The sequence below is a fragment of the Dipodomys merriami genome, unplaced genomic scaffold (assembly GCF_024711535.1).
Source record: "Dipodomys merriami isolate MVZ:Mamm:240054 unplaced genomic scaffold, mDipMer1.0.p SCAF_52, whole genome shotgun sequence".
In the NCBI taxonomy this organism is placed as follows: Eukaryota; Metazoa; Chordata; class Mammalia; order Rodentia; family Heteromyidae; genus Dipodomys; species Dipodomys merriami.
Genome location: NW_027206091.1, coordinates 7,753,070 through 7,889,250, shown reverse-complemented (window position 1 = coordinate 7,889,250; position 136,181 = coordinate 7,753,070). Strand labels below are relative to the sequence as shown.

The 136,181-nt window shown below is 53.9% G+C and overlaps 7 protein-coding genes and 1 pseudogene across 14 annotated transcripts in view; 6 read left to right on the top strand and 2 right to left on the bottom strand.

Moving 5' to 3' along the window:
* Positions 1-1,772, top strand: part of LOC138811154 (ras and Rab interactor-like protein) — an 11,209-nt gene extending 9,437 nt beyond the window's left edge. The window contains exons 11-12 of the mRNA XM_069998802.1: positions 578-741; positions 824-1,772. Coding sequence (XP_069854903.1) covers positions 578-741; positions 824-886 — 227 coding nt within the window. The 3' untranslated portion in view covers positions 887-1,772. The remainder of the gene's footprint in view (positions 1-577; positions 742-823) is intronic.
* Positions 1,773-5,346: 3,574 nt separating this feature from the next.
* Positions 5,347-18,360, top strand: LOC138811153 (heterogeneous nuclear ribonucleoprotein L). 4 transcript variants are annotated; one of them, XM_069998799.1, is made up of 13 exons: positions 7,485-7,757; positions 9,320-9,438; positions 9,849-10,086; positions 10,200-10,287; positions 10,765-10,859; positions 10,954-11,026; positions 14,192-14,263; positions 14,375-14,655; positions 16,144-16,265; positions 16,432-16,633; positions 17,334-17,391; positions 17,492-17,587; positions 17,978-18,360. In XM_069998799.1, the coding sequence occupies exons 1-13, from the start codon at positions 7,500-7,502 to the stop codon at positions 18,034-18,036; spliced, it is 1,761 nt and encodes a 586-aa protein (XP_069854900.1). In that variant the 5' UTR covers positions 7,485-7,499; the 3' UTR covers positions 18,037-18,360. The 4 variants fall into 4 exon arrangements, with proteins under 4 accessions (XP_069854902.1, XP_069854900.1, XP_069854899.1 ...); XM_069998801.1 differs by lacking the exon at positions 7,485-7,757 and adding an exon at positions 5,347-5,409 and having other exon boundaries at positions 14,192-14,655; XM_069998798.1 differs by having other exon boundaries at positions 14,192-14,655.
* Positions 18,361-21,205: 2,845 nt separating this feature from the next.
* On the top strand, positions 21,206-26,999 carry LOC138811152 (delta(3,5)-Delta(2,4)-dienoyl-CoA isomerase, mitochondrial-like). The gene is made up of 10 exons (XM_069998797.1): positions 21,206-21,296; positions 21,668-21,872; positions 22,025-22,113; positions 24,598-24,722; positions 24,802-24,850; positions 25,027-25,091; positions 25,855-25,925; positions 26,013-26,084; positions 26,339-26,489; positions 26,731-26,999. The coding sequence occupies exons 1-10, from the start codon at positions 21,257-21,259 to the stop codon at positions 26,833-26,835; spliced, it is 972 nt and encodes a 323-aa protein (XP_069854898.1). The 5' UTR covers positions 21,206-21,256; the 3' UTR covers positions 26,836-26,999.
* Positions 27,000-28,173: 1,174 nt separating this feature from the next.
* On the top strand, positions 28,174-36,985 carry LOC138811151 (galectin-4-like). Its single transcript, XM_069998796.1, has 10 exons — positions 28,174-28,389; positions 28,663-28,751; positions 29,996-30,200; positions 32,565-32,684; positions 35,449-35,475; positions 35,603-35,653; positions 35,788-35,817; positions 36,007-36,095; positions 36,447-36,612; positions 36,758-36,985. Exons 1-10 carry the CDS (start codon positions 28,345-28,347, stop codon positions 36,902-36,904), a joined length of 969 nt encoding a protein of 322 aa, XP_069854897.1. The 5' UTR covers positions 28,174-28,344; the 3' UTR covers positions 36,905-36,985.
* An 8,925-nt stretch (positions 36,986-45,910) lies between these two features.
* On the top strand, positions 45,911-48,635 carry LOC138811341 (galectin-7-like). The gene is made up of 4 exons (XM_069999084.1): positions 45,911-45,963; positions 46,577-46,665; positions 47,291-47,492; positions 48,516-48,635. The coding sequence occupies exons 1-4, from the start codon at positions 45,955-45,957 to the stop codon at positions 48,627-48,629; spliced, it is 414 nt and encodes a 137-aa protein (XP_069855185.1). The 5' UTR covers positions 45,911-45,954; the 3' UTR covers positions 48,630-48,635.
* Positions 48,636-49,749: 1,114 nt separating this feature from the next.
* LOC138811150 (delta(3,5)-Delta(2,4)-dienoyl-CoA isomerase, mitochondrial-like) lies at positions 49,750-56,191 on the bottom strand (annotated as a pseudogene).
* A 10,271-nt stretch (positions 56,192-66,462) lies between these two features.
* On the top strand, positions 66,463-76,717 carry LOC138811290 (calpain-12). Its single transcript, XM_069999021.1, has 21 exons — positions 66,463-66,699; positions 67,237-67,306; positions 67,455-67,573; positions 67,760-67,893; positions 68,457-68,625; positions 71,306-71,380; positions 71,531-71,616; positions 71,685-71,759; positions 72,099-72,262; positions 72,352-72,587; positions 73,125-73,136; positions 73,302-73,510; positions 73,717-73,759; positions 73,863-73,922; positions 74,245-74,302; positions 75,101-75,171; positions 75,263-75,325; positions 75,715-75,793; positions 76,248-76,364; positions 76,448-76,506; positions 76,577-76,717. Exons 1-21 carry the CDS (start codon positions 66,463-66,465, stop codon positions 76,601-76,603), a joined length of 2,163 nt encoding a protein of 720 aa, XP_069855122.1. The 3' UTR covers positions 76,604-76,717.
* A 93-nt stretch (positions 76,718-76,810) lies between these two features.
* On the bottom strand, positions 76,811-135,844 carry LOC138811149 (alpha-actinin-4). Of its 5 annotated transcripts, XM_069998795.1 has the most exons (22): positions 135,579-135,844; positions 96,125-96,239; positions 95,820-95,939; positions 92,617-92,703; positions 92,034-92,121; positions 90,065-90,143; positions 89,400-89,481; positions 88,651-88,736; positions 85,666-85,758; positions 84,967-85,197; positions 84,476-84,623; positions 82,536-82,686; positions 81,203-81,311; positions 80,946-81,086; positions 80,680-80,862; positions 80,443-80,577; positions 79,912-80,091; positions 79,298-79,444; positions 78,817-78,897; positions 78,510-78,575; positions 77,924-78,082; positions 76,811-77,838 (listed from the first exon to the last, which is right to left on the bottom strand). In XM_069998795.1, the coding sequence occupies exons 1-22, from the start codon at positions 135,741-135,743 to the stop codon at positions 77,680-77,682; spliced, it is 2,805 nt and encodes a 934-aa protein (XP_069854896.1). In that variant the 5' UTR covers positions 135,744-135,844; the 3' UTR covers positions 76,811-77,679. The 5 variants fall into 5 exon arrangements, with proteins under 5 accessions (XP_069854896.1, XP_069854892.1, XP_069854894.1 ...); XM_069998791.1 differs by lacking the exon at positions 78,510-78,575; XM_069998793.1 differs by lacking the exon at positions 78,817-78,897.
* Positions 135,845-136,181: the final 337 nt, after the last annotated feature.

Genomic DNA, 136,181 nt, shown 5'->3' with positions numbered 1-136,181 from the left:
CTTTCCTGCCTTTCCTGCCCAGGACAGCTTTGAACCGTGATCCTCAGATCTCAGCCTCCTGAGTAGCTAGGATTACAGGCGTGAGCCACAGATGCCCAGATCCATGAATTTCTTTTTGTCAGTCATGGAGCTTGAACTCTGGGCTTGGGCGCTGTCCCTCAGCTCTTCAGCTCAAGGCTAGTGCTCTACCATTTGAGCCACAACACCACTTCAGGCTTTCTGTTGCTTAATTGAAAATAAGAGTCTCATGGGCTTTCCTGCCTGAGCTGGCTTTGAACCCAGATCCTCAGATATCGGCTTCCTGAGTAGCTAGGATGATAGGTGTGAGCCACCAGAGAGGCTTATCTCCAATGAACCAGCAAGAAACTGGAAGTGGAGCTGTAGCTTAAATGGTAGAGCCCTTGCCTTTAGCAAAAATGAAATAAAAGGCTCATGGGCAGTGCCCAGACCCTGAGTTCAAGCCCCAAGATGCACCCCCCCCCCCCATACAAAACAGGGAAACCCTTAAAAGCTTCTCTAAGCCCCAGAAGGGAAAGTGGGCCAACTGGAGAAGCTGACCTCCTGTTCTTGCCCCCAGCTGGGTACTACCTGACCTCGTGGTTTGGGGCACTGTACCACATTGCCCACTACCAGCCTGAGGCCGGCCAAGCACCCCAGGGACTCAGCTCTGAGGTGCATGCTTCCTTGCGTCAATGGCACCACAGGCGGACACTGCACCACCAGGATCGGCCTAGGGCTCAGGTGACTGCAAGTCTGGGGTACAGGTAGAAGAGAGGGTGGATGCTATTGGCCGTCTGACTCTGCCTCTCATCTCTCCCCACAGGCTGACTTGCCTTTTGAGGAACCCTGGGCAGTGGGGACTGTGCCAGGGACCAATGATGATTGACAGCTCAAAACCCTCACAGTAGACCAAGTGCAGGAGGCTGCTGGGAAGAACGGGGTCCCCCCCCAAAAAAAAAACAACCCACTTTCAGGCCTTTGCATGGGCTGCCCTGCATCCTGGCTTAGGCTTTGCTAATATCCACAGTGAACCTTCCTGCCTCTCCTTCAGGTTTCAGTCCTTAGTGAGATTCTTCCAGAGATCCCTGTCTAAAACCACACCCCCTCATGGACTCTTTTATGACAATCAGAATGTCCCCAAGGATGTCCACATCCCTGTATAATCACAGGGGACAGTGCTGGAAATCAGAGGCAGTATCAGCTGTCAGGTCCTAGGTAGAGGAAAGAAGATCACTTGAACACCAGAGTTTTAGTCCAATCCAACAACATAACAGAATCCTGTCTCAACAAATAAAAAGAACAGGTACCTATGGCTCACACTTGTAATCCTAGCTACTCAGGAAGTTGTTATCTGGAGGAATGTGGTTCAAAGCCAAGCTGAGCGGAAAAGTCTGAAAGACTCTTTCCAATGAATCAGCAAAATGCTGGAATGGAGGCTTGGCTCAAGTGGTAGAATTTCAACAAAAAAGCCAAGCAAGGTGAGGCTCTAAGTTCCAACCCAGGTAACTAGAAAAAATAAAATAGAGGGAAGCAGAGGGAAACATAAAGCTAAGGCCACCTGAAGATGGAGCAGAGAGGGTTTCCAACATGCTGGTTTTGAAGACTGCAGTGGTGGGACCACAAGCCATGGAATGCTGTAGGCACCAGATATTGGAAGACTCAAGAAGAGGATTTTCTTCAAGCCCTCCAGGGGGCGCTCAGCACACTGTAGACATTCTTAATTTCTGTTCTGGTTCCAAGATTCTGATTTCTGATCTCTGGCCTCCTGAATTGTGAGAGAATAAATTTCTACTGTTTTAATACCTCCCTCCCCAATTGTTTTCATTTGTTACAGCAGCCGCAGGGAAGTAAGAGTTTAATATATAAAATAGAGCCAGGTACCAGTGGCTCACACCTGTAATCCTACTTACTCAACAGGCTGAGTTCTGAGGATTATGATTCAAAGCCAGCCAGGGCAGACAAATCCATGAGACTTATTTCCAATGAACCAGAAGAAAGTGGCTCAAGTGGTCGAGTGCTGGCCTTGAGTTGTAAAAGCTGAGATAAAGCTTTTTTTTTTTTTTTTTTTTGTCGGTCGTGGGGCTTGAACTCTGGGCCTGAGTGCTGTCCCTCAGCTCTTCAGCTCAAGGCGAGCGCTCTACCACTTGAGCTACAGCGCCACTTCCGGTTTTCTGGTGGTTTATTGGAGATAGGAGTCTCACGGTCTTTCCTGCCCGGGCTGGCTTTGAACCGCGATCCTCAGATCTCAGTCTCCTGAGTAGCTAGGATTACAGGCGTGAGCCACCAGCGCCCAGCTGAGATAAAGCTTTTTTTTTGGTCGGCCGTGGGGCTTGAACTCTGGGCCTGGGCTCTGTCCTTCAGCTCTTCAGCTCAAGGCGAGCGCTCTACCACTTGAGCTACAGCGCCACTTCCGGTTTTCTGGTGGTTTATTGGAGATAGGAGTCTCACGGTCTCTCCTGCCCGGGCTGGCTTTGAACCGCAATCCTCAGATCTCAGCCTCCTGAGTAGCTAGGATTACAGGCGTTAGCCACCAGCGCCCGGCGAGATAAAGCTTTTGACATCATCAATAGAACCCAGATCTGGTCACTTTGTTAAATGTGGGTGTCGCTGTGACACGAAATCCTTGAATCACAGGCTGGGTTTTACTAGATGTTTCTTTTTTTTTTTTTTAATTTTAGTAATTTTTTTAGGCCCAAGACTGGAACTCAAACTCAGTACCTGATGCTTCCTATCATTGGCTGATGCTCTACCAACTAAGTCATGCCTCCAACCCCTCCATATTCCTTTTAAGCCAGGTGTCCTTGAAGATCATTTCTTCTTTGCAAACATTTCTACAGTCAAAGAGTCATTTTACCATGTTTCCTTTTCCAGGACAAGTGTCTTTCTTTAAGCTATCTGTGCTCAGCCCCCAGAGCAAAATGATCTTTTGGGTTCTTAGAATAGTAAATAATTTGGGCCTGCCAACAAGGTCAAAAGAAAAAAAAAGTCATTTTTACTAAATGTTGCAGCTTACTGGGAGAGTGGGAATCTTAGAGCAAAGAATGTAAAACAGTCTGTGCTTTGAATCAACTAATCACTAATGCAATGTTGAGTTCAAAAACTGCAAGGAGAAGCCTGGGGCTCAGAAGGTGGCTCAGGCTGGGCGCTGATGGCTCACGCCTGTAATCCTAGCTACTCAGGAGGCTGAGATCTGAGGCTCACGGTTCAAAGCCAACCCTGGGCAAGAAAGACTGTGAGATTCCTATCTCCAATAAACCACCAGAAAACCGGAAGTGGCGCTGTAGCTCAAGTGGTAGAGCGCTAGCCTTGAGCTGAAGAGCTGAGGGACAGCGCCCAGGCCCAGAGTTCAAGCTCCACGACCGACAAAAAAAAAAAAAGGTGGCTCAGTGACAGAGTGCTTGCCTTGTATGCATGAGGCCCAAGCTCCACGACCGACAAAAAAAAAAAAAAGGTGGCTCAGTGATAGAGTGCTTGCCTTGTATGCATGAGGCCCAGGATTCAATTCCTCAGCACCATATAAACAGAAAAGCCGTAAGTGGTGCTGTGGCTCAAGGGGTAGAGTGCTAGCTTTAAGCTGAAGAGCTGAGGAACAGCGCCCAGGCCCAGAGTTCAGGCCCCATGACCCTGACAAAAAAAAAAAAAAAAGGCCTGTTCCTTTGCAAACACTACACAGCATGTGTACTTTCAAAAATTGCAGGGGAGCTGGGAATATTGTGGCTTGGTGGTAAAGTGCTTGCCTAGCATGCATGACGCCCGGGGTTCAATTCCTCAGGGACAGCACTCAGGCCCTGAGTTCAGGACTGGCAAAAATAAATAAGTAAATAAATAAATTATAGGAGCACAAGTGGCTCAAGCCTGTAATCTTACCCACTTAGGAGGCTGAGATCTAAGGATTTAGGTTTGAAGTCAGCCTGGGCAGGAAAGTCTGTGAAATTCTATCTCCAAAAAGATAAAAGAGGAACTTGTTGCCGGAAGTGAGTACCAGCCTTGAGTTAAAAGGCTAAGCAAGAGTATGAGGTCCTAATTTCAAAACCCAGTGCACCCCCCAAAAAAAAATCAGCTTATGGGTTCTAATTTTATAAGGTAATAATTCATCCACTTTGGTGCTCAAGTTGCTTAATTTCCTACAGACATGTTCCATTACTTTTACACACCCATGTTTTCTGGGTCAACAAAATGATCCTGGAAAGATTATTTTATTGGGCCCCAGTGACTTAGGCAAACCATTGTTGACAGGACTCTGCTTAGCACCAGCCTCTAAAGAGCCCAGGATTTAAAACTGTAAGGAGGTTAAGTAGTTAGGCTTGTCAGAAGGTAACATTTGAACTAAACGATCAGATGAAAAGTAGCAAAATGTTTAGCAGGGCAATGGAGGCGAAGGGGTGAGTCAGCTAATGCCTCCTAAGATGATAAGGACCAGTGCAACCCGCTCTTTTACAGGCTGCCCTGCTGTAAGAATTCCCAGCTGTCCTTTCCACTCTGTGAATTGCCCCCCCCCCCCAGGGGAGGGGACCTCTCATGACTGTCCTGGAACGCTACAGATCTCTGCTAATGAGTTATCAGAGGCTGGCTATGGGCTTCATAGCTGCAACCCCATTCTAAGCTGCAGCCCCTTGACCAATGCAGGCCCTGCCCAGTCCCGGATGTGCTGAATCAGTTGACTGCAGACAAACCCCGCCCTGCCCCTTACCATGCGGTGGCATCCTGGGCTGGTCACCTGCATCGCTTTGGTTTTTTATTATTCTAAAGGTGATGTATAGAGCGGTTACAGGTCGGTAAGTCAGGAAAAGAGTCTATTTCCTTTTGGATAAGCTGTGTCACCCCTTCCCTTTGCTCTTTTCCAGTTTTTTCCTCCCACCCCCGCCCACAATGGTAGAAATGGTAGAGTTCATTTTCCAGTGTCCGGTGCATTTGTTCACCCTCTATCCCTCCATTTCCGTGCCCCCCCTTTTATGACTTGTCCATCTTGAACCCAGTTCCCCAACAGTACAACGTATACCCCCCCCCAAATAAAAACCCCACATACTCCAACCCATACACAGCACTTGGCGACCCAAGGGAGAAAGACGCCAGAACCCCAAACATCTGTACAACTTTCTGCAGGCCAGGGGTGGGAGGTTGGGGTGTCGGGGGGTGGGGTGGGGCCCAGGGGAAGGGGATGCAGAGCCCCTAAACGCAGAGGCTCACACGCTCTTCCCGTTCTTTACCGGCCGTGTGGCCTCCCCGGCCTCCCCCTCCACCCCGCCCCCCACCCCCCTAGCTGTCTGATTCCGTTCGTTCCTCCACCCCCCACCCTCGGGGCTGAAAAGAGGTCGTGGTCCCTTTAAGGCCCGCCCCTCCCTCCCCCAAAACTTCCCAGTGTCTGTTCTTTCGGATCCCGGACGCCCGGCCAGGCTCGCCGCCGAGCTGGTAAGGGACGGGGAGGGGAGTGGGGAAGTGGGATGGGGAGGGGCGCCAAGGGGTGGGTGTCTCCCGAGAGGGTCCCCCCCAGGACGGGCGCCGGCGGGCGGGGGGGGGGGGGCGGCGGGCGCGGGGCGCGGACGGCCACCGGCGGGGGCGCGCGCGGTGGAGGGGTGCGGCCTGCTGCTGCGTGCGGCGCCGGGCGGGTCCCGCCGCGCTCCGTCCGCGCGCGCCGGCGCGAGGGGCGTCCGGGCTGGGCGCGGGGGCGGGGAGGGGAGGGGCCCCCTTTCCTCCTCCCCTCCCCCCACCGCATTCCGTGACGTCAGGACCCGGGGCCCCGCCCCCGGATCGCGTCACGTGACGCAAGGCCGAGCCATCGCTCCTCTTCTCCTCCCACCCCCCCCTCCGCTTCCCGCTGTAAAGTGCTGTCGGCTTTTGGGGTGGAAGTGGAGGGGGGGATAGAAGCCCCTGCGTTCAGTGGGTGTGTTCTTTCGGGTTCCCAGCAGACACTTCTGCAAAACTTTTCTCCTCTCCACCCCCGCCCCCCCACCCTTTCCCAGTCCCCGATCGGCGCTGGGCTTGTTGGCTCCATTCCAAACGTAGTTGCTGGGTGGACCCCCTACTACGGGAATTCCGAGTTCATCCCGTGGGAAAGGTCGTTGATCACCCTTCAGGGGTGTCCTCCGCCTTTCCCACGGTTCTAGACGGCTTTCTTGCCTTTTTATGTTTTTCTTTGTGAGTTCCTTGGGATGGGATGGAACTCAGGGCCTTGGAGCAAGCCAGGCAGACCTTCTGCGTTATCCTCCCCATCCCGCCCCCCCACGCCCAGGAAGCTCTCAAAGACTAGATTTGGGGTCGGGACCTCTTATCCCCGCCCCTAGTAGGGCAGGGCTGGACTGTCTGAGAGATTCCGCCCCCCCCTGCGAAGCATTCCTGGGGTCCTGTCCTGCCGCTCCCTTGTCCACGTGGGGTCCGTGATGACCCACGCAGGCTAGGGCGGGCACGCCAGGAACGCAGGCCTGAGTTTCGGGCGCGGGGAGAGGACTAGCCCAGGGATCTGGATCGGTAGGGGACCTGGGAAGTGACTCCGCACGGTTAAGGAAAGTTAGCTCTAAAATATACTGAAATGATTTATTGTAGCTGAAAGGTTGAGGTAGGGTGCACAGGGTTGGAAGACAGTCGGCAGACACGAACGGCAAGGGTCGGATTTGTGGGTGGGTGTGGTGGTGGTGGAGAGCCTCCGGCCTTGGAAAACTTGGAGGTGAAGTACGGGGTACTCTGATGAGGGACACAGCTGCTCCGGAAAGTGACCAGTCTTAGTGTAGACTTCCGGCGATGCGAACCGCCAGCACTCGATGACGCGATGGATCCCCCCGCCCCTTCCCGGGGGAGGGGGAGCAATCTGCTCTTGTATGTTTGTCCCGCCTCCGGAGGACCCTTAAAAAAAAAAAAAGGTATTGGAGCATGCGTCCTCCCACCAATCCCATTCCAAAGGGCGCCGTCGGTTCCTTTTACCCAATTAGAGGCCATCATTAGTCCCACCCTCTGGAGAGAGGATACTCTTTCCACTCTCCATTGGACAACCCGGAGGTGACGCAGAAGATGGGCGTCTGCGGTGACCACTGCGGAAAGAGAGAGAAGGGAAGGCCTTTCTTGTCTCGTCGCGAAGTGGCGCGGGAAGGTAGTGTTCTGACTGGGGGACTGAAGACTTCCAATTTGACGGATTAGCGAGAAAACCAACGAAAGTGGGAAGAAGGCGGAGCCTGGCGGGATTTTGGGAGCGCCGCTTCTACTAGATGCTCCTAGGGAGGCTGGGCAAGGGCAGAAATGTGACCTATCAAATTGGAGTTTATTTTAAGACGGCGGGATTGGTCAAATGACTGGCAGGAAGCGCTCACCTATAAGAAGTGTGTCAGACAAACGAGGGCGGGCCCTTGCGCAGAAGGGCATGAGCAGCATCCAATAGGCGCGCAAGGCGTGCAGAGGCTTCCCCTCCCCCCACGGCAGGGTTAGTGGCTCCCCCTATCGGGTGGGGGCGGCGAGTGACGGGCGTGTCCCTCCCCCAATGAGAGGCGGGGGGAGGCGGGTTCTGCGCCGCCATGTCGCGGAGGCTGCTGCCCCGGGCGGAGAAGCGGCGTCGGCGGTTGGAGCAGAGGCAGCAGCCGGACGAGCAGCTGAGACGGTCGGGAGCGATGGTGAAGATGGCGGCGGCGGGTGGCGGAGGCGGCGGAGGCCGCTACTACGGCGGCGGCAGTGAGGGCGGCCGAGCCCCTAAACGGCTTAAGACTGAAAACGCCGGTGACCAGCACGGAGGCGGTGGTGGCGGTGGAGCTGGGGGAGCGGGCGGCGGCGGCGGGGTAAGGCCAGAGCTGTAGGTGCTGGGGAGGGAGGAAAAAGAAAAATCTCGTACTTTGGTATTTATCTTTTTTTAGGGGGCCTCTGCGCACGCGCCTAGGCCTCGCGCCTTGGACTGGGTTGGGGGAGGGGCAGGCGTTGGGCAAACGGCCGGGTTTGCGCGAGGACAGGCGCCTGCGCATGCGCGCAATCCTGAGCTGGGGGTGGAGGGGGCGGAGGAAACGGTTCGCGCTGCTGGAATCTCATTGCGCAGGCGCAGCGGGCTGACTTGGGGGCCGGGCCTCCCCCACCCCCCTTTATCATTTTCTTTGGCGTTGACCGCGTGCGCAGGCGCGGTCCTCTGGTCTGGCCTCGTGGGCCCATGGTTGGGGAAGGTCACCGCGTGAGCCGGAACGAGTTAAGAGGGTGGCCTTGCAAATTTGGGATTTCTGTTGAGTTGCAATTTAATCTCCATAGTGTCAAGTCTCGATCTCATAAAAGATACTAATTTCGCTGAGATTTCCACCCTCCTCCTCCCCTCCCCTCCCCCCCACAAATCCATACATCCCTGTTTTCGTGGGCCTTGCAACGGGGAAAACGATTTTGCTGTTTGGGAATTGAGACAAGGGTTGAGGCCATCAGGCCATGGCTTAGGATTTCCTGGGATGAGAGTTTCCTGATTGCGGATTCACTTATTAGAAGAACTTGGCCATGTGGTTAAATGACAGCTTAAGTGAATCCTATCTGAGGTTTCAGGAGAGGTATTAGGATTTCTGACTTACAGAATAGGACACAGAGGTTAGGTAAATTTTAAGTCATGTCGCTAAAGGGGGCAAGAGGGCTAGGGTTAGAATTCGGGTTTTGGAAGCTGAATCGCAGAGCTGGTAATTAGCATTCTTCCGTGGTTTGTGTGGCTCATTCCTGAAATAGAATCCAGTGGGTTTCTTCCCACTCCCACTGCTTCTTAAACAGGAGGCCCCCAGAGTCCAGGAGAGATGGAGGAAAAAGTTATTTTCTTCCTGAGTCCCTGAGGTTTCTGTCTGTGGGTGGAAAGATACTACCCCTGAGAAGGAGCTGTCTTGTCTCTAAGTGGTATGTTTTGGAGTTTGTGTTTCTGAAAGATCTGCATATGTTTAAAAACTAGTAATAGTAATGATGGGAGATCACCTGTCTGCCGTAGTTTTTGAGGTACATGCTGTTTTGACCTGATTAGCCTTGGGGGTGATCAGAGGGGAGCCTTGCCTAAATGGAGGATGTTGGCTTGCTCAAGCAGAGAAAAGGCAAGGAAGTTGGGGCATATACATAATGCATGTGTGGGCCCTTCTTTCGCATGTTCCCCTTTCTATGTCACTCTTGCCCATGTTACCTTAATGGAATATAAGAGACACCTACACTTTGATGCTCCATTTTGCCTTTGCAGAAAGAAGCCTTTTGGGTGGAATTGCTTGATTGGCTGGCCCTCTCTGCCCTCTGCATCCTCCTGGGTCACCCCTGTGGTGACCTGACTGCCCTCCTCCAATATTTGAGGCTACTGGCTGGCATCTTATAAAGCAGGATATGAGATCTTGTTGCTTTCTTTTCTCAGGAGAACTACGATGACCCCCACAAAACCCCTGCCTCCCCAGTTGTCCACATCAGGGGCCTGATTGACGGTGTGGTTGAAGCTGACCTTGTGGAGGCCTTGCAGGAATTTGGACCCATCAGGTACTGGATTAGAGGGATTGGGTCCCCAAAAGTCAACTTGGGCATTCTTATGTGGCACTGGATTGTGGTTGGAAGTTGGGCTTTTTGGGTTTGCAGGCCTTCCTTTGGCTCCTACACATGGTCATTGAACTTTGGTTGTGTATTCCTTTGTCTCATAGTTAGCTTTCATTCTTACAGCAAATACTTGTTAAGTATATGGCATGTAATAAATATGGAGAATACAAAAGCGAGCAAAACTGCCTCTCCCAGAAAGACCAGATTAGAGCTGTGATAGGTGAGCCCAAGGGTCTGTAGGAGACATCAGGGAGGACATGAGAGGAATTCAGAGTCTGGGGAGGAGGCTTTGCACCAGAAACAAGGGGCATTCCCTTATATCTGAGAGGGGATTGAGCCTATATTCTCTCTGTCAGCTATGTGGTGGTGATGCCTAAGAAGAGACAAGCACTGGTGGAATTTGAAGACGTGTTGGGGGCTTGCAATGCAGTGAACTACGCAGCTGACAACCAGATCTACATTGCTGGTCATCCAGCTTTTGTCAATTACTCTACAAGCCAGAAGATTTCCCGCCCTGGGGACTCAGATGATTCCCGGAGCGTTAACAGCGTTCTTTTATTTACCATCCTGAATCCCATCTATTCCATAACCACGGTGCGTGCTACTGGACACTCCTAGAGGCTCCTCTGAGCTTTCTTCCCTTATCCTTCCTCAAGCCAGGCTGACCTTCTGAGGCCCCCTCATCTTGCCTGTCTTTCCTTCTACAGGATGTTCTTTACACTATCTGTAATCCTTGTGGCCCAGTCCAGCGAATTGTTATCTTCCGGAAGAATGGAGTCCAGGCTATGGTGGAATATCCTTTGCTGGGGAATGTGTTCTTGGGGCGAGGCTCCCAGAGCAGTGGACATTGCTTGGAGCAAGCAAGAAATGGTGCAGAAATGGGCATAGGGCAGCAGGTGTGCATTGTGTATAGTTGTGAAGATGGCATAAGGAGAGGTTCTGGGAAAAGAGTGTGAAAGGGGGTCTGGGCAGTTCTCCAAGGAGGTGCCATCCTGTTGCCATGCAGGGGTGGAGCTGGCTGGTTTCCAGGTTTCACCCAGAATGGCATCTGAGACAACTGGACTGAAGAAGGTAGCTTGTCTTGGGGTGGTGGCTGAGAAGGTTGTTGGTGCAACTCAGCTGGTGGCTGGGGTGGGAATGCAGATCACCAGCCTGTGCCCCTAAAGCCTCATAGGCCACAGTCTGGGATGTTCTCATAGTCCTTTCGGGGGCACCTTGAATCCCTCCCCAAAGAACTATGGTGGGATGGATAGTCCTTAACTTGGTTTACATTCGACTCTGTGCAGAGTGCTCAGCGGGCTAAGGCCTCCCTCAATGGGGCTGACATCTATTCTGGCTGTTGCACTCTCAAGATCGAATATGCAAAGGTAAGTCTGGGGACTGACTGCCCTTCTGCCTTAGTTGGCCTCACCGTGAGACGTTGATGAATGGCTGATCTCAAGCTGTGCCTTGTCCTTGCAGCCAACACGCTTGAACGTGTTCAAGAACGATCAGGATACTTGGGACTACACAAACCCCAACCTCAGTGGACAAGGTAATCCTGTTGGCCACTTTGTTTTAAACACAAGCGCCTCGCCTTCACCTGACTAGCGCACCTCATAACTGTGGGTTATGTAATGCCATTGGACTCCTGTGGACCCGGGAGGATCTTGGGTCAGTTCCTAGAAAAAGTGGGTGAATGAGGGACCTCTGCGTCCTGCAGCTTGGGGATCTGCGAAGTTGCTGAGTGTCCAGAGTGAGGCTGAGGTCTGGGTAGGGTGGGAAGAGGTCTCGCTGAAGACAGGGCGCGGCCTGGGCTTAGAAATCAGTAGCAGCTCCCAACTGGGTTTTGCTGTGGCTCTTCTGGCTTTTTAGTGGTTAATTGGAAATTAGAGTCTCATTGTTTTGCCTGGACTGGCTTCAAACCATGATCCTCAGATCTCAGCCTCCTGAGTAGCTAGGATTGCAGGTATTAACCATTGGGACCTTTAAATGGCCTCTGGTCAGGGCCAGGCCACTGGCTCTTCGTCCCCATTGGGCCAGAAATAGTCCTCACTTTCTGCTGGTGGAGGGAGGTGATGAGGGTTACTGGGATCTTAGAGCAGGCTGGCCTGGTAGAGGCAGGTGCTGGGACTGGGCCACGTGGCCATGTCTCACCTAATCTGTAGACGATACTCAGCGTCTCTGCAGGAGCCCAATGGACAGCCCTTCCCTAGTGTGTGTCAGGAATGGTGGGCGAGGGGGAGGTTGGTTTTTAAAAAGCAGCGGCAACTCCTCTGAAAATCAGCAAGACTGCCCATCCCTCGGTCTGATACGTCGACTAGGCCAGGGGCTGGGGGAGGAGGCTGGTCGTTGACATCGCAGAGGCTCTGGGAGGCCAGAGGCCCTCAGGCCTGGGCAGACCTGGCTTGCTCGCCTTTGAAGCTGGGAAGCAGTGGGCAGGGTGGGCTAGACTCTGTCCCAGGACCCTCAAAGTGGAGCCCTGTGGGCCTGGCTCGCTCCCTGCAGAGGCCAGAGGCAAATTGATCAAGTGAATGTACCAGAGCGGGCAATGGCATTACATGACTGCTAACAGAAACACGGCAAGCAACCATTTCTTCTCCAAGGAACATAAGTAGAAGATGTGCAGAGCGGCAGGGGCTAGTGGCAGGGGCTGGCTGTGCATTGGTTTTCATGCCTCTCAGCTTTGGCTGCCCCAAGGCTGGGGCCCCCAAACAAGGGCTGGTGAGGTAACCTGGAGTGAGGGCAGTGCTTCGCCGCCCTCAGGAACCAGACTTCAGCGGCTCTGCCTCTGCACACGCTCACCAACACACAGGGTAGAAAACCACTAGCGCTTCCTGGACAGCAGGACACGCAGCTGCACCACGACCCCAGAAACAGCCGCAGCCTTGAGCTCACTACATCAAGAACACCACACCGCGCTCCAACGAACAGCTCCAAGCACAGAGACAGAGGCAGACAGAGACAAAGAAAGAGACGCAACATGGCAGCAGACACTGCTTTTTACTAAACATTAAAGTCAAAATCCAAGCAGACTCGAGCCCGAGAATGTACACAGAAGTAGGAAACACAGAACAGCTCTCCCAGCCAGCCAGCCAGCGGTGCTGTTTTCGGAGAACGATTCATAGACTGCAGTAGATTCCATGGGCCTCCAAGACAATAGGATCCTCTCCATTCCTCGCCACGTGGGTTTGTTTTTTAAGTCCTTTGGTTTGGGGAGGGCCTTTTGCTATTTTTATTTTTTTCTGCAGTCACCGGCTGCCAACACAATCTGCACCAACTGGAGATCAGAAACAAAAACCTTAAACCACAACAGCAACAACAAAAACTAAAAACAGATCTAAAAAAACCAGACAGCCAAAACAGCTCAGAGGCACACAGTTACCTGCTGGCGGGCAACCCGGCGCGCTCCCAAGGCCAAAAGTGCGCGCCTGGTGGGGCCACTGGCACACTTCATACCAGGAGACACGCACACGGAGCCTACACAGCCAGAAGCACCACCGCACTGCAGCACACACGTGAGGAGGTGACAACACGGAGGGACACAACCCACTGCATACACCTTTATTTGCACTTTCTGACATCTTCCCATCTTCCGAGGACAGAACATCTGTGAGCCAATCAATTTTGATTTAATCACAGCATTGACTTTTAAAGCAATTCTTAAAAAAAAATGTAGCGGATGTATACTGTAACTTGTATTTATGACTGTAAAACCATGTGTGCAGGGTCGCAGTGTATGTTTGATGGGACGCCATCTTTCAGAACTGTGCTAACTCACTGTTGAAGCGTCCAATGGTAAGAGAAAATAAGATTTGCTTTTTTGTGACAAATGGACATTGTACTCTGTACTTCTGCTGTAAGTAGCACTTTTCCATCTTTGTAATGACAGATTGGTGAAAAACCAACCCAAGCAAGGGCTGAGGTTGTAAGCCCTGGGTTTTCGAGTCAGCCAGACCTGGGTTTAAGTCCTGGCCCAGCTGCTGACTTTGCTTTCTGACGTTGGGTCAAAGTGTCTTTTAACTGCTCAGTTAAAAGGTAACTTCTCAAGTTTTCCTCTCTGTACAATGGGCTGAACGCACAGTACTTGCTACCTACCTCATAGGGTTGTTGTGAGGAATTTGGAAGCCGCTGTCTGTAATGTGTGTCCCCACGTCTGCCACCTGAGCTGGCAGGGGGTTGGGGTGGGGGGCGCCGCGCCATTGTTGGGTTTGAGAACTCTGGTGCCTCATGTGATCGCTGTCCTCACTGACCGCTGTAGCCTGCTCATCCTCCTCCTGTCTCAGGCTGGATGGGTCTGGGGGCGGGGAGGGGGAACCGTCTGGGCCCTGAGTAGGGGGTAGATAGAGCTCACTTTGGAGGCCGCCCTTGACTCTATCTGCCTGTCGTGGCTTAAGTCTCTGCTCTGAACCTCCTCTCCCTACACCGGGAACTGACGTGTTAGGTCCGCTCAGTGGCAGATTGCCAGTCTCAGAGGCCGGCTGCTGCTGGGCGCCCTCTGCCCACATGGAAGCTGGCTTTCGCAGGCATGGGCTCAGGAGAGGAGCCTGGGCTTCACGCCCACCCCAGCAGGAGTGAGGGGGCCCATCCCCACAGCCCTCACCTGCTTGTAAGAAGGAGTTTGCAACCGCTCCGGGAGTGAGTGACCGCCACGGCCTCCGCAGTCAGGAGGGAGGGGCTCTTCCTCGCGATCACCCCTAACTCTTCTCTGTGTCCACAGGTGACCCTGGCAGTAACCCCAACAAACGCCAGAGGCAGCCCCCTCTCCTGGGAGATCACCCCGCAGAATATGGTGAGGGCAGGGGGTTCCCCTCCGTGGACTCCCGTGGCGCCTGTGCCCCTGCCCGCCGCCCACCGCGCAAATTCTCACCCGCCCTCCCTCTCTTTCCTTCCCACCCCCCAGGAGGGCCCCACGGTGGGTACCACAGCCATTACCATGATGAGGGCTACGGGCCCCCCCCACCTCACTACGAAGGGAGAAGGATGGGCCCACCTGTGGGGGGTCACCGTCGGGGCCCAAGTCGCTACGGCCCCCAGTATGGGCACCCCCCACCCCCTCCCCCACCACCCGAGTATGGCCCCCACGCCGACAGCCCTGTGCTCATGGTCTATGGCTTGGACCAATCTAAGATGAACTGTGATCGAGTCTTCAATGTCTTCTGCTTGTATGGCAATGTGGAGAAGGTGAGCTGCCGCCGGGTTGGGGCTGTCCACACAGGGAGGCAGGTGGGGGGGGGGGGAGGCAGGAGAGCCGGCTACAGACAAACAGGTAGGGGTGGGTCTCCAGTGAGCGGTTGATCATTTTGCGAACTACAGTTTCAAATATGAAGACTTAGCACTACATGAGTTAAAAGTCCTCATAGGGCATAGAAACAGTTTTTTGTTTTGTTTTTTTGTCGGTCGTGGGGCCTGAACTCAGCCTGGGTACCGTCCCTCAGCTCTTCAGCTCAAGGCTAGTGCTCTACTACTTGAGCCACAACACCACTTCAGGCTTTTTTGCTTATGTGGTGCTGAGGAATTGAACCCAGGGCCTAATGTATGCAAGGCAAGCACTCTACCACTGAGCCACCTTCCCAGCCCAGAAACAGTCTTCTTAGAGAGACTGTTGTGTAAGGAAGCTCCAGGCAGTCATGGGCATTTTTTCTCCTTTCCTTTTGGAGGTGCTGGGGTCTTAACTTAGGGACTTGTGCTTGTAGGCATGTGGGATCTACCTTTTGAACCATTGAGCCATACTTCTATACGTACCTGTGTGTGTGTGTGTGTGTGTGTATGTATGCATGCATGCACATATGTACGTATGTATGTATTGGTTGTGGAGCTTGAACTCTGGGCCTGGGTGTTGTCCCTAGCTTCAGCTCAGGATGAGCTCTCTACCTCTTTGAGCCATTGTGCCACTTACTGTTTTCTGTTGGTTAGTTGGAGATAAGAGTCTCATGGATTTTCTTGCCTAGGCTAGCTTTGAACCGTGGTCTTCAGATCTCATCCTCCTGAGTGTAGATAGGATTACAGGTGTGAGCCACCAATGCCTGGTCAGATAGAGCTTCTTATTCTTTGTTCTGTCTCAGATCATGATCCACTTTTTATAAAGCTGGGATTATCAGTGTAGATATCCCCTTGCTCTCCCCCCTCCCAAGCTGATTTGTTGAAATGGAATCCCCTTCTCAGCTTTGAAGGAATCTCAGTCCTGATCTCTGGCTCCAGGTTAGCAGAGGCATGGGTGTATAGGCGTGAGTAGTGGGGGAGAGGGGCACTCAGTGTAGGTCTTCTGTGTTCCTTATGGGACATTGGGTTCCCACTGGCTGGGTGGGGTTCTGCTTCCATCTCTCTCTGGTCTTGCAGTACTTGTGGAATGTATCTACATGAGCAAAGCTCTGTTAAAGGTACTTTACATACACATAGAAACTTGGGTCATTTTCTTAACACAGTGCTCAGAGGTGCACTCAGGTCTGGTGGCCGTTTGTATAACAGATGCAGAGCTATTGTCTTCAGGGCTAAGTGAGAGTGAGGGCCTGGCCATCACATTGGGCTACAGTAAGATTGTGCGAAAGCCTGGGCCCGCAGGTCTTTGGGGTGGTTCTGATTCCGTGTTGATGGGAGAAGGTGCAGCCCAGAGCCAGAGCAGGAACAGCCTGGCAGCTGGGCAATGGTGCTGAGGGCAGCTGCATTCCCCAGGTAAAATTCATGAAAAGCAAGCCGGGGGCCGCCATGGTGGAGATGGCTGATGGCTACGCTGTGGACCGGGCTATAACTCACCTCAACAACAACTTCATGTTCGGGCAGAAGATGAACGTCTGGTGGGTGCTATGCTGTGGGCAAGGGAGGGTTGCAGGCAGCTCTGGAGAGGGGCGGGGTGTGGGTATGGCCAGAGATACCCAGGCTGGAATAGTGGGATGGTTCTCTTGTCCTCCGAGCCTTGGGGACAACCTGGGATCTGATCAAGGCGCCCCTTGCTTTCCACAGTGTCTCCAAGCAGCCAGCCATTATGCCCGGCCAGTCCTATGGGCTAGAAGATGGGTCATCCAGTTACAAAGACTTTAGTGAGTCAAGAAACAATCGCTTCTCCACCCCAGAGCAGGCAGCCAAGAACCGAATCCAGCACCCTAGCAACGTGCTACACTTCTTCAACGCCCCCCTGGAGGTGACTGAGGAGAACTTCTTTGAGGTAGGTACCCCAGTGGGCCTCATTGTGTTCAGCAACTAAGGTACATTTGGACCCCCTTACCAGTTGGGTACTGGGGGACAGAGATCAGGGATACCAGGGTCTTTACACTGGAGTCAGGGTGAGAGCCACAGTGAAGTTGAACACCAGTACAGGGTTGGGTCCTTGGCTACAGAAGCTTAGGAACCAGTGCATTCTGGGAAGTAAGGCAGTTGGGAGGGATGGGCAGGGGTGTACTTTCCTGGCTCCCCCCTCTGATTTGCCCTGAAGTTGAGCACACAATTCCTATCACATATATGTGGGGTTGCTCAGGATGGAAGGTTGGTATGGATCATATGATCCCTGTTGTTTTTTTTTGGGGGGGGGGTCTGGTTGTGGGGCTTGAACTCTGGGTCTGGGCACTGTCCCTCGGCTCTTCAGCTCAAGGCTAGCACTCTACCACTTGAGCCACAGGGCCACTTCGGCTTTTTTCTTTTTTGCTTATGTGGTGCTGAGGAATCTAACCCAGAGTCTCATGCATGCAAGACAAGCGCTCTACCACTGAGCCACCTTCCCAGCCCGATCCCTGTTCTTAACCTGATGCCATGTGGAAACTTTCTAACATGTGATTAAAGCCAGCATTCGACCATGCAGGCCAGGCCTGCCTGATCTCTCCTTGTGCAGTGGTGCTTGTTTCTGAATTCTTCATCTATTTCTGCTGCAGATATGCGATGAGCTGGGAGTGAAGCGGCCAACTTCTGTGAAAGTATTCTCAGGCAAAAGTGAGTCACTGCCCTGTTCTCCTGTCCTTAGTGACCAGAGGCAGCTGCCTGGTCCCTGCTGTTCAGCTTCACACCTTGTGTGTCCTTCCTATCTACTCAGGTGAGCGCAGCTCTTCTGGGCTGCTCGAGTGGGAATCCAAGAGTGATGCCCTGGAGACTCTGGGCTTCCTGAACCATTACCAGATGAAAAACCCGAGTGAGTATCTGTGTGTCCTGCAGTCACTCCCCTGGTGGCCTGCCTGGTTGGCTGGCTTCAGTCCAAGGCCATCTTTGCCCTCAGGATAGGACCCGCGAGATTTCCTTTCTGTCGCAGGAGCAGGCAGGCAAGCTGGTCGCCAGGAGAGCTGTCTGATGATGTTTCTCCTGGGAGGCCAGCCTGGCTGCCTGCTCTCAGCTTGGGACTTGTTTAGGTGTCCCCTTCTGGGAGCTGCCACTCTGTCAGCCTTGGCCCCAGGAGTGTCTAGGAGCGGGCTCCTCCATGGGAGGGCAGAGGTGCAGGGCTGTCCTGGCAAGAGCAGGTGCAGAAGGGGGGGCCAGGCTGGAGCCTCCAGAAGGGCTGACCACACCTCTGCCCTCTTGTCCACAGATGGTCCGTACCCGTACACCCTGAAGTTGTGCTTCTCCACCGCTCAGCACGCCTCCTAATTAGATGCCCACGAAGAACCACCTGAGCAAGAAAGCCTTTCTTTTCCCTTTATGCCCTTGGGTTTTTGTTTGGTTTTGTTTCGTTTTTGCAAAAGTTCCTGTATTCCTTTTTTAAATGCTAGGTTAGTAGAAGCTTAACCATAATGGAATTGCTGGAAGTCTGGAGGGGGAGGGAGAGGGGAACTGATGTCTCCCAAGATTAACCTTCACTTTTTAAAAATTATTGTCCATGTGATTTTTTTTTTCTGTTCATTTGTGCTGCCCATGTACTCTTGGCACATTTCAATAAAATTGTTTGGAAAATAAATGGAGGATTTACTGGAATTTCTGGTTTTAACTGCTTTCTGCCAATCCCTGCAGTATGCAGACAGGCCAGCACACAGGCGCAGCCCTGCAAGCAGGGACCATAGCACATGGGAGCCATGCTAGCAACGTAGGAGGCCTTTTAGGAAAATCCCACAGGACTGGAGGTGTTCTTAGAGGGCTCTGCCCAGGCAAGCTGACTCGTCTAGAGTCACTTCAAGTGGTAATTAAGAGCTGGGCCAGGTATGTAGAAGAAAAACCTGTAGCCCAGGATGTTCAGGCATTATCCAAAAAAGTTCAGGGAATTTTCAAGAGACACCATAAAATGGGTCCTTAAAATCTACATTTCTGGGGCTGGGAAGGTGGCTCAGTGGTAGAGCACTTGTCTCACATGCATGAGGCCCTGGGTTCGATTCCTCAGCACCATAAGCAGAAAAAGTTGGAAGTAGTGCTGTGGCTCAAGTGGTAGAACACTAGCCTTGAGCTGAAGAGCTGAGGGACAGTGCTCAGGCCCAGAGTTCAGGCACCATGACTGGCAAAGAAAACCCTACATTTCATTTAAAGTTGGAAGATTCCAGGAAGAATTTCCTGTACCATGTTTTTCCTTCTCCCATTCACTAACTGCTGCCCTATTGCTGCTTCCTCCCCACCCCATCATTAGCTGAGTGTCATGATTTACTTAACCCAAGACTGAAGGCCATTTCCTGCTCTTCTAAGGCAAACATTGCAATGCACACACTCAATGCAAATATTTAAGCCATTTTGACATCCCATCTATCAGATGAAGTTTCCTTCTGGGCTCTTATTTAGTCCTTCCACATCTGGATACATGAGACATCTTCATGCTAGAAGGGTCCCACTAAACATTACTTGGCTCTCCAATTTTTCCCTGGCTGCTGGCTTATTCCTACATGGGTTTTCAGTTTTCTGTGGCATGGATAATTTCTTACGAATGGCTGGTTCTGTCTTCAAAAGAGCCATTCATTCATTAAAGCAAGCTCTGTTCACCCTTGGTGAAGCTTTCACCCAGTGACTTTGCCTGTAGACCTAGCTACTCAGATGGCTGAGATCTGAGGATTGCTCAAAGTCAGCCCAGGCAGGAAAATCCATGAGACTTACTTCCAATAAAACCACCAGAATGGGAGCTGGGAAGGTGGCTCAGTGGTAGAGTGCTTGCCTTGCATGCCTGAGGCCCTGGGTTCGATTCTTTAGCACCACATAAGCAAAAAGAAAAAAGCCTGAAAAATTATATTGTGAAGTAAGCCAGGCCCAAAGAAACATAGGTCCCATGGTTTCCCTTATTTGCAATATCTAGTATGAGTCAAGCGGAAAAGGTCAGATAATGTGATGTTAGGAAAATGAACCCTTAGATATGTATTTTAATGTTTTTTTTCTTTCATGCATTTGTTTCTAATGCATTTATAAGATTATCTCTTTGTTGCTTTGTATGTCCCTCCCCCACAGTATAACCCCTGCTTTCACTATATTTGATGTCAGTATAACTTGTAGAGGAGATGGGGGAAAAACAAGTCATTTAAGGATACAGGTGGACCTGTTGCAACAATGAGAAGTACAAGTTGTCATGTCGAAAACGAGCTTTACAACGTTGGTGGGGGGGGCAGGGAGGATTGGGTGGGGGGGTGGGGGAGGAGGCTGGGAAGGGATGTGAAGGATAAACAAAGGAGGAGGCTGCAATGCTTGATAAGAAATGTACGCATTATCCTGCCCATTGTAATTGTAACCCCTCTGTACAGTGTGTTCACAAAAAATAAAATAAAATAAAATATATTTTAAAAAAAAGCCGGAAGTGTCGCTGTAGCTCAAGTGGTAGAGCGCTAGCCTTGAGCTGAAGAGCTGAGGGACAGCGCCCAGGCCCAGAGTTCAGGCCCCATGACCAGACCAAAAAAAAAAAAAAAAAAAACACCAGAAAACAAAATGGTGCTGTAGCTGAAGTGATAGAGTGCTTGCCTTGAGCTGAAGAGCCCAGGGATAGCACCCAGACCCAGAGTTCAAGGCCCATGACAGAAAAAAAAAAAAAAAAAGGTTTCTTCTGCTCTTGGGTAATACTTTCTTCCAAAAGCATTCACTTCCTGAACTTAGTATTCAAAAAAGCAGAGAGTGGTTCCATGGCAGAGTTCCTTGCCTACTGTGCTGGTGGCCCTGGACCATAATTTATTTTTTATTTATTTATTTCTGGGTCATGGGGCCTGGACTTGGCCTGGGTGCTGTCCCTCAGCACCATCAGCTCAAGGCTAGTGCTCTACCACTTGAGCCCCAGCTCCACTTCAGGCTTTTTCTGCTTATGTGGTGCTGAGGAATTGAACCCAGGGCTTCATGCATGCAAGGCAAGTGCTCTACCACTGAGCCACCTTCCCAGCCTCTTGGGCCGTACTCTTAAGCATCACACACACACAAAACCAGAACACCTCAGAGTGAGCACCTGCCTTCAGCCTCCTGCAACCAGCAGCCTTGAACTAGCCACTGGAATGCTGTGGGGAGTTGGCACAGTCCTGAGGCTGGCGACCAGCACCTCCTCGCAGCACAGCTCGTCCCTGCTCTTCTTAGTTGAACTTGCGCGAGGATAAACTCACTTAGCAGCAACTGCGCTGTGGCCTTCGTGTCCTTGCTCAAACAGCGCAGTGCTGAACTTTATGCGGAATTGGCCCCCTGGCGGTGAGACACGGGCCCAGGCCAGGTGCCCAGTGGGGCAAAGGGTTCCTTCCCGAGCTCCCTTCCAAGCACGCCAGAGAACTCCCAACGCCACTTCCGGCTGCCCTTAGTTAAGATGGCGGGCGCAGGGGCGTCACTGAGGCTTGGGCTGCGGCTTCTATGCCCTTGCCCAACATGGCGGATTTCGTCCCGCCCCTCGGCTTCCGCCCCTCAGCTTAGTTTGTTGACAGTCCTGACGACCGCAGCGATGGCGGTTTCTCGCGCAGTCCGCGACCTGTGGCTGAGGCGTAAGTCACCCCCTGTCCTCTGGGGGGTCCACCGAGGAGAGGCCTATGCGGAGGCAGCAAAAGGGCCCGTGCGCTGCCTAACGCAGGGGTCTGCGGAGGCTCCCAACTCGAGAGAACTCCCCAACTCCAGAAGCCTGGGTCTTTGCAATCTGGGGGCCCTGACAGCTCGTCGCCCCCGGGCCTGGCTCAGCCCACCGTCCACGGTCTCAAGTAGTCTCAGACTCAGCCCACTGCCAAGCACCGCAGTCCTCAAACCCGAGTCCCCCCCGACCCTGGGCTCTGCGGACTTCGTGTTCTCCAGGCCAGGCTCCCCGAGACACGTGCATCCCCATTCTGGCGTCTCCAGGGCTCCTCTTCCCCTCTGTCCCCAGGACTGGCAGCGCCCACGCAGCTGGGCTTCCACCTCAGCCCTCGCCCCCTGAGCTCCTCCGCACACCAGGCCTCCAAGGCAGCCCCCTCGGAAGCCTCGGACCACAGCTACGAGTCCCTGCAGGTGACCTCGGCTGGGACACACGTCCTCCACGTGCAGCTGAACAGGCCTGACAAGAGGAATGCCATGAACAAGGCCTTCTGGAGGTGCGGGCTGCACATCCTGGAGGCCTTCCTGCAGGTGGAGGCGGGGCTGGGGCACCAGGCCTGGCTGGCCTTGGAGGACAGACAGATGGACTTGAGGGTGGGGCAGTCCCACTGCTGTGCTTACTGGCTCTTCCCTCCTTGCTCCTCCACAGGGAGATGGTGGAATGCTTCAACAAGATAGCCAGGGACTCCAACTGCAGGGCTGTGGTGGTCTCGGGTGCAGGAAAAATGTTCACTTCAGGTACCTTCTCCTCCCCAGGCGCTCCTGGTCCTGGCGGTATGGCAGTGCTTCTAATTGAGGATTTTAGGCAGCTCTAACTTGTGATTTGAACCTCTTGTTCAAGCATCCAAATCAAAGGCTTGCTGGGTAAAACTTAGTGCTTAGTGGAAAATACTTGCCTGATAGCTGTGGCCTGGGGTTCCATCCCCAGCACTCTAGGAAAAATGAAAAGGAAGGCATGAAGGCTGAGGGCTCAGGCAGACCCCACCTCTGCACCTGTCCTTGTCCCCCTACCTTGTGGGGCCCTGATGTGAAGAAAATGGAGAGAAGCTGAACACCTGCTCAGCAGGATGCTGTGGGGTGAATGGAAGGAGGTGATACTTGTGTGACGTCAGTATTCAGCACCCACCTTAATCTAGACAAACCATTTGTTATGTGGCTGTGTGACAATAGCAGCAATCTGATTAATGATGCAATCTAGAGGTTCCCAGGAGAACAAGCTGGGGCCCGTTTTCTGCACTGATCTCATCTGACTGTGGGGCCTGCGCACTGGGGCTCTGCGTTTCAGGGAGTTGCAATTGTGGGTGTTCAAGGAGAACCAGAAAAGCCAGCCAGAGTAGGCTTAGGAAGTTGCCCATGAGGCTGGTCCTGGGAACCAGGCCAATGAGTCACCAGGGTTTCTTAGACTTGTTGTGGGTGCCAAGAGCTGCCAGCAGGCTGGGGCAGGCTACCCCGGTCCTGCTGAACAGAGGACTTGCTAAGGATGCTCTGTGAAGTCATTGCATGCCTGGACCCTGCCTTGTGCTGCCCAGATGCAACTCCTCCACCCTGCAGCCCAGTTGCTCCCTGGAGTGTTTCAATAGCCTGGTGTAGAGAAGCTACCCCTGGTCCAGATTCAGGCCCAGCCAAGGTGGTGCAGGGAGTCTGTCATACCCACCTGTCACTTGCGCAAGCCTGCTGTCTCCTGAACCTGCCTCCACAGACAGCAAAGCCTGTGGATCAGGACTGGCTCAGAGTGGGAGAGACTTCTTAAGTTGGCAGTGACATGTTAGGGGTCAAGGAAAGGATGAAGAGGAGAGAAGAGATACACATGATCTCCTTCCATCCCCTCCCTGACCCTGACGTTCATGTCTGCCTTATAACTCCAGCCCTGTAGGCCTTTCTGTGAGGCTGCTCACCCAGGCCAGGAGCATTCCAACCACAGGGCCTTTGCACTGGCTGTTTCTGGCATTTTCCATTCTCAATCCTGATGAGTCTATGCTCCCTTCATGTCCTTCAGGTCTCTCACTGAGGACATTAGACAGGGTAACAGCCTCCCCGCTGACCCCCACACACAGGCACATGATATCATGTTTTACTTGTTGTTGAAATGGGGACTCAGAAAGATGTAGCCTAGGGTAGCCTCTAACTCCGGATCCTCCTCCTGCCTCCGCCTCCCTCTAGGGCTGGGATTACAGGCCTATGTCACATTGCTCTAGTCAAAACGTGTGTGTGTGTGTGTGTGTGTGTGTGTGTGTGTGTGTGTGTGTGTGTGTGTGTTGTTCCTGGCTTAAACCAGAGACCTCTACTATGGCTCTGTGGAGCCAGGACCTCTTCTGGCCATCAGATAGGAACACACAGTTTCAGGCTAGAACTCATGGTCTTGCCCACACTGGGCAGCTTCTCTACCATTGAGCCACACTCCAGCTGAACCAGTCATACAGCGCAGTCCAGGCCTTGAATCTGAGCACTCAGGAGCCAGAGGTGGAGGGTCAAGAGTTCTAGGCCTGAACCCTAGTGAACCCTGTCTCAAAAGATAAAAACATAACTGAGCCAAGCGCTGGTGGCTCACGCCGCCTGTAATCCTAACTACTCAAGAGGCTGAGATCTGAAGATCACGGTTCAAAGCCAGCCGGGGCAGGAAAGTCCGTGAGACTCATCTTCAATTAACCACCAGAAAAACGGAAGTGATGCTGTGGCCCAAGTGGTAGAGCGCTCGCCTTGAGCTGAAGAGCTGAGGGACAGCATTCAGGCCTCGAGTTCAAGCCCTACAACTGACAATAAAACAAAAACACATAATTAAGCAAGAAAGAAAAACAGAAGAAAAGTCAGATTCATGGTTATGGTGATTATCTGGAAGTTAGAGGCACAACATTCGCTCCATATCCAGAACCCCCATCTCAGGAAACAACTTTGCAGACTCAGTGTCTCGCCCTCACCTGCTTCCCAGACCACCAGTGTGACCTCAGGCCAGTGTATAACCTCTCCATGCCTTAGTTTCCCTGTGGGTGAACTGGAACCACTTGTAGGACCTGCCAAGATTCTGTGAAGACAGAGTGAAGGCTCAGTAGGAGCAGACCTCTTTATCTCTCCATGCCATGTCTCCCTAAGCTCTAAGCAAGTTGTTTTCTGCTGTGGCTGGTACAATCATTTTGCTTGGATCTGAGTCCTGGCAGGGTGAGGGGGTGCTGGGAGGCTATGTGAGCACCTCCTCTTCCCTCATTCCCCCCCCCCACTCCTGGCCAGGAATCGACCTCATGGACATGGCTTCAGAACTGTTGCAGCCCGAGGGAGACGACGTGGCCCGCATCAGCTGGTACCTCCGTGACCTCATCACCCAGTACCAGAAGACCTTCAGCGTCATTGAGAAGGTGACTCTGAGCACAGCAGGGCAGCAGCTCCTCTGCCCACTGCCCTCAGCCCTGACCCCAGCCCTGCCTTCCCTTCCAGTGCCCCAAACCTGTGATCGCTGCCATCCACGGCGGGTGCATTGGTGGAGGTGAGTGTGCCTCCCCCTCTCCCCTGGGCAGGGGTGGGGCTGAGGCCGCCCCTCCCTCAGCCAGGGCCTCCACTCTCAGCTCTCTGCTGCTGAGCCTGGGGCCCTGCATGCGGCCATGACTGGGGAGCAGGGCCAGACTCTTTCCCTCTGCATTATCCCTGGCCTCTTCCTTCCAGGTGTGGACCTCATCACTGCCTGTGACATCCGCTACTGTGCCCAGGATGCTTTCTTCCAGGTCAAGGTGAGTCTCCCTGAGCTCCTGCCTTCCGGGACCCCCACAGTGCTGACTAGAGAGTGGCACACCTGTCAGAGCAGGGACCACGTGTGTGGAGGGAGCAAGCCCTGAGGGCTTCACGGCAGAGGAGTCAGAGTGGCCCTTCCAAAGTGAGGCTCAGGAGACAGGCAGGGTAGCACACAGCTGTCATCCTGGCACTTGGGAGGTGGAGGCAGAAAGACTGGAGTTCTAGGTTAATCTGGGCCACATGGCAGGACCTTGCCTCTCCAAACCAAGAGCTGGGGATTTGGTTTAGTGGTAGAGCACTTGGCTGGCATGTGCAGGACCCTGAAGTCTGTCCCCAGCACCATGGAGGGGATGTGTATGTGAGACTGCCATGGAGAAAATCTGGCAGGTGTTCAGGGAGGTGAGGAGTGACGGGGCAGGGGGCACAGGCAGTGTGGCTGTCAGACCACACTGGAGGTCCAGAGAGACAGGAGGAAGCCAGGTGCAGGGTGGGACCAGGAAGGAGAGAAGGAGAGAGAGAAGAGGGGGGAGGGGGAAAGCAGTGTCTCCCGAAAAGTGGGGTCAACCTGAAGAGCTCACTGTAAAGAACCAGGAGGTCTCCTGGGAAAAGGAGGCTCCAGGAACTGGCTGGGGTCAGCATTTTAGAGGAGTTGGAGGTATTCAGGGGGTGCAGAAATGGCGTGGTGGGGGGGGACGGACGGCTCTTCAGTTCTAGCCTTGAGCTTGTGTTGGAGCAAATAATGACAGTCCCACTGCTCACCAGGAGGTGGACATAGGCCTGGCCGCTGATGTGGGGACGCTGCAGCGGCTGCCCAAAGTCATTGGGAATCAGAGGTGAGAGGGGGGCAGCGGGGAGGACTGTGGGGTTCCCCCCCCCGCCCCAGGCCACAGGATAGCCTGGTGTGCCCTCCCTTTCCACAGCCTGGTCAACGAGCTGGCCTTCACCGCCCGCAAGATGATGGCAGACGAGGCGCTGAGCAGTGGACTGGTCAGGTAATGGGGGCTGAGGAAGGAAGAAGGCAAGGACCAAGGATAGGGCTGGGGGCGGGGCCTGAGGACAAGGAGGGCAGGGGCAGAGCATGGGGGTGTGCAGCCATGCCATGGGGGGGGGGCGAGTCCCTCTCTTCCCATCCGAGATCAAGGGTGTCTCCCTGCGAGTGTGGCAGGGGAGGGAGGGGAAAGTCCACGCCTGGTGGGATGGGGGTCCACACGGAGAGCCTCACCTGCCCTTCTGATTCCTCTCGAAGCCGCGTGTTCTCGGACAAGGAGGCCATGCTGGACGCAGCCTTCGCGCTGGCGGCTGAGGTGTCGAGCAAGAGCCCAGTGGCCGTTCAGAGCACCAAGGTCAACCTGCTCTACTCGCGGGATCACCCGGTGGACATGGCACTGGACTACGTGGTGAGCTTCGGCTTCAGCCAATCACTGTGCTCCTAGCCCCACGAGGCCTCCACCAATCACCTCACTTCCCACTCCTGGTGCTGCTCCACCAATCAATGCACTCCCTGTTCCCTACCCCGCCCCCACCCAGCCCTCCTCCAATCACGGCGTCCCTGCCTGGCCAATTGGGGCTCAGGGGCGGGCTGGTGCCTGCCTCACCCTCAGATTGGTGTTCACTAGGTGTCGCCTTCCCCCTCCGCAGGCCTCCTGGAACATGAGCATGCTGCAGACCCAGGACATCGTGAAGTCGGTGCAGGCGGCCATGGAGAAGAAGGACCTGAAGAGCATCACCTTCTCCAAACTCTGAGCGCCAAGCCCGTCTCCACACCCAGTGCCTGCCTCCTCCTCTATAATGGGAGGATTCAGGACAGGCCTCTAGTGCCTTCCGAGCACTCTCAAGCCTTATCTTTATGACCCTCATTTCTACCCAGGCCCTTATCTTCACTAAGAACAATAAAGTTCTGGAGAGAACCTGGCTTCATTACTGGAGTGGAGGGGGGCGGGGGGAATTGGAGACCCAGGGGTCTCCCAGGAAGGCAGCTGTGAAATTGGGGATAGAGGTTCTTTTGCTTTTCTGAGACAAGGTCTCATTATATATAACATAAGGTAGCCTGGAACTCGAGATCCCCTTGCCTTAGCCTCCTGAGTGCTGAGATTACAGAGATGAACCACCATACACAGCCAATGATGAGATCTGACCAATTGAAGACTGTTTAGGAAGAGCAGGAAGTCTTAAGAGGTGGAGTCCTTGGCTGGCGTCCTTCTGGGTGTGGAAGGCCATCCTTGCTCCCCCTATTCTTGGACTGACAGTGCCCAACCCACCTGGCCCCTGTCCTATTTATAGTCAGTGCAGTGCTGGAGTCTGCTGGGCACACCCAGATAGAAAGTAGCAGAGGCAGCCAGGCGCCAGTGGCTCACCCTGTCATCCTAGCTATTCAAGAGGCTGAGATCTGAGGATCGATGTTCAAAGCCAGTCCAGGCAGGAAAGTCTCCGTGAGACTCTTTTTTTTTTTTTTTTTTGCTGGTCATGAGGCCTGAACTCTGGGTCTGGGCACTGTCCCTCAGCTCTTCAGCTCAAGGCTAGTGCTCTACCATTGGAGCTACAATGTCACTTCTGGCTTTTTCTGTTTATGTGGTGCTGAGGAATCGAACCCAGGGCCTCATGCTTGCAAGGCATGCACTCTACCGCTGAGCTACCTTCCCAGCCCCTCCATGAGACTCTTATCTCCAATGAACCACCAGAAAACTGGAAGTGGCATTGTGGCTCAAGTGGTAGAGTGTTAGCCTGGAGCTGAAGTGCTGAGGGACAGCACCCAGGCCCAGAGTTCAAGCCCCACGACTGGAAAAAGAAAACAAAAACAAAAACAAAAACCTTTTCACTCCAGCCACCCATGTGCTCTAAACCCCTGTCCCTAGGTCATAATGTGAGAGCTGGAGGTGAATGTGGGTACTTTGCTGTGTCTCCAGCTCTTATCTCCTTCCATTACCCACCTGTGCAGCCACTCCTGCAGCCCCGCCCTGCCCACCTTCTGTCCCCTCCCTCTGCCAACAGACTTCGGGCAGGGCTTTATGGTCTCTGATAAGGCTCTGGCAAGGCCAAAGTCCATCATTGGCCCTCTTTGCATGAGGCCCCAGTGTGGCAGTAAGGGCTAGGAAGTGAGGTGCACCCTCAGGATTCTAACCTAGGGACCTGGTGACCCCTTCCCTGCCAGCCACTCCCTTCACTGTGCTATAAGGGTCAGCAGCCACAGTTCACTGCTCCCCATTCCTGCAACAACACTCCTCCTAGGACCAGCCACCAGCCTAGCCTCTTGAGATGGCCTTTGTCCCGGCACCGGGCTACCAGCCCACCTACAACCCGGTAAGCCCCCCTCCCCACCAATTCACCCCACATTCATCCTCGGTGTGTGGGAGAAGTATCCCAAGACTTCCTCAGGCCTGATTCATCCTGAACTGAGGCTAAGGTTTGATTTCCACCCACAGTGGCGTTCAGGCCATTTTGGGTCCCCATCTCATCCTCATGCTTCCTCTCCCTTGTTTAGGGGGACACTGGAGTGGGAGGGGCTTCTCAAAGAGGGAGAGGGGTTGTAGCAGGCAGGCTGCCTCTGAGGTCCCTTGATATCCCTCTCTACAGACGCTGCCCTACAACCAGCCCATCCCAGGTGGGCTCAGCGCTGGCATGTCCGTGTATATCCAGGGAGTAGCAAAAGAGAACATGAAACGGTGAGACTCTCCCAGAGTGCCAGCCAGGGCACCACAGGCCATTTGCATGACGCCACCTTTTTCCTTCCTGGTTACCAGGGCTGGTGGGATGGATGTGTAGAATGCACTGGAACTTGGCCATCCTCATGCTACCCTTAGGCTTTGTGTGATGGTGGCCTGCAAGGCCTAAGAGTCCAGGAAGGAAAAGATGGAAGAAGGGTTAATGGGGAAGGGGCGGGGAGGGGGGGGTACCAGGCAGCTTGGTAGTCAGATCAGCTGTGTGCAGGTGTATGCTTTGGGACTGCAGGGGCCTGGAGGGCTCACCCAAGAGATTACAGGTATAGTGATGCATGCCTGTAATTCCAGCACTCAGGAGGCTGAGGCTGGAGGATTGAGAGATTCAAACCAGCCTGGACTACATAGTGAGACACTATCTCAAGAGAAAAGAGACAGAGCTACAAAGAAAGAGGATGTTGGACGTGAAATGAGATTTTTTTTCTTGCTATTGTGGTTTTGTGCTGGTACTGGGGTTTGAACTCAAAGGCCTTATGCATTTGCGTTGGTTCAATGCTAGTGCTCTACCACTTGAGCCACAGATTCACTTCTGGCTTTCTAAAAGAAATTCATTTATGCTGATCCTTGAGCCTTGAACTCAGGACCTGGGTGCTGTCTCTGAGGTTTTCTGCTCAAAGATAGTGCTCTACCATTTGAGCTACATCTCCACTTCCAGCTTTTCAGTAGTTAATTGGATATAAGAGTCTCAGGGACTCTCCTACTCGGCTAGCTTTGAACTCCTGTCCTCAGATCTCAGCCTCCTGAGTACCTAGGATTACAGTCATGAACCACCCACAACTAGCAGATGTCCAGCTTTTTTTGTTTTTTGCTGGTTAATTGGAGATAAGCGTCTAATGGCCATTCTTTAGATCTCAGCTTCTCTAGTAGTAGCTGGGATTACAGGCATGAGTCACCAGCACCTAACTTGGAAGTGAGAGCTTTGAAAACATGAATCTAGATTGATGCAAGTGCTGTGTCCAAATCCCCAGCTCTGTCACCCAGATTCAGAGGACTACTGTTCTTCTCTGTGCTTCTGTTTTCCAACTGTAAATGAGACAATTGTTAGGATTCAATGTGCAAAAGAATACAAAACAGTACTGGGCCAGCACCTCCGCTCCACCCAGGGCATGAAGGTCCAGGTCAGTAAACTATGGGCCAGGCTGAGGCAGGGGGAGGTGACCCCCCAGGAACCAGCCCTTTATGTCCATCAGATTCCAGGTGAACTTCATGGTGGGACAGGACCCGGGGGCTGATATTGCCTTCCACTTCAACCCCCGCTTCGATGGCTGGGACAAGGTGGTGTTCAACACGAAGCAGGGTGGCCAGTGGGGCAACGAGGAGAAGAAGAGGAGCATGCCCTTTAGCAAGGGCACCCACTTCGAGCTGGTGTTCATGGTGCTGGATGAACACTACAAGGTCTGTCCCTTGGGACTCCCCTCTTTCTTCCTCTGTGCCCTCTGTCTTTCCTTCCAGCCTTCCCTCCCTCCCTCCCTCCCTCTTCCCTCCCTCCCTCCCTTCCTTTCTTTATTTTTTGTCAGCCATGGGTTTGAACTCGGGATCTAGGCAATGTCCCTGAGGTCTTTTTGTTCCAGGCTAGCACTCTACCACGTTGAGCCACAGCTCCACTTCCAGTTTTCTGGTCGTTCATTGGACTTAAAAGTCTCATACGGGGCTGGGAAGGTGGCTCAGTGGTAGAGTGTTTGCCTAGCATGCATGAGACCCTGGGTTCAATTCCTCAACACCACATAAGCAGAAAATCCAGAAGTGGCGCTGTGGCTCAGCCTTGAGATGAAGAGCTGAAGGACAGCACCCAGGCCCAGAATTCAGGCCCCATGACCCAAAACAAACAAACAAAAAAGAGAGTCTCATAGACTTTCCTGCCCCCCCCCCCCCCCTCCAGCAGGCTTTGAACCATGATCCTTAGATCTCAGCTTTCTGGGTAGCTAGGATGACAGGTGTGAGCCACCAGTACCTGGCTTTTCTTTTCTTTTTGTGTGTGTGCTTGTGAATTGGTACTGGAACTTGAACTGAGGGCCTAGGCACTGTCTCTTGACTTTTTCAAGCAAGGCCAATGCTTACCAACTTGTACCACACTCCACTTCTGGCCTTTTGCTGGTTCATTGGAAATAAGAATCGCAAGGACTTTCCTGCCTGGGGTTAGCTTCCAACCTGGATCCTCCATCTGGCTCCTGAGGCGTCTAATTCATGTGATGCATATAATCATGCCATCCTGAGGGTACTGAGAAAATGTGGAATTTTGCTGTGTGCTATCAGAACTCTCTGGACACACAAGGGAAGCATGAAGAACTAGGGTCTCCCACATACTGAGATTTGGGGACCCTCAAGGTTCCTCCCCTTCATCTCTCCCACACACACCTCTCTCATGTTATCTAAAAGCAGATCTTATCTGGGTGCTGGTGGCTCATGCCTGTCATCCTAGCTAGTCAGGAGACTGAAATCTGAGAATCATGGTTCAAAGCCAGCCCAGGCAGGAAAGTCCATGAGACTCTTATCTCCAATAAACCACCAGAAAACTGGAAGTGGTGCGGTGGCTTGATAGAGCGCTAGCCTTGAACTGAAGAGCTCTGGGACAGTGCCCAGGCCCTGAGTTCAAGCCCCAGGACCAAAAAAAAAAAAAAAAAAAAAAAAAGCAGATCTCACACAAACATCATTGTATCCATAAATATCTCCATTAATTAATTAATTGTTGTTTATTTTTCTGCACCACTCCTGGGGCTTGAACTCAGGACCTATGCTGTCCCTTAACTTTTTTGCTCAAGGCTAATGCTCTTACGACTTGAGCCATGTGTCCACTTTCAGCTTTTTGCTGGTTAATTGGAGATGAGAGTCTCACAGACTTTTCTGCCCAGGGCTGGCTTTGAATTGTGATCCTCAGATCTCAGCCTCCTGAATAGCTAGGATGACAGGCATGTACCACCACTGCCCAGTTTGCTTTGTTTTCTTTGTTTTAATGAGACAAGGTCTGGCTATATAGCCCAGGCTGACCTTGAACTTTCCATTCTCCTGCTCCACCTCCCCATTACCAAGATGGTAGTTTCAAGTTCACCATGCCTGACTTCAGAGTCACATATGCCCAAGTCTTTTTTTTTTGGTCGGCCGTGGGGCTTGAACTCTGGGCCTGGGCGCTGTCCCTCAGCTCTTCAGCTCAAGGTGAGCGCTCTACCACTTGAGCTACAGCGCCACTTCCGGTTTTCTGATAGTTTATTGGAGATAGGAGTCTCACGGTCTCTCCTGCCCGGGCTGGCTTTGAACCGAGATCCTCAGATCTCAGCCTCCTGAGTAGCTAGGATTACAGGCGTGAGCCACCAGTGCCCGGCTTGCCCAAGTCTTATCACTATCACTGGAGGCCTGATGGCACAGTCATGCTGGGGACACAAGGCTGAGCTTTACACTCTCATATGCCCGGCAGTTTCTCATCCTCCCCAGGCCCTTCCCTCAGATCACAAATGCAGGGAAGGGAAGGCTCAAAGCTGGGCACTGTGGATCACACCTGTCATCCTATCTACTCAGGAGGCTGAGATCTGAGGATCACAGTTCAGAACCAGTCTGGGTGGGAAAGACTCTTATCTCTAATGAACCACAAGAAAACCAGAGGTGGAGCTGTGGCTCAAAGTGATAGAGTGCTAGCCTTGGGCACAAATACTCAGGGATAGTGCTGAGGACCTGAGTTCAAGCCCCAGGACACAAAAACAAAAGATCACATGTCTCCCTTCCCTGGATGTTGGCACTGACTCTCCACACTTTGGCTCTGCCCTGCAGGTAGTGGTCAATGGGACGCCCTTCTACGAGTACGGGCACCGGCTGCCCCTGCAGATGGTCACCCACCTGCAGGTGGATGGGGATTTGGAGCTACAGTCCATCAACTTCCTTGGAGGGCAGGTATGTGCTGTTTCCACCCTTCCTCAATCCTTCCACCCTGTCATCCATTGCCCATGCCTACTCTGTGCCATTGTCTTTCTAGGGGCTTCCCAAGGAACTCCATGGTGGCTAAAGTGGTTCACCTGGAAGACAGACATATCCTCAAATTAGTCATAGCCCCAGAAGTCAGGATCAGGGTGGGGAGAGTTAGGGGTGAGTTGGGGAGAGGCAGATGGAGCCTGAGGCACAGGAGCAGGTGTGCAATCTGAATGAGAAACTGAAGGTAAGGAGTAAAAAATTCCTGAACAGCAGGGTACTGGTGATATCATCCTAGCTACTCAGGAGGCTCAGATCTGAGGATTGTGGTTTGAAGCCAGTCCTGGCAAGAAAATCCGTGAGATTCTTATCTCCAATGAACTCTTCAGAAAAGGCCAGAAGTGGGGCTGTGGTTCAAGTGATAGAACACTATCCTTGAGCAAAACAGCTCAGGGACACAGGGATCTTTCTTTTTTTTTTTTTTTTTTTGGTTGGTTGTGGGGCTTGAACTCTGGGCCTGGGCGCTGTCCCTCAGGTCTTCAGCTCAAGGCGAGCACTCTACTACTTGAGCCACAGCGCCACTTCCGGTTTTCTGGTGGTTTATTGGAGATAGGAGTCTCACGGTCTCTCCTGCCCGGGTTGGCTTTGAATCTCGATCCTCAGATCTCAGCCTCCTGAGTAGCTAGGATGACAGGCGTGAGCCACCAGCACCCGGCTAGGGACACAGGGATCTGAGAGTGGCTCATGCCTGTCATCCTAGCTACTCAGGAGGCTCAGATCTGAGGATGGTGGTTTGAAGCCAGCCTAGGCAGGAAAACCCATAAAACTCTCATCTTCAATAAACTACCCAGAAAAGCCTGAAAGTAGAGCTGTGGCTCAACTAGTAGAGCACTAGCCTTGAGCACAAAGAGCTAAGGGATGGTGCCCAAGCCCTGAGTTCAAGTCCTAGTACACACACACAGATTTACACACACACACACACACACACACACACACACGGATTGTGAAGCGCATATTACGAAATGACCTTAGTCACTAGGGACACAATGTCACAGTGAATTGTCAGGACACGCCTTTAGTGGAGAAGCCATTCCTTGGTATCAGAGGCTGGCAGGGTATACTGGGCACCCCACCCATCAGGTAGTGTAGATGGCACAGTCATCTGACAGCTGAGCCACAGTGAACTCCAGTGGTCTTGAAACTGTACTCCAGGTACAGAGACAACAAAGAGTCTCCAACTTGGACACTCCAATATCACCATGTCCAGAAGCCTTGGGGGTGTGGTAGAGCAGTGCTATAGAGTGGTAGAGCAGGCAAAAGGCCTGGGATTCTACCCTCAGCATTGTACAAATGAACAGAGTGGCAAAGTTCAAAATATCTGCTTAAGCCTGGCGCTGGTGGCTCCTGCCTGTCATCCTACCTACTCAGGAGGCTGAGATCTGAGGATTGCAGTATGGAGCCAGCCTGAGCAGGAAAGTCTGTGAGACTCTTATCTCCAATAAACCATTAGAAAACCAGAAGTAGCGCTATGGCTCAAGCCATAGAGCACTTGCCTTGAGCTGAAGAGCTGAGGGATAGTGCCCAAGCCCAGAGTTCAAGCCCCATGACTGACAAAAAAGAAGAAGAAGAAGAAGAAGAAGAAGAAGAAGAAGAAGAAGAAGAAGAAGAAGAAGAAGAAGAAGAAGAAGAAGAAGAAGAAGAAGAAGAAGAAGAAGAAGAAGAAGAAGAAGCAGCAGCAGCAGCTCAGGGATAGCATTCAGAGTTCAAGCCCCAGGACCAGCAAAAAAAAAAAAAAAATCTGCTTATTTGTCCACAGTTGAATAAGTACACACACGGATATCAGAACATGTAAGCTCAGAGCTCGATTTTCCTGCCTGGGCTGGCTTTACACCCTCAGATCTCAGCTTACTGGGCTGGGAATCTGGCTTAGTGGTAGAGTGCTTGCCTAGTATGCATGAAGCCTCAGTACCATATAAATGGAAAAAGCTGGGAATGGCACTGTGGCTCAAGTGGTAGAGTGTTAGCCTTGAGCAAAAAGAAGCTCAGGGACAGTGTCCAGGCCCTGAGTTCATCTCCAGGACTGGCAAAAAAAAAAAGCAAAAACAAAAAAGATCTCAATTTACTGAGTGACTGGGACTACAGGAGTAGTCCCAACATGGGCTAGGTGCACTTCTGATGGGACAGACGGGAAGAATGAGGGATCAGAAGAACAGAAAGAGGGAACAAAGAAAAGAACGTACTAGGCTTTGTCCTAAAAGCTCGGGGCTCACAGGCACTGGTGATCCTTAAAGAAGTCAGGGTTGGGCTGGGATGTAGCTCAGTGGCAAAAGCACTTGCCTAGCAAGTGCAACATCCTGGGTTCGATCCCCAGTACCAAAAAAAAGACAAAAAAAAAAAAAAAAGAATCCGCCTTTTGGGGCTGGGAAGGTGGCTCGGTGTAGAGTGCTTGCCTTGCAAGCCTGAGGCCCTGGGTTTGATTCCTCAGCACCATATAAGCAAAAAGAAAAAAAAAAGCTGGAAGTGGTGCTGTGGCTCAAGTGGTAGAGCGCTAGCCTTGAGCTGAAGAGCTGAGGGACAGCGCCCAGGCCCAGAGTTCAGGCCCCACAACCGGACCCCCTCCCAAAAAAAAAGAAGTCAGGGTCCCCTCCGAGAATCAGGGTGGCATCTGGGGCAGAGCTTCCTCCACACCTTCCGGTCCTGAATTTGGGGGGGTTTCACTCATGTCCATGTTCTCTCTCTGTGCCCACAGAGACCTGTGACCACACCAGCTTATCCAGTAAGTACTTGAGGATGAGGAATGTCCCTAAGTTGGGGGATCAGTGGTCCAAGGGGTCATGGAAGGGTTAGAGGACCTCCCCCTAGAACCCTTCACCACCCCTGCTTTTTTCTGCCCATCTCTGTAGGGTCCTGGATTTGGTCCCGGATATGGTCCCCCACCAATGAGCAGTTTACCTGTAAGTGGCACAGTTAGATGGTCATTTTAGGGGGAGCTAGTCTAAAATTGGGGAGAATGGGGGAGCTGAGGCAGGGGTATGGCCAATGATTTGTGATCAATTATTGAATGATTCCTCTTTTCACCACTCCGCAGATCATGGAGGGACCTCCAACCTTCAACCCGGTATGGCATCCTGAAGGGGGTGGGGCGGTAGTAGATTGGGGAGCTGGTAAGACTCTGCAGGGTGGTGGGAGTAGAGATGTGGGGGGCAGGCTGGGCAGGAGTGAGGGTGGAGACTGGTTGGATTTGTGTCCAGGGATCAGTGGCTCCTGCAATCCCACAGGGGTTGAGGCTCCTTATTCTCTTCCATAGCCTGTGCCTTACACAGGGAGACTGCAGGGGGGACTTACGGCACGAAAAACCATCATCATCAAAGGCTACGTACCTCCTCATAGCAAGAGGTATGTCAGCACAGAACCTAGACAGAGGGAAATTTCTAGCCCTCCTCCCTCAGACCCAAGGATCCAGGTCCCAGCCTCCTCTAGGAGTCCAGGCTGGAGATCTCCTTCCTCAGACCCAGGGTTCAAACCAAGTCCACCTCCCTCAGAGCTAAACATCCAAACCAAGACCTCCTGCCTAGGACTCAGGAATCCAGACCCCAGGTCTCCTGCAGACTCAAACCCAGTCCTCCTCCCTCAGACCCAGGGGTCCACACCCCCGGCCTTCTCCCTCAGACCCAGGGGTCCAGGCGCCAGCCATCCTTCCCGGGCTGCAGGTGCTGGATTCCCACTGGACTCTCCCCTTGGTTTCAGCTTTGTCATCAACCTGAAGGTGAGCTCTTCTGGGGACCTGGCCCTGCACATTAACCCCCGCTTGGGCGAGAATGCTGTGGTCCGCAACAGCTTCCTCAATGGCTCCTGGGGCTCTGAGGAGAGGAAGCTTTCCTACAACCCCTTTGGTGCTGGCCAGTTCTTTGATGTGAGTCCGGAATCCCTGCCCTTCTTCCTGCTCTTGCAAGAGCCCTTGTCCAGTGGGCCCTCCCCTCCCCCACCTCTGTCCAGTGGGCCCTCCCCTCCCCCAGCCCTGTCCAGCAGGCTCACCCCTCCTCCACTCCCTCCCACAGCTGTCCATTCGCTGCGGCCTGGATCGCTTCAAGGTTTATGCCAATGGGCAGCACCTCTTCGACTTCTCCCATAGGTTCACCTCCTTCCAGAGGGTGGACATGGTGGAAGTTCAAGGTGATGTCACCTTGTCTTATGTCCAGATCTAAATCATTCCTGGGCACAACTCCTGGGAAAACAGAAAAATCCCCAGGACATGTTTCTGGGCCCTAATAAAATATCTGAGGGCATCTGTGTGTGTGTGTGTGTGTATGTGTGTGTGTGTGTGTGTGTGTCCATTCTTCTCCCTCAATATTCCTTCCTTCCTTAGGGGTCATTTATACTCCATCATTCTTCCAGCCAGCTGTCTGTCCATCACAGTAAATCTACGTACAATCCTGTATTACTGGTCCTTGCCTGTAATCCCTGCACCAGCCAGACTGAGGAAGAAGGATTAAAAATTCAGGATTTGGCTGGGGGTGCCTGTGGCCCACACCTGTAATCCTAGCCATTTAGGAGGCTGAAATCTAAGAATGAAATTGGGTTTAAAGCCAGTCCAGGCAAAAAAAGTTCTAGAGATTCTCATCTCCACTTAACCACCAAAAAGCCAGAAGTGGAGCTGTGGTCCAAGTGGTAGAGTATTAGCCTTGAATGAAAAACCCAAACAAGAAGACAAGGTCTTTAGTTCAAGTCCCAGGAACAGCACACACACAAAAAGTTCAAGATCAACCTAGACTTGAACCCAGTCCTCTTCCTACATAATGAATTGCAGGCCATCTCAGGTAAAAAGCAAGACCCTATCCCTACCCTCTCTGCCCCCTCAAAACAAAGCCAGACACTGATGGCTCACACCTGTAATTCTCACTACTTAGGAGGCTGAGATCTGAGAATCGAGGTTCAATGCCAGACCAAGCAGACAATCTCATCTCTAGTTATAAATACAATTTTAACTTTTATTTTGGGGGGGCTAGGAATGTGGTTTCATGGTAGAGTGCTTGCCTAGCATGCATGAAGCCCTGGGTTCAATTCTTCAGTACCACATACATAGAAAAAGCCAAAAGTAGTGCTGTGGCTCAAGTGGTAGAGTGCTACCCTTGAGCAAAAGAAGCTCAGGGACAGTGTCCAGGCTCTGAGTTTAAGCCCCAGGTCTGGCAAAAACAAAAGACAAAAACTTTTATTTTGGTGCCAGGACAGGCTTTTTGGTACCCAAATGTGGCTTTTTTTTTTTTCCACTCAAGGCTGACATTCTACCTCTTGAAGCTCAGCTCCACTTCCAGGTTTTGCTGATTAATTGGAGCCCAGAGTCTCATCGATTTTCTTTCCCCAAGCTGGCTTCAAACATCCATCCTCAGATCTCAGTCTCTTCATAGCTAGGATGACAGGCATGAGCCACTGATGGCCAGCTGTGCCCCAAGGTAGAAAACCTCAAGATTGCAAACAGGGGGACATCACAATGAACCCCAGATCCAGTCTCCACCCCTACATCTGCCATGACAAACTCCCCAATTTGGGGACCAGAACAAAAGAAAAAGGTGGCAAAGCAGATGGGAGGGGCAGGGACCCAGCTGGCCTAGGTTACTTACCCCTGCCTTCTACCCACCGCCCACAGCTGGCACAGACCCTGGCCCTGGGGCACAACTGGCAAGGCTGGGCCTGGCCCTCCTCCCCCTCCTCCTTCTGCCCTCCTCCCATGCTCCCTGGGGTCCCAGACACATTGTCCCTCACCCAGGCCAGGGTCCCACAGAAGGCCTCCCATGGGTCCCCAGCCAGCCTGGCACATGAGACTCCTGGCTCCCAGACACCCATCCACTGGTCCTGACAGGTCCCGCTGGGCTCAGCCTCAGCCTCAGCCTCCTGCCCAAGGCTGAGGACAGCGTCGACAGCCCCGCTCACCACTGCCCTCTGCTCACAGACACAGGAAACACAGTCCACAAACTGCCTCCCATGGACACCATGGCTGGGCCAGGGCTGGATCCCAGGCCCCAGCTGTGCCAGGACGGTGGGAGGCGAGGGCTCAGTGACCCCGGGGGTGATGGGGACTCAGGGGCTGCTGCCCTTCCCCAGGTCCTGGCTGGTTGGCTCCAGGCATGCATGCTCTAGCAGACATGGTAGGGAGCAGCAGGAGGGGCACACACAGGCCTGGGGCGGGGCGGGAAGCAGTTGGTCCTAGGTGCAACCTGCACAGCTGTGCTGCCCTGCTTCCTGCCCCCTCAGCTCCACATGCCTGTCCTCCCTCCCTCCCTGCCTCAGTCCCTGGACCACCCCCACCATCCTGCCAGCTGCTCCCTTGTTCCTGCTCAGTGATGACGGCGTACAAAGGGACATGGGTTAGCATATCCTAGACACCCAGACTAGGAACGGGACACAGGGAACTCTGCCCCAGCTCCATCTCCTCTTCTCTGCCTCCCAGACTCCACAAGAAGAACCAAGGAGAGGGGAAATCAGGGAGAAAGATGAAAGAAGTTTCTGGAAGCAGGCACAGGAAAGGGGGCAAGTTGAGCAATTCCCCACCCCCACCAAAGACACACACACACACACACACACACACACACAGAGGAGATTTCCCATCCCCACCCCCTCTCCTGTGCTCCTGCCCCACCCAGCAGGTGGCAAAGAGCCTGGGGCAGCTGCAGGCTGGGAGTGGAAAGTTGGGGTGGAGTCAGGAGACTTAGAGCAGGATCCATCTCTCTTCTCCCTAATTCTAGGCCTCCTAGCCAATCCCCTCCTTCCCCAAATTGCTCCCAGGTCTCCCAAGGGGAGGTTCAAGTCAGAGGAGAAGAGCTCTGAACAGGAGGTAAGGTGGTTGTATTTCTTTTGGGGATTGCACCTCATTCTACAGAGGAGAAAATGGAGGTTCAGAGACTGATGGTCTTTCAGACAAAGCCACAATGCAATAAAGGATCACAGCTTCAACCATTAAGGATCTTTTTTATTGAATATTTTATCAATAGAACTGAGCTGGTATGGTAGTACATACCTATAATACCAGCACTCTGGATCTAACCAGAGTCCTAGTTGAGGACAGAGTCCCTGGACATTGCAACATATTAGGTTCAACTACTTGCCCCAACATGTCAACTAAAGAAGTCATCATTGGTTGGTGGCTGGGGGCTCAAGCCTGTAATCTTAGCTACTAAAAAGGCTGAGATCTGAGGATTTCGGTTCAAAGCCAGCTGGGAAGAAAAGTCCGTGAGACTCTTATCTCCAGCTAACCACCAGAAAACCGGAAGTGGCACTATGGCTCAAGTGGTAGAGTGCTCACCTTGAGCAGAAGAGCTGAGGAACAGCACCCAGGCCCATAGTTCAAGACCCATGAGCAACAACAAAAAGATGATTAATCAGGGTAAGGTTGCTTCAGGAAGAGGAAGAGTAGGTCCTTCAACCCATCTTTAGGGCACTGACACCACGAAGTTTAGGTTTCAATAGAGGAAAAACTGCGGGAAGAATTGGTGCAGGGTTTGAGAAGTATGCATTGTTAAGCAGTTCTGGTCAAAGGTGTGGCCAGGCAGATGGCCTCGTCATCAGAAAACAAGCCTGGCCACTGCCTGCCATGTTGGACCCTTATCAGAAGATGTCATTTCCATCAGCCCTGTGGTTCCAGGAATCCCAGGGGAGATGCAGGAGATAATGGCTCAGAGCAAAAAGATGTAAACTGGGAACAGAGTAGCTCAGGCCTATAATCCTAATTACTCAGGAAGCTGAGGTCTGAGGATTGTGGTTCAAAGCCAGCCCAGGCAGGAAAGTCTATGGGACTCTTATCTCCAATTAACCACCAAGAGGCAGGAAGTAGAACTGTGGCTCAAGTGATGAGTGCTAAATTTGAATTAAAGAAGCTCAGATTACAATGCCCAGGCCCTGAGGTCAAGCCCTAGGACAAGAAAGAAAAGGATAGAGAGAGAGAGAGAAGGAGGGAGAGAGAGAGAGAGAAGGAGGGAAGGAGGGAGGGAAGAAGGAAGGAAGGAAGGAAGAAAGGAAGGGAGGGAAGGAGGGAGGGAGGGAGGGAGGGAAGGGAAGGGAAGGGAAGGGAAGGAAGATGCAAGCTGGGCATTGGTGCCTTGTGTCTCTAACCTAGTTACTCAGGAAGCTGAAATCTGAGGATCATGGTTTGAATCTAGCCTGGGCAGGAAAAGTCCATGAGAGTCTTACCTTCAATTAATCACTAAAAAGCCAAAAGTGGGCTGGGAATGTAGCTTAGTGGCAGAGTGCTTGCCTGGGGTGCATGAGGCCCTGGGTTGGATTCCTTGGTACTCCATAAACAAAAAATAAAATAGGACCTTTTTAAAAAAAGCCAGAAGTGTTGCTGTGGCTCAAGTGATAGAATGCTAGCCTTGAGCAAAAATGCTTAGGGACAGTGCCTAGGCTCTGAGTTCAAGGCCCAGGACTGGCACAAAAAGGAAGGAAGAAGGAAAGAAAGAAGGAAAGAAGGAAGGAAGGAAGGAAGGAAGGAAGGAAGGAAGGAAGGAAGGAAGGAAGGAAGATGCCAGGTGGGCATTGATGGCTCAGGCCTGTAATTCTAGCTGCTTAGCCGAGATCTGAGTATTGCAGTTCAAAGCCAGTCCAGTCAGCAAAGTCAATGGGACTCTTATCCCCAACCAAACAACAAAACACTGGAAGTAGAGGTGTGGCTCAAGTGGTAAAGCAGCAGCCTTAAGCACAAAAGCTCAGAGACATTGCCCAGGCCCTGAACTCAAGCTTTAGTACAGGCACACCAAACAAACAAACAAACAAACAAACAAAAGATCAACATGATCTGTATAATTGAGCGGTGTCTTGCAGATGATTATCTGGGTTCCGGTTCTGGGAGTCTTGGCCGTTATCATGGCATCACTTCTGGGTGTCCATCACTGGAGGGTGGGTAGCAATCTGATTTCCAGGAGATAACTTCCTGGCCTCCAGGGTGCAGCCTCATCAGCATAGGCCCATATCCATATTAGGGGTGTTCTGTTCTGCAAGCCTCTGCTGCTCCTGGGGGCTGGTTGTGGGCTCTTGTCAGGAAGATGTTATTCATCAGTCCTGTTCTTCTTCTTCCAGGGACACTGCAGGTGGGAAGGCCAAGCTTTTGCTCTGCTTGAAGTTTAACTCGTGGGCTTAGATCAGAATGAGAGAGAGAGAGAGAGAGAGAGAGAGAGAGAGAGAGAGAGAGAGAGAGAGAGAGAGAGAGAGAGAGAGAGAGAGAGAGAGAGAATACTAGTCCTGGAGCTTGAATTCAGGGCCTGGGCACTAGTACTTAGTTTTTTTGCTCAAGGCTGGCACTCTACCACTTGAGTCACAGCTCCACTTTTAGCTTTTGGTTTTTCCTGCCAGTCCTGGGGCTTGATCTCAGGGCCTGGGCACTGTCCCTGAGCTTCTTCTGCTCAAGGCTAGCACTCTACCACTTGAGCCACAGTGCCACTTCTGGCTCTTTCTGTTTATGTGGTACTAAGGAATTGAACCCAGGGCTTCATGTATGCTTGACGAGTACCCTACCATTAAGCCACCTTCCTAGCCCACTTTTGGCTTTTTGGCAGTTCATTGGAGATTAGAATCTCATGGACTGGGCTGGGAAGGTGGTTTAGTGGTCTAGTCTCTGGACACTGTTCTGGACCTTTTGTGCTCAAGACTAGCACTCTACCACTTGAGCCACAATTCCATTTCCAGTCTTTTCCCCCTATACTTTTTATTGGAGATTAAAAAAAAAATCTGGCAGAGGGGCTGGGAAGGTAGCTCAGTGGTAGAGCGCTTGCCTTGCATGCATGAGGCTCTGGGTTCAATTCCTCAGCACCACATAAGCAGAAAAAAAAGGCCGGAAGTGGCGCTGTGGCTCAAGTGGTAGCGTGCTAGCCTTGAGCTGAAGAGCTGAGGGACAGTGCCCAGGCCCAGAGTTCAGGCCCCACGACCGGACCCCCCCCCAAAAAAAAAAAATCTGGCAGACTTTCCTGCTTGCTCTGGCTTTGAAATAGATCCTCAAGATCTCAGTCTCCTGAGTAGCTAGCATTACATGTGTGAGCCACAGGCTTACTATATTCCTATAAAACAGAATTGTAACATTTGAAATGGCTAATAAAGTTGGAGAAAACCTGATGATTTAAAATATATATATATCTGAACTCCCCTATGACCCAGCAATCCCACTTTTGGGCATTTACCCAAATTTTTACAAACAAGACCACACTAAAGCTACCAGCACAACTATGTTTATTACAGCATTATTCACCATAGCTAAGATCTGGAACCAACCCAGATGCCCCTCAGTAGATGAATGGATCAAGAAAATGTGGTATATATACACAATGGAATTCTATGCCTCCATCAGAAAGAATGACATTGCCCCATTTGTTAGGAAATGGAAAGACTTGGAAAAAATTATATTAAGCGAAGTAAGCCAGGCCCAAAGAAACATAGGTCCCATGGTTTCCCTTATTTGCAATATCTAGTATATGTATGAGTCAAGCGGAAAAGGTCAGATAATGTGATGTTAGGAAAATGAACCCTTAGATATGTATTTTAATGTTTTTTTCTTTCATACATGGGTTTCTAACGCATTTATAAGATTATTTCTTTGTTGCTTTGTATGTCCCTCCCCCACAGTATAACCCCTGCTTTCCCTATATTTGATGTCAGTATAACTTGTGGAGGAGATGGGGAAAAACAAGTCATTTAAGGATACAGGTGGACCTGTTGCAACAATGAGAAGTACAAGTTGTCATGTCCACAACGAGCTTTACAATGTCTGTGCAGGGGGGGGGAGAAGGATTGGGACTGGGGGGGGGAGGGGGGAGGCTGGGAAGGGATGTGAAGGATAAACAAAGGAGGAGGTTGCAATGCTTGGTAAGAAATGTATGCATTATCCTGCCCATGTAATTGTAACCCCTCTGTACAGTATGTTCACAAATAAAATAAAATAATAAAAATTTAAAAAAAATAAAAATATATATCTGGGCTGGGAAGGTGGCTCAGTGGTAAGAGCTCTTGCTTTGCATGCCTGAGGCCCTGGGTTCGATTCCCAGTACCACATAAGCAAAAAGAAAAAAAAAGCCGTAAGTGGCGCTGTGGCTCAAGTGGTAGAGCGCTAGCCTTGAGCTGAAGAGCTGAGGGACAGCGCCCAGGCCCAGGGTTCAGGCCCCATGACCGGACCCCTCCAAAAAATATATATATATATATATTTATATATAAATATTTTATATTTATATATTTTTATATATATAATATATTTTTATATATTTATATTATATAATATATTATATATATATATATATATTTTTTTTTTTTTGGCCAGGAACTGGTGTCTCACATCTATAATCCTAGCTACTGAGGAGGCTGAGATCTGAGGATCATGGTTCAGAGCCAGCCTGGGCAGGAAAGTCCATGAAACTCTTATCTCGCCGGCCCCCCCCAAAAAAATCCAAGATTTACCATAGTGACCAAGGAGAATCAATCAAGGAGATTTATTCAGGGAATCTCAGTTCCAAGAAATGAGATTTATGAACTGATAACAAACTTGGGGTCACTCATCAAAGACAGGCAAGTTCAGACGTGCAGGGAAACTGCATGAACTTATATCCAGACTGGGTGAAGAAATGAGAGAGAAGTCATGGGAAACAACACAGAGACAGGATTCACATCAAAACAAACAAACAAGCTAGGAGAATCTGACTTCCCAGGGGGGAAGTGATAGAGAAATGAGATCCACTATTCCTGACCATAGCCCAGCCCAACTGTTGCTATTGGAAGAGAAAAGTTTTTCTATTTAGTTTTGGGATGCCCTAAGTAGATTACCTCCAGATCACTCTCAGGCTCTGGTGTCTTTCCTGCTTGCTGTGTGACCTTGGCTCAGAGACTACCCTCTCTGAACCCCAGTTTTCAACTTGCCAAAACAGGGGGGGGGTCTTACAACCCACAAAGCAACACAGTGGTCCAGGCTCCTGTTTAGAGCTCTTCTCCTCTGAGTTGAACCTCCCCTTGGGAGACCTGGGAGCAAGGTGGGGAAGGAGGGGATGGGCTCGGAGGCCTAGAATTAGGGAGAAGAGAGATGGATCCTGCTCTAAGTCTCCTGACTCCACCCCAACTTTCCACTCCCAGCCTGCAGCTGCCCCAGGCTCTTTGCCACCTGCTGGGTGGGGCAGGAGCACAGGAGAGGGGGTAGGGATGGGAAATCTCCTCTGTGTGTGTGTGTGTGTGTGTGTGTGTGTGTGTGTGTGTGTGTGTGTGTGTCTTTGGTGGGGGTGGGGAATTGCTCAACTTGCCCCCTTTCCTCTGCCTGCTTCCAGAAACTTCTTTCATCTTTCTCCCTGATTTCCCCTCTCCTTGGTTCTTCTTGTGGAGTCTGGGAGGCAGAGAAGAGGAGATGGAGGCTGGGCAGAGTTCCCTGTGTCCCGTTCCTAGTCTGGGTGTCTAGGATATGCTAACCCATGTCCCTTTGTACGCCGTCATCACTGAGCAGGAACAAGGGAGCAGCTGGCAGGATGGTGGGGGTGGTCCAGGGACTGGGGCAGGGAGGGAGGGAGGACAGCAGAGTGAGGACAGGCATGTGGAGCTGAGGGGGCAGGAAGCAGGGCAGCACAGCTGTGCAGGTTGCACCTAGGACCAACTGCTTCCCGCCCCGCCCCAGGCCTGTGTGTGCCCCTCCTGCTGCTCCCTACCATGTCTGCTAGAGCATGCATGCCTGGAGCCAACCAGCCAGGACCTGGGGAAGGGCAGCAGCCCCTGAGTCCCCATCAACCCCGGGGTCACTGAGCCCTCGCCTCCCACCGTCCTGGCACAGCTGGGGCCTGGGATCCAGCTCTGGCCCAGCCATGGTGTCCATGGGAGGCAGTTTGTGGACTATGCTTCCTGTGTCTGTGAGCAGAGGGCAGTGGTGAGCGGGGCTGTCAGCGCTGTCCTCAGCCCTGGGCAGGAGGCTGAGCCCAGCGGGACCTGTCAGGACCAGTGGATGGGTGTCTGGGAGCCAGGAGTTTCATGTGCCAGGCTGGCTGGGGACCCATGGGAGGCCTTCTGTGGGGCCCTGGCCTGGGTGAGGGACAATGTGTCTGGGACCCCAGGGAGCATGGGAGGAGGGCAGAAGGAGGAGGGGGAGGAGGGCCAGGCCCAGCCTTGCCAGTTGTGCCCCAGGGCCAGGGTCTGTGCCAGCTGTGGGCGGTGGGTGGAAGGCAGGGGTGAGTCACCAAGGCCAGCCCCATCTTGCCTCTATTTAAGGTCCCTGTGGGGTGCACTGCCACACTGCTGCCTTCCCACTGTGCCAGCCATGAGCTCGGTGAGTGCTTTAGGAGCCCACGGTCAAGCTCAGCCCCCATGGCCTGTGCAGGTGTGGGGGCTGGGCCTGGCTGGGAAGTCCTGCTCCAGGGAGAAAGTGGGGGCCTGGGCCTGCGGGGAATTGCCCAAGGGTGGACTTAGTGTCACCCAGACTTCGCCAAGTTCTCCATCTCTCTCCTCTGCTGCATCTCACCTCACATTTTTACTGCCAGTTTCTCTTGTCTTTCTGTCTCCATTCTTGGCGCCTGTCTGGGTCTCTCTTGTTCTGGGATCACTTGTCTCTACCTTCTGGTTTATTTGGTTGGTTGTGGGGCTTGAACTCTGGGCATGGGCGCTGTCCCTGCGCTCTTCAGTTCAAAGTGAGCGTTCTACCACTGGAGCCACAGCGCCACTTCCTATTTTCTGAGTGGTTTATTGGAGATAAGAGTCTCACAGAGTTGCCTGCCTGGCAGGCTTTGACTCACATTCCTCAGATCTCAGCCTCCTGAGTAGCTAGGATTACAGGTGTGAGCCACCAGCGCTGGATTGGAGCTCCTTTTAGAGAGGCTCACCTACCTGCCAGCTCTCCCTGTGTTTCCCCTGTTCACATACTTCCTCTACCCTGAATCTTGCAGACGGTCCCCCACAAGACCCCCCTGCCTGATGGCCTCCGTACAGGCACTGTGATGAGGATTCGAGGCATTGTTCCTGACAAGGCCAGCAGGTAAGAAAACTCTCCCTCTGGGCCCCCAAGTAACCAGGGCAAAAGTACTGGGTGAGAGGGTGATCTTCAGGTTTAGGAGATCCTCCATGACAGCCCAGAGATGGAAGGCCTGGAACCTTCTCTGCACGTCAGAGTTTTGGAACCTTTATGAAAACTGCTATGAAATCAGATATGTTCACTAATTTCCTCATGACATCCTGTATGGAGTTCTGGGGTCTCCCTAAATAATCTGGGGTTCGAGGGCCACCTTTGTATGGCCCTAGGTGGGCCTGGAGCTCCAGGACCTGCCAGTTAGTGTATATTTTCTTCGTGGGGGGCTTGTGGGGATTTGGGGTTCCCTTGTACTGCCCCTGGTGCTCTGAGGCCCTGTGAGGCCTGGGGAACTTATACCATGGCCACAAACACGCAGGCTGTTCTGGGTAGATTTGTGCTCAGAGTTCCCATCATCGTTAGGGCCTCCAATCTGTGATTCCCTGCCCTTGTCCACCCTACCCGACTCCCTCACGCTGGGCCCTGTGAGTTGCCAAGTCCCCAGGCTCTGAACAGAGAGTCTTGGGTCCTTGGGTGCTTGGCCTGAGTCCTCCCAGTGGTGATGACCGAGTCTCGATCCTCTCTCCCTCCTCAGGTTCCACGTGAACCTGCTGTGCAGCGAGGACCAGGGCGCCGACGCGGCCCTGCATTTCAACCCGCGGCTGGACACGTCGGAGGTGGTCTTCAACAGCATGGAGCAGGGCAAATGGGGCACGGAGGAGCGCGGCGCAGGCGTCCCCTTCCAGCGGGGCCAGCCCTTCGAGGTGCTGCTCATCGCCGCCGAGGACGGCTTCAAGGTGTGGCTGGGGCCCTGGGTCCCTGCAGGGCGGGACGCTGAATGCTGGGCGTGGCGCGGTGGGCGTGGCGATAGGCGGGGCATCGATCGCGGGGCGGGGCGCTGGGTGTTGAGTTAGAGCTGTGGGCGTGGCAGGGTGCTGTGGGCGTGGTTTGATGCTGTGAGCAGGGTGGAGCACGCGGTGCAATGGTTAGGTCCGCCGGCCCCGGCGTCCGTGGACCATCCCCCTGCCTGTGCGCACCTCCACCGCACTAGAGGGGCAGCAGGGCGGGGCAGGATCCGGGGTGGGGTGCCCTGGCCGGGTGGGCCAGACCCTCCCGCCCGTCTTCCTCTCTGTCCTTAGTGCCCAAGATCAGGAGGGGTGAGGACGGGGTAGAGTGGCAATGAGAGCCCAGGACCTCATCCTGGCGGGCCAGGGTGGCTGAGACCGTCCCCACTTTATTCATTTGTGTGCTAGTACTTGGCTTTGAACTCAGGGCCTGGGCGCTGTCCCTGAAGCTCTATCACTTGAGTCACAGCTCCAGTCCCAGCTCTTTGCTGGTTCACTGGAGATCACAATCTCATGGACTTTCCTGCCCAGGTTGGCTTCGAACCCTGTTCCTCGCACCTCAGCCTCCTCAGTACACTGAGGTGACAGGCGTGAGCCACCAGCGCCCAGCCACAATCACCACTTTAAATTAGGGCTTCAATAATGAACACGGACTCCCCAATCTAGCAACCATTTCCAACACTTTCTAAGAAACTTTTCTCCCCCTTTCCTTCCGCCCCGCCGTTCCAACTCAGGACCCAGCGCCCCACGAATCAGCAACCCCCCTCACCCACCCAAACACTTCTGCTCAGGTTCTGTCCCACTCTCAAGTCATTTGACCCCAGAAATGGGCCTATGCCCCATTTCTGCAGCAGGGAGCCCCGGGGCGCAGCCAGACACGCAGCTCCCCAGGCTGCACCCCCTTGGGTGGGCTCGGGCTGGACCTACTGTAGTCCCCGGAGGGGGGGGTCTCTGACTGTGACTTTTGCCCCGCAGGCCGTGGTAGGGGACACCCCCTACCATAACTTCCGCCACCGGATGCCGCTAACGCGCGTGCGCGCACTGGAAGTGAGCGGCGATGTGCTGCTGGATTCCGTGAGGATCTTCTGAGCCCGAGCCGCGGGCGGGGGTTCAGGGAGGGGGGGCTCAGGGAGGGGGGGCGGGGAGCCCAATAAAGTGTAGCCGTGGTGTCTGACTGCGTCCGCATGGCCTTTGTATGGAAGGAGGGCACCTGAGGACCAGGGAGCTGAGGACAGCCACTCAGGGGCTGCTGCCGATTCAAACTTGTGTCCCTTGATGGGCAGGTCTGGTCCTCAGATCCCAGGGATTGTCATCCGGTGGGAGTGGGGCGGGAGTGTCTAGGTCAATGGCGACTAATATGTGTATTTGAACAAGGGAAACTGAGTCCGTGTGATCCTGATCACTGGACACCTCAAACTTGAGCTGGGAGCGAAAATAAACATCTCAGAGCTCTCTGCCCCTCCCACCTACTTCAGCTCCCCCCCCCCTTTTTTTTTTCTTTCTCCCTAGCCCCAAGAAGGGGTGGATTGGGTGAGTTGACTTGGGATGGGCGTCATCTCCTGGAACTGCACGCCCCGCCGGGCAGACAGGTCTTTGCATGCACAGCCCCAGGGCAGACGGTAGCTTTGAAAGATGCCATCAACAGGGTGTACATTGTGCAACAGGACAGCTGTCCCCTGGATTCTTAGGAACACCCAGCACTCCCCCCCAACCCTTCACAGGGATGACTGCGCTCTGCAGCACAGCCCCACTGCCTGGGGTGACTAAGGGCAGTGGCCTTGGGCATCACCATGGGGGGGTGGAGATTCTGCTCCTGTGCTACCATAGGGTCAGGTTGTATTTGGAGAGTCTTCCTGGAGTCCCCCACTCCCCACCCCCATGAAGGGGTGAGCCTGGTTTCTGCCCAGGCTCCAAACCACAGGATGCTGCCCACCCTGGCGACCATTGTCCATGTATCCACCTTGACCATCATGGCCAAGAAAAACATCCTTGGTGACTAGGTGAGCCATGACTGGACTCTTACCTTTTCTTTTTTTCATTTTTTGGTTGGTTGTGGGGCTTGAACTCTGGGCCTGGGTGCTGTCCCTTAGCTCTTCAGCTTAAGGCTCTCCCACCTTTCCTGTTGACCCTGTGTGATCATCTTTGACCATTCAGATCTTTCCCCTTGACTACAAGGGTGACTTAAGACAGGAGGATCAAATGACTCAGGGCAGCCTAGGCTACAAAATGACAACTTGTTTCAGAAGAGCAAACGAACCTTATCCCCAACTTCACAGCTGCCTTCTGGGAGTCCCCCGGGACTCGGGGTCTCCCTCCCCTCCAATAATGGGCCAAGTTCTCTCCAGAACATTTTTTGTTTTTTAATTGTTCTCAGAAAAGAGAAAAAAAACCTGGGTGGGAAGAAATGATAGCCATAAAGTTATAAGGCTTGAGAGCACTGAGAAGGCACTGGAGGTCTGTCTTGAATCTTCCTACTACAGAGGAAGAGGTCAGCAGAGAGGTGGGCAGGCGGATCCCGGAGCAGGCCGGGCTTGGCGCTCAGAGTTTGGTCCTTCTTCTCCATGGCCGCCTGCACCGACTTCACGATGTCCTGGGTCTGCAGCATGCTCATGTTCCAGGAGGCCTGAGGAGGGGGCGGGGCGATGCTAGTGGGCACCAATCCGAGGGCGAGGTGCAGGCCCCCCACCCCCAAGTCCCTATTGGATGCATGAGTAGAAGGGTGTGAGGTGATTGGTGGAGGTCGTGCCGGGACTGGGAGTGTGGTGATTGGTGGAGGCCATGCAGCGTGAGCAGTGATTGGCAGAGATCCTGCAGGAAGCGTGGTGAGTGGCCAAGGCTGAAGCTCACCACATAGTCCAGCGCCATGTCCACCGCGAGTAGAGCAGATTGACCTTGGTGCTCTGAACGGCCACTGGGCTCTTGCTCGACACCTCAGCCGCCAGCGTGAAGGCTGCGTCCAGCATGGCCTCCTTGTCCACGAACACGCGGCTTCAGGAGGGGATAAAAGGAATAGGAAGCTGGCAGAGCCCAGGAGAGGACCTATCTTCCAGGTGCTGACCCTCACCACCAGCTGCCAGCCACAGCCACTCCCAAGAAGACACCGCCCGTGACCTGGAGAGGGGACAGAAGGTCCCCGCGAACCCCTGGTTGCCCTCCGCCCCCATCCGTGGCCCTGTCCCCGTCCTCAGCCCCCACTACCTGACCAGTCCACTGCTCAGCGCCTCGTCCGCCATCATCTTTCGGGCAGTGAAGGCCAGCTCGTTGACCAGGCTGTGGGAATGGAGGGAGGGCGCATCAGGACTCCCTGTGGTCTGGGGTGGGGGAGACCCCACAGTCCTCACCTCCGCCCCTCTCTCACCTCTGATTCCCAATGACTTTGGGCAGCGGTTGCAGCGTCCCCAAGTCAGGGGCCAGGCCTATGTCCACCTCCTAGTGTGCAGTGGGACTGTCATCATTTGCTTTCCAATACTCAAGGCCAAGACTTGGTGCCATTCTCCAGAGCTGTTCCCCACTTCCCACCAGTTCTGTACCCTCACCCCCAAACACCTCCTACTCCCCTACAATGCTAACCCTAGACAGTTCCTCCCTAGGAGACCTACTGGTTCTTATTTTTGTTAGTTCTGAGGCTTGAACTCCGGGCCTGGGTGCTATCCTTGAGCTCTTTTTGCTCAAGGCTAGCACTCTACCACTTCAAGTCACAGCACCACTCCTGGTTTTCTGGTGGTTAATTGTAGATAAGAGACTTATGGACTTTCCTGCTCAGGCTGGTTTTGAACCTTGATCCTTGTATTTGAACCTCCTGAGTATCTATGATGACAGGCATGAGCACCCAGCAACTTCCTGGTTCTTTACAGTGGGTTCTTCATGGCGACCTCACCTCTCAGGAGGCACCCCTTCTCTTTCCCTCCCCTCCTCTCCCTCTCTCCCTCCAGATCCCAGCTGCACCTGGCTTCATTCTGTGTCTCTGGGTCTCCAGTGTGGCTTGACAGTCATACTGTCTGTGCCACCTCCCCCCAATCACTCCTCACTTCCCTAGATGCCTGCCAGGAGATGTTCTCCATGGTACTAGAGCCAGGAACAAGATCCTCCATGTGCCAGATAAGCAGTCTACCAAGCCAAATCCCCAGCTCTTGGTTTGGAGAGGCAAGGTCCTGCCACGTGGTCCAGATTAACCTAGAACTCCAGTCTTTCTGCCTCCACCTCCCAAGTGCCGGGATGACAGCTGTGTGCTACCCTGCCTGTCTCCTGAGCCTCACTTTGGAAGGGCCACTCTGACTCCTCTGCCGTGAAGCCCTCAGGGCTTGCTCCCTCCACACACGTGGTCCCTGCTCTGACAGGTGTGCCACTCTCTAGTCAGCACTGTGGGGGTCCCGGAAGGCAGGAGCTCAGGGAGACTCACCTTGACCTGGAAGAAAGCATCCTGGGCACAGTAGCGGATGTCACAGGCAGTGATGAGGTCCACACCTGGAAGGAAGAGGCCAGGGACAATGCAGAGGGAAAGAGTCTGGCCCTGCTCCCCAGTCATGGCCGCATGCAAGGGCCCCAGGCTCAGCAGCAGAGAGCTGAGAGTGGAGGCCCTGGCTGAGGGAGGGGAGGCCTCAGCACCCCCTCCTCCACCAATGTACCCGCTGTGGATGGCAGCGATCACAGGTTTGGGGCACTGGAAGGGAAGGCAGGGCTGGGGTCAGGGCTGAGGGCAGTGGGCAGAGGAGCTGCTGCCCTGCTGTGCCCAGAGTCACCTTCTCAATGACGCTGAAGGTCTTCTGGTACTGGGTGATGAGGTCACGGAGGTACCAGCTGATGCGGGCCACGTCGTCTCCCTCGGGCTGCAGCGGTTCTGAAGCCATGTCCATGAGGTCGATTCCTGGCACTCACATAGTCTTCCAGTACTCTAGAACCTAGCCAGGACTCAGATCCAAAATGGTCCCATGGTCACTAGCCACAGCAAGTTGTCTCCTGAGATTGGGGTTCAGGATGGCGTGAACTTGCACCTCCATCTTCCTTCTTCTGACTTTTCTTCCTCTGGTTTTCTTTTCTTTTTTGCCAGTCCTGGGGCTTGAACTCTGGGCCTAGGCATTGTCCCCGGCCGTTTTTTGCTCAAGGCTAGTGCTTTACCACTTGAGCCACAGGGCCACTTCCACCTTTTTCTGAGTAGTTTATTGGAGAGAAGCGTCTCTCTCAGGCTTTCCTGCCCAGGCTATCTTTGAACCATGATCCTCAGCTGTCAGCCTCCCAAGTAGCTAGGATTACAGGAGTGAGCTACTGGTGCCCAGCTTTCCTGTTTTTCTTTCATGCTTTGTTTTATAGGGCTTATACTCAGGGCCTGGGCACTGTCCCTAAGCTCTTTTGCTCAAGGCTAGCACTATCACTTTGAGCCATAGCTTTACTTCTGGTTTTCTGGTAGTTCATTGGAGATAAGAGTCTCACCGACTTTAGTGTCAGGCTGGCTCTGAAGTATGATTCTCAGATCTCAGCCTGTGAGTCACTGGTATGCAGTCTTTGTTTTGTTTTGGAAACAGAGTTCGCTAGGTAGCCCTGGCTGGCCTGGAACTCCTGACCCTCCACCTCTGGCTCCTGAATGCTCAGATTCAAGTCCTGGACTGCTGTTCATGACTGTCCCAGCTAAAGTGTGGTTCAGTGGTGGGCAAGACCCTGAGTTCCAGCCTGCAACTATGGCTATCTGATGGTCAAAGAGGTCCAGGCTCCATGCTGCCATAGGCAAGAAAGATAAACCAGATTAGATCTTGAGTTTAAGCCCAGGACCAGACACACACACACACACACACACACACACACACACACACACACACACACACACACACACACACACACACACACACACACACACACACACACACACACACACACACACACACACACACACTTGTAAAATTAGACTGGAGCAATGTGACACAGGCCTGTAATCCCAGCACTTGGTGGAGGTGGGAGGATCAGGAGTTGGAGGCTAGCCTACAATACATCTCCTTGAGACTCCATCTCAACTATATGAAAAGCATGACATATATCTGTGTTGGGAGTCAGCAGGGAGGCTGTTGCCTTGTCTAATGACCTCAGTGAGAGACCTGAAGGAGACGAAGGGAAGGGACATGAATATATCTAGACTGTGGTGAACAGATGATGGGAACAACCAGTGCAAAGGCCCAGTGGTTGGGTTGGAATGCCCCTGACCTGGGTATGGGTCTTCAAGATGGCCTGCAGGGCTAGAATAGAGTGAGCATAATGGAGATGAAGGCCAGGGTCAGGGAGGGAAAAGGAGGATTTGCCTGCCTCTTCCTCCTGAATAATTGGGATTACAGTTGTGTGCTACAGTGCCCAATTTCATGTCTTTCTTTTATCTGTAATTTCATCTCTTCATAGGGTCACTGGGAGAAGCTGCCTGTCTTCTCTATGGTCCTCGGGCTCATGTTACAGAATACAGATCTTAAGGGCCATAATTGTTGGGTGCTAAAAATGGTGGTCACATAGAAATGGAGGCATTTTCATAGGGATTGCTTTCTTTTCCCCATTGCAGGGCTTGAACTCAGGGCCTAGCCACTGTCCCTGAGCTTTTTCACTTAAGGCTAACATTCTACCACTTTGAGCCACAGCTCCACTTCTGTCTTTTTTGGTAGCTTATTGCAGACAAGAGTCTCACAGACTTTCCTGCCCAAGCTGGCTTCCAACCATGATCTTCAGATCTCAGCCTTCTGAGTAGCTAGGATTATAGGCATGAGCCAGTGACTCCTGGCTTGGGATTGCTTCTTGTGTCTGTTGTCTGCCACTGAGAGGCCCTGGCCTAGCTAGGGCCTCCCTTCTGTTTGTTTAATGATTGTTGCCTCAATCCTTTTTATACCTTCTGAGTAGCTGGATGACAGGTGTGAGCCACCATGTCCTGCTATCAGTTGACATAGGGGTGGGGGTGGGAGATGTCTCCATAACTTTTTTTTTTTTTTTTTTGTTGGTCATGGGGCTTGAACTCTGGGCCTGGGCGCTGTCCCTCAGCTCTTCAGCTCAAGGCGAGCGCTCTACCACTTGAGCTACAGCACCACTTCTGGTTTTCTGGTGGTTTATTGGAGATAGGAGTCTCACGGTCTCTCCTGCCCGGGCTGGCTTTGAACCATGATCCTCAGATCTCAGCCTCCTGAGTAGCTAGGATTACAGGCGTGAGCCACCAGCACCCGGCTCCATAACTTTTTGATAAGGTTGGCCTCAATCGACAATCCTCTCCATCTGTGCCTCTGGAGTGGCTGGTATTACAGGTGTCAGCCACTGTGCTGGCTGCAAATGGATATATGAGAAGAAAACCTACAGTATCTGAAGTCAGAACACTGAGGGACTTTGATGGCCGATGACACCCTCTGGAGAGCAGAGCAAAGGGCCACAGACACCCAGAGACTAGCATGTGCCTGCTGACTACGTGGGCAAGGCCCTGCTATGGTAACACACTTGGCTGACCCTGCTCTGGACTCTGAGAGGCCAAAGTCTGGTTCAACTGTCTGGTTCAAGGGCTCAGATAGTGTGTTCTGCACTCATTTCTCGATTGGCCCTCTAGGGAGGGGATGCTGGGGATGACCCAGGTCTACTAGTATGCGAGGCCAGTGCTGTCAGAGCCACACCACAGCCCTTGATTGGATGCTTGAAATGAGGCCTTGTGACAAAAGAGCAAGAGGTTCAAATCATAAGTTAGAGCTGCCTAAAATCCTCAATTAGAAGCACTGCCATACCACCAGGACCAGGAGCGCCTGGGGAGGAGAAGGTACCTGAAGTGAACATTTTTCCTGCACCCGAGACCACCACAGCCCTGCAGTTGGAGTCCCTGGCTATCTTGTTGAAGCATTCCACCATTTCCCTGTGGAGGAGCAAGGAGGGAAGAGCCAGTAAGCACAGCAGTGGGACTGCCCCACCCTCAAGTCCATCTGTCTGTCCTCCAAGGCCAGCCAGGCCTGGTGCCCCAGCCCCGCCTCCACCTGCAGGAAGGCCTCCAGGATGTGCAGCCCGCACCTCCAGAAGGCCTTGTTCATGGCATTCCTCTTGTCAGGCCTGTTCAGCTGCACGTGGAGGACGTGTGTCCCAGCCGAGGTCACCTGCAGGGACTCGTAGCTGTGGTCCGAGGCTTCCGAGGGGGCTGCCTTGGAGGCCTGGTGTGCGGAGGAGCTCAGGGGGCGAGGGCTGAGGTGGAAGCCCAGCTGCGTGGGCGCTGCCGGTCCTGGGGACAGAGGGGAAGAGGAGCCCTGGAGACGCCAGAATGGGGATGCACGTGTCTCGGGGAGCCTGGCCTGGAGAACACGAAGTCCGCAGAGCCCAGGGCCGGGGGGGACTCGGGTTTGAGGACTGGGGTGCTTGGCAGTGGGCTGAGTCTGAGACTACTTGAGACCGTGGGCGGTGGGCTGAGCCAGGCCCGGGGGCGACGAGCTGTCAGGGACCCCAGATTGCAAAGACCCAGGCTTCTGGAGTTGGGGAGTTCTCTCGAGTTGGGAGCCTCCGCAGACCCCTGCGTTAGGCAGCGCACGGGCCCTTTTGCTGCCTCCGCATAGGCCTCTCCTCGGTGGACCCCCCAGAGGACAGGGGGTGACTTACGCCTCAGCCACAGGTCGCGGACTGCGCGAGAAACCGCCATCGCTGCGGTCGTCAGGACTGTCAACAAACTAAGCTGAGGGGCGGAAGCCGAGGGGCGGGACGAAATCCGCCATGTTGGGCAAGGGCATAGAAGCCGCAGCCCAAGCCTCAGTGACGCCCCTGCGCCCGCCATCTTAACTAAGGGCAGCCGGAAGTGGCGTTGGGAGTTCTCTGGCGTGCTTGGAAGGGAGCTCGGGAAGGAACCCTTTGCCCCACTGGGCACCTGGCCTGGGCCCGTGTCTCACCGCCAGGGGGCCAATTCCGCATAAAGTTCAGCACTGCGCTGTTTGAGCAAGGACATGAGGGCCACAGCGCAGTTGCTGCTAAGTGAGTTTATCCTCGCGCAAGTTCAACTAAGAAGAGCAGGGACGAGCTGTGCTGCGAGGAGGTGCTGGTCGCCAGCCTCAGGACTGTGCCAACTCCCCACAGCACCCCAAGTCGAGAAACCGACCCCAAGAAGGCCGCAGCTTGGGCTAGGCCTCTGTTCTTTACATGGCTGATGTAAAGATATCGTAGTACCCGGATGTAGACCCTGGACTCCATCGATGCCCAGAAGGAAACCCAAGCTGCAAGGGAGTCTGATAGACTGCAGGTGACTGCTGCTCATAATCACTGTGTATAGCTGCTTGTTTAAAACTAACCTGGATTCAGTACTCTCCCAGGTGTATGGTGGCCTAGCTGTCAAATAATGTCATTTGACTAGTAGACATTGCCTAACATCTTCAGAGCAAATTCTCCAAGTGGGATTTCAAGCACACAGCTGCTCCTCCCAAGTGTGGCTTAAGTCCCAGGGACTTGTTCTTCTGCAGGCTCCTCCAGGTTCTGCCTGACGTTCTTTACTGAGTAACTCCCATGACAATTGGCTTGGGTAGCGGGACAGTTAGCAGCAGAAAAGTTGGCTTAGGTATTCATTAAGGAATTAGTGTACAAATTGCAGTAGTTGTTTGCAGTAGGAGAGAAGAGCTGGAAATTGCCTTTAGTCCCAGGTTGAGTAAATTACAGCACACCCAGACAATGATACTGGGTTTTGGGTGGCAGAGTTACAGCAGCCCACAGAATATGGCAAGAAGCAGAAGAACATGGTACCAAGTCTGGGCACCGGTGGTGCATGACTGTAATCCTAACTACTCAGGAAGCTGAGATCTGAGGATCTTGGCTCAAAGCCAGCCCGGGGGGGGGGGGGGGGGGGGGAGGGGGGGAATCAGTGAGATTTGTAATTCCAATTAACCACCAGAAAACTGGAAGTGTCACTGTGGCTCAAAGTGGTAGAGTGGTAGCCTTGAGAAAAAGAGCTCAGGGACACTGCCCAGTCCCTGAGTTAAAGCCTCACAACTGACAAAAAAAAAAGAGGGGGAGCATTACTTTGAAGAAATAAGGCCATTTTGGAGTATCTCTTAAAATCTCAGTTTTCTTTGTTTATTTGTTTCATCCATTGTGGGGCTTGAACTTGGATGCTGCCCCTCAGTCCTCAGCCTTGAACTCTGGATCTGGGTACTGCCCCTAAACTCTTTTTCTCAAGGCTAGCACTCTATCACTTAACCTACAGCACCACTTACAGCTTTTTCTGTGATTAATACAAGATAAAGAGTCTCCTGGACTTTCTTGCCTGAGCTACCTTTGAGCCATGATTCTCAGATCCAGCCTCCTGATAGCTAGGATTAAAGGTATAAGCCATAGCATCTGGCTTTTTTTTTTTTTTTTTTTTGGTCCATTCCTGGGGCCCAAACTCTGGGCCTGGGCACTGTCCCTCAGCTCTTCAGCTCAAGGCTAGCACTCTACCACTTGAGTCATAGCGCCACTTCTGGCTTTTTTCTTTTTGCTTATGTGGTGCTGAGGAATCGAACCCAGGGCCTCAGGCATGCAAGGCAAGTGCTCTACCACTGAGCCACCTTCCCAGCCCTGGCTTTCTTTTTTTTCTTTTTCTTTTTTTTTTTTTTAATGGGGCCTCGAAATCCTGAGCTACAAACATCCTTCTGCCTATCTCCTGAGCAATTACAGGTGTCTCACACACTTGGCCTAGCTCTTACCACCACTTAGTTTTCTGGGCTCTGTCCCTGGGCATTATCACTCAAGGCTGATACCATACTTCCTGTTTTTTGGTAGTTAATTGGAGATGAGAATCTCACAGACTTTCTTGCCCAGGATTAGTTTTGAATTGTGATCCTCAAGACCTCAGCCTCCTGAGTAGCTAGGATTGCAGAGGGGAGACACCCAGTTAGGAGAAGGAATTTAAAGACAAACAGAAGTGGCTTAATCAGGAGCAGGTTTATTGATGCAAAGCAAAGCGACAGCAAAGCTAATGTAACCCCTCCAGATGGGAGGTCAGGCATGTTCAGGTGGCAGTGCTGAGCTACACACCCCAAGACCTCAAGTTTTATTGGGGTATGTGGACATGGGATGGTCAATTTTGGAAAACTAGGTTAATGAGTCACTAATTTCCGGAGACTGCGCTGTGTGTCATCAACTTCTCCCATATATCTAGTAGGGCTTGGACTTGGGTGGTCAGACCAGGTGATGGGACTGCAGGCCAGCAAGACCTTGTTGTTTGTCGGTTGTGGGGCTTGAACTCTGGGCCTGGGCACTGTCCAGTGGCTCAAGGCCACTTCGGGTTTCCTGGTGATCTATTGGAGATAAGAGTCTCATGGACTTTCCTGCTGGGCTGGCTTTGAACTGGGATCCCCACATCTCAGCCTCCTGAGTAGCTAGGATTACAGGTGTGAGCCACCAGTGCCTGGCTTTTTTTTTTTTTTTTGTCGGTCATGGGGCTTGAACTCTGGGCCTGGGCGCTGTCCCTCAGCTCTTCAGCTCAAGGCGAGCGCTCTACCACTTGAGCCACAGTGACACTTCCGGTTTTCTGGTGGTTTATTGGAGATAGGAGTCTCACGGTCTCTCCTGCCCGGGCTGGCTTTGAACTGCGATCCTCAGATCTCAGCCTCCTGAGTAGCTAGGATTACAGGCGTGAGCCACCAGCGCCCGGCTTTGCCTGGCTCTTTTTTTCTTCTTCAGTACAGGAGTTTGAACTCAGGCCCTTGCACATGTGAGGTAGGTACCTTGTCACTTGAGCCATACACACTCCCTTTTTGGTGGTTATCTCCAATTAATCACCAAAAAAGCTGGAAGTGGAGCTATGGCTTAAATAGGAGAGAGCCAGCCTTGACTGAAAAGGCTAGGGGACAGCACCTAGGCCTTGACTTCAAAGCTGGTGGTTCATGCCTGTAATCCCAGCTGTTCAAGAGGCTGAGATCTGAGGATCTTAGAAGCCACCTCAAGTAGGAAAGTTTGTGAGACTCCTAGCTCCAATTAATCAGGTTGTGGCTCAGGTGGTAGAGTGTTAGCCTTGAGCAAAAGAGCTCAGGAACAGTGCCCGTGCCCTGAGTTCATGCTCCACAACTGACAAATGCAGTGGGGAGCTGGGAATGTGGCTTAGTGATAAGAGTGCTTGCCTAGCATGCATGAAGCCCTGGGTTCCATTCCTCAGTACCACATAAACAGAAAAAGGCAGAAGTGGCACTGTGGCTCAAGTGGTAGAGTGCTAGCCTTGAGCACAGAGAGGCTCAGGGACAGTGCCCAGGCCCTGAGTTCAGGCCCCAGGACTGGCAAAAAAATAAATAAGAAAGAAAGAAGAAATGTGCACTTGTATTGGTGAAATTGGTACCATGCTGTGTCACGGGGAATATTTGAGATTTTTTCCCCACCCTTCCCAGTGTCTACATTATAAAAGATCCTGTGTCTATCCTTTCTCCCCCTCCCCCTCCCCTCTTGGCCAGCTCTAGGAAACCAGGCCTCCCAAGGGTGTTGTTAGGTTCACCTTAAAGGAAACTTTTATGAAAGGTGAGCTCAGGACATCTATGACAGCCCGACAGAACAGGTTGTATGTCCATATTGTACCTGCCTCTATTACTGCTCAGCTGGTCTCAGCTGCCCAGAGCTCAGCTTGGCTTACTTCTGAGCAGGCTTTACTTTCAAGCCTGATTTTGATGCTATGACTTTAGTCTAAATATTAGTCACATTCAAGTTCAGTTCTGTTTGGTAGATATTGATGGCTGCTAAGAATTGGAGGTAAAACTGGGCGCTGGTGGCTCACACCTGTCATCCTAGCTACTCATGAGATCTGAGGATCGAGGTTCAAAGCCAGCTGGGGCAGGAAAGGCCATGAGACTCTTCAATAAACACTCAGAAAACCGGAAGTGCCGCTGTGGCTCAAGGGTAGAGTGCTTGCCTTGAGCTGAAGAGCTGAGGGACAGCGCCCAGGCCCAGAGTTCAAGCCCCATGACTGACCCCCCCCCCAAAAAAGAATTGGAGATAGGTCACATAGCTGCACTACTGGGTAGTTAATTCAAATGAAAGTTCTGTGAAGGAATTCTGACACTAAATTTGTATATATGATACACAAGTATTGCTCTGAACATTGGTAAATTTTCACAGGGCTTACACCTGTAATCATATCTGCTTGAGACTCTATAATGGAACAAACATGATCTGAGACTAGCCAAAGCATACACATGAGACCCCATCTCAACCAATAGCCGGGCAAAGTGGCACATACCTGTCATCATACCTATGTAGGAATTGTAAATGGAGAATGGAGGTCTAGGCTGTCTCCAGGGAAACACAGAAGATGTAATTGAAGAAAATAACAAAGGCAAACATGGCTGGGAATGTAACTCAAGTGGTAAGAGTACCTGTCTAGGTAAGCTGTACACCTTCCTCCATCTTTTTGTCTTATTGGTGTGTGTGCTCATGCGCGCGTGTATACTAGTAATAGAGCTTGAACTCCGTGCCTAGGCTCTGTCCCTTAGTTTTTTTTGTTGTTTTTTTTTTGTCGGATGTGGGGCTTGAACTCTGGGCCTGAGCATTGTCCCTCAGCTCTTCAGCTCAAGGCGAGTGCTCTACCACCTGAGCCACAGCGCCACTTCCAGTTTTCTAGTGGTTTATCGGAGATAAGAGTCTCATGGACTTTCCTGGCTTTGAACCATGATCCTCAGATCTCAGCCTCCTTAGTTAGCTAGGATTACAGGAGTGAGCCACTGGCATCCGGCTGTCCCTGAGTTCTTTTGCTCAAGGCTAGCACTTGAGCGATAGCTACACTTCCAGCTTTTTGTGATTAATTGCAGATAAAATTCTCATGGATTTTTTTCCTGCCCTGGCTGACTTTGAAATATGATATTCAGATCCCAACCTCCTGAGTAGCTATGAATATAGGCATGAACCACTAGCTCCCAGTCTGATTTTGATTTTGAGATGGAGTTGCCTACTAACTTTGCTAAGGATGGCTTCCAACTTGTGACCCTTCTGTCTCTCCACCTCTCAAAGAGCTGGGATTATATGCATGTACCTCCAAGCCTAGCAGAGTCTAAGCATTGTATTCTGTAGCTTGCATCACTTTGATGTAGGTATAGAGCACCTCCTGCTGACATCATAGAGCAGAGACAGCCAGACAGCTCTGTCTCCTCCTAATAGAGAAACCAACCCTTAAAAAATCGGTCTAACATCTATGGAAACATGGAGATCTAAGACCCAGTTTATCAGAGTGACCGGACAGTGTGTATTAAATTCTACCAGGATCATTATAAGGGTCATAGGACCAAGAACAGGGGTACCAGGAGCTGAAGGAAGAATTTAGAAAGCTTTCGTTTTCTTTTTTGGTGCTGGTAGTAGGGCTTGAACTCAGGGCCTAGATGCTTTCCCCTAGCTTTTTTGCTCAAGGCTGGCACTCTGCCACTTGAGCCACAGCTCTGCTTCTGGCTTTTTTGTTGTTGTTGGAAATAAGAGTTTCCTGGATTTGTCTGCCCAGACTGGCTTTGGAATAGGATCCTCAGATCTCAGCCTCCTGAGTAGCTAGGATCACAGATGTGAGCCACCAGAAGGATAGTGTTTTACATAGATCTGTTTTATTGACTCAAGCATAATTTCTTTCTGGTGCTTTTTGTTGTTGGTGGTTGTGGGGCCTGAACTCTGAGCCTGGGCACTATCCCTGAGCTCTTCAGCTCAAAAGGAGTGCTCTACCACTTGAGCCACGGCACCACTTCTGGTTTTCTGGAGATAAGAGTCTCACAGACTTTCCTTCCCCAGGCTGGCTTTGAACCGGGATCCTCAGATCTCAGCCTCCTGAGTAGCTAGGATTACAGGCATGAGCCACCAGCGCCCGTCTTTCTGGTGGCTTTGGCCAATAGTAAGAAGGTATATGTGGGAACTGGGATGAAGAGGCACAAAATCCTTGGCTGCAGATTGTGTCACAGTTACACAGGACTGGTGTTCAGCCTTTGGGCTAGGACACCTTTGCAAAAATCATGCTAACTGCAGGGGAGGGGGGAAAGGGCATCCCTTTGGTTGCTAGTGAGAAAATGGAAAAATAGAAGAGCAGCAGCACTGCTTGGCTCCTTGAATGTCCAAGTGTGGTTTCAAGCACATCTGGGAACCCAGCCTGATAGTGCATGCCTATCTGGGGTTAAAGAGGATTCTAGAAGGCCAGGAAAGAGGATCTTAAATTCTAGGTCAGCTTAGGCTATATAATGAGGCTCTGTCTCAAAATAAGTAAATAAAGCACATCTGGATTCATGCTCAGGGGGAATCTCATTCATCTGTCTGTCTTCCCATCAGTTTGGCCTCATTTACAGGCCAAGATAGACACAGACCACTCTGGAGTCTCATCTGCCCCGAGAACAGCTTAGTACCTTATGATCTGGAGGCCTGGGGGGGGGGGGGGGGGGAGATGGACCATGTTGGCTAATGGCTGCTGGGCTCTGATTGGCAGGCCTTGGGCACATGGCTATCTTTAGCCGAGGAGGCCTGGCTAGCTTTACCAGAGAGTCTAGAAAACTTGAGTCAATGGATTGTTTAAGCCTACAGAAGGGGCTTGATTCCTGATAAACAGTTGGGCTCTTAAAGCAACCTACACCTGTTCCAAGCCCTGACTTCATCTGCAGCCCCACAAACAGCAAAGCACCCCAGGCAGATGTGGATTTCTGTATCATCCGTACAGTTTTTCTGGAGAGGCATGGCAGGGCCCCTGGGTGTGAAGCGGCTGTGATAGAGAACACTTGTGGAGCTGGGTGCCTGTGGCTCACACCTGTAATCCTAGCTACTCCAAGGCTGTGATCTGAGGATCACAGTTCAAAGCCAGCTTGTGATACTCTTTTCCTCCAATTAACCACCAGAAAACTGGAAGTGGAGCTGTGGCTCAAAGCAGTAGAGCACTAGCCTTGAGCAAAAGAGCTCAGGACAGTGCCCAGGCCATGAGTTCAAGCCCCACCGCGGACAATAACAACAAAACAGCTGTGGATGGCTGGGAATGTGGCTTAGTGGTAGAGTGATTACCTAGCATGCATGAAGACCTGGGTTCAATTCCTCAGTACCACATACATAGAAAATGCCAGAAGTGGTGCTGTGGCTCAAGTGGTAGAGTGCTAGCCTTGAGCAAAAGAAGCTCAGGGACAGCGCCCAGACTCTGAGTTCAAGCCCCAGGACTGGCAAAAAACAACAAAACAACAAAAATGGTATAGTAGGAACCTGCCTTTTAGCCAGCCAGCAGGGCCCCACTCGGTGATAGGGGACATCTAGCAACCAGCCCCCCTTCCCCAAGGCCTCAGGATCCACTCATCACAAGAGTGGTCACTCCTGGTCACTGCAAGGTGTCACCCATGTGGGTGGTGCTTGGAGTAAAGAGGAGTCAGCTGTATGTAACTGCAGGGGTGGGAAGACAGAGGAGAAGAACCCTCTCTCATGGCACTGGGGGGATGCAGGCCAGGGGATCATGAATTCCCCCAGCCCAACCCTAGCCTACATAGTGAGAGAAGAGAAAAGTTGGTAGAGAGATGACAGAGGCGGCTGAGGAAGGCACAGGAAAGCAGCCAGAGTCAGCCTGGGGCATGGACCCTCAGGCTCATTGTCACCTTTTTGTGAATCCAAGTGCTAAAAAGACATAGGTAATCCTTCATTTCCCATGTGAATAACAAGAATTCCCACAAGACAGGAATGTAAGTAAAGTAATAGGAAAATGTGTGTGTGCGCATGCATGTGTGCTCCAGTACTGGGGTTTGAAATCAAGGCCTCATGCTCTCTTGCTTTTTCCATTGAAGGCTAGAGCTCTACCACTTGAATCATACCTCCACTTCTTTTTTTGGGGTGGTGGGGGTGGGGTGGTGGGGAGGTTAATTGTGGAGAAAAGAGTCTCATGGATTTTCTGCCTGGGCTTGATTTCAGCCTCTGTGCTCAGAGTTCAGTCTCATGAGCTATCAGCAATATGGAAGTTTATGAGTCAAGAAATTATGCCGATGCTTGCTGGTGTTCCCTTCTGCGCAGAAAGTAAGTTTTGCCTTCCTGTGGCAAAACAAAACATGTGAACCTGAGCCCGTCTCAGCCATCTTGGTTGCTGTCTTCATTGCACACTTTGGCCTCTGGATAAATAGTGAGAATTGAAGTCCTTGCTGAGGAGTCTTTTTCTTTTCTTTCTTTCTTTTTTTTTCTTTTTTGCTGGTCCTGGGGCTTGAACTCAGGGCCTGTGCTCAGGGCTAGCACTCTTCCACTTGAGCCACAGCGCCACTTCTGGCTTTTTCTGTGTATGTGGTACTGAGGAATGGAACCCAGGGCTTCATGCATGCTAGGCAAGCACTCTACCACTAAGCCACCTTCCCAGCCTTGGTGAGCCTTTTTTTTTTTTTTTTTTTAATTTTTTTGTCGGTCGTGGGGCTTGAACTCTGGGCCTGGGCGCTGTCCCTCACCTCTTCAGCTCAAGGCGAGCGCTCTATCACTTGAGCTACAGCGCCACTTCCGGTTTTCTGGTGGTTTATTGGAGATAGGAGTCTCACGGTCTCTCCTGCCCGGGCTGGCTTTGAACTGCGATTCTCAGATCTCAGCCTCCTGAGTAGCTAGGATTACAGGCGTGAGCCACCAGCGCCCGGCCTTGGTGAGCCTTTTTTTCCCTCTCTTCTCTACATGGTTGTGGCACCAAAGCTTGAGCACTCTGTCCTTATTTCTTCATTCTTTGGTAGCCCCCCTGCCTCCAGTTCATTGTCTGGAAGGTTTTATCAGCTGATCCTGCACCTCTAAATTGTGTAGATTGTTAATCCCTGATCGGATGTTTTTCAGCTAATTTACCATCATGGTGTCTAACCCCTACTCCGAACACACACACACACTCACACTCACACTCACACTCACCACAGCTCCTCTGTAAGTAGAGCCCATATTCACTCCCCCCCCACCACTGTAGGAATGAAAAATTGAGTCCCAGAGAGGTGGAGTGACTTTGTCCAGAGACATAAGTAGCAGAGCTGGGGCTTGAACCCATGTGCTATGTTTCTAATCCTGGTCCCTGCTGCCGGCCGTCTCTCTGACCCTGATGGGAGAGGTGTGGGGTAGGTTGGGCCAAATGCATAGGAATTATTTGGAGGCTGCTTTTGGCAGTACTGGGGTTTGAACTCGAGGCTTTGTGCTTGCTAGGCAGGCGATCTATCACCTGAGCCACGGGGTCCAGCCCTTTCTGTTTTAGTTGCATTTTCGGATGGGATCTCCCATTTTTGCTCCATCCTCCTACTTCAGACTTTGGGGTAGAGTAGCTGGGATTACAAGCATGTGTCACTGAGCCTGGCCTAAGGCATCCTGTTTTGTGATTCCTTTTGGTGGCCAGGCAGCCGGGAATTAGAGGCTGTCTGCCAGAAGGTTTGAGGCACAGCTGAGTGCCGTTCTTCTAAGGGCTCCAGGGTCCTCTTGGGATCAGCCTTCTGCCTTCAGACCCTGAGGTGCCCCTGTACAAGACTGGGCTACGTGGGCTCAGGTGAGCCCTGGGCTGCTGGCCCAATCAGCCCTGCCTGAGGGACCCTGCCAATGTCCCAGGGGCTTAGCAGTGCCAGCCTGAGCAGAAGAGGGGTGCTGGCTCGGTGGTCAAGGGGTTATCATGGCTTAGAGAAAATGGAGAGGTCAGAGGAGAAATGCTGGCAGCAGAGGCCGACCGAAGAGAGGTGCAGAGAGAGCAAATAGCTGCGCCTCCCTCCCCATCCCCCAGCAACAAGTAGAAACACATCCCCAGGTTGACCTCCTTCTTGGCCAGTCTTCCCTCAGCTCTGCCCACCTTCCCTCCTGCTGCTGGTCAAGCCCATTAAGCTGCCACCCTGGCCACAACTGAAGGCTCCACGCCCCAGGGAGGAAACCACTGATGAGGCGTCCTTGCTCCCTGGCACCCCAAACCATCAATTAATATTAACAAGGGCGGCTCCTAAAGACCCCCAACGGGGCTCTGAGGGAGCAGGCCCCGCCCCATGACTCAGGAGGTTAAAGGGCCCGGGGCCCTCCGGAGCCGGAGTGTCCGATGGCAGGCAGCGGCAGGCGGGTCACCATCCAGCTGGTGGATGACGGGGCCAGCGCTGGGGCCGGGGGCCCACAGCTCTTTCGGGGCCAGAACTACCAGGCTATCCGAGCAGCCTGTCTGGAATCGGGGATCCTCTTCCGCGACCCCTGTTTCCCTGCCGGCCCAGATGCCCTTGGCTATGACACCCTGGGGCCAGACTCGGAGAAGGCCAAAGGGGTGGAGTGGAAGAGACCCCATGTAAAGTGGGGCTGGGCCGGAGGGAGGAGGCTGGGTCTAATGGAGGAAGGCTGGGTACTGTACTCTTTAGGCCGAGAGAGGAGACTGGTTCTGAGGGAGAGAAAGGACTGGGGCCTGGGCCCCTGAGTCTGAGGGAGGGGGGCTGGGGCCTGGGCTTCTGGGTCTGACCTACAGACAGTAGTCTGGACTAGACTGCAGGAGCTCCACAGGTTTCGGGGTTGGAGGCCCCATTCGCTGATGTGGTAGCACTGGGGGGCACCTGAGTTCCTAGTTGCTCTTGCCGTTTGTTTGCTTTGTCCATTGTGGGGCTTGAACTCAGGACCTGGGGTGAGCTTTTCTGCTCCAGGCTAGTGCTCTACCACTGTTAGCCAGGGTGCCACTTCCAGTTTTCTGGTGGTTCATTGAAGAGAACAGTTTCACAGACTTTACTGTCTGGGCTGGCTTTGAACCGCAATCCTCAGATCTCCTGAGTACCTAAGTGTGATCTGAGGTGCCCGGCTTGCCTTGGCTTTTCTGACTGGACCCCTTCCTGCCCAGGAGTTTTGTGAGAAGCCTCAGTTCATCTGTGAAGACATGAGCAGGACAGATGTGTGCCAGGGGAGACTAGGTGAGAAGCCCGGGCCGGTCTGAGCCCCCAAATATCCATGTGGGGGTGGTGGCCCTGATGGGAAGTCCTGGCTCTCCTTCCCTCCCCCCATTCTTCCTCTCCCTCCCCCTGTGTGCCTCTGCCCCCCCTCACTGAACCTGTCTTCCAGGAAATTGCTGGTTTCTGGCTGCTGCCGCCTCACTCACACTGTACCCCCGACTCCTGTACCGGGTGGTCCCCCCAGGACAGAGCTTCCAAGATGGCTACGCAGGCGTCTTCCACTTCCGGGTAGAGTTTAATTTCTCTCTCTGTACCTCAGTTTCCCCTCTGGAGGCAGGGTGCCATAGATTTTGTAATGGACACTGCTCCCTCGTGGTACTCATTCTAGAACTCAAGGACTGGGTGAGCAGGGTTGAGGTCAGAAGGCGGGCTCCGGGGTGGGCTGGGGTGGCAGCCAAGCCTCTCTCCCGCCAGCTCTGGCAGTTTGGCCGCTGGGTGGATGTTGTGGTGGATGACAAGCTGCCGGTCCAGGAGGGCAAGCTGATGTTCGTGCACTCGGAGCAGAGGAACGAGTTCTGGGCACCCCTCCTGGAGAAAGCCTACGCCAAGTGAGGACCCCTGACTTCTGAGTTCCTCCAGGCACCTCACCAAGGACCCCCAAGCTGAGTCACTACCCCACGAGCCCCAAAACCACAGTGCGCCCTGCAAACCCTCCAGACTGTCCACACACCCCTCTGGCGCCTTCCCACAACCCTACCAATTACCCATAATTATTCCCAAGGATCCCCCCAAAGCCCACATACCTGTCACCAGGTCGAAGCTTTCTCTCCAGGGGAACTGGTAAGCTCAGCATCTCTCCTGACCCACTGACATGTCCATAGCCACCCTAAAATCCTAGTATCCCTGGGACCCCCAATCTGTCCTTCCCCATCATGGGGCTCTGGAATGCCTGACAAGCTCCCTAGAAGTCACCTCTACAGTAAGCATCTCCCCAAGAGCTCCCCAAGTTCCCCCCAAATGTGCAGTCCTGGAGGCTCCAGGCACCACAGGTCCAGATTCCGGGGCCTTGTAGCACCCCTCTCCCACCCACCCCCTACTTGATTGTGTCCTTTGCGGGGATAGAGGCGCCCAGCTCCCCCACGCCTCACACCCCTCCCCCACATCCCCACAGGCTCCACGGCTCCTACGAGACCATGCGAGGCGGCCACATGAACGAGGCCTTTGTGGACTTCACGGGGGGCGTGGGCGAGGTGCTCTACCTGAGACAAAACACGCCCGGCCTCTTCACCGCCCTTCGCCACGCACTGGCCAAGGAGTCCCTCGTGGGTGCCACTGCCCTGGTGAGAGCCAGACCCACTGTGACCGGCCACAGTCAGCGTGGGGTGGGAGCTTCCCCTGTCCTTCATCAGCGTCTCCTGCTGCCTGATGCCCTCTCACAAATCAACTTAGTAAGCTAGAAGGAATTTATTTGTTTTTAAGACAAGCTTCAGACCCAGCTGGATCCAGGTGTTGCAAAAGTGTTTATGCTAGTCTAGTTCTGGATGAGCCTCACTCTGGGGCAAGCTCTCCCCTTCACGGATAGAAGGGGCTCCTACAGCTGCAGGGGTGTTCCACCACCCAAGGGACAAAAAATCATAGGCAGGCACTGGGGGTCACGTCTGTAATCCTAGCTGCTCAGAGGCTGAGATATAAGGATCAGAATTTGAAGCCAGAAGTCTTTTTCTTTTTTTTTTTTTTTCTCTTCAGTCATGGGGCTTGAACTCTGGGTCTGGGCGCTGTCCCTCAGCTCTTCAGCTCAAGGCTAGCGCTCTACCACTTGAGCCACAGCGTCACAGTTTTCTGGTGGTTAATTAGAGATAAGAATCTTATGGATTTTTCTGCCCAGGCTGGCTTTGAACCTCGATCCTCAGATCTCAGCCTCTTGAGTAGCTAGGATTACAAGCGTAAGCCACTGAAGCCCTGGCCAATAAGAGTCTTTTAAGGTATTTCTGCTCTGTCAGCTAGGGGGGAAAAAAAGCTAGATTTGAGATATGATTTAATTGGTAGAGCATAAACTGTAGGCAGAGAAAGCTGAATGAGAGCATGAGGCCGAGTTCAAGTTAAAAAAAGCACCGGTTTTGGGATTTTCAGTCAGTGTCCCACTGATTCCCCATGGGCTTTGCCTGCCAGTGACCTTGTCATAAAATCAATGACTCACTCATTAAGTTGGCCTTAACTCATCTACTTATCTACCTGCTTACTTAATTTAAAAAAAAAAAAATCTCTGGTGGCTCACGCCTGTAATCCTAGCTACTCAGGAGGCTGAGATCTGAGGATTGCAGTTCAAAGCCAGCTCTGGCAGGAAAGTCCATGAGACTCTTATCTCCAATAAACCACTCAGAAAACTGGAAGTGTCACTGTGGCTCAAGTGGTAGAGCACTAGACTTGAACTGAAGAGCTGAATGACAGCACCCATGCCCAGAGTTCAAGCCCCACGACTGACAAAAAAAAAAATCTCTCTGCCTGTCCTTTTAATCTGTATCTTTATCTCTATGACTCTATTCTTTTTTCTTTTTTTCTACCAGTCCTGGGGCTTTAACTCAAAGCCTAGGCACCTTCCCTTAGCCTCTTTTGCTCAAGGCTAGTACTTTACCACAGCACTACTTCTGGCTTTTTCTGTTTATGTGGTACTGAGGTATTGAACTGAGGGCTTCATGCATGGTAGGCAAGCACTCTACCACTAAGCCACCTTTCCAACCTGACTCTATTCTTTTTAAATTTTCTTCTGATGGTACTGGACATTGAATCCAGTGTCTTGAGATTCTAGGCAGGAGCTCTATGACTAGAACCACACCTCTCTAGTCCTTTTGCTTTAGGTTATTTTTTCAGATAGTTTTGTTGTTGTTATTGTTGTGAGACTGGGACTTGGACTCAGTACCTTAGGCTTTGCTCATTAACTGATGCTCTACCAACTGAGTCATGCCTCCAACCCCCCTAGATGGGTTGTGTGCATCTATCTGTCCATCCTGGGGTTTGAACTCAGGGCCTGGGCATTTTTCCTGAGCGTTTGTGTTTTAGGTTACAGGGAAAACTGTTGTGCATAGATATAGCCACCAGGGGGCACTGTCATTGTATAAACGCCTACTGTGTGCAGAGCACACATTAGATCACAGAGGGGCCTTGGTGAGAAGCTAGGCAGAAAATAAAGTCATAGATCATTTCATAGTATGATAAATTTGCCAGAAAGCTGGATGCTAAGTGACTCAGGCCTATAATCCTAGCTACTCAGGGGGCTGAGATCTGAGGATCACAGCTGGAAGCCAGCCTGGGAAGGAAAGTCTGTGAGACTCTTATCTCCAATAAACTCAGAAAAAGCCAATGTTGTTGTAGCTCAAGTAGTAGAGCACTAGCCTTGAGTACAAAGAGGCTCAGGGGTAGTAGTGTTCAGGCCCTGAGTTCAAGCCCCAAGATTCTTTCTCCAGAAAGAAAATTAAGTGACAGGATAGCATGAGGGGCCTTCTTGGATTAGGTGCCCCACCCCTGTCTGACGTGCATCTGAATGACAGGATGAGGAGGCCCCAGCCCTCCATGCAGAGAAAATGAGGGGCCTGGGACAGAGTGTGGGGGGGTGGGAGTGGGGAGAAGGTGCTGCTTTTATTCCGAGGGCCAAGCGAAGACTATGCCATGCATGACAGGAAAGCTGGAAGGGCTGTGTGTGTGTGTGTGTGTGAGAGAGAGAGAGAGAGAGAGAGGGCTGTGAACCAGACAAACACAGATTCACGGTTTTTCTTTGTGTCCATCCTGGTGCTTGAACTGAGGGCCTGAGCGCTGTCCCTTAGCTTTTTCACTCAGTATGGTCCTCTACCACTTGAGCCACAGTTCTATTTCAGGCTTTTTTGCTGGTTCCTTGGAGATGAGAATCTCACAGACTTTCCTGCCTGCCTGTGCTTGATGATTGACTCCTGCTTCAGTGGCCCAAGGTTGGGGGGCTGGGAAGAGTGGCTGCTCTCTACCGAGTCTCACCCTGCTGTCTCTACCCAGAGTGATCGGGGCGAGATCCGCACGGAAGAGGGGCTGGTAAAGGGACACGCATACTCAGTCACAGGCACACACAAGGTGAGCTGCCCTGGGAGGACCCCGTGTGTGTGTGTGTGTGTGTGTGTGTGTGTGTGTGTGTGTATGTGTGTGTGTGTGTGTGTGTCTCCAGGTGCCCCCTGCTGACCGCCCTACCTCCACTGCTCCCCCCCCCAACCATGCTGTCTTCAGGTGTCTCTGGGCTTCACCAAAGTGAGGCTCCTGCGGCTGCGGAATCCTTGGGGCCGTGTGGAGTGGACTGGGGCCTGGAGTGACAGGTGGGCTGGGCCCCTGGGGGGTGGGGGGTAGGTCCCCCCCTGCCTGGCCCTCACGTCCATCTCCCTAGCTGCCCACGCTGGGACGCCATCCCCACCGAGTGGCGAGATGCCCTGATGGTGAAGAAGGAGGATGGTGAGTTCTGGTGAGTTCCCAGGGGCCCATCCGCCTCCGGGGGCGCAGCAAGGCCAGGATGCCCGGAGAAGAGGGTTGCTGGCAAAAATTTGTGGGGTGAAGCCCATTGGGGAGAAGCTATACCAGCTTAATTTGTAACTTGCAGGTCAGTTTCCTCCCTCCTTCCCTCCCTCCCTCCCTTCTTGTCTTTCATGTGTATGTATGTGCAGTACTAGGCTTGAGCTCAGGGCTTGGACATTGGCGAGTGGGGTTCTGTGGCTTTTCATAGCCGTGGGGCCTTGGACCCATTTGGGGACCCGGAGGCTGGGGATGTGGGTTGAGGGGCACGTGGGCTGACTGTCCCTTGCAGGATGGAGCTGCAGGACTTCCTGAGTCACTTCAACACGGTGCAGATCTGCTCGCTGAGCCCGGAGGTGCTGGGGCCCAGCCCAGCGGGGGGTGGCTGGCACATCCACACTTTCCAGGGCCGCTGGGTACGCGGCTTCAACTCCGGCGGGAGCCAGCCTGGTGCTGGTGAGCCCTGGGGGCCCTTGAGGGGTGAGGGGTGAGGTGGGGTGCGGGCTGCCATGGGCTGTGGACCCCATGTCCTTCTCCTCCATCAGAAACCTTCTGGACCAATCCTCAGTTCCGGCTGACGCTGCTGGAGCCGGATGAGGAGGAAGATGATGACGATGAGGAGGGGCCCTGGGGAGGCTGGGGGGCAGCAGGGGCGCGGGGCCCCGCCAGGGGGGGCCGCATGCCCAAGTGCACCGTCCTCCTGTCACTCATCCAGCGCAACCGGCGGCGTCTGCGGGCCAAGGGTCTCACTTACCTCACTGTGGGATTCCACGTGTTCCAGGTAGAGCCTGGGGTTCGGGTCAGAGAGCAGAGGAGGCAGGGGGACGGGAGGTCAAGGTCAGCTGAAGGGCAGGAGATGGGGACAGATAAAAGGCTGGGTGGAGAGGTGACCAAACAGGCGGCAAAGGGACTGAGGGCGCAGGTGGGGGAAGAGGGCCCTAGGCCAGCCACTGGGGGGGGGGGGGACGGGACAGGGGATGGTAATGGTCAGGAAGACCGTTAGACACTGACTCACCCTGGCATCCTAGCTACTCAGGAGGCTGAGACCTGAGGATGGCGGTTCGAAGCCAGCCCGAGCACTAAAGTCCCTGAGACTCTCATCTCCAATAAACCACCAGAAAACTGCAAGTGGCGCTGTGGTAGAGCGCTAGCTAGTCTGGAGCCAAAGAGCTCAGCGATAGAGCCCAGGCCCTGAGTTCAAGCCCCGGGACCGGTGCCAAAGAAAAGAAATGGAGACGCTTATTGCTGAGGGAGAGCAGGGGCTCTGAGCGGTGGCGCCTGCCCGCCCCTGACGCGCCCTGCCTCTTCTGTCTTGCAGATTCCAGAGGAGGTGGGTATCAGACGGGGCCCAGGCCGGGCTCGGCCCCGGCGGGGCGCGGTGCCCCCTGCCCCGACGGCGGTGGGGGGGGGGCGCCGGGCGCGGGGTGCGGCGGGCCGGAGCGGGGCGCCGGGCGGGCGCGTGGAGGCCATGCCGCTGCCGCCCGCCCGCCCGCAGCTGCTGGGCGCCTGGGACTCGCCGCGCAGCCGCGCGCTCCTGCCCACCCTGCTGCGCGCCGACCGCTCCGTGTTCTGCGCCCGCCGCGACGTGAGCCGCCGCTGCCGCCTGCCGCCCGGACACTACTTGGTGGTGCCCAGCGCCGCCCGCGCCGGCGAGGAGGCCGACTTCACGCTGCGCATCTTCTCCGAGCGAGGCCACACGGCGGTGTGAGCCCGGGACCCCGGACGGGGTGGGGTGTGTGTGTGCGCGCGCGTGCAAGTGTGCAAGACCCCACCCCCGGCTCTACACTCCACAGTGTAGCCTTAGCCCCTGGCGCCGCCCGATCTGGGCCCCGCCCCCCGGTACAGCCCCGCCCCCAGGGCCCTTGGGCTCCGAGGCCCGGCCCTGTCTCGAGTCCGGTCTGTATTTGCAGGGAGATCGATGACGTCATCAGCGCGGACCTGGAGGCCCTGACGGTGCGGGGCTGCTCTGGGAGGGGGCAGCAAGCGGGTGCACCGGCCCGGAGGTCAGGGCCAGATAGGGCTTTGCCTCAGGACTCAACTCTCCTCACTTGAGCAGGTCCCCTATGAGCCCCTGGAGCTGGAGCTGGTGCAGCTGTTTCTGGAGTTGGCTGGAGGGGTGAGAAAAGAATGCTGTGTGTGTGTGTGTCTGTTCTGACCCCAGAGCCCAGCCCTCTCGGTTGGTGCTCCCTTCCTCAGCCTCCATGCTCACACGCCCTTAGTTGCTTTTCTTGGACTGCAGCTGTTCCCTGCCTCGGTGCCTTTGGCCCCTTTCTTCCTTTCCAGGCTGTGTTTCCAAAGTGACTTTATCTGGAAGCTGCCATCCATGGGCTCCTGCAGCCCCCACCACCGCCATTAACTGCCCTGACCCAAGTGAACCCCGACAGCCAGGTCCCCAGCTCTGGCCTGCACAGGGCCTCACCAGCTGCTCTGTCTTCCAGGAGGAGGAACTGGATGCTTATCAGCTGCACACCTTACTAAGCATTGCCCTTGAGCCTGGTGAGTTGGGTGGGCGCTGATGGCCATGGAGCCTGGGCTCAGTGGCGTCTCCCTGCATGTGGCCTGTGGTGGGCTTCCTCAGCAGCCTTTGTTCTGGGAGGCAGGGTGGATAGCTGTTGTGGGCACAGGCTTGGGAAACCCCTCCCCCCCAGGCTGGCTTGATCCCAGCTCCATGCCTATCAAAGGCCCCTCAGTGAGTCTGGCCTGCAAAGTTCTTCCAATGGTGTGCAGCCTCCAAGGAGCAAGTGCTGCGTGTTTTCATGTGTTGTGTGCATGCATGGTGCATATGCACACAAGCCTGTGTGCTCACGTGTACGTCATGACTGGGGCTTGAACTCAGGACCTGGGGCTTGAACTCAGGACCTGGTTACTGTCCCTTAGCTTTAGCTTTTACTATCACTACCATTTGAGCCATGTTTCACCTCTGGCTTTTTGGCGATTAATTGGAGACCAAAGTCTCACTGTCCTGCCCAGGCTAGCTTTGACCTGTGATCCTCAGATCTCAGCCTCCTGAGCAGCTAGGATGACAAGTGTGAGCCAGTGCTGGGCTTGGGTGTTTTCTTTTCTTTTTTTTTTTTTGGGTCCGGTTGTGGGGCCTGAACTCTGGGCCTGGGTGCTGTCCCTCAGCTCTTCAGCTCAAGGCTAGCGCTCTAGCGCTTGAGCCATAGCGCCACTTCCGGCTTTTTTCTTTTTGCTGGGAAATGTGATGCTGGGGAATCGAACCCAGGGCCTCAGGCATGCAAGGCAAGCGCTCTACCACTGAGCCACCTTCCCAGCCCCTTGGGTGTTTTCTTGTAGGCAGGGCCAACACAAGGACCCGGGGAGAGATCGGGCTGAGGACCTGTGAGCAGCTGCTGCAGTGTTTTGGGGTACGTGGAGGCAGTGCTGGAAAGGAGGAATAAGGATGCGGGGTCTCCTCTTCCGTGAGCCTCGTTCCTAACCAGATGTCCCTGTGCACAGCGCGGCGGCCGCCTGTCTCTGCACCACTTCCAGGAGCTCTGGGGTCACCTCCTGTTGTGGCAGGTAAGGAGGGGTGACTCGCCGGAACTGTTTCCTGGACCAAGACCCCCTTTAGGTCATCAGGCCCCTGAAGAATTGATCCCACAGCCTCTGGGTCTGGCTGGAGGACCTGAAGCATATCACCTCCCTCTGAGGGGATCTTTTTCCTTGGCTACAAAGGATGCTTAGAACCGTGCAAGGAGGAAACAAAGGAAAGTTCTAGAAACAGCAGTAAGCAGCCACATTGAGGCTTTATGTGGTGGTCAGATGGCCATTTGGCCAGGGAAGAGCAAGCAGAGGTGCTGTGGCCCATAATCCCCACTTGGAGGAAGGGGAGCTGGCCCTGAGGTTCCCACTCAGGGTAGCGAGCACCCCTGCAGGGCCAAGGGGCTGACCCTTGTCTCCCCACACAGGGCACATTTGACAAGTTCGATGAGGACGCGTCAGGAACCATGAACTCCTATGAGCTGAGGCTGGCGCTGAACGCTGCAGGTGTGCCCGGCGGCCAGGAGGATGGAGAGAGGGTGAAGGGGCGCAGAGGACTGGGAAGGGGAGGGAGGGGCTCCAGGAAGGAGCATTGGGAGCTGCTGCCTTGAGGCTCAGGCTTATTCAGTAGAATGTTCTGGATTCTGGTGAGTGTTGGTGGAATCCTCAGGCGCCTTTCCTCCGGGTGCTGCGTCCCAGCCTTGAGTTTGAGGGGCGCAGGGCTTGGGGCTTTTGGGAGCCCACGGACACGATGGCAGAGGTGAGCTGCTGCTGCAACATGGGGTGTCCAGGTGGGCCCGTGGGGAGGGAGAGTCCGGCAGCTTTGGAGACAGGGTTGTTGGCACTCAACAGGATGGCCCCCAACCAGCAGGAGGGAACAGGTGCAGACCGTGTTCAGGGGCCCCTACACAGATGGGGGGGTACCTTGCTGGTGTGGGGCTCACAGGGCGGTGCCCCCCAGGCTTCCACTTGAACAACCAGCTGACCCAGGCCCTCACCAGCCGCTACAGGGACAGCCGCCTGCGGGTGGACTTGGAGCGCTTCGTGTCCTGCGCGGCCCAGCTCACGTGCATCTTCCGTGAGTGCCCATCCCGATGTGGAGGGGTGCAGGGGGGCACCCTCGGCTGAGGGCCGGCAGCTACCCTGCTCCTCTCTGCACAGGACACTGCAGCCAGCACCTAGCTGGGGGCGAAGGGGTCGTGTGCCTGACCCACAGACAGGTGAGCTGGGCGGTGGGCTGGGTGGCTGGGGCGGGCGCTGGCCGGAGCTCACGCCCCGCTTTCTCCCCAGTGGTCGGAGGTGGCCTCCTTCTCCTAGGGGCGCCCTCAACCCAGCACTGCAGCTGAGCACGCATGCACCTGCCCATCACCTATCGTCTAGGGCCACCTCCACATCATCCTGGGCCCCCCCTCCTGTTGCCACCTACGTGAGAGAGCCCCCACTCTGCTGAGACCACACCCTTGAGGGGCGCAGAGACCTGGGCCTTGCATGGACGTCACAGAAAGAGGACGCTAGGAATCCATCTTAAAAATATTACATGTTTTATTATCCTGTCCCCAGAAGAGTGGTTTATCCAGAAACCAAGAAAATCAGAATAAACTCAAGAGGGGAGAGGAGGGCAAAACCATCAACTAGCAGGCAGCCAGGCCAGCAGCCCCCTCCACCCCGGAGGTCCCCCCAGACCCTGCCCAGCACAGACACTGAGGAAGATCAGTGCGGGCGGGCAGCCAATCAGCTATGTCTTCATTAGAGAGCAAGAGAGGCGAAGATACGTTGCTAGGTGAATATATATTTATATAATAAATCCGTAAGTTAATAAAGTAAATAGGAATTCTCTGAAGGGTTTTTTTTAATAGGTTTTTTTTTCTTGTTCATTTTTTTTTGTATGATTTTGTTGGTTTTGGTCCTTAGGAAAAAAAAAAAAACTGAGACCTGGAGTCCAGACAAAGTAAGGGGGTGATGGCAGGGTCCTGGCGCCTGGCACTCACCATCGAGTCCCACTGGGGAGGGGAGAGGGAGCTGGCAGGGTCTGGTTCAGCGGAGCAGCAGCGCCCTCTGCTGGACCTTGCGGGGCGGTTCCTGGACAAGGCACGTGGGGCTTTGGCCTGGGTGTGGGAGGCATGGAGCCTCTGTCCCCTCCACGTAAGATTAAAAATAATGTACGTATTTACCAGACCAGAGGTGCTGACCCTGGCCTCTGTCCCCCTTCCAGGTGTGGGGGGGAGCCCCTGGCCGACTGCCAGAGAGAGGAGAGAGCCTGCCAGCTCCTCTCTGCCCACTGCCCCCAGGGACCGACAGAGAGGACTTTGCATAGATACAAGAGTCGGGGTGGGGCAGGGTACCCCCAGCCCCGCCGGGAGGCCGAGGGGCTTTGGTCCGGGAGTCAGGAGCCCTCACAGGTCACTCTCGCCATAGAGGGCCGTGGAGAAGGACTTGTAGTCGAGGGCGCCGGGCACGGCATCGGGGCCCTGGTAGGGAGCCATGCGGGCGATGCAGTACTCGGCCTGGTCGGGGGGCAGCTCTCTCCGCAGCTCCTCGGCTGTGATGAAGTTCTGGAGTACAGGCAGGACGGAGTCACGACACCCCTGCGCCGACCTGGCCTCCCCAGTCCCAGTGCCTCGGTGGGCTCTTGCTTACCTTGTCCCCTGCCAGGACTTTGAAGGAGGCGATGACCTGGTCAGCCGTGTCCGTGTCAGTGGTCTCCCGTGACATGAAGTCGATGAAGGCTTGGAAGGTCACGAGGCCACTGTGGTTGGGGTCCACCACGCTCATGATGCGGTTGAACTCGGCGTCACCCTGCGGGGCGGGGCGGGCAGGCAGATGGGGCTTAGCCAGGCAGTGCCAGTGGCTTGCTCTCGGGAAGGCAAGTGGCAGAATAGGGCTGAGTGATCAGCCTGCCACACCCCCGCCAGTCTTGGGAGATGGGAAGTTGGTGTGCACTGCCCCCAGACTTGAGTCAGCTCTGGTGGGCAGGGGAGAGAGAGAAAAGACGGAGTGGGGGGCGCTGCCCCGAGGCTTGCAGGAAGAGGAGTTGGCAAGGCAGGCAGGAGCGTCCCGGGGGAGGACAGGAGGAGGAGGAAGTGGGCCCTGGAGAGGAGGAGGAGGAGGAGGAGGAGGAGGAGGAGGAGGAGGAGGAGGAGGAGGAGGAGGAGGAGGAGGAGGAGGTGAGGGGCGGGAGGGAGGCGAGTGGAGCGGAGGCAGAGGCGGGGCGGGAGCTGCATACCAGGCTGTATCCTGTGGAGATAAGCAGAGCCCTGAAGTCATCGGAGTCCATGCTGCCTGTCTGCTTCTGCTCCCGGATGGACGCAGCCATAGCAGAGGAGGCAGAGGGGTGCCCCGTGCGCGCAGCGGGGAGACAGGACAGTGCAGAGCAGGGACACGGGAGGCCCCGGGAGAGATGAGGTAAGGGGACAGGTGAGAGACAGGAGGGCAGGGAGGAGGCGAGAGCCGGTGAGGTGGGCAGGATGCCGGGAGGAGAGAGGAGAGAAAGAAGAGCGGTTAATGCCACGTCCAGGGACCCGTGCGCGTACCTGCCGGTCGTTCTCCACGTCGTAGCCCAGGCTGATGAGGCAGGCCTTGAACTCCTCGGGCCCCAGAGCCCCACCATGGTCCTGCCGGGGCCATCGAAGGCAGGTGTGCGGGGCGATGCCACCAGGCCGTGGAGTGGGGAAGGGGCCGGGCCGCATGCAGAGGGCGGAGGACACGGGGGAGGGAAACACAGAGTTAGAGGCGATCACAGACACGGGGTGGTGGCCAGGAGCTGGTGTGGACCCTGGTCCTGCCTGTGTCTGGTACACAGGATGGAGGCACTGAGGACAGAGGCCTGGGGACTCAGGGGACGAGGGGCCAGCAGAGCAGGCCAGGTGGGGACAGGGTCACAATGTTGTTTAGGGTCTCTATAGCTGCACCCAGACCCTAACACGAGACTACACACATGGCCGGAACAGGGAGGGAGGACAGTGACAACACAGAGGGAGGACAGGACAGGAAAAAAGAGGAGGGGCGGCTCACCTTGTCGAAGTGGTTGAAGGAGGCCCGGAACTCCTGCATCTGCTCCTGGCTGATGCCCTTGGCGTCGCGGGTGAGGATCTGGTTCTCCACCTCATTGATGGTGCGGGCAATGGTGGTGAGCAGCTGCTCCCAGCCCACACGGATGTGCTGTGGAGGAACAGGCGTGGCCATGGGCTGAGGCTGCCATGGGCTGCCCACAGTGTGTGTGGGGCTACAGCTCCTTGCTATCCTACACCCCTAAAATCCATGGGATGGACTGCGGCACCCGGGCTGCCCATGCCAACCAGTGTGCATGAGTGGCCAAGATTCATGTAGGCGCTCTGTGCACATGCGCGGCCTGCTCAACAATGGCTCTCTAGGGGACAGGCCAGGCTGGCGGTCTGTGGCGCAGCTTAGATCCAGCTACCAACAGGACCCGCTGCAGAGTCCCTGGCTCCCACCCCAGGGTGAGAAATGTGGCCCTTCTGGGTCCCCAGAGACACGTAGCTCAAGGTGGGTGCAGTCATGGCGATTGCCCTGCAAGACTGGGGGGTGGTAGGGGGAGGGAGCATTTTACAAATGTGCACATAGTCTAGAATGTTTTCCAGGGTACCAGGGCGGGGCAGGCTGTGCACCTCCATTGTGTAGTTGGTGTGCTTGTTGTCGAAGATGAGGGCCTCCTGGATGAGCTGGTGCTGCTGCTCGAGCAGGTCTAGGTTGGGCTTGTAGTCCACGATGCTGCGCTCGTACTGCTTCAGGTGGCTCAGCTGGTCCTCCAGCGTCCCGTTCATCTCGATGGAGATGCGGCCAATCTCCTGTGGGGAGGGGAGGCACACGTGGGCTGGGGAGGGGCGGCCCCGTGGGGTACTGACGTGCAAGGCCTGTGCCGTCACTGAGCCCCGCCAACCTGGGCAAGAGCAGCCATAGTGGTGACTGTGGCCTGGATGGAGCCGGGGCCGTGTCCGGAGTGGACAGACAGATGAGGAGATCGAGGCCTATGAGGCCTGGCGCACAGAGCGCTCTCTGACACCTGCTGTAAACCCTCCCACAGCAGCCATGACAGTCCCGGCACAGCACCCTGGAGGGCCAGTTGAGTCCACCAAGCCCTCAGCAGCTTTCTGCCTGGCACAGCCAATCTCACACACACCAGTCTGCTGGGCCCTCACCTCCATCTTGGTCTGGATCCAGGGCCCCACCACGTTGGCCTGGCTGGCAAATTGGCGGCGCAGGTGCTCGTTGGACTGCTGCTTACTCTGCTCTTCCAGGAGCGCGTGGTCCCGCTTGGGCACCAGCTGCTGCACCTGGGAGACACCAGCAGGGGGCGTGAGGATGGGCCCCTTCCCCACATGGCTGGGCCCAGCGTTGCCTCTGGGGTGGGGGGTGGGGGTGGGGGCCCGACTCACTTTCTCCCACTTGGAGTTGATGATCTGGGGGGTGACGGTGGTGTAGGGGTTGCTGCCTGACAGCTTGATGTGGTTGCTCTCAGCGATTCTCTGTGCCTCCTTGTGGATGGCCAGGATGGCTTCCCGCTCGCGGTCAGCATCCGGCAGGGTGGATTTGAACTGGTCGTGGGCCGAAATGAGGCCCTGGTGGGGAAGAAGAGCAGGCATGAAGGGGCGGCCTGGCTCCCCAGGGATCTGGCGTGGGGCAGGGGGGAAGGGGGACAGACCTCGATCTCCTCGATGGTGTGGACAATGAACATGTCCTGCAGGTCCTCCATGGCGCTCTCCATCCAGTTGTTGAAGGGGGCGGCCCGCTTGGCATACTCCAGGTGCAGCTGGTCAATGGTCTCTAACTGCTTCTCTGTTTTCTGAGAAGGTGGGAAGGCAGATCAGCTTGCCAGTGGGGAGAGGCCAAGGTGCTGAGTTACCCAGCCCCTGGGAGAAGCTCCTGGGTCTGGGCGTGGCCCTGCCCCTCCCCCCTCACCTCCAATGCTTCCCTGCGACTGTGGGTCAGGGAGCCCAGGGCGTCCCACTGGTCGCAGATCTTCTGGCAGCGGGCATTGACGTTGTGGGAGTCATAGTAATCCAGCTCGCTGCAGGACAGATGGACAGCAGTGAGCCCTGGTGGCACCCAACACCCTGGGGGGGGGGGGGAGCAGGCTTGGTGGCACCCAGCCTAAAGGGGACGTTTGTGGCAGGTCTACTCAAGACGCAGAGCAGAAGGCCTAGCCGGGGCAGCACGTGCCCAGGCCTGCAGCCCAGGGTGCTACTCTAGGATCCTCCTCTTTTTTTAATTCTGAGACCAGAATGCTATGCCTGCACTACTTTACTACTATATTGGAAATAACAGTAAATGAGGCTCGGGCCCTCCTGCCCATGAGGGTGCTCTCTTCTGGAAGCCTGGTGCAGCAGGCTCTCAGCCTTGCAGGTTTGGGAGGGAGTGAGTGCAGAGCGGAGAGTGCGAGCAGCCAGACCAGTGGACGGGACAGGGCAGAGGAGCGGAGCAGGCAGGGACTGGGAGGAAAATGCTTTCATCCCCAGCTTCTACTCTAACTGGGTCATCTTTCACCAGGCCTGTGGTCTCTCCATGCCTCAGTTTCCCCATGTGACACAGGTTGTTGTGGGGATTAAATGAGCCCAGCAGGCTCATCCCAGAGGTGCATGTGACACCTCAACAACCTTCCTTCCAGGCAAGCACCCAGAGCCAGCTTTAGCTTCACGTGAGTGGGTTTCACGTGGCTGGCTGGCCCAAATTCCGGGGGCTCCCCTAGGTGTGTGTGTGTGTGGGCATCCTGCCAGTCTCATATCCTTGTAGTCTTGGGCACCTGTACCATGCTCTCCTGTGCAGCCCCCCGCCCCCAGCAAGTGTCCCATGGAGTCTATAGTGGGTCTAGTGCACCCAGTCCTAATGCCCACAGCTTGGGGGGGGGGGGCATCTGCAGACGGAAGCTGGCCCTGCCCTTTCCTTGCAGAGGGCAGAACACTGGGCATGTCTGTGGAAAGGGCAGCTCCAGCCAAGGATCCTATTTTGGAGCGGATGGCTATTTTTGGGAGGCTGGTGCATTTTCCATGAAGTAATGGCCGGGGCATCCTTTGCCTTGGGCCCTCCCTGCCACGGGCTGCTGCAGGACTGAGGCCCTATTCACGGCTCCAGGGCGCCGTGTACTAACTGTGCCCAAGTTTATCTGCCCGGGGAAGGGCCAGCAGAACAAAGGATGCCTGTGCCACTGTGGAAGCGAAGCAGCTCCCCCACAGGGGGCTGACAGGGGTTGGCCATGAGGTGTGGGGGAGCCCGGGGGTCTGACGCCCACACGCACTTGAGCTCCTGGGCGATGGCGGCGATCTGCTCCACACGGTCCTGGTGTGCGGCCAGGTCGCTCTCAAATGCCTCGTGCTTGCGGATGAGAGCTTTGATGTCAGACAGAGTGGCCGTCTCGTAGTCTCGGTGCTTCAGCATCGCCTCCTTCCCTGGGGAGAGGGGCAGAGGGCACTTGGACAACAGCACAGCACTCATGGGGCTGTCCAACCAGGGGCATCCTAAACAATTCTGGAACCTTCCTTCTTTCCCTCCAAGAAATCTCTAAGCCCAACTATGGGTGTGTGTACTGGTCCTAGGGTTTGAACTGAGGGCCTGGATGCTGTCCTTTCCTGCTCAAGTCCAGTGCTGCTCTACCACTTGAATCACAGCTCCACTTCCAGCTTTTTGGTACTTCATGTTGAGTCTCCCAGCCTTGCCTGCCTGGGCTGATCTGGACCAATTGTTTTGAATGGGGCTAGAAGACACATTGGAGTTGGCAGGCCTAAACTCAGCTCCTGCTTCTAAACAGCGTGCTTTATCAGTAGGCCATCAGAACTGGACTTTGGCACTGTGGCAAAAAAGTTAAGACAGGTTTCTGGGGGGCTGTGCTGGAGGCAAGGTGGCCCCAGAGGGCCAGGAGAGGGGCGGCAGTGGACGTCTGTTCCCAGCACGGTGGGCAGCAGCGCCATGCAGTCCCTGGGCTTTCTCTGAGCTGTGGGTGGGGCAGGCAGGGCCCTTTGAAGGCACACACACTGTCATTAGTCCTGGAGCCATGCTAATTACACACCAGAACAAAAGTTCCCGCCGCCCTGCAGGGAACAAGGGAATGCCAGGCTGATGGCCAGCAGGACTCAAGCTCCTCAAGGGGCTCTCATCTCCCTCAGCTGTGCCCAGAGCCCCAGGCCCCCGTCCCTAAGACGAGGCGGGCAATGGTGTCCATGTGGCACTGGGCTGTCACTGGGGTGTTTAAGGTGGGCACGGAACAGGTACCCTCCTCAACTCAGCCATCTTCAGGACGAGTGATCCAGAACTGCTCTAGAACCCAGGACCCTGCTGGAGCAGGGAGACCCCCCGGGGGCTCTGGATTGTGGCAGGTCAGGGCCCTAGACTCAGCAGCTGTCCCGCTGCCTTCTGGAAGTGTCTTCCTGGGGCCTCATGGGGCCAGGGCACAGAGCTTCCCCAGGGGGGAACTCCCTAAGGGAGTGGGCAAGGACAGAAGGTTCGTCTTAGTGTGAGATGGGCACGGGCACAATCATGCCCTTATGTGCCTCAGGGCTCTGAGGAAAACAGGCAAAAATCTGCCACCTGACACTCCCTGGCCAGGGACCTCCGGGAGCGATGTCAAGTGAAGTAACTGAAGGCCAGCCTGCCCCCCCACGAGAGCGCGCCACTGCCAACACACGTCCTGGCACAGGGCCTTGCCTGGCCCTGTTTTCCCACAGCTGAGGGCTGCTCTGGGTAGAGCCAGGGCACCAGGTGATGTGGGCGCCACCTGGGCCTGTGCCGTTGCCCACTTCCCCTGGGCAGGGGTGGGGCGGCCTGTCCACGTGAGGAGGGCTTCGGGGGTGGGGGGCACAGGAAGCCACAGGGAGTAGGCCAGGAAGTGCTGTCAGCTGGGAAGCGGTGGCAGGAGGCGGGAGGGAGGCTGCCGGAAGCACGAGGAGGAGTCCCGCACGCAGCCAGCTCAGGGTTTGAACCCAGGCCTCCGCTAAGCCACACCCACCTGCAGATGGCGCTAGCTTTCTCAGGCAATGCTGCCCTTTCGGGACAAGCAGGTGGCCGGAGAGCGCCACCTGCAGGTAGGGCGCTGGAGGCCGACAGCCACTAAGGATGGGAGCTGTCCTCAGAGAGGCCACACAGAAGGGATGGGCTGTGTCCTAGGAAAGCCCTGCTGCCAGTGGTGGCCTCTGAGGCTTGAGCACATTGGGCCATTGGGCAGAGCGGGCGGGAGGGGCGCACCATCAGTCCAGGCTTCGTGGATCGAGGCCTTCTGCCGGAACTTCTCCGCCAGGTGGTCAAGCCGCTCCAGCCTGCGGATCTCATTCAGGAGCCATTCCTCGTAGCCCTTCTCGGCCTGCTCCAGGTGCTGCCAGCCATTGTTGATGTCCTGGGGGGTGGGGAGGCACACGGGGCTCTCAGGGGAGGCAGCTGGCGGGAGGCCTGTGCAGCGCCAGAGTCCTGACACTAAGCGGATGGAGATGGCGCAGAGGAGGCTCCCAGTGTTAGGGACCCTTATCCAGGTCACACAGCCCCTTCCTGGTAAGCGAGGGGCCCAAACTCCAACGGCCACACAAGCCAAGATAAGCTCTGGGTGTCCTTGTGTGTGGAGGGAGTGGGGGAGAGGGAGGCCCGGCCTCGCAGGCCGTGGGGCCTCATGATTACCGTGCTGCGGGCACCTAGCCCCACCACTGGACGGGTGCTGCCCGCCCCCGGCCCCGGCGGGCGCTCACCGACACCATCCTGCCCTCGGAGGGCATGAAGGCCGGCCGGTTGCTGAGGCGCAGCTTGGTCTGCAGCGTGTTGAAGTTGATCTCCAGCTGGCACTTCTCCTGCACCTTGGGCGGCTTGTGCACGCGCCGGTAGTCGCGGAAGTCCTCCAGCTTCTGCTGCATCTCTTGGATGGTCTTCTGGGGCACGCGGTCCTCCAGCCAGGGGATGGTGCGGCGGATCCATTCCAGCAGCTGTGGGCGCCCGAGAAGCCGGGGCGGCGTTGGCACCGGTGCTCAGTGCACTGCTAGGGCTGCACACTGCCCCAAGGGCACCCCGCTCCCTACCCCGTTGGGATCCCATAGACTTCTGGAGATATGTCCCCCACCCCACCCCTCAGGCAGTCACATGACTTGGGGCTGTTGGCTCCTCGAGGTTTGGCTGTTCAAGAACCCAGAGGCTCAGGGACTATGAGTGACACCGGGACAGGCCCACAGCACGCCACAAAATGTCTGGGATTCACCAAGTCTTAGCCTAGGAGCTGGTGGTTCACGAGGGGAAACGATCGTCCTATCTCCAGTGTGTGACCCAGAGCCCGCTGGTACGGTGACTGCCAGTCTGACCCTCTGCCTTCTGAAGCCAAACATGACAGGCCACCCAGGGACTGGGTCCAACTCCGGGGTGGCTGTGGGCGGGGGGGAGGGGGGGCGGGCAGCACTCACGTCGCTGGCCAGCCGCTCGTAGTCTTCCATCAGGTGCTCGTTCTCCTGGTTGACGGCCAGCACCTTGCAGATCCGGTTGGCGGCGGTCTCAGCCTGGAGCAGGGGCAAAGTCAGGGCCGCCTGGGGCTGGAGCTCCTCCCTCCTGACCAGCACGCCCCTCGAAAGCACAGTCCATAGCCCACACCAACTCCCCAAGGAGGGGACGGAGAGGACGTGCAGCTGCAAGATGGCTGAGCAGCCCGTGAACAGAGCTGGGCACAGAGGAAAGATGGGGAGACCTCTCACGGCTAGGTGAGATGGTCAGTCCCATGTCCTGGGCGGAAAGGCAGCTGGAGGGAAGGGGGGGCAGAAGGGGTGCTGGTGCCCTGAGCGCGTTCAGCCCCCTTCCTCAGCCCTCACAGGCGGGTCTGCGCCCTCAGGAGCTGGGGGGGGGCACAAGTGGGAGAGGCGGGAGAGCCAGCCCTGTCCACAACTACAGGGGTGCAGCCTGCAGGAGGGTGAGGTGTGGAGGGTCACACAGGAGCCCAGGTACCTTTTAGGAAGCACAGAAAGGGTCCCAGAGGAGTTGGAACGGCAACAGAACAGGAACAGAAATAGTGAGGAGGGTCTACAGCGACGGAGAGGAAAACCGGAGGCTCGGGAGCTGGCACTGCCCGCCACCGTCCACGCACCACACGGGGGCAAGCGGGGAGGGAGGCCCCGCGGCCGAGGCGCAGGCCGCACCATGCTGCAGGCCACACGCGGGGCCGCGAGGCAGGCAGGATGCAGAGGCAGGGGCATCACAGGGGTCAGCTCCTGACCCCCAACTGCACAGACGCCCCCAGATCTGTGTGTATACTAAAAGCCACAGGCCTCCGGATCAGAACTCAGAGTGGTTCCTTTAACGACTAGAAACCAGCTAAGGGCAGAGACTTGGGGTTCACTCCACCAGAAACAAAAGGCCCCCTCTGAAGTCACTGAGGAATCGACAGAGCAAGGCTGTCCTCCGAGGCCAAGTCATAGCACTCTGCTCCCCGAGGGGCCCTGAGCTTCCTGCAGGATGGCCAGCAACAAGCTTGCCGGGCCCAGCCACCTCAGAATCTTCCCACACTCTGACCTGGGCTTTCCTGCTCCCACAAATCCCCTGCGGAGATCCTAGAGGCCTCCATTCCCAAGTTCAGCCCATGCAAAGGGGGCATTTCAGACAGGAAAGCAATCAGTGTGAGAAGGGGCCCGAAGGGAGTGAGCGCAACACGGCCTCGCTGCTGGTCACGGGTCGTGGCAAGGAACCTCCCAAGAGCCAGTCTCCACTCAGCCTTCCTCCCTGCATGGACACAGGTCTTCCCTGCTCCCTGCCTGTTCTTTAAGCAAAACTCACTAGCCACCAGCTAATGACATGGTGAAGTGGTGATGTGGCCCGGAACCAGACGGCCCCTGGCCTGGCTGGACAGCGCCCTCTGCTGGCAGCCCCACGACTGGAGAACAATTCTGAACCAGGGGCTGATAGGACCCTACCACTCCCACCCCAGGGCCTGGCCACACCCCAAGAGACAGCAGAGCAGGCCAAGCCAGGCCATGTAGAGTGACCACACGGGGTGACTGGCTGGCCACAATATAATTTTAAGAACTTGAATTTCCTTTCCTTTCTCCAGGGGGGCTAAGGAGCCCTGCTGGGCTCACAGATTCAATGCTTCCTCTACCCACTGTCCAACAGGAAATCTGGCCAGCAGGGGGGGGGCGGCCTCCACACAGATATGGGGGGGGGGCTCCCCAGAGGGGCAGGGCTGTCACATGCAGACCCTGGGGCACACCCCTGCTCCACTAGGCAGCTCTACTCTCAGAAGAGAACCAGGACTGTGAGCGCACAGGGAGGGAGGGAGGGAGGGAGGGAGGGAGGGAGGGATGGACGGACTGACAGACAGCCAGACAAGACAGATGGTGGGATGCCAGGTGACAGCGGGCAAGTGTGCAAGGCACAGCAGCGTGGGGTCCGCTGCCCCAGCTCACCTTCTGGGCCCCCGAGAAAGCGTGGTAGAAGCAGGACACGTAAGTCATGATGGCCTTCTCATCTGGCCTCAGAGTGCCCACAATATCTGTGCAGAGAGAGAGAGAAAGAGAGAGAGGCAAGAGAGAGTGAAAGAGGCAGGAGGGCGCGCGGGCGGCGGGCCCGAGGCTCATGCAGGAGGATAGCGCTTGCTCGGGACTGGAAGCCAGCCCCAGCTCAAGCCTGGGCGGCCGCGTCCTTCCCTGCCCACCTGCAGCGAACGAGGGACGAGGTTGTGAGCGAGGGGCCTCCTCGTCTATCAGGCCTGGGTTTGCCTCTGTACATGGGCTAGGGGAGTCAGACTCAAACTGAGGACCGAAAATCTAAGTAGGATCACTTCATGTGTATCTCCCGCCTTCAGATAGAACCCCTTAATAATGCCAGGCATGGAGCTCACACCTGTAATCCCAGCACTCAGGTGACTGAGGCAGGAGAATTCTAAGTTTAAGGCAACTTGCACTACCTACATAGTACGACTGCCTCAAACAATTATCAACTCCAGACATCCCCCCTCCCTCCCCCAAATCTGAAGGTACTGAGGCCCTCGGGGTGTGACGCATCTGTTTACTTCCCGGCCAGTGAGCTGCCTGCGTCCTTACCCTCTCCTGATTCCGAAGCCCAGCGTATTCCTACCTCAGGGTCTTTGCACTTGCCCTAATCTTCATCTGGCAACCTCCCCTGTCCTCCGCTGCCTTGTTACTCCACGGGATTGGCCATGAGCTTGCCTGCCTTGGGCCTAACCATGTGCCCACTCCCTGGCCCACAGCCTGGCACTACTGAGTAGGGGCTCTGTGGGCACGGGCTGCAGAGGTGAGCAGTGCTCTGCCCAGGAGTGAGTGGGAGTGGCTTCCAGTCAGAGAGAGCCACTGCCGTCTGCAAGAGAAATGAGGTGAGCTGGGAGGCGAGCGCAGCGGCGGCGTGGGGCAGTGGCGGCGAGGAGGGCCTGCCTCCGTGCCCGGTACCTTCTGCGCTCCCGAAAAGGCATGGTAGAAGCTGGACACATAGGTCATTATGGCCTTCTCGTCGGGCCGGGCCGTGTTCACGATGTCTGCAAGTGAACAACAAGGGTTAAGCCGCCCGAGCAGGGGGGTGGGGCGGGCGCAGGCTCGGCCAGGCCTCGGGGAAGGACCTCGGTGGCACCTGTGTGGCAGGGGCTCGGCTGCCCCTCCCTTCCTCTTTTCCTCCCCTGCCCCCCCTCCCCCGGTCTCCGACAGCAGGGGCTGTGGGAATGGCCGCTTCCTTTCGCTGAGCATGGCCTCCAGGGGCTCTGTGTTGTGAACTCCCGAGGCCACGGGAGGCCAGAGCCACAGGTCATGGCTTGCGGGGGGAGGAAGGGGTGCTGGCTGGGAAATGGAGGAAATCCAGAAAAGGGAAAAAACACAACATTCCACTCTGGCAGGCAGGGTGGCGAGCGCTGGGAGCCAGCCCGCCCGGGCCACACATCCCAGAGAGCTGACCCTTCAGGCGCTCCATCCCCGACTGCATCTGGCCAGTGTGGGCTTGGGTGGTCCCCACCACAGCTCCCAGGATGGCAGGCCTGCCTGCCTGTCCTGGGCACCCAGGTCCACGCGGCTCATCTTGGTGGCTCTGTTGGCTCCTTGCAGTGATCCCTGATCTCAGGCCGGTCCACGCGCCCTTGCCCAAAGCCAGGCGGAAGAGACGAGGAGGCCCTCGGGCGACGCGTGTGACGCAATGGAAGAGATGGACTCACCCTCCGCATCCAGCATCTTAGGGATGTCCAGGTACTTCTCGGCCACTTCAAAGGCGTTGTTCAGGTTGGTGACTGGGTCGTCCTGGGAGGCGGATGGGGAAAGAGAAGAACTCCATCAGCAGGACGCAGGGGGCAGAGGGCACGGGGCTGGCCTGGGACGCATTCTTAGGAACTCTCAGCCGCCATGTGTGCACTGGGCAGGAAGGGGAGGTGCCGGGAGGAGGGCAATTGCTACCCCGAGTAGGGCAAGCCATGGACCTTTTCTTCTCAAGAAAATGCAGAATTTCTAGTCACCCACAGACTTCAGAGGAACCCCCTTGCCCATTCCACGGCAGAGACCGGCGCCAGCTCCCTCGTGGGCTCCCCACTATTCCCATCAACCTCCAGAGCCACATCCCCCTCCCACGGGGCCAGGGTGGGCCAGGCGCACTCTTGCCACCCCTGCCAGGGCCCTTCCTGACCACGCCAGCTCAGGGGCACCACCCCACTGTGGCCTGGACCAGATGCCTGACCTAAGGTAACTGATCACTTTAGACACAGTCCCCTGCCTTTGCTACAAGGCCAGGAGCTCCAAGAGGGCAGGCAGTGGACACTGGGGTGAAGGCCGGGGGGGGGGGGGGGGGAGGGAGGGGAGGAGAGGGGAGGGAGGGCGTGGAGACGTCTACCTTTCTCAGCTTGTCGTATTCGATAAGCTCGGGTCTGTGCCGGTGGATGAGGGCGTTGAAGGCCAGGCCATCCTTCCAGCTGGAGAGGAAAGGCACAGGTGACGAGGGCCATTTATGGAGAGTTCGGCACGTGGCAGGCACTGCTGGATCAGCTGATGCCACCTAGCCTGGGGCCAGCTCCCTTAATCCCTGGCTGCCTCAATGTCCAGGACTGCAAAATGGGGGCAGTTAGCTACTCCGCAGGGCCGCTATGAGTAAGCATCGAGACGGAGGCTGTGACAGCCCCGGTGCTGTGAGGCTGCTGGACAGACATGGCCTGCCCGGTGACGCCAGGGCCTCGCTGACCGCACCCGAGGGCCAGTCCTTAGGCTATAAAGGGTTCCGGATGTGGTGAGGCCGGAGGGTGTCAGGAAGAAAATGGCCCCACCATGTCACACCTTCCTCGTGATCCGCAGGGAGGGACAAAGGGCCTGCTGACCTGAGGCGCTGGCTTCGTTCGTTCCCACCCAGCTCTGTTCTGTCAGCTGTGCATGGCACCTCTGTAGGCAAAGTCCTTACAGCGGGATCGGGGGTAGGGAGGGGCTGCACCCCCCACCTCGCGGAAGCAGCAGGCAGTCCACGGGCCCCAGACTCAATAAACAAGCAAATGAGTGGCCAGGCACCAGTGGCTACTCAGGAGGCTGAGATCTGAGATTGTGGTTCAAAACCAGCTAGAACAGGAAAAGTTCTAGGACTCTCATCTCCAATTAACTAGCAAAAAGCCAGAAGCGGAGCTGTGGCTCAAGTGGTAGAGCACGAGCTTTGAGCCCAAAAGATGAAAGGCAGTACCCAGGACAGGCACCAAAAGGGGAAGAAAAAAAAATCAAGTGAGATGAGCCACTGTGGCAGGAAGGAGACACAGAGCGCAGCGCAGATACCCGCCCTCACCACGCCACCTGACTGAGACCTGGATGATGAAGGGCACTGTCTGTCACTCCTGCACTACACCCACCCCAGCAAAGGGCACCTGAAAGCCTTCCCTTCCTCAGCATCTGCAAATGTTTCCTTACCATCTGAAGAGAGAGGCTGGGGACAGCCCACAGGGCCAAGTAGTAGACTGCCTGCCCAGTAAGTACAAGGCCCGGAACTCAAACCTTACGATGGCTCAGGTATACATACTTGCACCAGTGGCTACTCAAACAACACAAACAATCAAAGACTGAGCCAGGAGTGGCAGATCAGCGACTCAAGAGGCAGATAAAGGATCAGTCTAAGGTCAATCCAGGCAACAGTTAGAGAAATCGGATTTCAAACCTAAGCTGGACACAGTGGTGTGTGCCTGTAATCCCAACTATTCAGGAGGCAGAAGTGGGAGGATTGCAGCCCCACTCTGGTCCAAAGCTCCCAGCCTAGCTGAAAAACTTAAAGCAAAAGGACTGGGGGAATGACTCATGTGGTAGAGTGCTTTGCCTAGGAGGCCCTGAGTTCAATCTAATACCATAAAAACAGCAAAGAGGTAAGTTTCTTTGAAGCCTATACGTAGGAGCAGTTACTTAAAGAATTCTGCAATTGGGACTGGGAAAGTGCCTCAGTGGCAGAGTGCTTGCCTCGCATGCATGAGGCCCTGGGTTTGATTCCTCAGCACCACATAAGTAGAAAAAGATGGAAGTGACGCTGTGGCTCAAGTGGTAGAACGCTAGCAATCAACCCAAGGGGACTGGGGAGGCTCCTAAGGTAAAGGTCTTGAGCATTCAGCGTGGGCCCTGCGGAGTCCGAGCATACAGCAGGGATCGAGAGATCTGTAGATCTCGTGAGGTGTGGCCTGTGTGTCCTGGAAGGAAGCAGGTCTCATGGCTGGACCGAGTCCTGCTCACCTTGGCAGGTGTGGGCCCGGCACCAATGCCATGTAAAGGCTGCTAAGGCAAGGGACTCACGGAGGACTGGGAGAAAGAGCAGAGACGGGCGGGAACGCAGTGGGGGGTGTCGCTACCTGATGTGGAAGTTCTGCACGTTGACATTCTTGTACGGGGCCGTCTTCCTCTGGCACCACAGCAGGAGCCCCTCCTTGGCCGAGGTCTCTGCAATGCACACACAAGGCCGGCGAGGCTGGCTCAACCACAAACTGTAGAACTCGGCCCGTGCTGAGCCCAGGGAGAGGGGGCTGCACCTCCCAACGACACAACACAACACATGGGCCCAGCCCCAAGGCCACCGGAGGAAGCGGCAGGGTCAGGAGCTGACCACAGAGCCCGCCATTAGCCACCACTGCACTGGCAATAGAGCCCTGGATACGAGTCCTGGCCTCATCTCCTTGCAGACAGGGGCCCTAGGAGCCCCTGAGCACAGAGAACCAGCAGCCCAGGCTGCTTCATGAGCAGAGTGGAGGGTCCATAAACTGGCAGCTGGCAGCTCAAGGGGCTTTGGGTGGACCACCAGACTGCCTCCTCCACCCAGCGGCCAGAAATGGCTGAGGGAGAGGGGGGCCGCTGGTGTGAGGGGCCTCTGAGCAGACAGCCCCAAGAAAGAGAAGAAATGCGGCTGAGAGCAGGAGGCCGCTGGCGCGCGAGTCTCACCTTCCACAGAGATGTCCTGAATGGCGAAGCGAAGGATGATGGTCCAGATCATGCCCAGGGTCATCTTTGCGTTGCCGTCCACAATCTCTGCACACATGGTGAAGGGAGTAGGAAGGGAAGGCGGTCAGCCATGCCAAGGCCCTGCAGTCCCGATCGCAGCCTGGGGCCGCACCTGCAGACCCGCCTGATGGGCTGCCAAGTGCTTGCCACACACCCGCAGGCCCGCGACCGGCTGGCCTTCAGCTCACCTTTGTTTGTGGTGGCACCACCGCTGGGGCGCGGTTCTGCTCCAGTGTGAGCAGTGCCACCTTCTGGGTGAAGATGGCCTCTTGTCTCTGACCGGTCAGTGTGCAGGCCACCCTGCAGTTTGGAGATCTGACACTTGCCCTCTGCCCCTGCGGCCTTCCCACGGCTCACTACAGCTACACAGTACCCCCCCCCCCCCCCCGATAAAAGGCTTCCGAGGCCTGAGGCCTCCCCCAGGTGATCTGGCCCTGCCAACCTCCTTCCATCTTTTAGCTGCAGCCTCTGGGCAAACCAGGCTAAGCCAGGATATTTGTTCTTTTTTGTGCGCTGTGTACCAGCACTGGGGCTTGAACTTAAGGTCTTGCCCTCTGTAACTTGAACCAATCCTCCATTTTTGGCTTTCTGCTGGCTAACAGGAGTTCAGAGTCTTGAATTTGTCTGCTCAGGCTAGTTTCAAACCTGGATCCTCGTATCTCAGCCTCCTGAGCAGCTAGAATTAAAGGCATCGACAACTACTTCCTGCTTTCTTTTGGATAAAGTATTGCTCTGTGGTCCAGGCTGGCCTGAACTTGGATGCCTCAAACTCCCATGAAGCACTGGGATTACAGACCTGTACTGCCAAGCTTGGCAGTAAAGCAGGCAGTAAGCCTGGCTAAGCCAGGATCTTCCTTACTTTGAGACCTTGTACTTCTACCCACAAAGGGTAGCTTGCCTCCTTCCCTCCAATGGCTGAGCCTTCTCTTCGAGTCTCAGCTTCCTCAGAATCAATCTGCTACCCTATCCAGGTCCTCCGATTGCAGGCTGCCCTGAGATGAGCACCCCAATCAAGGACATTGGAGGAAAGTGTGGAAGATGACCAGAGCGGTCGGGTGAAAAGACGAGTTCTAGGTTCCCTGACATTTGAGAATGGAGCTCAAGGTCAGGCTTGGTTTGGAAGTAGTCTCAGCCTGCAGCCCAGGGGCAGGGGAGGACCCAGACCTGCCCTGGTCCTGTCCCAAGATCCAGGGCCCCAGACCTGAGTACAGCCCACTGATTCTTGCTCCATACCACAACCCCAGGCACAGGCGGGAGAGGAGGAGAGGGAGGAGAAGAAGGTGTCTCTCAGCACTCTTGGTAGCTGTACCCTCATCTCTGTCAGGGCGTGCAGAAGGGCAGGGAGCTGTGGTCAGGATGCCATGCGCCAGCTTTGTGCCAGGGCCTGGCGGGCTCAGGGATTGGGACGGAATCAATTTAGGCATGAACAGGGAACATTTTCGGACTTGAGTTTTTCTCTAATGAAGCTGGACCTGCCCTGGGTCTGTCCTCTGACCCTTTCATATTTACAGACTAGCATTGGACAAAACAAACGTGGCTGTGAGAAGCAGAAGGCTGGAACAGAGCCCAGAGGAGGGACGCGGGCAGGGACAGGAAACCTCTGGGCCTGACTGTTCAAACACCAGCCACCTCGACCGTGGCTGCGAGGCTTGGCACTCCTCCTCGGAGAGGTCCCGGGCTGGGGCAAGGCCTTGGAACTCAGTCCTGGCCCGATTCTTGGGGCCCTGTCATTAGCAGCAATTAGTTTTCTTTGTTTTTCTAAAAGTGGGGACAACACGGATGTCAGGGCAAAAACTCTATGCTGACTAATGAGCAGAGCAGCGAGCCAGCTGCCCGCGCTTCTGGGCTCCGTCAGGCCTCGCCCTGCCAAAAGCGCCTGAGAACTCAACCAGGGCTCTGAGGAGAGCTCAGGGCTAGAGGACCTTGAGTGTCCACTCAGGATCAAGGATTCGAGCCATCTGGGGCCTGTGCGCCCCAGGCAAAGTCCCAGTGCTGACCTGAAGCTTTACACGTCCTGTCCCCTAAGCCCTGCTGGGGGCCATGGTCCCCCTCCAGCCCACCAAGAGGCAGGAGAACAGCACAGGGGCCCTTGGTATAGACAAGAGGTCCAGCACAGTATGAAGAGGATAAGTCAAAGCCTTTTTCTTCCAGCCCCCATGATAGCACCTCCTAGACTGGGACTATACTCATAGTTAGCATGTTTCCTTTTTTCTGTTTTGATCACCCCCCTCCCCCCCCAGTTCTGGGTCTTGAACTCAGGGCCTGGGCGCTGTCCCTGAGCTTCTTTTGCTCAAGGCTAGCACTCTACCACTTGAGCCACAGTGCCACTTCTGGCTTTTTCTGTGTATGTGGTACTGAGGAATGGAACCCAGGGCTTCATGCATGCTAGACAAGCACTCTACCACTGAGCCACCTTCCCAGTCCTTCTGTTTTGATTTTTTTTTCTTTCTTTTTTTTGGGGGGGTTCGGTCGTGGGGCCTGAACTCTGGGCCTGGGCGCTATCCCTCAGCTCTTCAGCTCAAGGCTAGCGCTCTACCACTTGAGCCACAGCGCCACTTCCGGCTTTTCTTTTTGCTTATGTGGTGCTGAGGAATGGAACCCAGAGCCTCATGCATGCAAGGCAAGCGCTCGACCACTGAGCCACCTTCCCAGCCCCCTCTGTTTTGATTTTTGAAGCAGTATCTTATGTAGCACAGGCCAGGCATGAATGCACAGCCTTCCTGCCTTCAAAGAGCTGAGATCACAGGTCTGTACCATCTAGGTATTCTATCTAGGTGGAGTTCTAGCTCCACCTAGAGTTTTTGTGGTACCAGGGTTTGAATCTAGGGCCTCACACTTGCTGGGCTTGCTTGACTGATGCTTGAACCACCTGAACCAAACTTCCAGTTTAGCCTCTGGCCAGTATTTTTTTGGGTGTATGTGAGGAGTTGATGGTGGAGTTGCATAGATTTTTCTGTCTGGGCTGGCTTAAAAACCATAGCCTCCATAGCTCAGCCTTTAGGAGTAGCTAGGATTGCAGGTATAGGCCCCCGGTAGTTCAGCCTACATTTTTCAGAGTGGGCTCAATGTCTTCTCAAGGGTAGTCATCATCATGGTGGACGGGTTTGGAGAGCAGAGGAAGCCCTGCTGAGGCATCGGCTCACCTTCAGCCCCAATGGAGACCAGTTTGACCCCCTTGCTGGCGATGAAGTCCAGCGCTTTGTTCACGTTGTTGATCTTGTGCACTCTCATCTTGCCTCGCTCTGGCTTGGGTAACCGCTCCCCTGAGATGTGCAAGGAGAGGAGAGGGAGACAGGAGCTTTAGCGTGTGTCCTGATCTCCATATCCAGGCCCTACCCCGGGCTGAGGCTACTGCCGCTGTGAAGGGCGCACACCCTGGGCATCTCCTCAGCAGCAAGAGGGCTGAATGGGCCATACGAGGCAGGGCAGGACTGGGCGGGGTCCTCACCTGAGATGACCTCCAGGAGCAGCATGAGCTTGAGCCCATCTCGGAAGTCCTCGTCGATGTTCTCGATCTGTGTGCCCGCCTTCCGCAGGTGGGAGTTGCACCAGGCTGTGAAGGTCTGGAGAGGAAAGTGTGGCAGGCTGAGGTCAGCTAGCTGCAGGGGTACCTACCACAGCCCTCACTGCGGGCCACAGCAGCCACTGTGAGCCTGGCGCCGCCCTCACTACACTGTGCCTGACCCTTATGGTCGGCCAGGCAGAGAGATCTGAGGGCACTGAGGTCAGGGTGGTGAACAGACCGCGATCCTTAGGGGTGGTGGATTTGAACTTGATCCGCTGGGCTTTCCACAATCCATACACACATGGATGAAGTGCCAGCGTCTGGTGTCACTGGCCAAGCAGGGGGTCCCATGGCCTGGAAACACAGGCCTGGGCCAGCCCTGTACCCATCCCCACAGAGCTGGCTTCCCAGGCCTCCCCTGTCTTGGGCTCCACTACCCCTCAGGATGCTGAAGGCAAGCAGCAGGTACTACTGGCAAATTTCCTGGGGCCTTTCCCTGTATGGACGGTCCTCAGCAAGCAGCTGGAGTCCCAACGCCCATGGCAGGACACCCGAGTGCGTGCCACTCAGCCCCGCAGCTGGGGCATACTAGAAGACGTCAGCGTACACAGAGGCTCCCATCAGTTAATGCCGACTTGCCCAGACGCCTGCTGGGAAAAACCCAAGCACGGGCTTCTCCTGGGAGTCTCTGTGCCCCGCCCCCCTGCCCGCCCCTTCCATCTTCTTCCTCCATCTGCAGGGACCACCGCTGAAGTGGGCAGGCCGCCAGGAACAGGCAAGAGCACATTCCATGCCCAGGGTGCAGGCGGAGCCCACGTGGGACACCGGGGCTTCTAAGGAGCCTCTGGCCAAGCACCATGTGTTTTGACAAGTGTCATCGGGTCTGCTCATTCAGAGCCAACACCAGGCGCCTCTGGGACAATGATGACGCCTCATTAATACGCCACCCCACAGGGCGGACCAGCAAGGGAATTCCCTCCAAACCAGAGAGGGCAAGAAAAGGCAGCAGACCACTGTGCCCCGCCCCGCAGCTGCCTGGAAGACAAGAGCCCCTTCTCCAGTTGCTGCTGCTCAGCTAGGGATGCCTTTGCCTGCCTCTGCCTCAACCCTGCAGTAACCAGCTACCTACCCCTCAAAACACATGCCCGGCTGGGCACGATCATGCATGCCCTAATCCCGGCAGTCAGGAGGCTGAGACAGGAAGAGCACAAGTTCGAGGCCAGCCTGGTCTACAGTGTGCAAAAGCAAAACCCAACTTGTGGCCCAGAGTACAACTCTACCACACCACATAGCTTCCAGACTCCGCTTCCACCCAGTTCTGACTCCCGACAGATCTGATCTTGTTCTGCAGTCCGAGCCATAGATCCCCTACCTGGTCTCCGCCAGCTGTCCCTTCTGTCTCCCCACAGGGCATGTTCTCATTAGGAAGAGACCCACGGATCCATCCATTCACCCTCCCAGCCCCAGGTCCTTTGCTTCCACCCACACTAACATCAGTTTCCTCTTCTGGAATGTAGCCAGGCAGAAGCACTGGGTCAAGGTTATTACAAGGACTCCAGGTGTTTATGTCTGTGAAGCTCACATGCCAAGCCTGCTCTGGTCTCAGAAGTCCTGTCACCCCTTAGAGTACATGCCTCATACCCTGGCTGCCCTGTCTGTGTACCTCACATGCCCAGGGCACAGCAGGCTCTAGGGCAGACACAGGCAGGAGGCATGGCTCCAACTCCTGGCTTACTCAGGAGGCTGAGATCTGAGGGTAATCTGAACCAGCCCGGGCTGAAAAATCTGTGCAACTTCTCTCTGATTAGCCAAAAGCCAGAATTAGAACTGTGGCTCAAGGGCTAGGAAGATGACTCAGTGGTAGAGCGCTTGCCTTGCATGCTCGAGGCCCTGGGTTCGATTCCTCAGCACAAAGAAAAAAGCCAGAAGTGGTGCTGTGGCTCAAGTGGTAGAGCGCTAGCCTTGAGCTGAAGAGCTGAGGGACAGCGCCCAGGCCCAGAGTTCAGGCCCCATGACCGGACCCCCCCCCCAAAAAAAAAAAAGAACTGTGGCTCAAGTGGTAGAGTGCTATGTCCCGGTATACATACAAAAAAAATTTACACACACACACACACACACACACACACACACACACACACACACACACACACACACACACACACACACACACACACACACACACACACACACGGTGGGCATTGGTGGCTCACGCCTGTAATCCTAGCTACGCAGGAGGCTGAGATCTGAGGATCTCGGTTCAAAGCTGCCTGGACAGAAAAGTCAGTGAGACTCTTATCTCCAATAAACCACCAGAAAACTGAAGTGGTGCTGTGGCTCAAGTGATAGAACGCTTGCCTTGGGCTGAAGAGCTCAGGGACAGCACCCAAGCCCAAAGTTCAAGACACACACACACACACACACACACACACACTCTCTCTCTCTCTCTCTCTCTCTCTCTCTCTCTCTCTCTCTCTCTCCCCCCCCAACAAAAGAGGGTAGCAGCAGACAAAGCCAGGCACCAAGCAGGTGGGGATGCTAGACCTCTGTTGGACAACAAAGTGGCCAGTGACTCTCCAGCCCACCAGGTGGCATTGAGCCTGCAGGGACAGCTGGCACTACCTACAGAGGGGCACAGACCTGAGGTTGCACACCAACTCTTCATCTAACCTGATCCCCATCAAATGACTTTGACTTCACTTTTCCCTTCAGCCAGTTTCCTTCCCTGCCAGGCAGATTTATCAGAAGTTACCTCCTGCAGATGCTCTAATGATTCCAGTGGAGGAAATGCATCTAGAGCATCTGTCACGGTCCCTGGCATAAAGTGTGGGCCAGATGAATCACACACCCTGCCTGGCTGTGGAAGGGCAGGATCTGGTTTTCTGCAAAGACCCTCAGCCCTCTCCTGCAGATGAGACATGGCGGAAAAAGGGGGGAAACTCAAAGGGCAGATGATCCCCAGTCCAAGCTTTGGAGACACTGAGCAAACTTTACCACCACAGGCCCAGGGCACCTGTTCTCACAGGGGCTGCTGCTCTACCTGCCCTCCAACACACCCCACCCTTGCTCTCCTCCTCTAGGCAGTGAACTAGAGCTCTTGGCACAGAGGTGGCACAGACCTGCCTCCAAGTGGTCATGGAGGCAAGCTGCCTTATATAATAACCACCTTGGCAAGCAAAGAACTGTGGCTTCCTGGTTGATGAATGAATGGATGTACTCTCCTCTTAAGAGATTAAACAAACGGGTGCATGTGCACCATCAGCACTGGGCTGGTGTGGAGTTATACAGGGCAGAGAAGGGTCTCTTTTTAAGTAAGCAATGGCTGTACCATGAGCATCTGTCTTCCTAGAAGCCTGGTTCTCAGGCAGAATGAAGACCTCTGGCCTGCTGCCTCTTTACCTCCTAGAAGGTGAGGACCCTAAAAGCTCTGGGTACAGACAGCCTGTGCCCAAGAGACTTGCCTGGGCAAGAGCCACTGAGGACGCCATTGCTCCAACACAGCGATACTGGGGAGGAGGAGCTGGGGCTCAGAAGGGACATTAAAAATGCATAGCGTGTGCTACTTGGCTACAAAAATAACAGTGGGCTCAGCTCCTTCCTCTCTCCTGGTTAGCAGAGGCTGTGTGGGTAGCTCATGCCGTGCTTTCTATAGCTGCAGCCTCGTGGGCCCACCATGCCTCTTCTATGGGCACAATTCTCCATCTGTGTGAGCCATGTGGCCATGGCATTGGTGGAGCACCCCCAGGGCTGGGTGGACACCTAGATTTATAGAGCTGGATTCACACAGCCAAGCAACGCGGGTATCTGGCTTCATCTGTCTCCTGCCTCATAGGGGAAAAAGGGGGAGGGGGAGAGAGTGGGGAGCAGCAGCGGAGGTCAATCTGATCCTGGGGTGGGGAAGTTTACCTGCGGACTTCATTCTCAAGCTCTTATCAGGACAAGAACCCGGGAGCTATGGTACTGCACGTGCTGCAGGAAGGAAGAATGTAGAAAAGGGAGGCTGGGGAGAGTCCAAGGGGCAAAGGTCAGTAAGTGATGATGAACAGGAGGGAGGGGGAGAACCGCAGAGACTTCTGGCTAGTAGCAGGAAGTGCGCAGAGGCCACCTCGGTACCTGAGTCGGAGCCCTCCCTTCCTGCCTTCACTTGTGTCACCTAAGGTGCTCCATGCATGCCCACAGCCAAGCCCATGCATTCTGTACCACCTCTCGCTCTGGGCTGCCACTGGCCAGAGCAGAACCAGAGGCAACGTGCTTAAGACTGTGCTAACAAACAGGAACCCAGGTGGGGGCACTCCACGATGTCAGACTGGGTCAGCCAAGGAGGCCCGCACCCCGAGGCCACCCCTGGAAGGGGGCTTCACTCAGCCCTGGCCCTGTGCGTGCAGGCAGGCAGGGTGTTTTGGAAAGCACCTCAAAGCCTGTCCCTGGCTTCTCTGGGTACTGGGGGGGGGGTGCAGAGAGGGGCTGGCACCCTCCCGGTGCGGTGGGCTGGTGCTGGGCCCCAGCTGGAGCTGTTTCTACTTTGTCACTGGGTGTTGAGAGAGAGGTGGGGCAGGGCATCAGTGGTCATAAAGTCCTTCCTGTGTCACAGGGACCCCTCCCAGCCGCCAGGATGTGGGGCAGCCGGGTGAATGAATGATGGATATTGTCTGGGAGGTGACCTAAGCAGTCAGGAATGTGGTCACAGTGGGCTTTAATGAGCCATTCATGGCTGGGCTGGCTAGGCCCTCCCCCAACTCAAGAGGGCCCTGGCCGAGGAGGAAAGCGGGGAGGAGGAAAGCGGGGTGATGGAGGTGGCTAACTGGGCAGCATGTAGGCCAGCCGTGGCTGGAAGGGGAAACTGGGGGGGGGGGCCGAGGTCACTGAAAGCTGGGATCCACTAGGCCTGGGACGGGGTGGGGGAGGAAGTAGAGGGGGGTAGGAGGGAGCCCCCTCTTACAAAAGTCAATTTGGGCTTCAAACTGCCTGGCAGGCCCTTCCCCCAGACTGACTCCTGGACAAGATGGGAGGAGCAGCTGTGGGCCCCTCCCGCCACCCCCCACTCCCCCCACCCCCATGCCTATAGGCCACCCGCTTAGCAAGACACCACCACCTACTACCACCTACCGCCAGCCCAGAGCTGACTGCATGTGGCCACATCTCACATCTAGCTCCCCCAGGAAACCAGGGAGGCTGGGCAAGTCTCCGTGGGGTCGGGAGTCTTAAACCCATCTCTGAAATACCGTGTTGGGTCTGTGGCTCCGCTGGGATGCTGGCTGCTCAGCGGGGGCGGCCGCCATGCCGCCTCCTGAATTCCCACCTGGCCTGCGGTGGCCCCGGCCGCTGCCCATAGCTCCTGCCTCCACGGGTCCCCAAGAATCGCGCCCAGGGCCTGCACACGGGGCAGCAGCAGCTATTTATTTCTTGCCACCCTTCTTATCACCCATCTGCCAGGCCACTGCCAGGCCTCGGGCAAGGCCAGCCCTGGTGGGGCATCTTTTCAGTTCCTGAAAGCAGACACTGCTCTTGGGTCCCTGGGCCTCACCACCAACTCTTAAAGGCGCTTTCAAGGCCCTGGCCCCTTGGCCTTCTGGAATGTAGGTTACCCGGGGCCCGCGGGGCCTTTGGAACAGTCTGAGGCTGGACCTGTGAGTACTTTTTAGAAGACCAATTGCCAAAGGATCAGATGCCGAAGGAGATGAACCAGGCTGAGGGGCAGGGGAGCCGCTCATGTTGTGGCCACGGTGGTCACACAGGACCCGGGCCACTCACTCTGCACCTGCATGCTGCGTGTGCATGCTGCGTGTGCATGCTGCATGTACCTGCCCCATGATGAGACAGCCCGGAGTGAAAACATTACAGGGAAACATGTCTGGGGCTGAAGTTGCCTTATTCGGAGTTTTCTGGGTCTACATGAGAAGGCTGACTTTCCAGTTGTAGGAGCGGTATAAACACCATGGAGCGCAGTTGTGAACATTCCAGAGGCCCTGCGTGGCCATCCAGAAAGCAGCTCCGCATAGCCTGGCCAGTCCCTTGTGAAGCCACAGCATGCCAGCTGTTAACATGGATGGACTTGGAGCTCAGCCCTTCCTTAAGCCCTGCCCCCCCCTTCCCCCCCCCCCCCCGCTTATATTTGTTTATTTATTTATTTATTCATTCATTCATTCATTGTCGGTCATGGGGCTTGAACTCTGTGCCTGGGCGCTGTCCCCCAGCTCTTCAGCTCACTGTGCCACTTTCGGCTTTCTGAATGGTCTATTGGAGATCAAAGTCTCCAGGACTTTCCTGCCTAGGCTGGCTTTGAACTGTGATCCTCAGATCTCAGCCTCCTTAGTAGCTAGGATTACAGGCATGAGCCACCAGCACCTCGCTCTTTACGATTCCCTCCAAACACCATCTTCCCAGGAGCCCTTCTCTGTCACTTCCACCAAGGCTGTCACTCAACTCTGCCCTTATCCTTTGCACTTGTCACATAAGGTCCACGAGAGGGGCCTTGCTCACCTGCCCAGAGCCCAGGAGTGGGAACAGCCCAAGTGTAGTGGACACTCAGGATACCCTAGAAGAAATGGAACCGGGCTTGGGCATCTTATGTCCCCAAGATGTTCCCACTTAGGATGACACTGCTCATTTCCGGTTGGCCACAAAAACCCCGCGACCAGTGACATTCTGTAAAGCAAGCTGGGGAAAAACTGCTCTGGGTCTATGGTTGTGGTGAAGAGCCCCAGCCCCCAGCCCCCAGCTGGCTGCCCCTGCAGGCCTCCGATGCCTAAGACGGCAACAGACTCTGGGGTAGGCAGCAAGGCGGAGGTGGAGCCCAGATATCTAGCTTGCTAATCAGCCCAGAGGGGAAAGTGTGGCACAGTCACTGGCCAGGGCTGAGTCTATCACAAACCTCACTCTGGCCTCTTGCTTTCTAGCTTGGAAAAGGGTGATAGGAGACATGTCCTGTTCCACAGGTAACAGAGAAGCCTCCATACCATCTCACAGAGCACAGTGGTTGCATGCGTGTGTGGCATGTATATGTGTGTGTGCAGCCGGCCCCTCTAGCAGCTGCTAAGTTCTTTCTGCACTTTGGCAGCTGATATAAAGCAGCTGTCCCCAAGCCTCCCAACTAGCAAATGAATAAAGGAAATAAATAAAACGCAAATAGCGAAAGCCATTACAATTCACGGTCTGATTCTTCTTGATTCCAAAGATCCTTCAGAGAAAGAGGGCATAGCTTGGTGGTAGCATTGGCAAAGGCACCTGGAGGCTGGGGCAGGAGGATCCCCCAGTTCCAGGTCTTTTCCATCACCTTAAGCCTCAGCAGTCACTCTGCACTTCCACGTCCTCTCTGTGGGTTTGCCTAGTGCCTGTGCAAATAGAGTACTCATCTAGCTTTTTTCCCTTAGCCCAGTTTCAAGGTTCATTGTGTTGAGTCATGTCAAAAGTACTTTTTTGGCTGGGCGCCAGTGGCTCATGCCTATAATCCTAGCTACTCAGGAGGCTGAGATCTGAGGATCGCGGTTCAAAGCCAGCCCGGGCAGGAGAGACCGTGAAACTCCTATCTCCAATAAACCACTAGAAAACCGGAAGTGGTGCTGTAGCTCAAGTGGTAGAGCGCTCGCCTTGAGCTGAAGAGCTGAGGGACAAGCACCCAGGCCCAGAGTTCAAGCCCCATGGCCGACCAAAAAAAAAAAAAAAAAAAAAAAGTACTTTTTTGTTGTTGTTGTATTGTTGGTTGTAGGGCTTGAATTCAGGGCCTGGGTGCTGTCCCCAAGTTTTTTCCCTCAAGGACAGTGCTTTACCACTGAGCAACAGCACCACTCCAGGTTTTCTGATAGTTAATTGGAGATAAGGGTTTCATGGACTCTCCTGCCCCAGCTGGCTTTGAACCACAATCCTCAGATCTCAGCCTCCTGAGTAGCTGGGATTATAGGCATGAGCCACTGGTGCCTGGCTCTTTTTTTTTTGGGGGGGGGGGGAATGCGGTGTCGGTCATGGGGCTTGAATTCTGGGCCTGTGCACTGTCCCTCAGCTCTTCACAGCTCAAGGCTACCACTTGAGCCACAGTGCCACTTCCGGCTTTTTTTTTCTGCTTATGTGGTGCTGAGGAATTGAACCCAGGGCCTCATGCATGCAAGGCAAGCGCTCTACCACTGAGCCACCTTCCCAGCCCCCATCCCATTTTTTTTAAACTGGGATTCTTATCTTTTTATTGCTAAATTGTGCAAGATGTCTTATATTCTCAGCACTAGACCTTTATCAGAAATGCTATTAGCAAATATTCTGTGTAGGGTGTCATCTCACGTTAATACTGTCCTTTGGTCTGGGGACGCAGATCAATGGCAGAGCACCTGCAGAGCATGAGGAGCAAGGCCTGGGGTTTCACTCTTGATATCAAGGGGGGAAAAAAACCCACCAAAACCCCAAACTACCCCATACCAAACCAGACTTCAAGGGCTCTTTGATGAAAAAAGGTTTTGATTTTGAGTAAGTCTAATTTATTTGTTTCTGCAATCTCATTTAATTGAATTAGCCAGGGCCTAATTCAAGGTCATGAAGAGGTACATTTCTAGCTGTTTGTCCTGGGATCTGGCAGACAGGAACAAGCAGCCTACTCTGATTTCCCACCTGAGCCTGTCTCCTCACTTAGGCTTTTCTAAAAGAGCCATCCCACAACCAAGAGAACCCAACCAAGCAAACCAAAGAGAAGGGCCTGCCTTCCTATAGCATGTCTGCGGGCACTGAAGACAGCTCTGAATTAAAGGCAAGTAGTGCTCAGCCTTTCCACAGCTTCCTAGCAGGAAGAGGAGATGGAAGGGCGAGGTCTACCTTGATAGCTACTCTCAAAAGAGGAAACTTCCACTCCCAGAAGACAATTTTAAAATGAGGGCAGCAGCCGGGGCTGGGGCCCTCTCCACTCCGCTGGGAAACAATTGGCACCCTGGGTCCTCCACCTGGAGCACAGGGAGTACGCAACTACAAAAACCCCATTTATTTCCCAGAGTAGAGCTGAGCTCAGGTTTCCTGGTGGGGGAGGAGATGAAAGGTCTTCTGATTTAACTTCGATTGGGCAATTCTGACCTTGAGACTGTGTAGCTTGGAGCCCTCACAGGTGGAAAAGGCCTAGAATGAATGCTTTCAACTGGACCAGTCCATGTAGACACTTGCTCAGCCTCAACCATACATAAGAAATCAGACATTTGGGGAGGGGGGTGAGGAAGTCTGGGGCACAGAGGGGCTGGCGGGTACCACTTCTATGCATCTGTCTTGCTCTGCCTCCTGCCATCCCCCCCATCCCTCCCCCCCCACACACATACACACTCCCAGGTCTCCAAGGGCCATCCATAGACCAGACACTACCCTTTTGCCCTCTGCTTCCTGACTGAAACTCCTCCTTAGGATCTCTTCCTTTTCTGAGGCTTTGAGTCAACAGTTCACCCAGCCAGGTGAGAGAAAGCAGACAAGGGGCGTGTGGGGTGGTGACACGGGGTGTGGATCCGGCTAGGGGCAGTACATACAGATGAGCAGCTTGCTTAGCAAGGGCGTCTACTAAGAATGGAGGGCATGTATCTACATAACTGATTTCCTGGCTCAAAGTGGGGGTCCCCCAGAGGTGGGCACAGCCCAGGGGGGCCAGAGCCAGCACCCAGGGAATAATATAGCAGGAGGCTTAGGAGCCCAGCCATCTGGGAGGGACCTCTGACCAGAAATTCCAGGCTGAAGAGTTTGGAGTTTGGCAAGAGGCTAGGACTGGTGTGAAGTTCTCGGGTCTCACCCTGGGCCTCAGTTGAGTAGGTGTTGGCCTACTCCCTGGCCCCAGGATGGGGTGGGTGAAGAAAGGACTCTAAGCTTGGTATCTTAAAAAAAAAAAAAGGAAATCGTTCCATCTCAGACCCGTTGGGTAAATAATATAGGTGGACAATAGCAACAGTGTTTTGGGAGAACTTAAAAAAAGAAAAACCAAAATAAGATTCTATAGCCCAAGAGTAATTACAGGATTGGGAGGAACCGCGAAGGAGAGACTGAAACCTCTGACTCATAATTGCTCCATTAAAGATGGTGAAACCGTTTGCCCTGGCAACAGGGAACTCTCACCCAGGCTTGCCACACCTACATGCCTTCCTGGGGCTGACAAGGGGCTTGGCCTGGCCAGGCTGCAGGCTCCGGGTGACCTGGCTCCAGGAACTGTATGAGGTCAGAGGCTAACGGGGCGGAACACATGCTACCTTAGAACAAAATGGGGAGTGGTTTGCCACACATGGGGGGCAAAACACCTTCAGATGTGGGCTCCAATTTCCCAGGAAGGACGCAGTGTCCTGAGTACAAGGGAGGAAGAAGAAGCCCCATCAAGGCTGCTGAGGGAGGGGGGCATCTCCCAAACATAGTTGAGGCGCTTTTAATGATTGGATGTCCAAGCCAGTGGGACAAGTGACTCCTCAGCTGAGTTCTTTACTACATATTGAGGACTAAATGGCGGCGCGGGCTGACAGTGGTCCGTATCACATGGCTAAGGGCAGGGCTGGCGCCCTCAAGGTCTCTTAACTAGTCTTGCTTCTACCTAAGGCTGTCTTCACATTTCTGGAGCCCACTGTCAGCTTCCCCCGCCAAGGAGGCCCTTCGCAGCGGCTGGACTCTGTCCCAGAGGCCAGCTCCAGCGCTGCAGGCCGGGGTGAGTCATGGGAGAAGGGTGAGTCAGGTGACCAGGTGAGAATCAGAGCTATGCTGAGGCGGCAGGCCCGGCTACCTTGACATTCCTGTGATTCTGCCAAGGTAAAAAGTAACCCAAGGAGTTTGCCTTATATGGGCACAGTGACAGATTTCAACAGGACGTGTCAACTGACCCCGTATCAATCCGTTCCCAGGTTGCACAGGAGACGCCCGAAAAAACTGCTCTGAAAGTCGAGGAAATAGCAATTTATGACTGGCCAGTGACTCATAAAGGTGTAGCTCAACGGCTTTTTAGCAAAGGGGGAAGGGGTGGTAGTCAGCGAAGAGCGGCAGGGGAGGCCTGGCTCAAGGTAGGGCTGGAGGAACTCAATTGGAGGCTACAGCTGAACACCAGGCCTGTCTGGGTTCTGGGAGCCTCCACCACCGACTTTCTCCCAAAGGAGTGGCAAAAGAAGAGGCCCGCCCCTGGAGGCACAGACCTCACTCTTCACCAGCAGGGGTGAAATGGATGGGTAGATCTGAGCACAAGGCTTACGTGGCCTTAGAAATCCTAGCACTCAGGAGGCTGCTGGGAGAGGAGGATTCTGAGCTTTAGGTGAGAGACCCCATCTTAAGAACAAGCTGGGCACCAAGTGGCTCACCCCTGTAACCCTAGCTTACACAGAGGAGGCTGAGATCTGAGGACTGTGGTTTACGGCCAGCCCAGGAGTCCATGAGACTCTTATCTCCAATTAACCAGCAAAAAGTTGGAAGTGAAGCTACGGTTCAAGTGGTAGAGTGCCCAGGACCAGAGTTCAAGCCTAGGAATAGCAAAAAATACTACATGAGGACCAAAGAAATGGACTGGGCCTCAAAGGATTCCCCACAGACACCCCAGCCTGGCCCCTCAACTTTGGCCACATACAGCTGATCGCACCAGCCTAACCCCCCCCAGCCCAAACACTCTAAGCCTCGGCCAGATAAGAGAATCTACCACATGCTACCTGGTTTGAGCACTGGGATTAAATCAACAAGCACCAGTCCTCAGGAAGCCTGCAGTCTACAGGAGGAGACACACAGAATTCTGAACACAAAGCAATTCGAGATGGCAAAGTTAAAATGGAGACACTGTGGAAAGGGGGGGAAAGCCTGGGAAGGCCTCTTGGTGGAGGTGACATCTGGCCTGAATAAGCAGGAAGAGGCCCTTCTACTTAAGAGAAAAAGGTTCTGGGACTAGAAGCAAGGTAGAGCAAGGTTCAAGTGATAGAGTGCCAGCCTGCCAAGCTTAAGGCCCTGAGTTCAAATCCTGGCACCACTCTGCTCTGTGGGTAACAGGCGGGGGGGGGGGGGAGTGTGCATTCCACACATGCTGCAGTTCCAGCTGTGGCCAAGGCCTGCTGTTCTGAGAGCAGAAAAGGGAAGATAAAAAGGACAGATGCTGGGCTGGGAAGGTGGCTCAGTGGTAGAGCGCTTGCCTTGCATGCATGAGGCCCTGGGTTCGACTCCTCAGCACCACATAAGCAAAAAGAAAAAAGCCGGAAGTGGCGCTGTGGCTCAAGTGGTAGAGCGCTAGCCTTGAGCTGAAGAGCTGAGGGACAGCGCCCAGGCCCAGAGTTCAGACCCCACAACTGGACCCCCCCCAAAAAAGGGGGACAGATGCCAAATGTCCCGAGCCCAATGCCAGAATACTCCCAGGATATGCAGATGCTATTGGGGGGCTGTGAGGGGAAGGCGGGTCTAGAGGAGCAGCTGGACTACAGCACCATCTTGTCCAGAAGCAGCAAGTGACCACCCGAAGGAGAACGGCAGGCTGACTCGACTGAACACCTGCTGGGCGCAGCCCTGGCTCCAGGGAGAAGCAGCAGCTCTGCCCTGGTGGAGGCCATGGCGGGCCGGGCGATCTGAGGTCAGCTGATACCTGATCTGGGCCTTGAAAGGGGAGTGCTGTTCTGATAGGTGGTGGCCTGGGAAGAGGGTCATCCATCAATTCCCAACACACCCAGGGCAAACCCCATAAAAGGGCAAGGAAATGTTAGGGGGCCCCAGAGGCAGTGGCAGGGATGGTGTCAGCGGGAGTCAGACATCACCCCATCGTGAGCTCAGAATGTATTCTCTGGGCAGTGTGGGGGTGGGATGGGGTGACCTGGTTAGATAGGCGTCTCAGGAAGATAGTGTTCATGGAGCCGAGACGACTAGGAGACTGGAGCCAGGCCAGGTAGGTAGGAGGTCGTGGTGGGAGGTGGCACAGATGGCACGAAGAGGCAACGCTGGAGCTGCCCTGCACAAAGAGCAGGGGGAGGCTAGGAGCCTGAGATGTCTGAGAGCAAGAAAGCAGACTCAGTGCTTCCATAGTTTCTGACTGTGCAAAGAGCAATGTCGAGCCTGGGGGTGGAGAAAACCTGCAAAGAGGGCTGTGAGATTGCTGGGTTTGGACAAGCCAGAATCCAGTGTAGTGGCTGGCGTGTGCAAAAGAAATCTGCAGTCCAACATGAGAACATCTGCTGCACTGGGCCACTCGGTACCGGTGCTAGGGACGCTGGGAGAGAGCTACCCAGTTCTCCCATGTCTCATGAGGGACAGGGCTGCCAATGACTATAGTGAGGGGAGGGGAGTGGGTCAGGACCACAGCCATTTCTGGCCGGGGAGAAAGGATGCTGTAGAAAGTGTTAGAGGATATGAGGGTATGTCAACAGTTCCTCAAGGATTCTGGCCCCTGCACACACACGTAAACACACAAACACACAAACACGCAAACACACACACACACACAGCAGAGTCTCATCAATATGAGAAATATCCCACATGCACACAGGGTGGGGGTGGGGGTGGGATGAAGAGCACCTCCATTTTCACAAACACCTCACAAAACTCTGCTGGTACCTCGCTCCTGCAGAGGCTAGGGAAGAAGTAGCTGGCACATACTCTCCCACACAGGAGAGTGGCCAGAAGAGAGAAGGACCCACCCCCAAGCAAAGGCTTTTATTTTTTTTTGGGGGGGGGGGAAGGGTCAGTTGTGGGTCTTAAACTCAGGCGCTGTCCCTGAGCACTAGCTCAAGGCTAGTGCTCTACCACAGCACCACTTCTGGTTTTCTGGTGGTTCACTGGAGATAAGTCTCACAGACTTTCCTGCCTTTGAACCATGATCCTCAGATCTCAGCCTCTTGAGCAGCTAGAATGACAGGCGTGAGCCACCAGTACCGGGTTGGCTTTAATGTTTTTTAAATACCAGGATATAACCCAGCTTGGGGGCCACACAGCACCACTTTCTTTTCCTCCACAAGAGAAAGACACCATTGCTCCAGGTGAAAGCTGGACTTTCCCACCCCACACTCCAGGCCTCAAATTCCCCTCAAATTCCGAGCTCCCTGTATTTCCCTCTGGCTGCCCCACTGGGGCAGGGCTGGAGCCCTTTCAAAGGTGTATGGGAGCACACCCACTTGCTCACAGAACAAGCCATCTCTTTCTTCCCTCCTCTCCTGGGGAACAAGGCTGCATTTAAAAGGAGGAACAGTCTCAGGTTTTGTCTTCCCAACACAGAAGGTTCCAGGGGCAAGGACTCCAGGGAACAGAAGGGCTGGCTCCCTGGGATCTTTGGCCATGGACAGTACAGGAGGTGTGGAGGGACATGAGAGACAAAGCCCCAGACTGAGCCAGACGGCGGGGAAGGGAAAAGGTGGCCGGCCATGTCACTCAGGGTCCCCATGGCCTGGAGAAAGCCAAGGAGCTATCAGATTCTGCATGGCTGCACTGTGCAGCCTCTATCTTTCTCTTAAGATTTTCCATGCCACTGCCCCATAAATAACAATGGTTCCCAAACAGCAGGCACGGCTCTTCCTTTCCTGATACTGCATGTTTTCCAGGCCCAGCTCAACAATCGGAGCCCACCGGGCAGGCCAGGTTTCAGGAAGGCAGTCACTCAGCCAAACCACAGGGCTATGTTTGAAAGTTTTTAAGCTATCCCCAGAAACAAAACGCTTTATTGTCTCTTTCACTAGGTAAGTTAATTTTATCTGGAGGTAGCAATTCTGGATAAAAAGGGAAACGTTTAAAAAAAGGGAGAGAGGAGGGAAAAAAAAAAAAAAAAGGTCACTTGCATCTTGGCCACTTCTTTCTCGTGGTGGTCTCTCCTCTGGTGTAGCTCATGGAGGTGGTTCCGGCTGTCTAGACGTCCCCTCCCACCCCCCCACCCCCCAGCTCTGTCACACAAATGGCTTGAATTCTTAGCTCTAACACCAGTGTCCCCACTTCTCCAGGTGGCAGCGACCTTGCAAAGCATCCTATGTCTCCCAACTGGCAGGCATGGCTGTGGGACTCGGCAGGACAGCTGGCAGCCATGTAGGCCCGTTCTGGACACACAGTGCCCTCTTTCTTGGGACAGAATGTGGGTATCGGTCTCTATATCCTTACCATTCGGCGGGGTGGACGGACAGCGAGCAGCAGATCTGTGCCATCTGATGGGCTGTCTCCTCGTCTATCTACTAAATAGCATACATGTTTATTCCCAGAGCACCTGTATTTGTCAGACTTTGTCTCAGCTGCTAAGGACCCGGCAGTGGACAAAGTCATTGCTCTCATTCTTGTGGCCCTCAGTCTCATGGGGGAGGGAGAGCAGAGGATGCTGGAGTTATCAGGCAAAGCCTCAGTGAAGGTGGCAGGCGTGTAACAGAGTGGAGACGGAGGTGGGTAGAATGGCACAGTGGCTGTGGGTGAAGGAGCAGAGGCTATGGGGCAGGTCCCGGAGGATCACTGCCCCGGCCTTCACTAGATGCTACTCAGCCCTGGGAGATGAGAGGGAGCAGGGAGCAAAGAGCCTGTTCCCAGCCCCGGGTCATGCTCTTGCAAAGGGATAATGAGACCTCAGGGCTTCCTGAGATGAAAAGCTACACCTGGGGCCTTCCGGCCTGTCTGTGGCTGGTTTATACCTCCTGCATCCGGCCCTGGGGGCTTTTTATGGGATGTTCTACAGGACAGGCAGAATGGGCACAAGGCACAAGCTCAGGTGTGGGACCCACTGTCCCTCAGAAAGTTCTAAGCCAGCACAAAGGATGCTGTGGTGTAGGATGCCTGCCTCTCCCGCCTTGGCTTTCCTGTACCACCTACCACCTCGAGTCACGTCCTCTGCCAGGGGCTCCATCCATTGCTGTGTTGGAGATGATGGGGGTGGGGTGGGTGATGAGTAGGCCATGGCTGCTGCTTTCAGGGAACCTTACTTTCTCCAGGACTCCTTCAATACTTGACATTTACTATTGGGCAGTGACATTGGCTGACACTCAGGGATTTTTCATCCAGCACTATCTGTCTCTATGGCCTCTATGGCCTCAGCACCAAGCTCCACAGCCCCAATTCCCAAAGAATTTCTACTCTGATGACACCTCTTGCAGGATCTCTACAGCCTGTAATGAGAGCCTGGGATGTGGCTCCATTGTTAGCAGTCAGCATAGCAAAGTGAGGGGTTCAAACCACAGTACCACCACGAAAAGCATATGTGCATACGTGTGTGTGTGTCTGTCTGTCTATCTGTATAAACACACAAGACACCTAATAATGACTCCATCTCCAGGTCTTGGCCAGGCTGAGGGGGTATGTTTTTGGCCTTGTTTGGAAACGGAGGCTCCCGGGTCCTTGAGGCAGCACAGAGCAAGAGCAGGGCAGGGAAGAAAACCTGGCTCTTGCCAGCTTCGTTCCTGGGTTCCCGAGAAGCCAGATCCATGGCACAGAGGGAAGGAAAGCAGGGCTGGCAGCCATTCAGAAAAAGCTGGAAGTAGCGCTATGGCTCAAGTGGTAGAGCGCTAGCCTTGAGCTGAAAAGCTAAGGGACAGCACCCAGGCCTAGAGTTCAAGCCCCATGACAGACAAACACCACCACCACCACCACATTCTGGTTCTGCTTTGGGTCTCTGACCCAGCATATGCACAGTGGGGATCACCACCCCTATCTTGTATTCCCACCCCCCCCACCCCATGGTGAGGCAAAGATCATCTAGGCCTCCCTAGCTGACCCCCCCCCCCGCCCCCGCCAGGAAACCTCTTCCTATCACCTCATCAGACAAAGTGTGCGCACTTGCACCATGCACCCTTTAGATGGCTGAGGCCTCTGGCCAGCCATTGAGAACACAGAGGTATTTGGAAGCTTATTAAAAAGCAACAAGGCTGGGGAAGCTGCACCCAAGCCTGGCTGCCTACACGATCACCATGTGCTCTCAGACCAGGATTAATTCTTTGGCTGGTTTCAACCTTCAATTTCAGAAATATCTAGTTTGTGCTTGTCTACAAAGGAATGTGGCTGAGCATCTCCCCCAGCAATACAGAAAACAACTCCCACTGCCATCACCTGGTCCCTGAGATCAAGCCATATATAGGCAGGCTGAACCCAGGAGGTCTGGCCCCAGAGCAACTCTCAACTTCCCACCTCTGCTTAGACAAGTTCCCAGACATGTCATTCAGCCAAATGCACATCTCCCCTCGAAGACGCCGAGGTGAGGGGGCAGTGTGCCAGGGCTGGCGCACGTGGAGGGCTACCCAGGCAGAGCTATAGCAGACTCGTTCCTCTTGCCGCACCCATCCTCAGGCCATCACAGGCCTGAATCCCAAGGATCTTCATCAGGAAGCCCTGAGTGCCAACTCCAGGAGTTATGAAGTGAGAGGAAAAGCAGGCCAGTTGCTGTCCTGACATGGAAGAAATAGCCAATAAGTAAAGGGGACCATTCAAGTGGATTCTTTGGTCCGGTTGGTTATAGGCTGAGTGGCCTAGGGCAAGGTGGGCAGTCTCTCTGAGCTTCAGCTAGCTCCTCTGTAAAGCTGGATACAAATGTCATGCTGAGCCAGGTACAGTTCAAGATCCTGACTCAAAAGACCAAAACTAAAGAAACAAATGCCATGCTGGTGTGGGGCTAAAGGACAGGAATAAAGTGCGACCCACTCTCATGAGCTGTTGAGGGATCTGTCCTACCTCAAAAGCCACGTGTGGTGGTGTGTGTTCTTGTGCCTACAACCTGTCATGAGTGAGAGGCACCTGCTGGCCGCAGCCCCATGCCCCAGCTGTCGACCCCCACCCCGCAGTACAGTCCTTTGCTTCCAGTCTACTCTTTCTCCCCCATCTCACTTCACCCAGGCCACTTCAGACCATAGCATTCCGCCTTACGGACTCATTTTCTTGCTGAATGACCAGGTCCTTGGCAAAAGAGCTCAGGGAGAGTGCCCAGGGCCCAAGTTTAAGCCCCAATACCAGCATTAAGAAAAAGAAAACAGAAAGAAAAAAGAAAGAGTCTGGCGTGGCAAACGCTATCGAATATTCCTCACAGCTGGCAGCCCACTCCAAGCACTTTGATCTCTACCCTGATGAAAACTAGCTAGTGTCACTCTCATCCTGATTGTGCAGCATGGCAGAAAGATGTGACAGGCCAGCAGGCCCAGAGCCTCCTCTGCCCAGCTTCCCTCTCCCCCCACCACCTGAACTGGAGTTTGTGTCCACAGAAAGCAAGGAGCAATGCAAAGCATTGCAACCATTTTCCCTCCAGCTATTTCTAGGCACACAAATAGCACTGAAGAACTCAAGGCCAGCTTGAGAAAACAATCAAGGCAGGAAATACTCAAGCCAGTGCAAAGGCAACAAGAGTCCAAAAAAGTTAAAAGTTTAGAGGGCGATGCCTTTATGGGGTTTCCTGGCATTTCCCAAACAGCTCCCAGCATAGCTTGATAAGATGGTGGTAGGGGCACTGGTACAATTAGAGGGGGACCCGATTAGCACTTAGGAGAAAAAGAATTTCTCAAGGATGTGTCCATTCCCAACCCCCAAGAGTCAACAAATTCATTGCTTCACTACTTGTATCCTATTCTCCTGAAATCTATCAACCTTCTGATCCCAAAGAAGAGGTGTGTTTGAACTTTTGGTACTATCTGAATCTTGGCACTGGTCTCTTTTCACAAATCCTGAGTTACCAACATTTTCCAGAAGTCAAATTTAAGCAGCCAGTCATAAAGAGGTATTTCTGTACATCTGACACTCGGATGCAGGTGGTGGAGTGGAAGTTTACGGTGACGGCTGACACTGTCCACTAGGTTATTGTTGTGCAGAATAGCTGCCTTCGAATGAAATGTGGCTTTAGGCCTCTAAAAACAACAACAATAAAAAAACAAAACAAAACACTTTCCACTATTTCTATCCACAGAAACATGGAGCTGCCAGATCCTAAAAATATAGAGATGGAGAGAGACATCCTGAGCAACCAACTCAATTATCTAAGGTAAGGGGAAAGAGGAGAGACTAGAAGACTAAAAACGACTGGTGGGAAGGCAGACCCACTTTCCTACCATTCATTCCAACCAAGGAGGAAAAGAAAAAATGGATTTTTTCCCAGTAAGAGGGACACACAGCAGCAATTCGGTTAAGAGCAAAGAAGAAACTGAAGAAAAGGCAGAGGCAGGGCGAACACCATGAGAAGATCAGAGGTCAGCTGGGGAGCTCTTGGCACCAAACAGGTCCTATGTTGTATGGTCAGTAGGGTTTGTTGTTGTTTGCTTTAGTTCAATTTACTCTCCCATAAAACTGGATTTCTGGGCTGGGAAGGTGGCTTAGTGGTAGAGCGCTTGCCTTGCATGCATGAGGCCCTGGGTTTGATTCCTCAGCACCACCTAAGTAGAAAAAGCTGGAAGTGGCGCTGTGGCTCAAGTGGTAGAGCGCTCGCCTTGAGCTGAAGAGCTGAGGGACAGCGTCCAGGCCCAGAGTTCTGGCCCCAGGACTGACAAACAAAACAAACAACTGGATTTCTAACTTTCTGGAAAATGAAGAACCAGCCATTTCCTGGAGTGACAAGACCCTCCATCCATCCCCTCCTAACTGTCACTGAAAGAGACCTGAGGTCAGAGTTGCACCGACTCAACTTCTAGCCTCAATACTCCATTAGGCCATACTGCTGGCCTCCTGCAGAGAGCCTGGATTCTCAGGGAGGAGGCTGGGTGATCCTCCAGTCCCATTTCCTACAGGACCCAAGAGACACTTTTTCCTAATGGTGGCACTGAATCCAAGTTGTAGGGCTGGGACAAAGGTAAGAAAAAGGAAGGTGCACTTTGGGAAATGGCTAGGAACACCAGCTCTACCAGCTCAGTAGGCCCGAGGAGCAGCCCACATTTGCTGCCGACACTTCCTCCACTGGAGCTGAGAGTGAACAGTTATTTCCATGAAGATCAGAAAAGTCCTACAGATTTCCATCCATTGAAGGCCAAGAGCTGAAAGTCTCGGCTGGCTGCAACTGCTTCTCTCTCCTTCCCCCAACCCTAGCTTCAAACTGCCTGCAGAGTCTGTCCCTTTTGTGGCGCTAGCAAGCCAATATTCCAAGCATGCATTTCCAAAGTGGGCCCCCAAGAACTTTATACCCCAGGGCTATAGCCATGATGGTGTCAGCCCCTGGCACTGGCACCAGCCTGTCAAAAATGGTGTTAACCTCACCAACTTGCTGAGCATTGGGTGCAACACTTCCTGGCAGCCACCACAAACCCATGCCTCCAGTTGCAGAGTCAGCTAAGCCACCCAAGGGCGGCTGCCACCTCACCTGCCAGGGTCTCCACCAGCTGCCCACCCGTGCAGTCTAAGTAAAAGCGGCAACCTTGGGATAGGTCCCTGGACCATCCACTCCAAATCCTGGGCCGTCTGAGTGGAAGCCTCTGAGGTGGGACACCTGAAATCTGGGGCTTCCTCCCCAGGGGCAGCATCCTTCTGGCTGGATCCATCTGTTGTTCCTTTCCAGGTGCAGGTCCCAAGCCAAATAAACAGGGGGCCTCTTCAGTCCAGGGGATCCCTCCCCCATCCCGTGGAAGTACAGACCAAGAGCCAAGCAGCCACAACTCCACTGGGCTTTTCACTTATTTTAGTATTTTTATTTCAGAGGCAGGCTCTCCTTATATAGCCCGGGCTGGCCTGGAACTCACAATCTGGAGGTCCTTGAATATATGAGCTCCCCCACTACAATACACACCATGATGGAAGACCCTTCTCAAACCCAGCATCACCTATTTTAACAGGTGTGGGCTCCCCCCACACTGAATTCATGGCCCCTCTCCAGTCAGCATGGAACCGCTGTGAGGACAGGGGAAGTTGACTACTTTTCTTTTTTGCCTTTCTTCCAAGACTGTGTCAGGTTAAATGTCAGTTGTAGAGGGATAGGGGGATTAACAGATGACCGGATGTGAGCCACGGGAAATGTGCATGGCCCTCTGGTTCAGTCTCCAAACTTCCTCCCAAAGCCATAGGGATGTTAGGAGGGGTGCTGGGAGGGAGACTGCAATTGGAGGCGACTCTGCTTTGCCTTTTGCCTTCGGAGTAATCTCTGGGGGTGAGAGATTGGGGAGGGGAGGGGGTTCATTAGGAATCTGAGGCACAGACGCCTCAAAGACCCAGCTTGCCTTAAGCAAGCCTGGCTCTTCTTAGAACTGCCTTCCGCCACAGAAATAGCAAGCCAGCTTGCATCGTTTGCATTAATGTCTCCACACAGGGCTGTTTTGAGTTTATTTTTGTTGCTTTCATTTTAAGACTGTGTTTATGCCTCACTGTTAAAAGACTTCCAAGCCAGTGGAAAAATGACATAGATATAAAGCTTGTCCTTTTTTTTTCTCCCTTAGAGATAGTCCAGACAGTTCCTGGAGGCACATGCGAGATTAACAACTTCTAATAGATGCCAGGCTCACTGGCACTGGGGTATTCTCCAAAATGTGTGTGTGTGTGTGTGTGTGTGTGTGTGTGTGTGTGTGTGTGTGTGTGTGTGTGTGTGTGTGTGTGTGTGTGTGTGTGTGTGTGTGTGTGTGTGTGTGTGTGTGTGTGTGTGTGTGTGTGTGTGTGTGTGTGTGTGTGTGTGTGTGTGTATGTGTATGTAAGCAGCAGATACATCAAAAACTCATCCTGGCTGTCAGGTTCCACACTTCCTAAGGGTGAGTATGCACTTACCTAGGGCCTAAGTAACTATTGGTACACTCTAACGGCCAGTTACGCAGAGCACCCTGCGAGAATGGCTCAAGAAAGGCCTGCCCTAAAAAAGCAGCATTCTGAGGAGCAAGAAGAGTGAGGATTTTTATTTTATTTTTGTAAAGCTTAGAAAAATAGGGCCAGTTGAACTCAGCTAAGAATATTTCCGAGATCTTCCCTGGAGACTTCTCTCCCACTCTCGACTTGACTTGCTTCTTGGAAAGATAGCCAAATACACAACATTTTTTAAGCCCACCGAGCAGCCTCCCCCCGCCCCCCAGGCAAGTGGCCGCAAACAATGACATCACCCCAGGTTTGTCTCCTTGGCAGGGTCACCAATATTGTTCACAGTGTTTCCTGCAAAGGCTCTTAAGACAGGAAACCAACCCAGTGCCTCAATCCTGCTGGTTCTGAGCCATCCTGTCAGGTTGAAACAAAGGCTTTTTGTGTTTTTCCCTTAAAAAAAAAATTCCCCTGCACTTTTAATGAGCACCTTAATTACAAGCTAAAGAATTAGATATATTTACAGATGACCTCATGCCTGCTGATAATTAGCAATTTGAAAGCCCTGGCACATCTCTAGGCTGGTTCTTTCTCTCCCCCCCCTCACGACCTCCCCCAGCACCCAGGCTAATGAAGAAGTCTGACCTTCCAAAACAAAATGGGCCAGGTCCTGGACCCCTCCAACTCCTCCCTGGGCTCACACCAGAGACAAGGCCCTTCCTCTCCCCAGCCCATCACAAATGGCTTCTGAGGGCTGACTTGCTTAGGATCATGGTGTAGGAGGGGGTGACAGGTTTCAGGATCAGGGCAGCACTCTAAGTGTTGACAAGTTTTAATTAACACTCGGGATAATTTAACCCCATTTGGATCTGCACATCCCTGTCCTGCGTCAGGAGCAGGGCCACACAGAGGCCGATCACTCTGCAAAAGCTTTGCTGGTTGGTACTCTGTGTTCTCTGGGCTGCGAACCTACCCTGGAGGTGCAGCTGACTCAGGCTGTGACTTTCCATATACTTTTCCCTCCCCTGCTTTGGAAAGCACGAGCCCAGCCGGGTGGCCTCCCCCAGGGTCCTGCCGACAATGGGAGCTCCTGAAAATGGCCACACCAGTGCCCCCCCCCCCCTCCAGTCAGTCAGTTAGTTGTCACTCTGCTGTAACATTTTCCAAATTTGCTGTGGGCCCGGGCCTGTTAGGGGAGAGGCTGGGAGGCGGACATTCTCCTCATTCTTTTGCCTTATTAGGTTGTGGATTTGATTGCTTTTAGGGGGGATAGGGGCTAAGTTGTGGAATGGCATCAGGAAGTGACCCCGGGAAGGGGGGTGGGGCGGGAGGAAAGAGGATGGAGCAGCCGGCAGGAGAAGCTTCTTAGGGCAGGGAAGGCCTCCTGGAGCGGGGGCTCTGCTCCTCTAGGCCTTCCAGAAAGTCCCATGTGCTCCTGTGGGCCTCTTGGCACCCTTCACTAGTCTTTCTGGACTGTTATTTTGGGGTGATCAGTGGGAAGCCCTTACTATTTCCATAGTATGTAACAGGCTGTGGGTTGTTTCTAACTTGAGTTGATAGGGTTTTGATTTTTTGGGGGGGAGGGACTGGGAAAAGAGGAGACCTGGGGGAAAGACAGAAAACTTAGGAAGTTCAATTGCTCATGTAAGAGTCTTCCTGGCACTGCCTATGGCTCATCCAGACACAGATCTGTTCAGGGCTCGAAACTCTGAAGCTGGAAGCCACCTCCCAGATAATGAGGCCCAGATGGACACAGAGGCCGGCAGGCTGGGAGGGCCAGGCCGCGTCACTAGCAGCCAGTGTCAGTTGCCACTGGATGGAGGATGCTTCTTTGAAGTTGCTGGCTGGGGCTAGGCTCCAGAGTTGGGGGGGGGGGGGTGTTCAGGAAAGAGGATAGATGTTTGGGTTTTCCACTGTGCTGCACATTTGGGCAGCACTTTCAAGCCCTTTGAAGAGGAGGCTGGAGCCGCAGCCCCCACCTGGCTACGGGAGGGGAGCTGCTAAAATAATTACTGAGCACTTACAATGTGCCAGGCGCTGTGCCAAGTGCTTCACACACTCTATCCTGTTTAATCCTTGGAATCGTCCTGGGAGGCAGAGTGATGCCCTTTTTCCAAGGAGGCCAGAGAAGCTGCAGCCCCTGTGACCGGCCCAGGGCAGGGCAGGATGCAGGTTAAGGAGTGGGGTGGAGTCCAGCTCTGACTCCCCGCCCCCACACCAACACTGTTCACTGCAGGCATGGGGGGGGGGGGGCCCACAAGCCCTCTCCCGTGGGCTCAGAGCTGCCTCCTGAGCCAGTGTAGCTATCCAGGCTAGGAGACAGCAGGGATCTTGTTGTCACCTGAGCTGCCTCCTTTCTCTGGTGAGGAGGTGGGGTGCTATCCGCTAACCTACCAGCTGAGCAGGTGACACCTCCAGACCTGGAAGCACACAAGACACTTTTTCATCCCCAGACAAGGTCTTGCTAGGCAGTCCAGGATGATCTCAAACCAGTGGATCCTCCTTCCTCAGTCTCTTGAGTGCAGGGATTATACATGTGTACCAATATGGCCAGCTCATGGGCCCCTGAAAATCCTGCTAATTCTACCTTAGGAAATATTCTCCCCAGAGAAGGGTGAAGTACTATATTAATCAACTACAGGTGAAGAGCCCCAGGTTCTCTACCTCCCTAACTTGTCTGCCTTTTCAAGGGAGGCAGGCCCTGTCTAGAGAGCTCCACAGGTAGAAAGAGCAAAAGAAAGTGGTGCTGCAGGCATCCTCTGCCCTCTCTCCCCATGGGTACCAGGCTAGAGACTAGCCCCAGCTCAGGCGATACCTACCACTCAGCCCTTCCACAGCTAACCACAGACCCAGGCAATCTAAAGGATGGAGAACAAGTTTTACTGGATGGTGTGACCCACGTCATTTTCTTGCGCTGAGCTACATCCAACATCAGGTACCAATGAAAGCGCCTTCACCCACATCGAAAGCAGACAGCGACTGCACACCGTCAGTTCTGGGCACGGCAGTATTTGAGTCACCACATCTATCCATAAGCTTCCCGAATGAGGTGTTTTTGTTGTTTTATTTTTTTTAAAGCAGAGTACAGTATTGCCTGGGATGGGAACTCTAGGCTCCACAAGCCCACAGGCCTGCTCTAAGGCTTTTTATGTAAAGAATAGCACCTAAAAGCTTGGCATGGCAGGCGTGCAGATCCTCATCTGGGGATGGCACCCACCCTAGCCAGCCTCCTGTCGCCCCACGGACCTCTATGATCTCAGGACAGGATGGTGGTTCCCAGGCTGAGGGATCATCTGCACCGCAAGGCAGCATGCAGACCCACCCACCCGGCCCCAACTCAAAAACAGGGTGCTTCTCCTGAGGAGGGGGGTCTCAGCAGGCAGGGGGTACACACCTACCCTGGTCATCCGGCCACCGGCTCTGCACCTAGATGGACTGGGACCCAGAAGCCTCTCTAAGCTAGAACAAGCAAGGTACCTCACCCCTCAGACCCAAAGCTGCCCCCAAACCGCTGGCTGGGGAAGGGTGGTTGTGTTGTGTGGTCACACATGGGGGGGGCCTCCTAACATCTGCCGCCCCCCCCCCCGAAACCTGCAGGCAGCTAGGGCAGAGCACACTCACCTCTTTTATGAACGTGTCCATGACTGACCCAACCTGGCCTGATGCACCCCTTGCCTGTCCCGGGACACAGCGAGAGGGCTATGCACTCTTGAGTCTCCTGTGGCTTTGAGTACTACCCAGTGAGCTCCAGGAGAGCAGGGGCCAGGGCTCCGGTTTCTCATACCCCAAAGGCTCGGCACGGAGCTCGCTCGGTGTGCCCAGGGGCCCAGTGAGGGCTGTTGTCTGGCCCTGGCGGTCATGTTTCTACCTGAGCGCTGGATTCCAGGGCCCGCAAAGCCCCAACTCATCATGTTACACCAGAAGCTAGCTGGCTGGCTGTAAAATGCAGGCCCACTCTGGTCCACGCTCACTCCATTCTGCTATCCAAGGGGCAACTTTTCCAGTGTGACAGGAGGCGACTCCCCCCACACCTCCCTCCACACACAAGAAAGCCTGTTCATTGCAGCAACCACTTGGAGCGGGTTCAGCTCTGCATAAATGCATACTAAGCTACCCACCATGGAAACTTACCGCTGGATCTCAGACGTGAGCTAGGACTCAATATAATCCGACACATTTTCCATTTCCCACATCCTTTCTGCCTACTCGGAATAGATTTTTATAAAAAGGAAGTTTTATTTTTATGTGTCAGGGGACACGTACACACTCATCTGTCCTCCCATACAGCCACTTAAAAGAGATTTAGCAAGCCCAGTGCCAGTGGCTCATGCCTGTTATTCTAGCTACTCAGGAGGCTGGGATCTGAGGATCATGGTTCGAAGCCAGACCGAACAGGAAAGCCTGTGAGAATCTTAATTCCAATGAACCACTGAAGAGTTAGAAATGCAGCTGTGACTCAAGTGAGAGAGCACCAGCTTTTGGGGGGGGGAAACTTTCAGGGACAGCACCCAGGCTCTGAATTCAAACCCCACTACTAGCACAAAAAGAAGGGGAAAAAAATAGCAAGTTCACATGGCAGAATGCCAGGAGCATGGAGACTGCGCCATCTCCTTTCCAGGGGAAGCAGGAGGGTGGGGCTGCCTGTGCCATTGCAGACACCCGGGCCTCCGTCACTGCTTTATATTCTGTTGACAGGGAAGATGTCTGCCACGGATCTGTGAGGGGGAGGGCAGGGAGATCCCAGCCATAGTTTCCAGGATATAACTTGCCGGGCTGTGTGTGATGTGTGCTTATTGATAGCCCCAAGCTCTCTGTCTCAGCTCCTCCCTCCCTGAGCAAAGCCACACAACTAGTCTGACAAGCTCACTCCAAGTAGGAAGCCCTGGCTCAATGAATTTACCCGTTCTGGGATTGGCTTCCAGTGGGCCACAAGAAAGCCCAATGCCTCAGACTGAATACAGCCGCATGTCTGTGTCATTTGCAGAACCAGCACCATTTGCAGAACCAGCACCAACCGTCCTAGCCCCCACCTGACCAAAGGGACAAGGAGTAAATGCAGAATGGCCTGAAAGAGGGGTGGATAGGGCCAGGACAGAAAAGAGGCCAGTGTAGAAATCAGGCTTCAAAGTGGGAGACTCAATCAATACTTTAAAAAAAAAAAAAGATGCTTTGGAAGCAAGGTGGCATCTGACCAGGTAGAAATGGCCTCTGGAGGGATCAGGAAGACAGGGGAGGCACTGGAGCTGGTTCCCGTGGTAAAAGCCAGCTCCCAGAGTCGCACTACAAAGCCTTATGAGCACAGTACCATAAAACTCCAGATTCAAGAATGACTGAGGCTTTAATCAAACACAGGTGCCTGTTGCGGCCACGATCACAGAGATAATTGAGGCTTTTTGTCTGGTTTATGCTCTGCAGTGATGGGTTCCCACTTTAGAAGTCAGTTCTGATCAGGCGGGGGGGGGGGGGGGGGGGATGGGACGGAGGGCGGGGAGGAAGGACTCCAGAGCCTGTCAGAGGTCAGGAAATGAACTCTGAGATTCCTCACCTGGACACATTCAGAAAAGTTCCAAGACCCATTTCCCTGCTCCTAACCATCCCCGTCCTCCTCCCCCCTGCCCAAGTCTGGCTCTGTTACTTAGGCCTGCAGCTTCAACGGCCATGGCGCATTTCTTTGTCTTTTTGGTTACATGGTTTAAGAGAAACAGAATTTTTTTGTTGTTCTGTTTTCAGACAAGGTCTTCTTATGTAGCTCCCCAGGCTGACCTGGAACTGGCAATCCTCCTACCTGAGCCTCCCAAGTTCTTGATCCATGGTCTATTTCTAACTTCTTCTTGCACCACCTAGTTGTTGTTCATTACTCTGCAGCACCCAACCCTTCCTGAGGTTAAAGTCCCCTTGCTGGTTTGCAGCTTACTACCTGTCTCCCCACCAACCTGTGAAAACAGGACACTTGGTGCATGGTTCCTCAATTGTGGTTCCCCAGGACCCTTGCCCTCCCGCGTGACTGCACCCACAGACCTCCTTGGCTCCTCGGTTGCCTCATGTTTTAACTATGCCTGGAATGTTTGATAGAAACACACATTTATTTTTAGGCAAGAAAGCTGTCTCCTACACTAACCCTAAGGCCCTGGAGCAGGCCGTATTTGGCCAGGGTTGTTCTGGGCTTGTTTACTAAAGAGGCCCAGAACTTTCTCAAAGCTAGGTGGCTGCTTATAGAGAACTTGGTGCACTTGGAGTCTTCTATTTTTATGGTCTATGCTTATTCCCTTTGGATCTGAAGTGGAGTGGGAAGCGGGAGTTCCTACGGGAAGAGGGGAGGTAAGAAAGAGGACCCCTAGGGCTGGGAAGGTGGCTCAGTGGTAGAGCGCTTGCCTTGCATGCATGAGGCCCTGGGGTCAATTCCTCAATACCACATAAGCAAAAAGAAAAAAAGCTGGAAGTGGCACTGTGGCTCAAGTGGTAGAGCGCTAGCTTTGAGCTGAAGAGCTGAGGGACAGCGCCCAGGCCCAGACTGGACCCAAAAATTAAAATAAAATAAAATAAAAATAAAAAAGAAAGAGGACTCCTAAAATGGTTGACAGTCTTCAACAGACCCAATTCTCTTCTATAGTGGTCCTTCATCACTGAGCCATGAAAATTACAAAGGGGTCAGGGGCCCTAATTGCTCAGGTCTATAATCCTTCCCACTCAAGAGGCTGAGATCTGAGGATTATGTTTCAAAGCCAGGCAGGAAAGTCCAAGAGACTCTTATCTCCAATAAAGCATTTAAAAAGCACTAAAAAGACAATTTGTCTTGTGAAGGTTAAAATGTGTTTGTGACTTTAAGTATCACTATCCCACAATACTGTGAAACTATGCGCTCACTTGAAATTATTTAAAAAAATAAAAAGCACTTAAAAAAAAAAGCCAGAAGTGGAGCTATGGCTCAAATGGAAGAGTGCTACCCTTGGGCAAAACAAAACAAAACAAAACCCAGGGAGCCAGCAGCTTGTGGCTCACGCCTCTAATCGCATATACTCAGATGGCTAAGATCTAAGAATTGCAGTTCAAAGCCGGCCTGGGCAGAAAAGTCTGTGAGACTCTTACCTCCAATTAACCACCAGAAAACCAAATGTGGTGCTGTAGCTCCAAGTGGTAGAGTGCTAGCCTTGAGAAAAAGAACTCAGGGGCAGTACCCAGGCCCTGAATTCAAGCCCCAGGATCAAAGCACACATAAAAAATTAAGTTACAAAGGGAAGACCCTTCCCTTGATGGTCTAGGTGTTTCCTTTCACCCCAGCAGGGGACAGAGTGCTGAGGGGACCAAAGCCAACATCTCTGAAAAACACATCTTGATACAGGCCTTTCTGTTTTACTGAAAGTCAAATCCAACCACAGTCCTGGCAACACATGGCTCAAGTAACTGCCTCACAACTCCAGTGATGTTTACTGTCTGGCTCCCTTCCAAGACTTGAAGACCTGAATCTTGACTGGCCCGCGGACAGCCTGTAAGGAGGGACCATTCACCAGACAGCCCAAGAACCAGCCTAGCAAGTCGGCGGTTCCAGACATTTTGAATTTGAAACTGAGTTTACGTCCTAGGCTAGAATTGGAAGATCACAGAAGTCTTAAAGTGAGAAAACAACAACACAACAAAGAAAACCTGGCTCTTCCAAACACAAGCTGAGTCGGGCATAGCCCTGCAGTGTGTTGTGGAAGCATTTTGTAGTTTCAGACAGTAGGATGGGAACCATTTTTCTCACGTGATCTTAACCCAGAAGGGGGCGTAGAAGGAAGGAAAAGGCTTGCTTACTAACAAAGCTGGAAGGATGCACTTTAAAAAAAAAAAATGTATTTGCTCTTGGGATTTGCTGGAAACTTTAGAGTTCTTTTTAATTTGTGTGTGTTTGTGAGAACAGGCGAGGAATGCAGACACATTTTGCCCTGCTAGGAAAACATGGCATAACGGCTGGGGGATATGGCTCAGAGGTAGAACACCGGCTTAGCATGCATGAAGCCTGGAGTTCAATCCCCAGCACCACAAAGGGAAAAAAACCAAAAAAGAAAAAAAAAAAAAACAACAACAAAAAACCCCACATAGCTGAGATTCCAGCTCCCAGTCTCTGGAGGACAAAGGCCCTGGACAGGCCACAAAGCCACCAGCTGCTTCAAACACATGCCCTTTACCAATAAAGCAGCCTGGCCACTATACATGTAGGCATTTTCTTGAGAGAGCGCTGCCCAGGGGCCCAACAGCCCACATTGGCACTGCCCCTGGGTACAGTGCCACTGCCCCAAATAGTAAGCTGGGGATTGGATTTCTATGGTGACAGCAGCTCAACACCTTTTCCATATCCGATTTAGACAGACCAGAGCACCAGCATTTGAACCCTGAGGGCCCTGGCTGAAGTCAGCTTCCAGCACTGCCTGACGCCTTTGGTAATCAGGGCCTTCCTTCCCACCATGAACCACAGACCCACACACAGCTCCTTGCACACACATGCGCACACAGGCACTCCCAAAAGCAACATCCAGCATGGCTGGACGCTGAATCATTTGCAAGCTTCCTTCCATGTGATCCTTCTAGCCTCAGGTTGGCTTCTTCCACCATCAGAGAGCGAGAGACAGACATACACACACAGAGACAGACAGACAGACAGACAAAACAGACTCAGAGAGAGAAAGAGAGACTTTCATTCCTGCTGTGCCCTCTGAAGGGCTGCTAAATAAGACATTCTTAACATCAGTCATTACTAGTCCGGAGTAAGCTATGAAAACTTTATCTTGAACACTTGGAGATTATAAGATGAAAGGTGTTCCCTGGCCTCCCATCCATCTAGATGATGGCCTCCACCCTCTCCAGAAGCCATCAGCAAGGGGGGCAGGACGGGCAAGGGAGGGGGGGGAGGAGATGAAAAGAAAACCCACTAGAAAGCCAGTGACCAGCGTCACTCAGTCCCACACCTTTGGGGGGAAACTTTCAAAAGCATAAAACAAACCACAATGTTGTCTTTATTCCTGCCTAGAGCCGAAGACACAATGCCATTGTGCTGCTGTGTCCCCAGCAGCCCCATTCACTCCCAGAAAGCTGGGCACAAGGGTATTTATTTCCCAGGCTTGCCTCACCCAGTTCCTCAGAGCAATCACAGCCTTTCTAACACTGCTGTCCTGTCTACAGTGCCACCCTACGAATCTGTTCTATGTATCTATTCACACACACACACACACACACACACACACACACACACACACACACACACACACAGAGTTTTGTGCTGGTCCTGGGCACTTTTTTGCTCAAGGCTAATATTCTACTACTTAAGCCACACCTCCGGTTTTGGCATTTTTTGGTAGTTAATTGGAAATAAGAGGGGGGCATATAAAGGGGGAGCTTGCTGGCTTCCAATCAGGATCCACAGATCTCAGCCTCCTGAGTAGCTAGGATTACAGAAGTGAGCCAGTAGTGCAGGGTCCACAATTCTTTTCTTTTTTCTTTTTTTTCCGGTCGTGGGGCCTGAACTCTGGGTCTAGGCGCTGTCCCTCAGCTCTTCAGCTCAAGGCTAGCGCTCTACCACTTGAGCCACAGCATCATTTCCGGCTTTTTCTTTTTGCTTATGTGGTGCTGAGGAATAGAACCCAGGGCCTCGAGCATGCAAGGCAAGCGCTCTACCACTGAGCCACCTTCCCAGCCCCTGGTCAGGTTTCTTAAAAAACAAAACACTGGGCAGTGGGTTCATGCCTATAATCCTAGCTACTCAGGAGGCTGAGATCTGAGGATCATGGTTTGAAGCCAACCCAGGCAGGAAAGGCCTCGAGAGACTCATCTCCAATAAACCACTCATCAAAAACGGAAGTGGCGCTGTGGTTCAAGTGGTAGAGTGCTATAGCCTTGAGCACAAAGAGACTCAGGGACAGTGTCCAGGCCCTGAGTTCAAGCCCCACAACAGAAAATAAATAAATAAATAAAGCGTCCAATCATGAGCAGAAAGCTCTGGGTTTCAACATATATTATTGCCTGGCCCACCCCAGGAGAACAAACTTTTTCCAAGAATTATCCCCACCTTACATTAAACCTTTGAAATCAAAAACTTCAAAGAGAAGGTCTCTACTTGGTAGGGGGTCCTTAGTACCTTTGCACCTCCCCCACGGAGAGATCAGGCCTCAGACCAGAAACTGCAGGAACAGGATTTAGCCAGAACCTAAGAAGGTTGTTTCATTCTCTGTATATTTATTTTTGAGGTTTCCTTTCTATTTACAGCGGGGGAAACTGGGTCTTCCATGTACCACATCAAGCTCCCTTCAAAATTCGAAGGTAAGCCTGCCTATAAACCCAGCACTGTGATTCAGAGCTCAAGGTTAACCCCAGCAAAGTCAGTGAGACCCTCATCTCAAAAACAACAACAACAAAACAACAACAGAAAAAAGATGGACCCCAGTGGCTCATGTTCAAAGTCACCCAGGGCAGTAAAGTCTGTGAGACTCTCATCTCCAATTAGCCACCAAAAAAGCCAGAAGTGGCTCAAGTGGTAGAACACTAGCCTTGAGGGAAAAAAAAAAAAAAAAGCTCAGGGGCAGCACTCAAGCCCTAGGTCCAGCACAAAAGAGGCGGGGGGGGGGGGGGGTTGGGGGGAGCGGCTAGAGGAATACAGCTCAAGCATACCCAGCATAAGTGAGACTTAAGAGTTGAATACTGACACAAAAAACTTAAGGCAACAAATTCAAACTGACTTAATGATAACTATTATAACTATTACATACATCAAAGTAAAAGTGAGGAGAGAAATATTTCAGGGAATCACTGTACTTCCTTGAGACCTAGGATGGGTTCCCAACTCTTAGGGGAAAGGGACTGGAGAAAAGCGGGGAGCCAATCTCAGGGAACACAGGAGCTAGCCGGGCAACAGGTGCCAAAGAGCAAAAATCATGACCAGATTCAAGCCACTGGTTTTTAGATAACACTGCAATAAATCACACCTAAGAAAAAGGACTGGGCCTTTTCCAGAGTAAAACTGTGGTTCACACTAAATGAAAGGCACGCAAGTTACAGCAACTTTCCATGGGCATTCCAAGTCCATGCCTGTTTACAGAAAGGAGAGAGATGTGGGGAAAAAAAAAAACACACAACCCAAAAAAGGCACAACATCAAGATAAATGTCTCAGCTGGTGGGGAGGGGGGGAAGAGAAAGAAAGAAAGAATATGACAGTCCTGGGGCTTGAACTCAGGGCCTGGGAACCGTCCCTGAGCTTTTCTGCTCAAGGGTAGTGTCCATCATTTGAGCCACCAGCTCCACTTCCGGCATTTTGGTGGTTAATTGGAGAGTTATATTGATTTTCCTGCTCAGGCTGGTTTTGAACTGTGATCCTCAGATCTCAGCCTCCTGAGTAGCTAGGATGACAGGCACAAGGCTAGTAGTGTCTGGCTGGAATTTTTTTTATAATCCTGGGAGACAGTTACCTCCCACCAAGCACTGGTTTAAGTAAAGGACAGACACCAAGGCCTGGTAAACGTACGCAAAATGCCCCTCAGGAAGAGCCCTCCCCTTCCCAGCCAGCCAGCACTGTGCTTCCCTCCACAGGGCCATTCTTGAAATGGAGGTAGGAATTTGAAGTCTATGGGTCTGCTGCTCTTTGATTCACTGAACCTTACCCTCCCTGCCTATCTGTGCTAGGAACTAAAATGTAACTCATCAACCTCCTCCAGGGAAAGTGAGTGATACTTGTGCCACTTTCAGACACTTTATAACAAATTCTGGCGCCTGCACTGACTACACTGTAAAACTAAGTTTCTTTATAACTCTTCTTTGATGTTTCAAAGTTTAAACTTGTCTTAAAAGAGTGTAATCTTGAGCTCTTGAACCACCTGTGAAATAAATGCTTCTTTCACGCTTGTAGGGCTCACACACTTCCGTCTCCCCTTTAATAGGCCAGTGTTTCAGTTACCCTGGCCATTGAATTGCCTCTATCACTTGACTCTTATTTCCATGGAAAAACAAAAAAGCGTCTTATACCAGGTAACAGGAGTGTTCTTGTTATTCTGTACACTAAAGACATAGAGGCAGGGAAGGGATAGAGTGGGGTGACCCTGGCCGAGAACACTCTAAATCCAGGGGAGACCAACACAGTGATATGTACGAGTAGTTCTCTAATTCCTCCTTCCCTTCCTTTCTCCCTTTCAAAAGCTAGGACAAGGGATGATTTCTTAAATGACAACCCTAGCTGGGTGCAGGCGGCTCACACATCGTCATCCTAGCTACTCAGGAGACTGAGAGCTGAGGATCACAGTTTGAAGCCAACTAGGGTAGGAAAGTTCCGGCTATGAAAAAGCCAGTAGTGGAGGTATGGCTCAAGTAGTAGAGCACTAGCCTTGAGCTACAAAGCTCAGAGACAGCGCCCAGTTCCTCAGTTCAAGCCCAAGGACTGACACACCTACACACGGACAATTTTTAAGATCCACACTATTAAGCAACATGGCAAAAGCCTAGCACCCCAGCCTTGGCTTCCTTGGCCCTTTTTACATCAACTCCTCTTTGGCCCTGGCTCCTTGCTGTCATCTGCTCACCGCACCAGATAACTTGTACCACACACTGAATGACTGCAAAAGGACACTGACGCTGTCTGGCCAAAGTCTGCCTTGACTCCAGTGAGCTGAAACGGTAGCACCCCCACACCCAGCGGCTGACACGGGCATCCAGCTCTGCCCAGCCCTTCCCCCACCTGATTCAGAGCACAGGCTGACAGTCTAAGCCTGCTGCAATGTTTTCACTGGGCAGCCCCGGCTAGCTGCCCCTCGCCTCCATATGACCCTCATTTGTAGTTTTTCTTTCTTCTTCTTCTTGGGAGTCTACTAGGGAGTCCAGGCTGGCGGGTGACTGGGGATCCTCCTGCCTGCCCAGCTCAGCTCTCTTGAATTGTCCTCCACCCCACTTTTCCTCACAGGCAGCGCTTTGAGGCCAAGCAATTGGCTTCCATTAAATGAAAGCCTTTACCACAAGTCCAACTGGAGGGTGAGTCAGCTCCCGTGAGCCAAAGGAGCCTCTCAGCGGGTCTGGGAAGACGGAAGCAGGGAAGGTGTTTCTAAAAGGCCAAAGGTAATTCCAGTCCCATGCCTGGTACCACCTAGGATTAGTGGAGTGGCAGGTGCCAGCTCTCAACTCTCAGGCAGCTCAGTGAACAGCCCCTGTGCTCCCAGGCCAGGCTCCAGGACCTCTGATTGACTATGTCTTGCTACGTAGCCCCAGCTGGCCTTGAACTTACCACCCTTCTGCCTCAGTCTCCAGAACTAACGGTGTGTACCACAACATCCAGATCACTGCTACTTCAGTCATTAAAAAAGTGAGGGGGGCTGGGAAGGTGGCTCAGTGGTAGAGCGCTTGCCTTGCACGCATGCGGCCCTGGGTTCCATTCCTCAGCACCACATGGGCAGAAAAAAAAAGCCGGAAGTGGCACTGTGGCTCAAGTGGTAGAGTGCTAGCCTTGAGCTGAAGAGCTGAGGGACAGTACCCAGGCCCAGAGTTCAGGCCAATGACCGGACCCCAAAAAAACAAAAATAAAAAAGGAAGTCAGGTGTTGCCGGGGCTAGTGGCTCACTCCTGTAATCCTAGCTACTCAGGAGGCTGAGATCTGAGGATCATGGTTCAAAACCAGCCCAGACACGAAAGTCCATGAGACTCTTACCTCCAATAAACCACTCCGAAAACCGGAAGTGGCGCTGTGGCTCAAGTGGTAGAGTGCTAGCCTTGAGCTGAAAAGCTGAGGGACAGCACCCAGGCCCAGAGTTTAAGTCCCACAACCGACCAGGAAAAAAAAAAAAAAGTGAGGTGTTGAGACACATTTTCTGGCAGAGGAGGGGAGAGAGCAGAACGCTATCGCTGGAGATAAAGAGTCTCATGGACTTCCTAGCCCAGGCTGGCTTCAAACTCAGATTGTCAGATCTCAACCTCCTGAGTAGCTAGGATTGGATTACAGGTGTGAGCCATTCACCAGTGCCCCCAATGATTTTAGTTTTATTGTTCTACTTCTAGAGGATAACTCCAAGTTTTGGGGGGGTTGTTTTGCTTTGTTTTGTTTTTTTGGAAAGTACATTATTCATTTCTGAAAACTGCTAAGGAACTGTTAGTTTTAGCCAGATCCTAAGAGGCAAGCAATTAGAGTAATGGAGCAAAATAACAGATGGCTACTTTGAAGCTTCTATCATCAGCCTTCAATAAAACTTAAAAAAAAGTGGGGGGGGGGGGGGAAGAAAAATGAGAAGGGGAAAAAAAACCTTCATGGAGAAAAGCAAAACACCATCAGAACTTTCAAATGATTAACTCACACTTAATAAGTCTGAGCCAAAGGTCAGGGTCTAAACCCAGGCCTAGCAAACAAGAATGTTCTGGGACTTAGCAAGCAAGCCAAGCCAGGCGACTCCTCAAGCCACTGCCAGCGGTGAGGGTGAGCTGGCGGTGACACACAGTTTAGGTTAAGTGTCACAGGGGTAGGGAGGGACAAGGTTGCCCAGGCCTCTTTTAGAAACTGGGAAAATGACCAATAAACTACAGTTGTTCAGAGCCGGACACCAGAGGCTCACGCCTGTAATCGTAGTTACTCAGGAGGCTGAGATCTGGGGATCACAGTTCAAAGCCAGCCCGGGCAGGAAAAGTCCATGAGACTCTCATCTCCAATAAACCACTCAGAAAACTGGAAGTGGTGCTGTGGCTCAAGTGGTACAGCGCTTGCCTTGAGCTGAGGGACAGCATCCAGGCCCAGAGTTCAAACCTCATGATGGACAAAACAAATAAACAAAACCCTACAGTTGTTCAGGATTTGCCATGTCTATAGTCTCAGCTATTCATGGGGTGGAAAGATCCTCAAGTCCCACAAGTTCAAGGCTAGCCTGGACAACAGAGCAAGGTCCCAGCTCAAAATTATAAAGAAGAATTTGCTCAAAGACCAGACCAGTCCTTCTCTATTCCCCTCACCCCCACCCCTCCAACAGCCAAGGCCTTCCTCCTCAAATAAACTGTTGTGCTACCTAACTTACTAGACAATGCCTCAAGTCTGGAGCTCCCAGTTAGGGCAAAGGGCTGCCAGGTCAAAGGGAAGAAGCCCCTCCCTCTGACCTGGGTCACGCCCTGCTTCCACTGTAGTTGACACAGGTTTTTGGACTATGTGAGTTACATGTGGACAGGACGTTCACAGGACTGTCACTCTCCAGGTGCCCAGTGGACTGGCCTCGCTGAGACAAGACAGGCAATCCATCATTCGCTGAAGTGACAATGAAACACTGAAAATGCCAGGCGGACTGGATGGGGAGGGTGAGTCTGGTTCTTAGAATATACACTGCTGTATTTACTCCCATCTCTTGTTCTTATTCAGAGGACCCCGGGGACCCCCAGAGTGGGAGGGTAAAGTGATCCTCTCCCCTAGAGAACAGATAAGTGTAAATATTTGCAGGAGAACCTGGCCAGAGCATCTAAAGCAGCTGGTATTCCCTCTACCTGGGCGGGCCCTGGAGGGAGGGGGCTGGCAATGGGTGGAAGGATGACACCCCTCCCCCACACACAGGCCAGGCGTTTCTGCCTGGGGCCTGAAAGGGCCCAGCCCCACCCTGTGGGCAAGAAAGACTCCAACCACCAAGGGCACACACCCTGACTCAGAAGGGAGGCAAAGGAAGAGCAGGAGGAGGCACGTGGGCAGGAGGGCAAGAAAGATCCTTTATTCACACCACATGAAGGAAAAGAAAGAAAAAAAGACGCAGCTAGCTCCTTGTCCCAAGCACCTACATACAAATGGAGAAGACAGATCCAAGACTATCTCAAAACTGCTCTTCGGTCCCCCCCCCCCCCCCCGCCCAACTTTCCAGGTCTCTTGGCAACTTTTCCCCTTTTCCAACCTGGCACTGCCATGGGCAATCAATTATGGTTGGGACTCCAGATCACTTGTATTGTATGCCTGCTGTCAACACGGTGGTCGGGCTAGTAAGACAAACCCCCCCCAGCTCAGGGAACTACTGCTCCCCTCCCTCCACTCCATCATGACTGATGAGGACAATGTGCTGACGTTGGTAATCTAGCCAAGGTTATGCCAGCCCCACCTCAGCTGCCCTGGTACAGCAGCTCCTCCCACCTTCCCCTCAGGAAGAGGCCGCCCTTTGCTCAGCCCTCAGCAACCAACTCAGCCCTTCGGCCCCAACACAAGAGTCTGAGAAATCTCCACCAAACACACTCCTCCATCCTGAGTCGTCTCCCACAAAGCCCCTTGGTAGAATTACCAATGGAACGCCTCTCATTCCCCCCATGGTACAGATGACAGCTCTGCCACGAGAAACCACAGAGCCAAGGATCGGTAACAAATGTGGAAAGAAAATCTTGATCTTCAGAAACACTTCAAACTTCAAGTACCTCCCACCTTCCACATGCACTTCATCAACCCCCTCCCCTGCCCACTCCACACCCTCCTCCCTCCCATTCCAACCAAGCTGGGTAACCATCACTCCCAAGGCCTCAACACCTCTCCTGGCCTCCAGCTCCACTTCTGACCTCACTTCTGCAACCGAGGAGGGACCCCTACATTGCCTTCACACCCCAAAGTACGCTCCATTTTAAAACCTCTTCACCTGCTTGGCCGGCCTACCACCACCCAAAGACACAATCCTTCCTGAGCTCCTATCTCTTCCTCCCCCAAACTTAACACCCTCCTTCTGTCTATCTATCACACCTCCCTCCCCCACTTTTTGCCATCCTTTGGGCTTGAACACAGGGCCTGGGTGCTGTCTCTGAGCTTTTTTTGCTCAAAGTTAGCGTTCTATCACTTGAGCCACAGCTTTTTTGCTAGTTAATCAGGAAATCAGAGTATCTAGGACGTTCCTGCCTGGACTGGCTTTGAACCACAAGCCTCAGATTTCAGCTTCCAGAGTAACTAGGGTTAAACAGGTATGAGCCACACCTGCCCTTTCTAAGGAAATTTTCACTTTTCCAAACTAGCCCTCCTCCCATTACCCGCCATTCCAGCTAGTCCTCCCTCCCACCTTCTAGCCCTTTCCACACTACATTTCCCTAGGCTCCTCTCCAAGACCTTTATGGAGCCATTTCCACCTCCCACCATTTTCTAAAATACCCTCCCCCCCACCAACACCCTCAGTACCATGCTTTGCTTCTCCACCCATGTATTGCTCATTCCCTTTATCTTCCTATCTCCTCTTCCCTTTACAACAGGGCACCCCAACAATTCTCTCCCCCTTCCCAAACCTCTTACAGATCCCTAACTTCTCTCCACTCTTTCCTTGAGCCTGTTCTCGCTACACTGGGGTTTCCCCCACACACACACACTCCTCTATTTAAACTTCCAGCTTTAGAAACCCCCTCCCAACTTAAGGCTTCCCCCAATTCTAATCTTCTCCAGACACTCTGCATTCCATACTCGGGGTTCCCCAGACCCCCGAACTCTTACCTTTTCCTAGATCTTGTTTCTCCCACCCCATCCTCAAGACCCTGCAATACCGTCCCTCGGACTCAATTCCATTTTAGCGCGAACTCCCCCCCTCCACCAAAAAAAAAAAAATTCACCTCCTCGATTCCCCATAACTCCCCGCCCAGCCCCTCCTGTTCCTTCACCCACTAAGGCTTCCTCGATTCTCACATTCTCTACCAGGGCGCCAGTTTTTGTTTGCATTTATTTATTTAATTCCTTCAGATTCCCAATTCCTTCCTCGAGCTCTTGCAATCTCTTTTCGGGACTCCAAATTCCTTCCCTGTCCCCAGAACCCCCCAATTCCCATCAGAGATTCCCCACACACACACACACCCCTTCATCCGAGGCTCCGCAGCCCTCCTCCCCGGCCCGCCCCACCCCCGTCCGGCCCGCGGGCCGCGCACCTTGCGCTGCTGCTTCTCCCAGGCCGGGTCCAGCAGCAGGTCCCGGTCCCAGTCGTCCTCCTGGGCCATATAGTCGCCCATGCTGCCCCCGCCGCCAGCCCCATTGCCGCTGCCGCTGCTGGGGCCGTACTGGTACGCCTGGTTCGCCGCGTGGTAGTCCACCATTCCGCCGACGCCTCTTGCTCGACCACCAGCCGCTCTACTCCCGGCCGCAGCTCCCGCCCCTGTGCTCCGAGACTCCGCCGCAGCCGTCGCTTCAGCTGCTACAGCCCGCCCTCCGCTCGCGCCTGCGCACTACCCTCGCCGCGCCTGCGCACTGCGCCGCCGCGACCCGCCCGCGCGCGCGCACGTACACGCCCGCGCACCTGACAGACTGAGACCGCCCAGTGGACTTCTGCGCCGGCGCAAAACTCATGTTGCTCTTTTTTTTTTTTTTAAACCTCGCTCCCCCACACCCCTTCCCCGACCCCGCCCTACTCCAATAGGAGCCGCGCCCCTTCTCCAGCAAGAACCTGCACGTCATCGCGTGTGGGCGGGGCCAGAGAGCTGAATGATTCATAAGGTGGGGCTCACTTTCCGGCCTTAACCTGCCCTGCGTGGAAT

What these genes read in the sequence shown, in the direction of transcription:
- LOC138811152 (XM_069998797.1), top strand. Translation starts at nt 21,257, where the DNA reads ATGGCGGTTTCTCGCGCAGTCCGCGACCTGTGGCTGAGGC. An exon ending in ATGAACAAGGCCTTCTGGAG is followed by an intron (nt 21,873 to 22,024) that starts GTGCGGGCTGCA and finishes GCTCCTCCACAG; the next exon opens with GGAGATGGTGGAATGCTTCA. An exon ending in ACATGGCACTGGACTACGTG is followed by an intron (nt 26,490 to 26,730) that starts GTGAGCTTCGGC and finishes CCCCCTCCGCAG; the next exon opens with GCCTCCTGGAACATGAGCAT.
- LOC138811341 (XM_069999084.1), top strand. An exon ending in GTTCCTGACAAGGCCAGCAG is followed by an intron (nt 46,666 to 47,290) that starts GTAAGAAAACTC and finishes CTCCCTCCTCAG; the next exon opens with GTTCCACGTGAACCTGCTGT. An exon ending in CCGCCGAGGACGGCTTCAAG is followed by an intron (nt 47,493 to 48,515) that starts GTGTGGCTGGGG and finishes TTTGCCCCGCAG; the next exon opens with GCCGTGGTAGGGGACACCCC.
- LOC138811290 (XM_069999021.1), top strand. Translation starts at nt 66,463, where the DNA reads ATGGCAGGCAGCGGCAGGCGGGTCACCATCCAGCTGGTGGATGACGGG. An exon ending in CTGGAGAAAGCCTACGCCAA is followed by an intron (nt 67,894 to 68,456) that starts GTGAGGACCCCT and finishes ACATCCCCACAG; the next exon opens with GCTCCACGGCTCCTACGAGA. An exon ending in AAGGAGGATGGTGAGTTCTG is followed by an intron (nt 71,760 to 72,098) that starts GTGAGTTCCCAG and finishes TGTCCCTTGCAG; the next exon opens with GATGGAGCTGCAGGACTTCC.
- LOC138811151 (XM_069998796.1), top strand. Translation starts at nt 28,345, where the DNA reads ATGGCCTTTGTCCCGGCACCGGGCTACCAGCCCACCTACAACCCG. An exon ending in GCAAAAGAGAACATGAAACG is followed by an intron (nt 28,752 to 29,995) that starts GTGAGACTCTCC and finishes TATGTCCATCAG; the next exon opens with ATTCCAGGTGAACTTCATGG. An exon ending in TCAACTTCCTTGGAGGGCAG is followed by an intron (nt 32,685 to 35,448) that starts GTATGTGCTGTT and finishes CTGTGCCCACAG; the next exon opens with AGACCTGTGACCACACCAGC.
- LOC138811149 (XM_069998795.1), bottom strand. Translation starts at nt 135,743, where the DNA reads ATGGTGGACTACCACGCGGCGAACCAGGCGTACCAGTACGGCCCCAGC. An exon ending in TCAGGACATCTCTGTGGAAG is followed by an intron (nt 92,122 to 92,616) that starts GTGAGACTCGCG and finishes TGTGCATTGCAG; the next exon opens with AGACCTCGGCCAAGGAGGGG. An exon ending in ACACCATCGAGGAGATCGAG is followed by an intron (nt 80,863 to 80,945) that starts GTCTGTCCCCCT and finishes CTTCCCCACCAG; the next exon opens with GGCCTCATTTCGGCCCACGA.
- LOC138811153 (XM_069998798.1), top strand. Translation starts at nt 7,500, where the DNA reads ATGTCGCGGAGGCTGCTGCCCCGGGCGGAGAAGCGGCGTCGGCGGTTG. An exon ending in CCCCAACCTCAGTGGACAAG is followed by an intron (nt 11,027 to 14,191) that starts GTAATCCTGTTG and finishes CTGTGTCCACAG; the next exon opens with GTGACCCTGGCAGTAACCCC. An exon ending in GAAAGTATTCTCAGGCAAAA is followed by an intron (nt 17,392 to 17,491) that starts GTGAGTCACTGC and finishes CTATCTACTCAG; the next exon opens with GTGAGCGCAGCTCTTCTGGG.